The sequence below is a fragment of the Carassius gibelio genome, chromosome A14, assembly GCF_023724105.1.
Source record: "Carassius gibelio isolate Cgi1373 ecotype wild population from Czech Republic chromosome A14, carGib1.2-hapl.c, whole genome shotgun sequence".
NCBI classification, from domain to species: Eukaryota; Metazoa; Chordata; class Actinopteri; order Cypriniformes; family Cyprinidae; genus Carassius; species Carassius gibelio.
This window is the reverse complement of record NC_068384.1, coordinates 8922846-9067024: the sequence shown is the minus strand read 5'-3', so window position 1 is coordinate 9067024 and position 144179 is coordinate 8922846. Positions and strand designations below refer to the sequence as shown.

Sequence of the window (144179 nt, the reverse complement as noted above, 5' to 3'; positions counted from 1 at the left end):
ATTAGTTTACTGTCTGACAGATAACCATAATGTTACAAGTGGCTGATTCTGTGATGGTTTAGCTTCTGAGATGTTGCGAATATCTCTAATTGACAGCAAATCTGTTGACCAAAAGACTTAACACTTATGTTTATTCTCTTTTAATAAGTTTAAAAAGGTGTTATTAGTTAAATCTTTAAAAAATAAAATTATTTTAATCTTTCTTTCTTTCTTTCTTTCTTTCTTTCTTTCTTTCTTTCTTTCTCACTATCTGTCTATATCTCGCTCTGTATCTGACAGTCGTCTGTATTTTGAGCTAATTGCCTGCCCGTCTCTGGGGAGATGTAGAGGATAATTTGACGTAGAGGCAGAGCTGAAGCTAATAATCCATCCGCTATTTCAAGGTCTGTGGCACCTGTCAGACATGTCTCTTGTGCTCAAGAGAGGAGGAGATCGTTTTTATGGCTATAGTACCTGCCACTCGCCTATTGCACTTGTCAACGTCACTCTCCATCCCCAATGGCCAATTCCCACCAAATAAAGGCACCGTAATAAAAATGTAAAACTGTTTAATACAACGTTTTACTCTTAAATCATACAGTAAACCAAGACAAATTCCTCTATTAAGCCAAATGCACATTACAAGTCAAAAGGTCATTGTGAGATTGACAGCTACTTGCTTTCTGTTATGTCGGTATGCACTTTACACAAGTTATCACAGTCTATATGTGTCAGTTACATCATTCTCCTCTCTGTCAGTAGCACAGTACTGGAATTCATTCCCGGCACAAGGAAATGTGGCTGATACAGTTTGGGTGATATGGGCAGCAGTTCGATGAGCTGTTTTTGGCTGCTTCCTCCCACTGCCTTGGCCTCCTCTTTTGCACTTTTGTGCTTTGGCAGTTTCATCAGTTGTAGACCAATGCTGTTTTCCTGGAAGTTGGGACAACCTCATGAGTGTGCACACCTCATGACTCGTCAGTCATCAGTTTTTAATAGCGTCTGTCACAATCTAACAAGTGGGCCCAGATGGCAGCAAGAACATAGTGTAAGTTGGCCACAATTTGTTTGTTTTTTAGTCACAGATTAGTTAGTGATCAAATAACAGTGTTGGTTAACCATTCTCTGAAAGACTTTCATAGTCCTACAGTAGCTCCTGACAGACAGACAGCACTTTGCTGGACCCTTGAGTCTCCTGTAAAGAGCACTGTTTGTGTTGTGTGTATCAAAAAAAAAAAAAAAAAAAAAAGAAAAGAAAAAGAAAAAAAAAGTTATCTTAATATTAGTTTGACTGTTTAAATATTGTAATGAGTATAAGTATTTACAGTGTTTTACAGAAGACGTATGAAAATGTATTTTGTAAGCTACCTGACCTTTTAAAACAACAATGACATCATTAGCAACATAGTTCATGTCAGTACATACTGCTGACAAGTGCGAAGCATGGCCTTTACAGAAGTGACGGAGGTTCCCTCCACCAAACCTGCATCTGATGGACATGATTTAGACAATAGCATAATCATTGATAAGTACAGAGCATTATTAGCAGGCAATCAGGGTATCAGACACTCATTTATCTCAATCATCATTGTCTTTATTCTCTTCTCTTCTATAGAATGAATCAGTGGACTTCAACCCATCATCAGCCCTTCGCCATCGTCTTTCAACCCATTCATAAACCCAAGTTTGGAACATTAATCCAACTTTTCTCTTGTATTTAGGCTCCAAACTCACTCTAATTAACATGCCAGGTGGGTCTAGCAGGGATGAGTGGTCAAGGACAATAATACTTTCTATTCTTTTTTTTCTTCTTCTTCTTTTTTTTAAGTTACATTCACTATGACCGTGGAACTCTTATTGGATAAATTTTCTAGAAGGTTCTCATCCCTGAGGAAGAGGAGCTTAGGTGACTCAGGAGAAAGTCTTGTTGTTCATTTTAAGAAACTATTTCAAAGACTATGTTCTGCATCATGGCCTCTATTCTTTCTTTGTTCCATTCATTTTCCCCCTCCATTTGCACACTTCAGTGATTCCTGGCCCCCTGGAGTTCGATCTGGCCATCTACCTTATCTGCCCAGGGCATATTTCCTCAGGGAAATCTTCTACATGCCACCTTGAACCTCTCTCCAACAAGAAGAAGGTTGTGCATGTTCTTCATCTCTAGAAACCACTCTGTTGCTAATTAAGAAAGCTAAACAGATAAACACAGTTTGACGCCATGGGTTCTGCTTCTTCTCTTCTCTGATTCCCTGTCTTGTTTTACTGGACTGTTGAGAAGCCACATAGTTGTTTCCCTGAACTGGAGGTTAGGCTCGAATTGTCATTACTTCCTCCAACCCCACACTTCAGTTTGGCACTGAGCGTAGAAGTCTTATGTTTAGAACCAGACAATGTTTTGTCTGCTAATTGGGGCTAACTGAAATGAAAGTCAGTAGCTCCCCTTTGCCTGTCTAAACTTCTGTTTTTAGACTGTTTTTAGGCTAAACACTGCTCTATCCTAGCTCAACCTTACATAAGGTTCTGTACAGGTGTGAAAGAATTTGTTCTACTCCTCAAAAGTTTAATTGGTTAAAATACATTTTGCATTTAAATAAGGTAAAGGAAATACTACTGGAATGAACAATACTGTATAAATATATATATAGATGTTTTTATGAGCTACTAAAAATAAGCCGTCCACCGTTTTGGAATGGTCAAAGCCGGTTTGTGGCAAGAGCAAGTTCAATGTGCATCTGCAGCCATATTCATTCGCATGTATGAAAATCTATATTTGAACTAGTATTTTGGTTCTTACAACCAAAGGCTGAACGAAGGCCGAAGATCACTGTGGTATTTTTTATATATTCATTGTTCATGCGAATGATCAGCCACATCTGAAATGCAGACACAATGACATGTCTGGAGTAACTGTTTAAGACAGTTCTGTTTTCCCTGTTTTGAAGTTGTGATACACAGAAGGGTACATTTTCAAGTGAAAATATATTAAAAAAAATAATTTAAAATTATAATAATAATTATATAAATTATTATAATAATTATAGAAATAATAATAATAATAATAATAATAATAATAATAATAATAATAATAATATTATTATTATTATTATTATTATTATTATTATTATTATTATTATTATTATTATGTGTTGCTGAATATTCCCTCAGTATTTCTATTTAGGGATTGATCATTTTGATACTACATCCGTTTCTGAAGTGATGACTATCTGAAAAAGCTTTATTCCACTTAAAGCCATTTAGGGGTTGTTTCCCAGCTGCCACTGGTGGAACTGGCATGAGCATATAATCAGATGACATTGTGCAAAGCAGATTCAGAGTTTTGCTCTTATTTTAGGTCGGTAGGCAGCGAGGGCACTGAGTATGTAAAAGCTTATTGAACTTCTGCTTGAGTAATTTCCCTTAATTATTCCAATAATCAGATTCAAGAGGACAGAGCGGCAGAATTTAATGGATTACAACAGCCCATTTCTCTGCGGGCCTCCTCTCATCTCTTTCTTCTCAATCCATCCCCGCTGATGCTCAGAGCAGCTGGACTTGCTTTAACGTTTGTGCAATGATGGGTGGTGGGTGGGTGCTGAATAATGGCAACCAGGGAGCAAAGAGGTATTAGAAGAGATCGATTGCTGGCAACCCGAAGAGCCAGCCCATAATCTCCGTCAGCCATGTAGGAAAGTACATTATTGCGACTACAAAGCCTATTAACAAACCCACAGGTTGTGCATTATTGAAATGGTGGTGGTTTTATGAGGCTCAATTCAAAGAGGAAAGGAAGGAAAAAAGGGACAAACATAAATTATGCAGCCTCTCCAGGATCTGTGCAGCAGCTCTCTCGAAAATATTGCTTTTGTTTTAGCTTTAATTGGATTCATAGTTTGAAAGCTTTGTCAACTGGCAATTGTGTGTGTGTGTGTGTGTGTGTGTGTGTGTGCGTTTAGATACTTAAGCGGTGTAGCAGTATTGCCCATTAGTCGATTTTCTTGAGCAAGAAAGAGAGAAGAAAAGAACAGGAGAAACTTATACATTTATGTCTGCATACTGTGGCCTGCAGCTTAGTGGTTAGTTGATATTCATAAAAGATCCTTTAACAATATAGGTCTAGCATTCATTATTTTATCTGTATATTATTTGCTGACTTGCCTTGCTTCACTTTTGGAAGTATAAAGTGGTGTTTTCTTTCAAACATTGTCCAGCTAATAATGTTGTTCTGAGTAAACTGACTGAGCTGACTGACACTGATTTGCAAAAATAAATAATCCAGTTTCAGGGCTGAAGATAATATAAATGTTCAAAGCAAAACCAAATGCTGAATTAAAGCATTTGATTACAATACTTGAAAAACAAAACTGTCTCATGTAGCATCTCATATTACTTTCTCAGAGACAGGCATATATATATATGATGCTGATTTCTCAGAATAGCATGAATATCACTGAAGTTGGTATTTATCATACACTTTTAGTACAAAAGGTTATATGTACAGTAGAACTTTAAAGGGTTATATCCTTCACTTCTTTCTGTAATTGGAACACCCAAGAAAGATGATTATGTCCTATATAAATTTTTATTCAAAAAGATTATATTCCATATCAGAATCAGAATTAGCTTTATTGCCAAGCATGCTTACACAAACACACACACGCACACACGCAAGGAATCTGTATTGTTGACACTGTAGAAGAAAGTGCAGACATAGTACTGACATGCATAGTAATGTGTATATATATGTTACTGGTAAAACATTCCATTCATGTTCCAATAGCTCAAATGGAAGAACATGGGTGCTAGAAATGCCAAGGTTGTGAATTCAATTCCCAGAGAATGCATAGACTAATAAAATAAATAACTAGAATTCTGTGTTGTTTATTGTAGTTCAGACAGGACGACTTTGGCAAGTTACAGCATTTTTTCAGTTTATTGAACACAATTTATCTTTGGTGGCATGGTTCCTTATTGGGGTTCTTGCTCCCAAATTAATTGAACATACAAGAGCTTAAACATTAACCCCCCAGAACCATCAGAATGGTAGTGATTGGAGCTATTCGACAGCTGACCATATCAGCTGGTCGCAGTTTATGCCTCCGTGGCCTGACTGAACTAACGCTGCGCTCACTTTGTTTTAAGTTGTAAGTTGATTTGGATAAAATGCATAACTGTAGTGCCATGTATATATAAAATTACTTTTTCCTAGGAAGTAATGTTTTTTTATTATTATTTTATTATTCTTATTTTACTTTTTCATATTTTTGTCATAAAGCATTCTTGTGAATCAAGTACAAATATAGTGTTTTGTATACCACCTATTTGTTTTGTTTTTTTTTCATCTTTTTTTTATTGTTTTGTTCTTCATAAAGTGCATGGATGGATCACCTCAAAACAGAGTGTGAAATATAGAATATAAAACATAGCTTTTTTCAGCTTAAATATTTTTGTGTGACATTTTGTGTGACTTAGCTTTGTACAACTCATAAAGATACTAGCTGTGATATGTTTATGAAGAGTAGAATATACAATGTACAGTAAGATGTATTTATCGTGTATTGTCATGAATGCAATACAGTTATAGTCAGCACGCAATAGAACCCTAAAAGCAGTTACTTCCTGGACTGTATCAAGGTAGATGACATTAATGGTGATCTCTAACAGTATGTTGATCTCATTACCAGAGAGGAACCACAGAATTAGGAACTCATGGAGAACAATCACGAGGCCCAGGAGTCATCATTTTTAGTGTTCTGGTCGACGTCACAGGAGAGAAGACAGATAGAAACATGTGAACACCCACACATTTCACCTCTTGACCCGGCATTCTAGTCGAATATTATAATAACACAAGATGTGGGGTGATAAACAACAGGATAAGTAGGTGGAAACAACTTGAGAGGTAAAGTTTAAATAATGTAAAATTCACACTACAGTGGGCTTACACCAACATCTGGTAAGTCTTCTTTCCATTTTTGTTGGCGATACAATGGTTATGATAGTTATGCACTTGATCTAATAACATCAAATTTTCACAGGACCAGTTCACTCTAATGTTAAAGTACCTGCAGCACAACATTGCCCTTATATATCCAGGATGATCATGTTAGTGTTAATTTAGTTTCAGTTCTATGAATTCATTCTGACATCAAATATATTCAAAGACAAGGATTGCATTACATGTAATCATCAGGATTTTTTAATGCTGTAATGTGCTCATCTTTTTCAGCAGTTATATATTTAGCTAATGGCTATTGCCTTCTTTTGGAATCAGTCATCTCAATATGATTGATCAAACAAATATGAATTGTATTCATTGTAATTTTATTATTATTATTGTTTTATTTTTTATTTTTTTTATTGATCTTGAAAAACAGGATTACACATTGTTCAAAGTCGACATGATTACGCAATATACAATTTTTAGTTATTTATTTATTAACGTTCCCAACAGTGTATATCACATGAATATACAGTTAGTGCTATGTATGTCCTTGTTTGGTACATTAAATATCAGATTAAAAGAGATAAAACTAGCTAAATTCCCTTTCTAAGAAAATTCATCTCTGAGCTTACCTGTTTAGCATAGTTTGTATACCTGCTCTTTTCCATTTCCTTGCTCTGCGGGTCAGGGCATCAGACCAGACCTTTCCTTTTTGCTTTATGAACATCTGGTTGCAGGCATCTGATAAGCCTGGATCAGTGTGAGGAATAGTATAAATCTGTGAGCAGACAGCCGAACGAGAGAGATCTCGCCACCCCATCCTAATCTTCACAATTTGCCATAGCTGATAACATTTTAATGAGGAATAAACATAATGGGGGCCCCTGAAAGATTTCCATAAACTGAGAGGGATTACTGCTCAGCTGTGCTCCAACAGCGCCAAGCGCATGGAAGAGAGAAGTATCAAGTCGTTTTTTTAATACCAAACAAATCATCTGTAGCGTTTATTTACACACAACCCCAAATGGCTCGGTTTCCCTGAGACAAGATTCACTTTTGCTGTGCACTTTAAAAAGGTTCAGGGGTTTGTATATGAATTGTTCAAATTCACAGCTGGACCAAACCTGCAGATATTGGTCTTAGAAGTTCACATAAACTGTTTTACATCAATTGTGTATTCCTTGTTGTTAAACTCATCCACTCACATCTTAATTGTCTTGCTTCCATATCCTTTTCTCATTTAGTTTTCCCTTTATCCTCTGTAGCTAATGATTAAAAGCCAATTGCTCTTTGTAAAATAGCCAGCAAACAAGCACAAGACCTTGCTAACTACTTTCCCTCATATAGTGAAGCCTTTTTTAATGATGGTTAGAGTTAAAATAGGGAGTGAGCGATGCAGTTAGCCGTAACACCATCATTTTAACCAATTAGAAATTAACTACTGGGGTGATGCACTGATCAAAAAAAAAAAAAAAAAAAAGTATCTTCATCAAGGCTGAATTTATGTGATAAATCATCTATATTAAGCAGTAATATAGTGAAATATTATGTAATGTAGTTTATTAAATAATTTTATATTTTAAAATGTAGTTTAGTGTCCTGATGATATTTCAGAAACATGTCAATTTGGTGCTCAAATATTTTTATTTTATTTATTTATTTTGTCACTTGGGCTGTTTAATATTTTAGTGTAATCTGTGATATACACACACACACACACACATATATCATATATTATTATTATTTATTTTTTTTCAGTCAGAAAAAATATGTAAATATTTTGTAATGTAATAACTGTATTTAGGGAACATGCTGAATAAAAGTAAAAAATAAAAAAAAATAAAAAACCCTTCAGATGCTGTCCTTTGAAATGGGAAATTTAAATAGTCTTCAAATTTAATCCTGTGATCCTTGAGGATACATCCTTTAAAATACTTTATGATATTCTGTTTATCAAAATAATAATAATAATGCTATCACCAAACTGTTTCAATTTTTAGTACCTCCATGGGGAATTGTGTATAATACAATGTGGCAATAGCAATCCTAGCCTAGCAGTTTGAAACACTAGTCAACATTATATTTGACACATGTGACTGTTTGTTCTCTGTCTCCCTTTATAAGCTTTGACACACAGAGAGACAGCATATGAGAAGTGTCAGTTGCATCACATGTACTTGACTCCGGGCGTGACTGATGTTACACAGCCATTGGGAACCAGCAAAGAACACATTTCTGCATTTTGAAAGCTGTCACATGACCATACAAATACATCCATCATGATTTTCCTGAATGTGACTTCAGGAACATTGTTATTTCAGACCTCTGAATGAGTTAATGCGATAATTGTGCTGGTCCTATTTAAATTGTAATAGCAACAACCTTGTATATACATATTAGTGACAGTGCATTTGCTATGACATATTACAACAAGCACAGTGTTAGCATTTACAGTCCCATTACAGCATGATCATTACTTGGAGCATATAATGCAAACTAATACACCTTAGGGACAATCATAAAACATATAATATGTTAATATTAACGGACCAACCTGGTCTCACAGAATTCCGTGAAATGTCCACGGGTCCTTAACTCAAAATCCGTGAAGCCGTCACGGAATTGCCCCAAATTCCGTGACCCGGCCACGGATATTTCTCCAACGCAAGTCAATGACACTGACCTCCCGTGATCCACACACGGATACCCGTTTCAATGACGGAGTACAGAACTCGCTGAACGGACGTGCTTTCTCATTTGGAAACAGCAACATTTGAAGTATTTGTTTCTTTTCCAATATCAAATGCCATAATGACATTAACCAGACAGCTGTTGTAGTTATTGCATTGTCCTGTCATCATAAAAATTACGTTTGTTTCAGTTACAAAAGTCCCGTGATGGCACGGACCTCCACAACCTGACCTCACTCACTTGTTTAGGAACTTACAAGCTTTTCGTCGACACTGTTGCAATGGCATGTAATTAACTTGGCATTTTTTCTCGTCCTGTCATCATAAAATCCAGTTTGATGGCGTTTTACACACATTTTGGCTATAGTCAGAACTAAAATCTGTGATAGGAGCACGGAGTGAGTCTGTGCTTAGATCACGGATAACTCTAACGCAAGTCAATGACACTCATCTTCCGTGGTCCGTACACGGATCGTTTCAGTGATGGAGTACAGACCTCACTCAATGGACGTGCTATCTCATCTGGAAACGCAACATTTGAAGTATTTATTTTTTTCAAAACCAAATACCATGACCAACCTGACTGTTATTGTAACTATTGCATTGTCCTGCCATCATACAGATTCACTTTGATTCTGTTAGCCTAACTAAAATCTGTGATACGAGCACGGAGTGAGTCTGTGCTGAGATCACGGATAACTCTAACGCAAGTCAATGACACTCTTCTTCCGTGGTCCACACACGGAAACCCAGTCTCACGGCAGTTCGTGATTTTGTCACGTAATTTAATCTATTTACTCGTGGCAGGCACACGTTTATTTCCTTATTTTCATGATTGCAGCACGTTTTTTTAAACTAATGCATTTCAACTGGAGGCATCTTTCGTGCATCAGCACAATATTTTCTGATTAATTATTATTATTATTATTTAATTTTTCACAGGACAACAGAAGAAACTCACTGAAACTTGAAAAAAAAATCGGAGCTTAACTTACTGTACAAAACTGAGCAACATACTGTATTGCTGGTGACAAAAACACATTAAAACTTTTTTAACTGTAAAATGCGCATTGGTTCTGTTTTTACTTTTTCATTGATTTTTATTTTTTTCATAGGCCTAGATTAATTTTTTTTTATTACAGAATTCAATATCAAGTCCTTGACACATAACTGTAACACATTTTTACATTAAGAAACAATTTAGTTTAAATAAAAAGAACAAAAAAATAAATAAATAAATAAATTATTTATTAGCGATAGGCCTACAGATTTATTAAGAGTTTTTATTAAGGCTATTGTAAAGGATTCTTAAAAATGCTGTCGCTGATGAGCCTCTGATCGCTGTCAGATTCTGTGATATGAATGTCCGCTAATGGGTTTAGAATGAGCCCCGCTCGGCCCGTGTTCTGGCTTACTGTAATATTTCACCTGTAATAAGACCGAAATAATATAATTAAAATAAAGAAATGAATGAATACATGATAACATCTAAATAAATGTTGATAGATTTAGCGTTATAGTTTTAAAAATATTAATAAACAGCAAATCAACACAGCTTCGAAATAATAACCGAGAAAGACCTAAATAATAATAATACATAATTAATAAACAGCGCCGCCCCTCCCACTACGCGCATCACGCGCTGTGCGTCAACCCCAAAGCGTCAAAAACTGAAGCGTGGTCAAGCGCCTCTAGCGTCACTGACATGAGATGTTTATCGCTTTGAAATCACGTTCAAGAAGTCTCATTCAGCACACATCGCGATACTTTCCATCAGTTTGCAAGAGCCGCAGGTTGGGTGAGTTATACAGTCTATGGTGAGTAGTAGTAAATATGCTATTTTAATGCCTGTCCTAAAACGTATTCTGTCTTCTTTATTAATCATATGAGCGCCTTATGTTTACTCTCTGTATTACATCGGTCATCCGAGGCTGTCTTTGAGTTTCATTGTGTTTAACTAAATGAACACAGCTGCTAACTGGTTAAACTCTATCGGTCACGTGACGTGACGTGACGTGCCGTGCCACAGACCTGGGATCGTTTTATATTCATTTCAGGTTCAAAGATGTAAGTTGTATTTGTAGTAAAATCATGGTTACCATGACACCTACAAAAGTAGGTAAAACCCAGTAAACAAGACATTTACAATGTTTTTTTTTTTTTTTTTTTTTTTTTTTTTTTTTACCACAGTAACTGTAGCTTTACTGTAGTATAGTAATAGCACATTAATCACCAAATTAACTATAGTTGTACCACTGTAATGGTAGTGTTTTAATGTGCTTTTATATGACTTATTTCACAGTAATCACATTTACTGTACCATGCTTGTAATACCTTTTTAATGTAAAAAAAAAAAAAACATTTTTCCCATATTGCAGTTCAATTCATATTGGTTTATATCTTAAATATTTTGCTCACAGATTACTATTAACATTCTGTATATAATTCTGTTTTATTTTCTTTCCCCTTGTATTATTTTTTTAGCTGAAAAGACCTAAAGTAAGCAGTCACCCCAGTGGTGTTTGTGGAGAGGTATTCCTTCAGAAATGGAGAAGACAGAAAGCTGCAGAGGCAGGTTGGTCTGTGATAGTTTGTCCCTTTTATCAAACATTCCTGTTGTTATCATTTGCACAGCATTTTGTTGTTTCTTAAACTATTGTACAGTCCAAATACCCACACTTGCCATCTTTGCACATTTCCTTTATTTGGCCCAAGTGAGCATGAAGATCACAATGTGTGTCGATCTTAACATGACAAAGTTCGTTTCAACTTTGTATTTTAAAAGAAACTTCTAAATGTCTTTTCAATAGTCCCTATTAAAGATGACAATTTATTTTGTGGTGCTTCTAATTAAGTGATAAAAAGAAGTTACAAATGATGTACAAAATAAATATACTTTTCTGTGCACCAAGAAAACATGCAACACTTTGTTTTACTACTAAATTAGTCTCAATTTCTAATTATTATAATTAATATTTCACAAACATTGGAAAGTTGCGTGACCTCCTGTGAGATCTCTGCAAAAAGTCTCACATTAATTCCAAAACATGATGCATGATGGGATACACTAAGCGTTGTATAGCGCTCCGGAGCAGTATTGGAGAGGTTTAGTGTGTGTTAAGGACACCGTGCTTTGGCATTATTAAGACCGGGGACAGTCTCATAGTCACGTACACACACTCTCAAGTGAATAAGACCTCAAGTGTGGGTATCTGGAAAGGGGAAAAGTCTTTAAAATGATCCCTAAATACAGTCGCACGTCAAAGTCTTAATAATTCACTAATGCTTTCATGGTCTAAAAAATAATGTATGTAAGTAATGTATAAGTTAAAGTGTATATAGTAATGTATAAGTTGCATGTAATGAAATAATATTTCCTTTCTTTCTGTCTTACAGGATTGTTTGCAGATAATGCTGTTCTTCTTTTTCAGAAGTTTTTGGGGAGCCAACCCTCACAAACCTTCCTAAAAACTAAAAGAGCTATTACTGAGTCTCAGCGACTCTTGCCACGATCAGCTCTTCCCAGGTACATTTGTTTACTCATCAAATGCTCTGGTCTGAATCTTACTTTAAATTAACTTAATTATATGTTTAATGAGCAATATTGCTCATTGCACACAGAGTAAGATTATCTTGTTTCACAGAAGAGAAGGAAGACCAAGGAAATGATTTGCTCAGGATGAGGAATGAAGATGGTCATCTTATGCTCAAGCAAACAGAAGTCCTCTGGTATGTGTGTGTTGAAGCAATGCTGTGTTACAGGACTTTATGATGATCTCTCACAGGACTGGTCATGTCAGCCGTAATTATTCTTTCCAATGTTTTTATATTTATTTTATTTTATTTGATACAGCTATAATAATTATAGCATGTTAGCAAAGTTTGACTGGAACATTTTTAATCTAAAGTTTTAAAAAAACACCACCTGTTATTCTTAAAAGCATACAAGTGTCATAAAAGTGGTTTAATTGATATAAACACCAATTGATATTATCTCACTGTTTTGTGAATGTTGTGTTATAAATTGTGAATTGATAGTTGATTGGTTTGAGCAAAGCCTTACACTGCACAGACTAAAACACATTTGTGAGAGAAGTCATTAGCTCTGGAGAAAGATTCTAGAGGAAGAAAACACATTTACTGCAACAATAGATGAATTCTAGAGTCTCTGAGAACTACACATGCTAATGGAGTCTCATGAGCAAGTCCTTTGCCTCTGTAACTTTTTCTAAATTCTTGCATAATGAAATTGTTTATTGCAGTATTTTAACAATTTTACTTTGTACAGATGATCTCATCAAACCAAACGAGGGGTTTTGACCAAGTGATGCTCTTGAAAGGACTGAAAGAAGAGGATGTGGTAAATTGTCTTCAGAGAAAAAGCTTCTCAAAAGATCTTTAAACAGCTTGAAGAATGGTAAGTGTACAGTACTACAAGGGTCATAGTTACTCACCCTGCTAAAATCACACAGAACATAAGATGAGCTCTATGTCCATTAAACAACTTCATCTGGATTGTTTGTTTCACTTTGGCCAGGTCTGGGATCTTAAGACTGAGAGATCTCACTGGCACCCAGTTAACCTCCATAGAGAACATTTATCAGAAGCGCTGTCTGGGTAGGGCAAGAAACATCATCAAGGATGCCTCTCACCCTAACCATGGACCTTTCACCCTCCATCCATCCGGCAGGCGTTACAGGAGCCTACGCTCTCTAACTAGTAGACTCAGGAAGAGCTTCTTCCCCGAGGCTGTGACACTCCTGAACACCACACCACCAATCTATCCTGCACCTGCTCTTTTACTGCACTGGTCACAGTACTTTACATACATGTATTGCACTACTCATATTTTGCACAGACTGCACATGGTTAAATCCATTACACTATAAACTGTCTAAAGCTGTTACTGTACAAGCACAGTAAACTATTTCTACAATAAATATAATTGCACTACTATTATTTTGCATATAATAAATTGTTAAACTATACTTTTGCACACTCATTCAACTGTATTTATTACCACTGTTCTCAAGTTCCTGCTATTCATAATGTATATATAATTCTTCTTTGCTCTGTTCATAATGTACATACAATCCCTACATTAAATTCATATTTATATTCTGTATATACTCTGATCAATATTGTATATAGCAACTCCACTGTAAATTCTGTATATCATAGCTTTACTTACTCTGCACTTTTATGTATATAAAACACTATATTCTTGCACTTCTGGTTAGATGCTAACTGCATTTCATTAGCTCTGTACTTGTACTCTGCATAATGACAATAAAGTTGAATCTAATCTAATCTAATCTAATCTTCTGGCTGAGAACAAGCTACACCACATCAGTGCTGGATATCAACCAAAAGCTGTTTCCAGACACGAGAGAAGATCACGATGAAACCAGTTTTTGATGTGTTGATAAGGAATCATTATTTTCTGAAACAGTATCAAATGTCTTATATGTATCACATGATCTGTATCACAGTTGACTGGATGGGACTGTGACTTTTAAGGACATTTCATCACTCATCTGTGTGAACTGATTAATATATGAGGTTAATTTATTTTTGATTATGAATAATTATTTTCCTTGAATCTTATTTGTCTTGATGCTACTTTATCATCTTTATAGTCTATGCTTCAATAAAATGAATATGACGAATATTGTGTTCTGAAGATTCTTGTTAAATACATCATTTTACTAGGTAGGCTCATATGTGTTTATTTTAGACTTGGAAAAACTACATAATCATTATTGGTATTATTTTTTACTTAAGACATAAAAATATTTGATCAGATTAATGACATCTGGGACATCAGTACACCAGAAAGTTATTATTGTTTATATTTAGTAACCAATGCCAATTGTTTTGTGAAAGAAAGGGAGTTACGAGATTAATTATTTTGCATTACAAGATGGTGCCATGGGCTTTATAGTTACAAACACTTGAGGGATAATTGAGAATGTAGCAGGAATGATCAACGTGGATCTTGTACTCCATTCAAACCAAGAGCACGCACATTACTGATGTCCAGTACCTGAGCAGCAAGATACAGGGGTGAGAGGACATTTTTACACTGATTTTTGCTAATTAGTTATTAGTAATATATATATATATATATATATATATATATATATATATATATATATATATATATATATGAATGAATTTGTCCTTGTGTAATAGTGAAGTATCACAATGTGTATACATTGTCCTTGATTACTGCTTAACAGTGGGGAATAGATAATGGCATGTTGTTGCAGGTTCATCCATTATATTTATTGATGTTTACTTCAAAAATCAAATAAATAATCTATTATTTTTATTATCAAAACATTTCTTTATAATTTTTCCAGGTTTCATCAGATGGCCTCACAATGTCCTGTCAAAAGGTATAATAGCAATGATGTAAGAATTAGAAAACAGAGGACTGTGAAAACTGTCAGATATAAATGTGACTCAGCTCAGTTTGTTGTCCATGATGAGGAGAATACATATATGTAGGTTTTACTGCCCTTCTACCCCCAGGGGCCCAGTAGCACCCCCCGGAAGAGCCAAAAACTGTACATTTCAAATGGCTGTAAATCAGAGTCCAATTAACATATCAAAGCGAAAATCAGCATGATTACTACTTATGCTATGCTGATAAAATAATGTTGGGCACAGTTTTCAGAAATGAATGGAAAGGTGGCATAAAGGCATTTTACATATTGCATACTCTAAAATACTAAATTTCACCATGCCTCTCAAATATATCATAGTGGTTTACACAGTGAACATATTTGTATGTCTAGTTTACCATTCAATATATTATTTATTTCATTTCGTTAATAAAACTTTTTAAACTACATTACCCATAAGCCTCCATCGTTCTATCTATGGAAAGGGAATACTAGGCGCTGTTTTTTGTAGTTCATTGAAGTTATTCTTAGGGTTAGTGTTAGGATCTTGGTAAAAAGGTGATTTTTCTCAACATAGAAACACCCAATGTTGACTTAATATATTTACTAATGTGATAATAGCAGCAAAACATACTTTTGTAACATGATCCGCTGTTTAATATGGATTAAAAGATAATCCAACCACAGACAGTCCTGCGATGACAAGGGACATTCACAGCCAATGACATCAAAGCTGAGCAGCGTCATCACACTTCCTTAACCATTTATTGTCATTCATGAACGCTGTTTTCCGTTTTTCGGCTAAAGGGATAGATTGGTTAACAATAAATTAAATTTGCCACCTATTAGATAGGGTTTTATTAACGTCTACACCTTCTTCCAACAATAATGCAAATACAGAAATTATTGTTATTCAGCTTGACAACAATTTGGCAATATCGATGTGTACATGTGTGTGTACAACACGTGATGTGAACTGCACAGTCACAGTTGTATCTTATCTAACCAATAGATTCATTTCATTCAATTTAAAAGATAAATTTTTTCCTGACCAAAGACAAGAGCATTTACTAATAAAAAGTAAAGAGTTAAATTAAGTTATTAAATTATTTAAATTTGTTTCTGTGATTTGCCTTGCTTTACCAATTAATCTCTAGTAATAAAAACTGAAATAAAGCATAATGAACATACATAATTTTGTAAGAGTTTTCCAGTATTTACAGATATGTCAAACTCATTTAAAGACAAAGTGTGCATATTACTGCACTGTCACCAAGCTCGTTTTTAAAGAATAAAACTATGAAGAAAAAAAAGGCAGTTATGTTGTAAACGTTAACAATTTTCAGTGTGCAAATTCTTTTATTAAAAAACAAAACATTATAAATATGGTATATATCTTTCAGAGAACACCGTAAAAATATACATTTTCTTAAAAGATTCTATTGACCAAAAAGTGATACAACACTTAATGTTTCAAACTCACAAAAAAACATCATGAAGACATGCATGTCAAGTGTGCAATATCATCTATAAAACTCAATCAGCAGAGCATCACGTAAACACTGATTGTCCGAACAATGGAAGAAAGATAAAGTGTTCAGGAAAACAAACACCTGCTACATAAAAATGCAGAAATATAACTTTAACAATAACATCATTCACTTCATGACTGGAACTAGGGGATTGCTGTGCATGAATATGTCCTTTACTAAAACTCCTGATCAGAACTGAAGCTTTTTTATGATAAAAGCACCAGAAGTAAAGTTTACTGTATGAAGCTTGACAAAGAGAACACAATGCTTTATCAATATGATAAATGCTATTTTTTAACTATTGTTGTCATCACTGGTTCTGTATACAGTACAGTATATGGGTTGCTGGAAGGTCACAATGTATTCATTATAAGGTTAATTAAAACAAAGTTACATCTTCTGCAGAAATCAAACCACTGCAAAGTCTTGAGTCACTGATCCAGGAACCATTTCTGTGTGTGTGTGTGTGGGGGGGTTAAAGAGTTAAAGAGGTGAGTCCTTGTGCATGAGGGAGATCTACAGTGTTATCTGGAAACAATCCTGTAAGACAGAAAGGATAGAAATATTATGTAATTAAATGCAACATTACTGTGTTTTTTTTAGACCATGAAAGCATAATCTGCAAAGATGCTGTATAATTAAATGTTAAATGCATCCATTATTAAAAGCAAGTCATTAATAGCAATATCTAGTCATGGAGATCACGTATAGTGGGAACATGAACTGATGGGGCTTATTTAAAGTAATTTAATGAGAAGCCAATGAACAATATAAACTTTCTGACTGTGTGGGGCAACTGATTTTCCAATATTGTGATAGTGTCAGATGAGATTGTCCAGGGGCTTGTACAATATCATACAAGTGTTAAATTGAATTAGTGAATTATTAAGACTTTGACGTGCGACTGTATTTAGGGATCATTTTAAAGACTTTTCCCCTTTCCAGATACCCACACTTGAGGTCTTATTCACTTGAGAGTGTGTGTACGTGACTATGAGACTGTCCCCGGTCTTAATAATGCCAAAGCACAGTGTCCTTAACACACACTAAACCTCTCCAATACTGCTCCGGAGCGCTATACAACGCTTAGTGTATCCCATCATGCATCATGTTTTGGAATTAATGTGAGACTTTTTGCAGAGATCTCACAGGAGGTCACGCAACTTTCCAATGTTTGTGAAATATTAATTATAATAATTAGAAATTGAGACTAATTTAGTAGTAAAACAAAGTGTTGCATGTTTTCTTGGTGCACAGAAAAGTATATTTATTTTGTACATCATTTGTAACTTCTTTTTATCACTTAATTAGAAGCACCACAAAATAAATTGTCATCTTTAATAGGGACTATTGAAAAGACATTTAGAAGTTTCTTTTAAAATACAAAGTTGAAACGAACTTTGTCATGTTAAGATCGACACACATTGTGATCTTCATGCTCACTTGGGCCAAATAAAGGAAATGTGCAAAGATGGCAAGTGTGGGTATTTGGACTGTACAATAGTTTAAGAAACAACAAAATGCTGTGCAAATGATAACAACAGGAATGTTTGATAAAAGGGACAAACTATCACAGACCAACCTGCCTCTGCAGCTTTCTGTCTTCTCCATTTCTGAAGGAATACCTCTCCACAAACACCACTGGGGTGACTGCTTACTTTACGTCTTTTCAGCTAAAAAATTAATACAAGGGGAAAGAAAATAAAACAGAATTATATACAGAATGTTAATAGTGATCTGTGAGCAAAATATTTAAGATATAAACCAATATGAATTGAACTGCAATATGGGAAAAATGTTTTTTAATGTAAAAAAAAAAAAAAAAAAGGTATTACAAGCATGGTACAGTAAATGTGATTACTGTGAAATAAGTCATATAAAAGCACATTAAAACACTACCATTACAGTGGTACAACTATAGTTAATTTGGTGACTAATGTGCTATTACTATACTACAGTAAAGCTACAGTTACTGTGGTAAAAAAAAAAAAAAAAAAAAAACATGGTAAATGTCTTGTTTACTGGGTTTTACCTACTTTTGTAGGTGTCATGGTTACCATGATTTTACTACAAATACAACTTACATCTTTGAACCTGAAATGAATATAAAACGGATCCCAGGTCTGTGGCACGTCACGTGACCGATAGAGTTTAACCAGTTAGCAGCTGTGCTCATTTAGTTAAACACAATGAAACTCAAAGACAGCCTCGGATGACCGATGTAATACAGAGAGTAAACATAAGGCGCTCATATGATTAATAAAGAAGACAGAATACGTTTTAGGACAGGCATTAAAATAGCATATTTACTACTACTCACCAGACTGTATAACTCACCCAACCTGCGGCTCTTGCAAACTGATGGAAAGTATCGCGATGTGTGCTGAATGAGACTTCTTGAACGTGATTTCAAAGCGATAAACATCTCATGTCAGTGACGCTAGAGGCGCTTGACCACGCTTCAGTTTTTGACGCTTTGGGGTTGACGCACAGCGCGTGATGCGCGTAGTGGGAGGGGCGGCGCTATTTATTAATTATGTATTATTATTATTTAGGTCTTTCTGTGTTGATTTGCTGTTTATTAATATTTTTAAAACTATAACGCTAAATCTATCAACATTTATTTAGATGTTATCATGTATTCATTCATTTCTTTATTTTAATTATATTATTTCGGACTTATTACAGGTGAAATATTACAGTAAGCCAGAACACGGGCCGAGCGGGGCTCATTCTAAACCCATTAGCGGACATTCATATCACAGAATCTGACAGCGATCAGAGGCTCATCAGCGACATCATTTTTAAGAATCCTTTACAATAGCCTTAATAAAAACTTTTAACTTTAGAGTCTAAAGTAAAAAAAATAAAAAATAAATTAAAAAAAAATAAATCTGTAGGCCTATCGCTAATAAATAATTTATTTATTTATGTGTATATATTTTTTGTTCTTTTTATTTAAACTAAATTGTTTCTTAATGTGAAAATGTGTTACAGTTATGTGCTAAGGGCTTGATATTGAATTATATTGAATTAAATCTAGGCCTATGAAAAAAATAAAAATCAATGAAAAAGTAAAAAAAGAACCATTGCGCATTTTACAGCTAAAAAAGTTTTAATGTGTTTTTGTCACCAGCAATACAGTATGTTGCTCAGTTTTGTACAGTAAGTTAAGCTCCGATTTTTTTTTTCAAGTTTCAGTGAGTTTCTTCTGTTGTCCTGTGAAAAATTAAATAATAATAATAATAATTAATCAGAAAATATTGTGCTGATGCACGAAAGATGCCTCCAGTTGAAATGCATTAGTTTAAAAAAACGTGCTGCAATCATGAAAATAAGGAAATAAACGTGTGCCTGCCACGAATAAATAGATTAAATTACGTGACAAAATCACGAACTGCCCTGAGACTGGGTTTCCGTGTGTGGACCACGGAAGAAGAGTGTCATTGACTTGCATTAGAGTTATCCGTGATCTCAGCACAGACTCACTCCGTGCTCGTATCACAGATTTTAGTTAGGCTAACAGAATCAAAGTGAATCTGTATGATGGCAGGACAATGCAATAGTTACAATAACAGTCAGGTTGGTCATGGTATTTGGTGTTGAAAAAAATAAATACTTCAAATGTTGCGTTTCCAGATGAGATAGCACGTCCATTGAGTGAGGTCTGTACTCCATCACTGAAACGATCCGTGTACGGACCACGGAAGATGAGTGTCATTGACTTGCATTAGAGTTATCCGTGATCTAAGCACAGACTCACTCCGTGCTCCTATCACAGATTTTAGTTCTGACTATAGCCAAAATGTGTGTAAAACGCCATCAAACTGGATTTTATGATGACAGGACGAGAAAAAATGCCAAGTTAATTACATGCCATTGCAACAGTGTCGACGAAAAGCTTGTAAGTTCCTAAACAAGTGAGTGAGGTCAGGTTGTGGAGGTCCGTGCCATCACGGGACTTTTGTAACTGAAACAAACGTAATTTTTATGATGACAGGACAATGCAATAACTACAACAGCTGTCTGGTTAATGTCATTATGGCATTTGATATTGGAAAAGAAACAAATACTTCAAATGTTGCTGTTTCCAAATGAGAAAGCACGTCCGTTCAGCGAGTTCTGTACTCCGTCATTGAAACGGGTATCCGTGTGTGGATCACGGGAGGTCAGTGTCATTGACTTGCGTTGGAGAAATATCCGTGGCCGGGTCACGGAATTTGGGGCAATTCCGTGACGGCTTCACGGATTTTGAGTTAAGGACCCGTGGACATTTCACGGAATTCTGTGAGACCAGGTTGCAACGGACAGTGCATTCCATATTAGTCAATCTACAAAATGTGTGCTAAATTGCAAAACACTTCAAGTACATCTAAACCATTAAATTAATTATTTATATATATATTACATTTTCTTTAACTTAATACAATTTTCTTAACGATTAAGAAATTATTGAACAATATTTAATTTCAATAATGTTTGTTTATTTATTTATTTATTTAAAAAAAAAAAAATACTTTTTATTAGGTTTTGCATTAGTATATATATTTAAAGGGGTCATATGATTCAATTTAAATTTTTCCTCAACCTCCAAATTCAGAAAATTGCATGGTGTGCCCAAAGTATTTTAAAATCTCATTACCCATGTAGGCGCAGTTTCTATTAAATTATTTTTTTGCCTTTCTCTTTGGAGTGTTACAAGCTCTTTGTGCATGAAGAAGATCTGTAAAGTTGCAAAGTCTAAAGTCTCAAATCCAAAGAGATCACGCAAAGAAAGAAGGCTGGTTTCAGTAACTGCAGTTAGTGTTGAAGCAGCCATGTCAGGGAGATACTGTGTGTATCAAGGTGAAAGCAAAAGCACTTTATTTGGCCTTCCAAATGTTGATGTATTTAGGAATCTTTAAGAATAACTACAACAGAACAGCAAAACATTTTATGGATGACCGTTTCGTGAAGTTAGGAGAGGATGTAATTATGACTTTGCAACGACAATCTGACGCTTCTGAATCAGCTACTGTAAGTATGTCTTGTTATTCATTTAAGCATTTGCTACTGTTTGTTCAAATGCAGAGCTTTGTGCGTGCGCGTGTGTGTGAGATAGAGAGAGAGCGAGAGAGTGAGATGTTCACACAGTAGAGTCAGCTGTCTTGTCAGTGGTTTGTGTACTGCAAACACATATGAGCTACATCATTGTATCTGTCACACCACTCTGTTCCCCGTAAAACTAAGGACATTATTAACTGTCTTTACATTTATTGGAAGGTTTTTATTTTTTTATTTTTTATTTATTTAGTTTCATGTTTTTTTTTTTTTATAAGCAGGTATTATGTGTGTGATTATATATATTATATATAAAATTAAGACCCTTAAGGAAATATCAAGACCCTTTTTTTGTTCAAATACCCACTCTTGCGGTCTTGGCCACTTAAGACTGTCCCAGGCCGAAGCAACATGCCATTGAATTAGATTTATGTGAAATGGAAGTGCAATGCAATAAACTGTGAAAATGAAGTCTCAAAATCCAAATGAACCAAACAAGATTGACGCGAACTAGACATCAATTAATGCATGCATTTCACCTGATCCACTTCTGCTATAAAAGATACTTTATGATATATTAAGGCAGAACAGAACATTTTTATTCATAAACATGTCTGTATTTGTAGAAATCACTGCACAATCATTTAATCCTGAATTCCACAGATTCAAATTGAAAAGCATTTGTTTGTGGTTAGTAAGATACATGCATAAAATGTATGCAATACATGGATCATTATGCGTGCATCTATCAACCCTTTATTGTGGATTGTATACCCCCCAAAAATTGCTCTACATATTTTGCATTTCCCATTAATCTGTTATGGTGGTCACAGACCAGAAACACTTTATTATTTTACATTTTCTGAGCAAAATCTACAACTTTAACTGTGTGTGTGTGTGTGTGTGTGTATGTTTGTTCATGTAGCAAGTGTTGCAAAAGTAATGAAGTTTTTTATCATTCCATGAGTTAAAAGTTTTTAAAATTACAAACCTCCTTTGAAAATGGATCTTCAACACCAAAGAATGAAACATGTTTAAAATGATTTATTTGGTATATAATCCCCATAATCGCAATTCTCTTTCACTCTTGCAAGAGCACTTATACTGTATGATTTCAGATCACAGTATGTAACATGAATGCATTTAATTACATTCTATCTTGACAGAGACCTGTATTCAATGTTGTTTGCTGTAACTGCCTATAACATAAAGATTTTGGGGGTCAAGGATTAATGTAAGGCAATTTATCTGCACTGGTACTCAACGACAGTGAATCCGCTTTAGAGAAAATAGCAATCAGTGGAAGCAAATTAAAAGTAATTCATGTGTCTTTGATTCTTTTGAACCCAATTCTAATTAGTTACAAAAGCTATACATCATAAATATCAGCATTATCTGTCAGTCACATCCCTCCACCTCCAAAGTCAGACAATTGCATAGTGTACCCAGAGTATTTTAAAATCTCATTACCCATGTAGGCGCAGTTTCATCTCCAAAGCGCTTCTCTTTGTATCACACATCACAGACCATAATGGAATAAAAAGCAAAATAATGATCCCAAGAAAAAAAAAAAAAAAAAAAAGTGATGAGGAGAAGTGACAAGCTTAACAGCATTTATGTGAAAGGAGATTTAATTAACTCTATTTCAACACACACAACTAACTATTTTTATCTACATCTAAGTAAATCAATAAGCAGATTGGAGCAAGTTTCCAATCAAATTACATTAATGACTTGAAGTTTGAATTTTGCAACATATATCATTTCCACTAGGAAGTTCACAACTAGTGTATTGTTCTTAATTGGTTGACTGTGATTCAGTCTCAACGTGCATATTATAGGTTTGTTTTGAGATGGTTTTCTTTTGACCTCTTTCACATTATTTTTTGGCATGATATCAGCCAGAGGAGACACCCATCACGACTCACTCATTAGAGGTCAAGATGTATTTTTCTGTAGCCTACAAGAAAAATCCATGAGGCAACGTGTTGTCAGATGTGTTTTCCAGGAATCTATTGGCAAAATGAAACTTTGTTAGACTGCAAATTTTAGACATCTCAGGGTGATTGAACCTACACTGAACTGCATGAGACCTACCTGTCTGTTGCAATTAAGCATGAACGCTGTTGTTTTGATGACCTGTTAAAGCAAGGATAGACATCATTCGGCTTGGTCTAGGAATTTTATGTTGTTTGATATTTTTTTTTCACTCATGAGGGTGAAAGAAATAGACAGCTTGTTTAAGTTACCTAAAATATAGAACTGTTATGTGCTTTTGGGATTTGTGATGATCTTATGTTGTTTTTTTTTTTATTTATTTTTTTATAGTAATTCACAGTTTAAAGGGAAATCAGTGGATGCTTATAATTTGGGAGTAAATGTCTTCTGCCGATTACATATAACACATTTTTATTAGGACTGTTTCATCTGACCAAGAAAATTTCTACCTCTTAAACAATGTTGTTTTTCTGAATATCATCCCCTTTGTAAGCATAATTAGTTTTCTGTGACTTAAAAATCTGCAATTTGGGAAGCCAAAGCATCTGCACAACATATACTGCAAATGGGACCTTCTTCACAACAAACAACAAAATGCAATTTGTGTAATATATTGTGTTATGAAAATCTGCAGTAGTTAGAGATAATGACAGTAACCTATGTTTCGTTTCCTAGTGGAAAATGCTAGAGAAGTCTGTTGCTATGGGAACATCCTCAGGCAAACGCGACTTTTGTTCTGTTCGCGTCTATTTGGTTCCAGGTGACAACATGTGCTCTAAGTAATTTAACTTTTGTGATTACTTTTGAAACTGCTGTTAAAACTTAATGTGACTTTGTGATAAAAAATGTGCATTAAAAACATATGTTTATAGTTGCCATATAGTTTAATATTTTATCTTCCAAACATTCTCCACATTTGGCACTGTTTTTGTCTGTAAGTGCTTTAATCTAAACACAGTTTGTGATTTTGACACAGCAAATGATTTGATTTCTATGTCAGAATACTTGCGACAGCTTGAAATTATGCACTCAGAATAGACACAATACTTGCAGAATTTTGCAAACTTTTCTGCCAATGCATCCATTCCTTTAGTCTCTCTTCATATTCCCTCTCATGATGTCTCTCGTTCAATATCTTACGCTGACCAGACTGGAAAGTTCCCTAAATGTTGCAGAGCTTTCAGCATTAATAAATAATATAACCTAATATAAGATGTATGGAGAAATGTGAGATGAGCAAAACCATTATAAAATCAAGCCAGGTGGTTGGCACCAAAAACTTTCCAATCGCTGCAAGTCTTCGGGAGCTCTGACAGTTCAAGGTGTCTCAGGTTGTCAAGGTTTAGAGATAAGAAACCTGCAATGACACCCTGATGGTCCTCATCCCTGGAACTGCCATAACATCATGTTACTTTCCTCCTACTTTCCTTTTCCACTAAATTCAGCACTCACTTGCACCACAGACCATTTCTTGTCTCCAGTCAGGATGATAAGGCAAGACCTGTCAACTTTCTCTTTTAATGCTGGCTGCTGAATGGAGGTATTGTCCTGTGATTGGTGTTCAGGTGTCATCACCATGTCAGCCTTATAATGGCATTGAGTTTCCTGGCAAAGTGAGGTGAGATAAGGATTCAATAGGCCAATTAAGTGCCCAGCAGTACTGCTTCCTTTCACTGAGGGTCACTGCTTCAAAGAAGACCTCCTTGCATGTCACTGTTTACAAGAATAAGATAGGGTTTGAATTAGATATGTAGATGCAGCATTCAATCAGAGAGTGGGGGCTTCCCAGAGATGTGGGAATGTTTATTCCATAAAATAAACTAGTCCCGTTTAAATCTGGTACTAACATTTGTTTCACTTCAAGTTTTTTCAATTGATTTCAAGTTTATTTGTATAGTGTTTTTCACATTACAAATAGTTGCAAAGCAGCTTTAAAGAAAATTAAGTTTCTACAATATATTTAGTAGAAGCTTGTCAGTGGTGACTATGTAAAAATGATGCACATATGGCAGAAATGTGTGGTAAAATTCAGTTATTGACATAATCAAACAGACGTTGAACATTATCAACAGCAATGATTATATGTTGCAATTAAACTTGTAGCAAAATTTGGTAGTTTCATATAATCGATCGCAAGTGGACAACATTAAATAGATAGTTTACTAGTTTTACTAAAATAACTAAAACTTAAACAAAAATGAATAAAAACATATATTTGAAAAAAGAAATTCTTAAAGATTAGCTATAATTAAAAAAAATAAAACAAAACAAAACATACTGATATAAAATGTATTTAAAATAATACAAATATATTATATTGTGTCAGTTCTAGTAAAATCCATATCAATGGCTGATAAATTTTTTTAGGATTATTGGATTTTTAATTGTGCATGCTCATTTCTTCTCTCATTATAATTTAGATTACATATTTGCCATCATCTACTGATCACTTTATTCCTAACAGTACCTAAGTTCACTTGTTTTTACAGGTTTTGTGTGTGTGTGCACTTGTGTATGTTTTTTTTTAATTAGACAAAATAGAGTTTTAAAAGCATTATCAACTTCTTATTATCAGCCTGAGTTTCAGTTTGTGTATCTCTAACACACAAACACACATGCACACACACACACACACACACACATATATATATATATATATATATATATATTTGAGACACAGTCTGCAGCTCAGTCTAATCAGTCTCTGCTGACCACTTACTGTAATGTATGATCAGATCACCAGAGATCTTTATAAACAGGGTCTTATATAGTAAAAGTTTACTTTGAGTGTTGTTTTCAGCTCTTTTTAAGTGTGTAGACAATACTAAAGGTAAGTTTAGTTGGATCAAGAGCTCATCTTAGTTTAAACTTCCTTTTGTTTGTGTTGCCAGTCTTGATTTCTACCAGTAATGAAACTTACCAACGTTGATGGAAGCTTATGTAATTGCAAGACTTTGTGTTTTTCAGAGCACAGACCAGCACGGGTAATGGGACAGCGAGAGTCAGCGTAGGCTTGCCTGTGGGTAGTTAAGGGCAAGAAGCAAGCAGACTGCCTGATTAGGTGTAGCTGCAATGAGAGCTCAGGGAACTAGTCACAGTGCTTCATGGGCATGTCGTGCTCCTTCGCTAATGGATATCATTAGCCTTAGCCTACACACCGCCCACAGCCTGTTTATTAGCACCCATTACACCACCATTGCCCCACAGCCCTATGCACTAGCAACCAACCCTACAAACCGAATGGTGTGTGTGGCTGAGTGAGGTTGTGGTTTTTGTGCATGTGTGTGAGAGCATATTTAAAAGACAAATAGGTCTGGAGGATGTTTTGCCAAATAAACACAAGAACATTCATCAGACAATTCAATTAAAAATTTGAAATGAAATTTCCTTAAAATGTTGTCTGTAAAAAAGCGGGTCATGTGAATACTGACGGCATTACTCTCCAGTTCCTGTGCTGTCAGGATTGTCAAGATAACTCATTTTGTTTTTGCAGATATGTATTTTGACCGTTTCTGCAGACTGTTTTGCCCTCAGATTTTTAGTCAATTCATCAGCAAGGTAGGAATTTATCTTAGTCAATATGTTATTATTTACAGCATTATTCAGTGACTTAATGTAATCAAAATGAAATAACACACACATGTACTTGTATGTATTTTTCCTTTAAATAAAGTTAATTAAATACATTTATTTAGAGTATTTAGATTAAGATCAACTGTAGTGCACTTAGAGAAAAGCTAACTGGGAAGTTTTTAGAATTGCGTAAAACTGCTATGGCCGAGTATATCCACAAACAAAAAAAAAAAGAAAAAAAAAAGACAATCCAAGGTTTTTATTGAGCACAGTGGCTAAGTGAACAAATAACTAGACACACCCCGATCTAAATATTCCATCAAAGTTTAATAGTTGTGACTTCATGCATTTCAGTGAATATATAACATAAAAAAATACAATGACAAATGTAGATTCTACAGTGTCTAATAGTTCAGCTTCATTCCCAGCACCAAAAGATAGACTGCAGTGTTTTAACCATAAGACAAGAAGAGCTAAATAAAGTTATCATTGCATCTAAACCAACAAAATGTTTATTAGATCATGTACCCACTAAATTACTGAAAGATGTGTTACGTGTAGTAGAAAAACTACATATCAATCATTATCTTTAGGTCATGTCCCAAAAACATTCAAGCTGGTGATTATTATGCCTCTTATTAAGAAACCACAACTAGATCCCAGTGAACTGGCAAATTACAGATATGTCAAATGTTCCATTTATGTCTACAATTTTAGTAAAAGTTGTGTCTGCTCAATCGTGCTCCTTCCTGCGGAGAAAAAAATTAATAAATTACAAATATTCAAGACCAGGCTCTAAGATGGTTTAGATCCTACCTGTCCAATCGCTACAACTTTGTTTCCTTAAAAAAAAATTGTATACAGAATCTCCTAGATTACAATTTGCCAAAACAGCATTCTTCCATTTAACGTTACCCGTTTCTGATGCAGAAAAGCTAGTTTATGCATTCATGACCTCTAGACTAGACTATCGTAATGCACTGCTAGGGGGTTGTTCTGCATCTTCAATAAATAAGCTACAGGTAGTCCAAAATGCAGCAGCTAGGATCCTTACCAGGTCAAGAAAATATGATCATATTACCCTGATTTTATATTTATATTTATATTTTATATTTATATTTTCCTTTATTATAATTATTATTATTTTTTTTGCACTGGCTACCTATTAAGTTCCTTATCAGTTACAAAACATTATTATTCCTGCGTACCTAACTAGTCTTCTCTCATGCTACAATCCATCATGCTCCCTAAGGTCACAAAACTCTCGACTTCAATGCACATTATAATTCTTTAGGTTGGTAATCCCATCTTTCTGGGTTAGATATGTTATCCACCAGAAGTGTAAAATTAATGTGAATAAAGAAAAATGCTTTGAAGCCAAAGTGCATTTTATACCATATTTAAGTATAAAGATAATAGGTTGTGGCCCCCACTTTAGTAAATTCATTTGATTTTAATGAAGGAATTACAGTGTTACTGTAAAGCAGATGCAGAACTGCAGCAGAAACCATGTTGAATCTGTTTTTGCTTGAATCAGTGTTTGACTGTTTCATACATTTGATACTTTATCATGTTCAGATGAAACTCGTGTTTGGACAGATGGCATCTCTGCAGGCCTTAATCTGCAGAGTGTTAAAACTTAAGTAAAGATTTGATTAATTTTGTTTGGTTGCTGAATGACTAGGAATTACGCAATGCAGGTTTAAAATACAAACTCTAACATGCAATATTCTCACTACTAAAACTTCATAATTTTTGTATTGTTGTATTTCAGCTATGACCAAGAATATAATATATGCAATATAACATTCAACATGATCTTGACAGTTCATTACATGAGCAGGATATTTTTACATGGCTGTTTGTATAGCTTGGCATTGTAAAACCATGCAAGATCCACTTGGCAGCAATGAGGTAAGCACAGTGACAGCACTATACATATTTCTCTCTCTCTCCATCTGTTTTTCTTAATTCATCCCTCCTTCCAAAGTAGCACTAATTACAAATTTTTGGAGGGAAGATGCATGTGCCTGGTAACCTATTGCCAGATTCACATGATACTGTGCTGATTGTAGAGCTGCTGCTTGTGTATTTGGATTTGGACATCTGGACAGAGAGCATGCTAAACAGACAGGGGAAAAAGCTATTTGGCTAATTTCTGATCCAGAAATAAAATGCATAAAGTCTTCCACATTAATATGAGGTCGCATTGCATCATATTCAGCATCAGGTCTGACCAATTAAATTTTTTTCTTTACCCACTGGAGAAACATTATCTGTCAACATCATTCAGTTTTGTGTTGGGTGGAGAAGACATACATAGACCAAAGCGTTATTAAGCAGAATAGAAAGATCAGAGAAGCTTTAAACTCTGATGCCATGTTTGTATCTTGTCTTAGAAGTGATTGCATTTGTTCACCATCACTTACTTTGAAGACTTTTGGATGCTGAAGTGCAATTAAAGGGATAGTTTTCCCAAACAATGGAAACTGTGTCATACTGTGGTTTTAAATCTGCTTGACTTTTCTTCTGTGGAACTCTAAAGAAAATATTTTGATAAATGTATGGGTTGTTATTTTAGACCCCAAAGACCACCGACTCGCTGTATATGTATATATGAAGAGTTTGGTTCCAAAACGCAATGAATCATTTTTGATTAATTCAAGTAAAAATGTGTTTTCTTAACCAAGAAAGTGACGAGATGAAAACTTTCACATAGCATCTTTAGGTTATAATATTTTTTTTTTTTTTTTTTTTTTTTTTTTTTTTTAATGCAATAAATCGGTTGAATCAAAAGTAAAGTTATTTTTCATATTGGAACTGATGAAAATACACAACAAAGTGAGTTGATCCAGATATGAAAGCCTCTGAACTTGGCCAATACTAATTATATTACATCAAAATCAGTACTTAATACAGGCACTTCTGAATCAGCTTCTGATTCGGCTACTGTAAGTAGCCTATGTTTTTTTTTATTAGTTAAAGTATTTGTTATTGAATGTTCAAATGATTGGTTGTTACCGTTTACAGTGTGTGGACTGGTGCGCTGTGATTGGTTGTTTGGGTGATTATTTTCTACCTACTGTGTGTGGGTGTGTGTGTGTGTGTGTACATGTATTTATAAATAATATGTATGTATTTATTTATTTTTCATTGGCCTTAGCAGTGGGTTGACTACCCATCTGTCTGTCTGTATGTCTGTCTATCTATATCTAGATTTTGCATAAATGCATGCAAATTATAAGACATTTTATTTTCGTATGAAGTATCCCTTTAAAGAACTACTCAGAAACAAAGATGCACATCCTATAGATGGTATAGAAAAGAGTGCAGATGTGATTTCACTCACTGGCCTTACTTGTAAAAACCAAAAGTATTTCTGACACTCAGAAGAAGAGAATTCAATTTTAAAGCAATTGCAAATGAATAACACATGGAAAATTGGTACTTGCTGACTTATGCAGAAAGTATATAGTAGCACACAAATCGAAAAAAATAAATAAAATAACGCCTCACAAAGAGGCACACAGCCAGCATAAATTATAATTTGTCCCTCATCCCTTTGTTAGGGATTAGGCAATTAAAGAAAGTAGGTCACTAGTTATTGAAATAGTTCTTGCATAGAGATATATTGGTGACATCTGTTAATACAAAAAATTATATATCTCTTTGTTTCTTTCATGACTCAATCAATTAGTACGGCACATGAGTGGGGCCATGTGTCCATCTGATGGTAGGATTTATATATTTTGCTGTTTTCATTTATCTTTTGTCTCACACATTTGACATACTAATATCCATTCATCAGATCGCATTGCTCCCACAAGATTGTTGAATCATGTTGAATCATGTTTGATTAATGAAATAAACATAAATAGAATTGATTTACAAGAAACAAAATTACCTTCTACACAGAAAACAAACATACAAATACATTCTGAATGAAATAAATGATTTTAAAATACCCAGAATGTCCAGAGAGAGAGAGGAGCCCTCATTGTTGCACTCTTTTTTGTTTTCGGGCATTAATTAGCCATTAAAAAGCGATTGAGCTCTATTGTCTATGAATGATTTTTAAAGCACACTCCTGAGAGTCCCACAATCTGAATGAAACAGATGTCAGCCACTCGCTGCCTCCCACCACTATCAGCTCCACCAGTTAGCCCTGTTTTCATAGTTAAAGAAAAAAAAAAAAAAAAAAAAAAAAAAAAAAAAATATATATATATATATATATATATATATATATATATATATATATATATATATATATATATATATATATATATATATATATATATAATAACAAAGATACTGAGTAAACATTGAATACAATAGGGCAGCCACCCACATTAAATAAATTCAAACTTTATGTTCAGAGGAGAGAACTTGAAACAGTTTTGTGGAGTGCTTTTCAACCTGACATTCAATGCAACCATCCTGAGATCTGAAGGGGATGTTCTGTGGTTTCAGAAAGGCCCTGATGCAATATGAACAGTGTCGGGGAAGCTGCTTTGAAACTGTAGCTTGTAAAGATACAGGCTACTAACAGTATAGCTAAACTACAGTCAAGCTGCCCTATTGAAAAAAGTTGAACTACACTTTAAGCTGCTAGTACACAATACTGTATTTTACATTGTTCTTATTGATACTGATCTTACATTTTTTTTAACTGGTTCATTTTAGTGAACCATCTGAATGGCTCATTGGAAAATGTAGAGCCATGTTATTACTGACAAGTGCATTTAAGTTAGTAGTGCTGCAACTTTGAGGTCATTAAAGCCCAAGATGGAATATAAACTTATACATATTTTCTCTGATCAAACAGCATCTCCTAAATCAGTCTGAGGATGTACAGTAAGAGATACAGTTTATTTCAATGTAGATACATTTATAGATTTTTTTTTAATTATTATTATTATTAAATCCATAGATATATTGTTGCTTTATGAGTACAAAAAACTCTGTGAAGTTCACAGAGCATTTGAAGTCAATGCAGAGCCAAACAGGCAGCATTACTCCTGTCTAACATTCTGCCATTTCGCAAGATGCCAACGATTCCAATCTGAGTTTAAATCTCACTCTTGTAACAATCCGATAATAATTATCTTCCCTGGATGAGCCATACAGCAGCTGAAATGACTGCTGGTGGGGATCGAAGTGTAGAGTAAATTAAACAAACCGATCAGAATAACTGAGCTGCACAGGGGTTCAACCCCCGATGCAGAGAGGGGCTTTTTAGCACAACAGCAATAATGGCAATATTGAATGCTTCAAAATTATTATTATTTATTTTTCACCAGAAGCAAACGGAAGTAAAGAAATTTAACAGAAGAATTGCTCCATGCTTCCTGATTAGTTAACTTGAATAAAACTCTTTAATTGCAGGAAAAAGATGAGATTAATGGTCGTGGAAGCTTCTGTGCAATTTTTTTTTTCTTTTTTTTTTCAGACACATCCTGCCAATTTGTCATTAAAAAAGAAACCGATGCCATATAATGATATCCAAAATAAACATATGAAACATTTACATATGAAAACGGTGCTAATTAGCTCTATTTCTTCATTTATTTCATGTTTCTGGCCTTCTTGGGTATGTTCCGCTTGCAGTAGTTTGATATTCTGAGAATAAGAGACAAATTAGTGAGGGTTTATTGTTGTCAAACAAGACGTGATTTCAAAGAAAGGAGAAGATAATTAGGCAATGTGAGATGAAAGATTCTCATGCGTCACTTCACATGGTGGCCGCAAGAAGTGAGCCGTGCCAGAAGTCTCCTTCTAGCCCTTTGATGTCATATACTCAGTTTGATTGTTTTTAATCTTTTTCGAAAATATGTGTGTGTTTATATTTATATATATATATTTTTATCACCGTTATTTCAACACCTTACACCTTTTCTCATACACATAAGTGAGTTTGAGTGAGAGGCGAGCCATGGGTAAAGAGAAATCAGCTTGAAAGCTCACCACGAGATGGAACTTTTTTTCTTTGAAGCAATACAGCTGTAGGTAAGAGGCGTGGATCAACAAGCGGAAATGTGTTATACTGACTTTGAGAGGTGAATAATGAAAGAAAAAGATAATAATAAAGAAAACTATTTTCTGAGGATGCTAAAAATGGAGTCTTACAACATGAACTAACATTGTGAATAACATGAAATGTAATTACTTAGGCACAGAGAGTGCAATGAAGACAGCATGTTCCTTATACTGACAAATGAATATGGTCATCTCTGCATTCCAGACAAAAATGATTTTGAAAACATTAAGTTGATAAATTACAGAATCACTTGGTTTCATACCTTCTTTAAGTTTTAAAACTGCTGTGATGTAGGGATGTTTGTAGTATGAAGACATGATGTAAATTAGTCTATCAGGATATGTTTCTAGCTGTGTTTATTATACATTTTTTCCAGTTTAAATTTATTTGTGACAACGCTGTTTTATGTGAAAGAAAGAAAGAAAGAAAGAAAGAAAGAAAGAGAAAAAAAGAGAAAGAAAGAAATATAAATGTCAACCCTTTAATTGGAAATAATTGGCTTACACTTAATCTGCTTACACTTTCTTATTATTTTATTTATTTTTTAAGCGTCATTGGTTACTTCCATGGAACCCTTCTAATTCGAGATTATTCATAGTGGTTATTCTTCACACTAAGCAAAAGGGTTATTTTAGATTTTCACTGAAAGGTTATTTGTGGAACCAAAAGTTATCCTAATGGCATCATATGGGAGGAACCTTATTTTATTTTTTTGATTTATTTTTGATTTACACTACAAGAAGTAAATCCAAAGTATCCATTACAGTAATGGTTACTGGTTTGTTTTCAATCGAACATGTCCATTGTTCTCTGAATATTTCAGTTCTCTGAAAAATTTTTTACTGACTCATTTAATTAAATAGAACTGGTTCATACCAGTCAATTGTTTGTTAACTGGACAACTCCTGTTGTGTTTGTTGCTTGAAAGAAACAATACACTACTCAAATTAGGAATTTTTCAAGAATTTCATTTTTTATGGACCTGTGCTAACATGGACTAACAATGCACAATTGTATTTGTATTAACTAATGTTAACAAAGATTTTAAAAATGCTTTGACAGTGTACTGCTCATTTTAAGGAAATGTTGGTTCATGAATTAAACATAGCTGACAAATGGAACCTGTATTTTATTTTTGTTGTAGTGGAGCCCTGTTTTTATTATCCGAGGTAATCATAAAACACGTGTTCTTGTAGTATAACCAGCTAAACATAGTTTGAAAACCTCACAAAAAGAAAGCAAATAAGTAGGCCTCCCAGTGACTATTTTGTGTCTGAATGCCACAATAATTCAGGAGCTATTGCCGCACACAATATAAGTGGTCATGGGTTAAGTGTTTGTGAAACCAAACAAAACTGGCACTTGTGATTTGAGTTTTCCTGCACAGTGATTGCATTACGTTGAGAAGCTTGGTGCAGCAGGGGTGAAGAGACACGCTACGCTATTTTAAGAGGTGGATGGGTGATGAGTGCTAGAAAGCGTGTGTGCAATTCATTTCTGTGCTTGACTGTCCTTCACAGGGAAAACAAAATGTAGCAGATGTGCGTTTAGTCTCGTATTTGACAGGTGCATGACAAAAACAAATCCTCCATGCCAGTGAAAGTTTATTTGTGTGATTGATTGTTTATTTGTGCCTTTGTGTGATGACCTTCATTTACACAGTGGTTTAGCTTTTAAGTTGGTAGCTTAAGTTGGAAGCAGAAAATGTGTATATTTTCTTGTTTTCTGTAACCTGCGTATGTCCTGAATAGTAATGAGCTGCAGCTGTGCTGAAAACAAAGAGTGGATTCTTGGGTCTAAATACTAATTTCTCTGTGGCAACACATTTTGAGCACATCTCTACTGTATGATGTCAGTACGCTATTGCTTCTGAACTAAGCAATTATGATAACTGAACTATATCTTAAGTGCACTTTATGCATATACTAAGTAAAGCTAGTAAGCTAGTATTTGGTTTAGTGTAGTAAAGTACATATATAGTAGTCATTAATGGCTTATATTGTGTTTATTACAATATTGTGTTGCCATTTAACTGTAACGATGGGCAGAACTTTCTTGTTTGATACATGACAAGATGCTCTCCTTTTCCATCTTAATGTACATTTAAATCTGCTGTTAATTTGTGATTATTTGCAGCCATGGTTAGTTTAGCTTGTTCCATGTAATTTTCCCTGAAATATTTATAGAAGTGAATGTAATGTATTTAGTCATGAGTAGTCAGTGATTGATTTTGAATAGCATGTGCTAATGTCTTTTAATTAGGTCTCCTGCCTTGTTGTAGGCACAGAGGATTTACTCTACGTAAACACACCCTTCAAACAATTAGCAAAGGAATCAACACATGAGCTCAGCTACCTTTAGCCTTCATAATGAGATGACAATGACTTTTAATTATATTTTTCACCAATGAGGCTTGACCAATCTTTTTTCATATACTGTATTTTAGCTCATTAAATCTTAATGCTGTAAAACCAATGTTATTGAATGCATTTTTTTTTTCTTCCTTGTGAGCGCGTGTGCTCCAGTGTCATCTTTGAAAGTCCGGGCAGAGAAAGATTGGTCTCACAAGTTCCTTTTGTCCTCCCCATTGCAATGGTCCAGTTATCTTTTCTTTTCTGTTTTTTTTCTTTTCTTTTCTTTTTTTCTTCTTTTTTTTCAGAGTAAGTCTGTGCAAGATGACTTGTTGGAATGGGTTGGAGGAGATGCCTGGTTTCCATCTAAGGGTAAATGCAATACTGGATAACAAGCTCCGGCTTACTGTGTATCTGTGTTAGGACATGGCTTTGGGCACTTCACATCTTCTCTCATTTAAGTTTCCTTGTTCTGTGCAGCTTTTTAAAAGCAGAAGCAGGGGAAAAACTTTCCATAACATTTATATTCAGTCATGGCTAGTTAATATTTTGAAATCAGCCGGGGGCAGTCCATCTCCTATCATGCATCTGGTAACCAAAGTCTGCAAAGTACATAATTCCTCTTTATATATTGTTTATTGATGTGTAGTGTACTGTTTTAATCATGTGTCCATTTGAAGTTCATGTTTTAATCTGTTTAGTTTTAGTCCACCTGTTAATTATTCACCCTTAATGCACTGTCCATGTGTTTGCATGGTCTACCTTATGTTCTGCTGTATCACTCATCTATATCACAGTAAACTCTGTTCAACATCTTTGTGACTTTGAGATCTATCAGATTAATGATTCACAACAATATCATGAATGTTAAAGAACCATCTGTGAAGAGCAGGCATCGGTTGGAGCTTGTCAGTTTCACACACAAACAGGCCCCAAAAAAGTATTTGGACAACTACACCAACATATGTCTGAAAAAAAAAAAAAAAAATGTTTGCACAGAGTATTCATGATGTGTTTTTTTTTTTTTTTTTTTTTTTTATAACTTTGCTGTCACTTAACACTCACATCAAGTTTAATATAACGCTGTTAAATGACATTTGCTAATTTAATTATTAATACTTTTTTTTTTTTTTTTTTTGTTCTTTGTAACGCTTTAGAATACAGTTCCATCATTAATGAATAAGGACACAGGAACAAAGGAGTAACACAATATTAACACTATTTATAATTACTATTAGCAAATGAGTAACTCTCATTAATTAATTAGTAATAGTTTTTATTTGAATGTGCTAGTTCACTATTAGCTAATAAGTAAGTAATATTTTATTTTTCTTCCATATACCTCCCAGATAACTACTGTATACAGGTTCATAATTATTGTAAATAATGGAAAAAGCATAATTAATTATAAAGTGAAGGTCATGGTTACCCACTAGTAATGACTCAAGTATTACCAAATAATTTTTATATATCACACGATTCCCTTTTTAACAACTGATTTTTAAATAACTGATTTTAGCTATTAGTATTCAACATGGACAGAATGGTACAGAATTTTAGTATTTAGTATTATTTTAGTATTTATTGAAAATAAATATCAATGAATTATCAATTAATTAGTACAGACTGTAATTGATTGTAACTGAACTGACATCAGTGACAAAAGACAGTTGTGTAATGTGAAAAGAACAGCAGTCTTTGAATGTTGGCTGGTGTATGCTCACCTTTAAGTGTCCAAAAAAAAAAAAAAAAAACTGTTGGCAACTCTGAATGAGTTCATATACTTCTTCTGTTGTTTTTATTTGTGATGTTCTTCCTTTCTAAATTCACTCAGTGAACTTACTGTATGTAGTTGTAGATGAGCCAGTCAGCTTCCTGTGCTTTAGGGGTGTTCATCGGTTTCTACGTTTTATCCATCGTAGGTATTAAGCCGCTGTCACTCTCATTCATGTCTCATTTCCATTCCCCTCCCCCCAACACTGATGCCACTTTAAATGTTTGTCAGACAGGATACAATATCACACTTTGAATTAAAATGGAAATACCTAGCTCGCCATTAACTTTCTGACTCCTCAGTTTGATATTATGTAACCACAACTGAAGCCATCACTCTGAGGAGATGGAGGCTTGGAAGCTGATAGCAGCCCAGCCTTGAATATATAACTCCCCTGAATGTGTTTGCCTTTGGTGTTTAATTTACTTTCTCTTATGCAGGTCAGTGAGTCCCTCTTCAAACACAATGTGCATGGCAATGGGGACCAACTGGAATGTGTGTATTGTATGTTGTTTAAGTTTTCTTCAAGTTGTGGGTGGCAGGTTTGCTTGGGGTTAGTGCACTAAAAGTAGCTACATTCCAGAGACATCTAAAGCTTCTCCTCTTTAACCATTTTGCAAGACGTAAAACTGGTCAAAGGAATTAACCAAGGCACCCAACTGTCTCAAGAGACGTCTAAACAGTGAAAATACCAAAAATGGTAATAATCCAATAATCAAAACCCCTTTGTTTAGAACCATGCCAGCAAATGGTTGATTGTCCCCAAGAAGAGCAATAACTTTTAACTGAACAACAGAATCTAAAAGGTTCCAGCACCAGACATCTCAGGACTGTCCCCACTTTCCCCCTCCTTTCTCTACATTCCAGAAAATCGTGCACTTTTCCTTTGTACAAACAAAAGAACTCATATAGATGAGTTCAAAAGACAATCATTTAAAAGTATGAAAGGGCAACTAGATTCACAAATAAAAGTGTTATGTCTTCTGTATATGCTTGATGTGTTTCATGTAATCGGTACAACTTTAACCAGTGTTTTCCAACTGTTTTTAGCAGATAAAGCCATTAAATATGTGTATGATTAGAAAGTTTCGTTTTGAATGAAAGCTTGTTTTATTTGCATTATGTTGGTATGAATTAAATTCATATTGTGAATGTAAACACATTAATAAACTTTATAAAAGTTATTAACAAACCCGCAAAGACACAGTGATGAATTAAACAGTGTTTTAATTTATGCATGTGTAAAAAACAATACTGGGCGTGGCTAAGCCCTGCGACAGCGTCCGATTGGGACAGCCGCTTCTGGGAGGGACCAAATTAGCTTGCTTTAAAACCAGATTGCAAGATGCAAGTAAATGCAAGTATAACAACATGCCCGTTGGCCACAAAGCAGTATAAACAGAACTTTTTAAGATATACTGATTTTAACGTTTGCTGGACGAACCGATGATGAAGTATAATTAATTAATTAATTCATTACATTTAGAGCTAAAAATTCATTTCAATGTGATACTAAATACTGAAGTAATGGTGAAATAGTTAATTGAACATTCATTTTAGATATAAAATATTTTAGATATAAATTATATAAATATGTATATAGATAAAATGGACATACATTTATTAAATAATAATAATAATAATAATAATAATAATATAATTATACAAATATTATTCATAGTATTATAAGTACTACTACTACTAGTAGTAGTAAATAATAATTTCATAAAAAAACTCTATTCCATTTTTATTAATTTGTTATTATTTTCATTTATTTATTGTTGTTGTTGTTATTGTTGATTTTCAAGAGTGAAAAAAAAGCTTAATTGTGCATTACAGGAGTTAATTTTTAGCCCCACTGTCTACAAACTAAACAGAACAAACATTATTATTAAACATACAATTATTAAACAATGAAAACACTTTGTGCCACAGCAAGGTGCCCACAAATATGTTGCATATTCTCATAATGTGTCTTAACAAGTACCTGATCATAATTGAACTAATGATAGCAATTGACAATTGTTGTTTTTATGTTTTGTTATTATATAAATTGGAAAGTTTTCAAAGTGAAACCATTTTGATTTAATGAGCTTGTAGTCACATGTATAAACCGAGACATTAAAGACGGATCATTGTGTTGCTGAGGGACGGAAATAATGAACGAAGGGATTTACTGCTAACTTTACCCTTTTTGGAGCTCATCTCCAGGGCAACAATGACGAATCATCATGAGAATAACTCTTGACCATGCAGTTGCTGCAGAGAGCGGACACCACAGGACATGATGGTTCAAAAACCTTGTAAAAAGTTTGTGGCTGAATGTTTTCTGTGATGCCTTTATGTGTCGTCATATTTTGTAAGCCTACGTGTTCCCATGACAACAGTGTTCTTAAGAGTCATACTTCATTTATGCTTGTGGGTGTGTGAGAGACAAACAGTTCAAAGGATTTATCATCATTATTTTAGTTCGTAACAAACAAATGGAGAGAGTGCGCTATAATTACATACCACATTTTATAAATCGAAATGCATAGTCCAGCTGACACAGAACCTACCAAAAGAATACTATAGTTCAATATGTTCACTTTACTGTATTTGTACAGCAGATCTCCTCATAGAATGTAAATGTTTCCTTTAATTAAACAGTATTGCATGCTCTTTAGACAAAATATATATTGTTCACCTCAGTCTCAAATGGAGTCAGGGGTTTCATTCAGTTGTGGTCTAGCATCACTGGTGCTGCTCGTCCAGCCTGAGGTATCTTTATCTTGCCTTGGGGTTTCTGGGCTCTGGGTCAGAGGATTTGAGCCTCACACCTCAGAGAAACTGACTTTCAGACTCCACTTGGAGAACTACAGAGTACTCCTCTCTTAAGGTTGACATTTTCTGTGTAAATGCTGTCAGCTGTTAGTTTGTTTGAGACTCTATTTACATTTAAAATGCATTATGTCATACAATGTGACTAAAACCTGTTTGTTTGTTTGTTTGTGTGTGTGTGTGTGTGTGTGTGTGTCCTTGGCAGATGTCCACAAAAATCATACAACTGTAGATTTGCCCACTGGAATTGCCCATTGTACACTTTAAATACGTTTACTTTAGTGTCAAATTTTGTCATATAACATTTGATATTTCTGTAAAAATGTTTTTAAGGGAATATTCAGACTTTATAATTACAAATATTATTGTACCACACACTTTTATCCAAAGCATGGAAGTTTTTTTTTTTTTTTGAATGTCTTTTCCTCATCAAGGCTGCATTTATTCTCCCCTGCAAGCTCACATTCCTGATGTTCTCACTTTTAAAGGCATCGTGCCCGTCACAAAATCTAATCAACAACTAATGACATAATGACACAATAATGAAGAGAAGATAAGTCACTACTGTTTATTCCTCTTTTTTTTACCATCATGCTGCTCAGAACCTTTATGAGTTTCTTTCTTCTGTCGAACACAAAAGAAGATATTCTGAAGAATGTTAGTAAACAAACAGTTGACATTCCCCATTGACTTCCATAGTATTTTTTATTTATTTTTTATTTTTTCCCACATGGAAGTCAACAGCTACCAGAAACTGTTGGTTACCAACATTTTTATCAACATTCTTCCAACATTCTATACCAACATTCTATCCTTAAGAGTCAGAAATTCATACAGGTTTGGAACAACTTTAAGGTAAATAAATGATAACAGAAATTATATTTTTGGGTATTCCTTTAATTTGTATTATTATTATTATTATTATTATTATTAGAATTGACCAGAATGTACAAAAGAGCAGCTTTTTCTGTAAGTTTACTCTCCCTTTTTAATACATCTATATACATTCCAAGTATATGAAGCACCATGAACTAGTGTGATCCAAAACAACTGCCATTACTCTGGCATCCATTTTAGAATAGTGTGACTATGTAAATGTATCCCAGCTTTTAGGAAGAGGTTAGATTATGTACCAGGACGAAATTCAATAAAACAGTCTGAGTACAGTGTGTCAGGACACTAAATGCTCAGCTCTTATACAGTGCTGAGATAATACTACCCTCTGTTGGGCTGTGTGTGAAATTGCTTAAACCTAATTTAGTGCTAAACTAACAATGAATTCACATTTGTGGCTTGCTTGACAGTCAGTCTCTGAGCTTTGTGTGATGAATGTATGGGCTTACTTGGCATTGCAAGAAAATTACTTTTTTTTATTTTTATCTACTGTTCAACACCTTGATGCACACGTCTGAAGATTCTGTCTAGAATCTGAACAGGAAATAACAGCTTAACTGTAAATACCAGCAGTTTTACACTCCCAAGTCTTCTCCTTTTATCACTGTGCATCTGTTGACCAGCGATGTGTTTAGGCTGACCCTGCTTCACCGCCTTCCAGCAATCAGAAGAGCTCAGGTTTGAGAGGCCATCGTAATGTTCTGTCCCAGTGGGCCTGGAGACAGGAGGGTGAGACAGAATAAAAGTGGACGGGGTCAAGAGAGATCAGCCTACTCAGTTCAAACTTTGTAGTCTTCAAAGCTATAAAGATGCCTAAAGTTAAATGTTTTTTCATCGTTGAAAAAATAAGAATCATAGTAGTTATATAAATTATTGCTCCATGTTGCTTCATCGCACATGACATGTACATTTTGTAATTGTGTACTCATTTTAAAGTTTGAGTTAGAATTCTTAATCGACTCAATAATGCCAAGTGGTATAACCAAGTAAAAGTAAAAAAAAAAAACTATTTCTTACACCTTGAATACCTGTGTGTGTTTTGATATTCATTACAGTATATTTCATACTCTGAGGTATGATTAATATATGTGTGTGTGTGGGGGGGGGGGGTCTAACCTACAGCCTGGGTCCCCATGATAAGATATATCATGAGCTTAATTTGCATTATCATTATTGAGTTATAAAATATTTCTTAAGCCTTGATTTTAAAGATCATTGAATCATTCAGTCCAGAGCAATGACTTACTTACCAACTAACCAACTACAGGGTTATTATGCTGCTGTCACTTTAAGACCTTAATCCGCTGATCTAAGATATTATTATATATATATATATATATATGTGTATATGTTATTCTTCATTACCAAGATCATTCTATCAACTTCACATTCGACTTTATGCACCACAAAAATATCAGCAGAATATATGATGTATTTTATTTTATTTTATTTTTTATAGCTAGAACTACAAAAGCATCACATCACTGATTGTCAAACACCACTACAGCATCAGTGTTTTCAAACATATCCCCTTTGTTTCCACTTCCTGAGACCTCTGAGTTTGCAGACACAATGGTAGGTTTAAATGTTTAATGGGCCAGACTGTTGAGGAACTGGAAGAACAACTGAGAAGTTGCAGAGTTAATTGTAGAGAAGTGAAGTACTGCGAAATAAAGTCTCACCCCACCACAACTCAATCACAGCTGCCCTCTTTTTAGAGTTTCAGACAGAAAAAATAACAATAATCTCCTCCAAACTGACTAATTATTGTAAGGACAATGCCATGGATTTTAATGAAAGGCACAGTCCCTCCTTCTTTTGGCTAGAGTTAGAATAATATTTCACGGGTTCGCTACAGATGGACATTACACTTGATTGTGCATTACAGCATCGATTTCAATGATGGCCAGAGAGCTATCAAAGCAAATGTAACTTGGCTAGAAGCTGTGATTACAGCTGCTCCTCTCATCCTTCCCCGAGGAGCGTTTTGTCTGCTTTTAACACATCCATGGGTCAACCTGCAGAAAGACTGCCAGTTAGCCTTTAGTTGGATAACTCATGGCCTACACTGGGCACATCCAATACACTGCCAGAAGCATACAAGACACCATCCAAAAAACCTCCAATCTTACCTCTGCTTTTATCCTGCTTTCTTTTGTAGTCTTTATTTTTATTCTCTTCTTCTTTCTGTGTTTCTGTGTTCTCTCTCTCTCTCTCTCTCTCTCTCTCTCTCTCTCTCTCTCTCTCTCTCTCTCTCTCTCTCTCTCTCTCTCTGTCACCTTCTCAAATTTTTGGCAGGTAATTTCCTGGCCAGATTTAGTCCAAGAAAGATTTAGTCCCCTTTTCTTTCTATTTTTTATTATTGACACGTACAGTCTATGATATCTATCCTTACTCTGTTGTGTGTATATAATTTTTGCTTCCATCTTGGCTGGAAAGATTTGCCCCCCCCCCCCCCCCCCCCATTTTCTTAACTAACTAATTACATTTAGTAATTAGTTAAGGCCCTTACCATGCTGTGTGATACTGATTTCTCTCAAACTGATTCATAGAAAATTGTCACAGAAGGCTCTGTGTTTAAACCCATATCACACTTAGACAAAGAGTGTTGACCACAGGGAATATAAAAGACTATGGATGAAACCACAAGGATGTGGTCTGTTGAAACTGGGGTAGCTGCTGCACCTTTTGCCAAGTAAAAGAGATTGCAAGATAAAAATGCATTAGATTGGAAAACAACATATTAATGGTGAATTTATTATTTTTTTAATGAAAATACAGCTATGAAATACAGCATTCCATGTACTGAATTAAAAGTTACTAGGCCATTTGTTACATTTTGATGCATCTCCATGAGGCAATACTCAGCAGTAATTCCTGTTTAAGTTAAGCCTTCTTTTTCCACAGTATTGATCCACTGGGTCTCGCACCTGTGTAGAGCCATTTCATATGAAAGAAGGCTGATGTATGGCATCTCGCTTGAGCAACCTATGTTAAGATAATTCAGTTTGTGAATTCTCACACAGATCACAACTTGACTTGGTATATTTATGGAGTGGCCTACCATATATGGAGACAACTAAACAGACAGAGAGGCATAGAGAGAGAGAAATACGTACTTGGAAGTGAACATGAGTCGTCAGCGCTGTCTGAGCACCATGGTAACCATGAACAAAGTATAATGTCTGTCTACATGGAGTGAACAACCAGGCTAAACAAAACATTTCAAAAGTGTCATGGCTTCAGCGTCCTCTCTTCACCTGTCAGATTGAACAAGAATAAAGGACTGCACAGTTACGTGATAACCCTTCATGCATCTATCAGACAATTGCTTACTTGTTCAGTTTAGTTTCCTGAATATTGCAGCTCCTAGCATGAGTATTATATTAAAAAGGCTGCACAACGAAAATAATAAATGTTTCCAATTATCATCACTATGCAACTCTGGTATTGTGAATCACGTATTAAAGTCTCCTCCTTCCTCTGTTAGTGAGTGTGACTTCCACTCTGATGCTGTTTAGTTACTTAAAAAGTACTTTTTTAGTCAAGATATCATAATCTGCAAAACAGCAGATGATTTGTTGAAAAGTCTAGATTTATTTTTTTGGAACATTGTAAACTGTTTCATATTAAAAATAATGCTATTGCACTAGATGTCATTTTAAGCATGAGAAGTTAACTCTGAATAACTAGTGAGGTAATGAAATACACTGAAACACACTTAACGAGACACTTTGCACATTGTGTTCATATTCTGCTGTTCTGTGGCCACAGATTTTGGGTCTTGTCTTTTTCACCTACAGGTGACTTGCAGGACCCTGTACGTTATGATACTAAATTTGTTTTAATCATGAAACAACCACATTGTCTTGTCTCCATTGGCAATATGCACGATTTGTGTCGATTGCAAATGACTTTGCAGGTAGCGAAGAATACAGGTGGCAAAGTGACACTGTAATTTAATTAAGAATAAAAAAAATAAATAAATAAATCACAATATTATAGTATGATGTATTCAAGCCTACTACTGCTTTATATGACAAAAGCTGGCAGCACTGTTCGGTCATTTTATTGTCTCAGGTCAAAGTATAATAGTTTTCAGTTTTCTGCTACTTTAATTTTGACCTTGGTACTAATGCTAGCATATTATTCATCTGAAATCAGTTATGCCTATTTTTGCAGGAACAGTTTTTGAATATTCATTTTATGCTAACTAGACTGGGAACAATGGAACAGTCCTTAAAGTGAGGGGCTAAATCCAGAACTGATTACTGCAGGATGGAAAGGCCATAAATCCTCGGTTATATTAAAGAACAATTTTGTCTCCATTGTGGAACCTATAAAAAATTCTAATGTCCAATCCCACCCAAGCTCTGGTAAATTATAAAAGTCCTTAAGGTTGACATGTTTATGTATATTCCCATACCTCCACTGCACCGAGTCAATTAGCTCTTATTCCTGGTCAACAGCCTGCAAAAGTAGAGACCATAGCAATTCCAGTAATAGCCAGGGGATTGTGAGAAATGTACATTTCATGCGGTCAGATGGCATTTTTTGCTCCAACTTTTGCTTGTTATATATTTTCATATTAATATGAGTAATGAGTTTTTGATTTTTAATGCTATTGAGTAAGCTCTATCTTAACTGCTGTCATTTGATACATTTTTTTATATATATTGCTTTTAGTTAAAAACATTATGAATCACACATGTCACTTTGTGACTCAATTAGTGCATTGAGGTAATGGATGCCAACTGGATTTTTAGCAGTATTATGAGGGCTAAACTGTGTCCATCTGTGGCTATCAGTACCTTTTATATCACTCAAAGAGGGGGCTATATATATCAATGCATATTTTATGGGGGATGAATGTGAAACCGACTAAAAATCCAGCTCTGGGAATGCACCATATGATGTCATTTTCCATTATTGTTCATGATTTCATAAATTGCAGATAGTCAGTTAGACAAAGTCATTGCTGTTTTGTGTGCCCCAGGGCTTATTGTTTTATTCAACCCGGGTTCGTTGGAAAAATGTGTCTGTGGTGACATTTCTGCAAAATTATATTATGTTGCTTCTTGAATGTTTTGCAACACTTTCAAAGTAAAATAGCCAATGTGTGGGGCTGAAAGTGCATCCACTTTTATCTGAAGCTGATAAATGCCTGTCTATGATCTCTAAAAGTTTAATGTTCGGTCGCAATTTAAAATAATGTACTAAATAAACCCTACCCATACCCTTTGTGTTTCTCAAAAGCAAACGAGAAATAAAAATCGAATTTGCTAAAGTAACAATGCCTTTTTAACTTGCTTCTACAAGTATTTGATGTATTTTACCAAGTTGTGTGGGATTTGCACCCAAGCACTCTGCATTGCAAGTGCAGCACTGCACCAGGGGAGCAATCAAGCAAGTTTAATATGCAAGAAAACCTTTGTAAATGTATAATCTGCCCCTGTAATTATAATTTATGTGAAAAGCAACAAAAGTCATTCGTGTTTCACTTCCCCTGTTAATTTTAGCTTTAAACTTCCTAAAAAAAAGGGAATGCAGCAAAAAGTAAAAGAACGAAAAACAATAAAGTGTTTCTCGCTGAACTTAATTTAAATGGCTGTTGAAGCTCAGACTGTTCTCCTCTCTCCATTAGGGCAAGTATGAATAGGTCCTATTAATTACTTCTGACACCTCCTTGTTGTGAATTGCATGCTTGACACATAAACGGGAATATGAGCAAAAAAGGGAGAGGTATCTGGAAATTAATCACACTCCAAATTGTAAGCGGTGAAAAGAAAAAAAAAGATGGGCTTCTATTCATGTCTCCCATAATTTACTGCGCTTCTGAACAAACACATTAACAAAATACATAACACTGAAGAGGCAGAAAAGGACAGTTCATCAAACTGCATTTAACGGGCAGGAAATGTATTTTAAAAAAATCACATTCTCTACTTTCCTCAGTTTACCTGTGAAAAGCTACATTATGGACACATTTCCTCCCATGAAGCTCGGGCTTTTCACAAGGAATAATGGCCACTCAGTATGTGACGTGCACCATAAATCAAACAGCCTCACGTTGTGTTTACCCTTTAGAGATGGGTTGAGGCTTGCAGAAACAGTATCTGCACCGTCCAGCTGTTTCCCTTTCTCCACTCCTCCCGCTAATCACAGCATTCAAAGCTTTCTCAGCCATTGTCTCTTTCTGAGTTTTGCCAAACTTCTCCCCCACAATGTCACTCTTACTTTAGGTGGTTTCCCCCACCTCTGCCCTCAATGCTACTCACTTTTTGAAGATAGTATAAGCAGACATTCACTGCACTGTAATGTTGCTAACAAGTTCCATCTGGGTGAAGTTAAGTACCTGTATGTACCTCTTAGACAAAACTTTTGGAATACAGAGTCAATTCGTAGAAACTTTCAAAAGGACAGGTTTTCTAGGTCTCTGGAAAACAGGCGTGTGCACTGTTCAGAACTGAAGCAAAAATGTATTTTAAGTTCATATTAAATGTGTGATTTATATTTATATATCACAATAATTTCTGAAGCATTATATGACACTGAAGACTGGAGTAATGGCTGTTGAAAATTCTGCTTTGTTACAGGAAAACATAACATCGAAATATACATATATATAGAACACTCTTATTTTACATTGTATGTGATTTAGTGTATTGTTCTTCCTGTCACTTCAAATTTAGTTTAAATTTACAGTCATGAATTAAATAAGAGCAAATATTTAAATTCTTCATTTTTCACAACCTTAGCTGCCTATGGTGAAAATCACAAAATGGTTGACATTTTCTTCCCTCTTTTCCATAAATATGTCTTTATAATTATAGAGGTGGCTTTCTGCCCTTGTGGTCCTCAGCTCTCTCTATCATACCCCATCCAAAGCTTTCATGTACAAAAAGCTCCCCTTGACTGCCATTTTTTTTTATAGCTCCATATCCGCAGGCCTAGGCTAATTGGTAAATCCACTGGGGAGCCCTTGACTAAATACTCCCAGTGAGGAGTGCATTTGCAAGCATGAGATCCGTCCTCTAGGCGGCCACTCAGGGGCAAGAGGGAAAAGTGGAGCAGGGCACAACTATGGAATGGAGGTGAGTGGGTTTGTATTGGCAGAAACAGAATAGCCTTGAATAACAGAAATGTCTGTAGATTTTAAGTATTCTGGTGTTTGTGACCTATAAGTAATGGAGTTTAAAATGCATATTTTCTCACCATCATGTAATTCCTTTTTTTTTTTTTTTTTTTTTTTGTGGAATACAAAAAGAGAAGTTCTGTCCATTCAAATAAAGTGAATGGTGTCCAACCTGTCAAACTACAAAAAAAGTAAAAAGCATCATAAAAGCATTATATAAGTAATCCATTGGACTTGAATGGAATAGAAGTCTTGTTCTGTTCCTCACAAAAAGCCACATGACAGCATGAGGATTTATGAGGAACTCATAATTCACTGAAAATCTTGCTTGACAATCTGTTACCATTTACTTTCATTATTTGAAAAAGAAACAGTTTGGGCATTCTGCTTTAAAAATCTCATTTGCTTTCTACAGTAAGTTGCTTTTTAAAGTTTTTAAAGACATATAGGGATGTCTGCATGATGGAAGAATTTTCTTTTTTGAGTGAACTGTCCCTTTAAACATACTTTAGCATGTTGTGTGACCACTTCATCACTGTAACCATAAAGGATGTAGCAAATATGATTTGCTTGAAAAAAAACGTTTTATTCTATCTATTTTTTAGTGTAAACAGTTGCAAAAGCATTATTGAACATTGCTGGTGCACAGCTGGTGAGGACCTTGAAAACGAATGAGTTCGACACATTAAGTGTGGGTAATTGACAGGCACAGAATGACTCCTGTTTGAAGTGGTTCTGCTTGCCGGGCGGCTCTTTCTGCTTGTTTGTCATGTAGCTTGCGATCGATGGTCAGGCAGACCTCAGGGGTGAGCTGGGCTGCAGGGCAGAGGTGCAACAGAGCCCCTTTTGTTATGTTTCCTGGCTCTGATACTGCAAGCCAGGGTCCTGGAGGCTACAGAGGGGAAAAGAGATGAACTGGACAAGAAATTAAATGCATTTCCTGTTCTTCTCTTCAGTTGACAACCACCCCATCCCCAGATTCCACACCCACTCCAAAACCCCCAACTTGATAGCAATTTCTCAATAGCTTACATTCTTAGTTCTGGATTTCTTCCATAAGTGTGTTTGCTCCTTTTGACTCTGACCTGTGACTCCTCATCACACAGATGTCTGTGATGGGTCTTATTGTAGTGGCAGAAATAATCAATTATTATATCCTCCAATGAAGTGATGATGTCATTTCACTCAATATATGGTGATGATCATAATTTCATTGTACCACTCTGCTGGTTAACATCCTATAAATATGTCCACCAAGGCAGCATTTATTTAAATGTATAGTGCATTTATTTGAAAACACAGTAAACCAGTAACAAAAACAACTATTACTAATAATACAAATATATATTTCTTTGTGATTTATTCTAATGATGGCAAAGATGAATCTTCAGTGTCACATGAACCTTTAGAAATCCTTTTAATTTGCTAATGTGGTGACATTTGTGATTCAGATTATATGGAAACCATTTTTCACACTTCTTTTAATAAGAATTGAGAAAAAAATGTAAAATATGAAATATCAAAATATTAAAATATCAATATTTGTATATATATATATATATATATATATATATATATATATATATATATATATATATATATATATATATATATATATATATATATATATATATATATCCATTCACAATTTAATTTCCAACTTATACAATAAATGTTACTTGTACTTACTGTATGCACTGAATAAACAGTTTTGGCCAAAAACAGAGATAAAATGTAACCCTGCTGTGGAAGCATTAAACAAACAGCAGTTACATAATACTATAATCATGCAGAGATGCATAGCTAGGAAACGTCCCCCTGTTGTATTCTTCAGGAGCTAACCTGTTTCTGCAAGAGATGATGAGAACCTTCTCCCTTCAGCACTAACAGTCTTTCCCTTCAAAATGGCTCAGATGAGAGACTGAATTCACACTCATCTGCGATAAGGTTGCCTTGGGAGTAAGTTAATCATGAGAAATGATAATAAAGATTTAAATGAGTTGGTGTACTGAGATCACACAGGAACAGCTTGTGAATAAAATAGTTTCTAATTACTATTAACTCCAATCCTTAGTCCAGTTCTTAATGCAATTCAACCAGAGACCAATTCAATAATTACAGGCTCGGAAAACATTTTACTTTTTTTTTTTTTTTTTCAATACCATAATGACAATGTTTTTGAGTGATAAAAAGAGATCTGTGGACAAAAAAAAAAAAAAAAAAAGAGAGAAGTTGTACCTGGTTTTATTTAATGTTCAGATTTATTTTCTACAATGTATGCAAATTAGTGCATATTTTATTAGATAATGCATCATTTGCATATTGTCATACAAAACAGTTGTCTCAATGCACTCTGATTATCACAAATGTGACCATAAAATAGATGGTGATACCTTTTATGTATCATGCAACTGGGCTGAGTTCAATGCCATGTGTTTCTTGATGGTCTCATGCACTTCACAAAAGTCATTGTCCTTTAGGGACGAATATGAAAATGGTTTTGTGTCTCACCAATTACAACAGTTTATAACGGGAACAGTAAATTCCAAATGACTTGAGGAAGTTGTAGTTTCTTTACACAGCACAGTAGGGTGACCTTCATTTATCCAGTTAATAAAACCACATGGCCTTTTATAATCATGACATGGTTGGCTTGTTCATATGGTGACTATTCAAGCGAAGTATAATTTTACACAGGAAGATGTTGTTTGCAGGTCACAAGTCAGATCAAAAGCTCCTGGAATGGTATTAAAAGATTCCAGAGTCACAGAGGAGCATGCTAGTGTGTCTCCACACTTCCTTTGACATTCCTCACAAGGGGATTACATCTGAGTGTCACTGTAAGAGGAGAAGGAAACATAGGATGATGGTATGTCTAAATGCTTTAAGCTGAGGAAGGGGGATGACTTCTGGATAGAAACCAAATAAAAAGCAAATTCTCCCCTCATTGAGGTGTGTACACATGAAAATAACGGGCCTCGTGCTCTGAATTGCATTTGAAGTATCTCTAATATCTCTTTGGGGTTTAGCAATCATAGAGAAGAGAAAAAAAGATTATTTGACAGGCTGAAAAAATAAAATAAGTAACACGAAAAGAGAAAGACTAGGCAGACTTGAGTTGGCAAGAAAATAAGAAGTCTTAACAAAACGTGCTGATATAGCATTTGACACCTTCAGCAGACACCTGCCATGCGTGTTTAAATAATTCACCATATGTCATCACACAGGCTTTAAAACGCAGAATGCTCCTGTAATAGGAACTCCCCCCTTTGGTGACAGGTGCCTATGTGAACAAGACACATGAATCTTTCTGTGTATATCCAAGCAGGCATCTTTAATGAATAATATATTGCCACATCACAGGCTGTGAGACTGACTGAAGAGTTTAAAGTATTATCCCATGCCTCTCTTGAACACTTTATTCTCACTGGTCAATCATGACATTCAGAGGGCAAATGTTTTGGAATGAAGACTCTAAAGTAATATATATATATATATATATATATATATATATATATATATATATATATATATATATATATATATATATATATATATATATATATATATATATATATTAGTTGAAAACAGTGTTGTGTAAAGTATATGCAGTATATGTCGTTTTTCGTGAGTATACTGTATGTTAATCCATATTTTTTTATTATTATTTAACTATTTTGTTCTGAGGTAAACTGCAAATTTTTTGTAAAACTTTATAAAACTGCCAAAGTTTTTAAGTCTTGCCTATTAACACTAGTTTTGCAGTTGGATGGAGGATGGTGTGATCATAACTCTTTAGTATGTGAGTTGGTAATCTGATGAGCATTTTGTATGTGCAGTTTGTGAGTTAACACCTTACCACTACATCGGTATATAAGTGTGAAGTAAATTTTGACCTCAACACTCCATGGACCCACTGTTTATCACTTCATAAATAGCTTACTGTTTCATGTAAAGCTTTTATGGAAAAGTCAACAGGATGGTTAGGTAAAAATAAATAACTGTGTTTTTAAGCAACACCAAATTTACTGGTTGGCTAGATAATTTATTGAAGCGACTGTAACACTCCATAAATGTGATTTATGCTTACTTTCTGCACACAAATGGTAGGTATGTTTCAGTGAAAGTCGACAACATTCTTCATAGTGGTCTAAATAGAAGCAGGCATAATGTCTTCAGGGTCACAGAAGGCAGGTTTTTAATGTCATAGCATGAATTAAATTAACACAGCTTTTGATAAAGCATAAACAGAGCATAATTTCACAGTAAGACTACCAGCTTCTCATTCACAAAATGATAAAGTTGCCACCCCTCATGTTTCATCTTGCCTAGGTGATCAAACTGTATCAGCTATAATTTAAACACATTGTTTGTTCCTGCCAGTGGATGCATACCCTGAAAGAAAAGTGTATTGACCTTCACACCTTCAGTTAAAACCGATTATTAACCTATCTCTAAGATCCTTTTTTATGCAACAGCAATTCAAATGATTTCAGCATTGCTTTGGTAAGAAAATGGCTGCTATATACATATAAATGAATGTACCCAAATTTAATTTCCCAAGTTCCTGTGATAACATTATAAACAAATTAGAAGTGTTGTGATGGAGACATTCATATGAGTTTTGATCGTTTTGAATGTAATCATGTAAAATGATTTAATTTCATCGGTCTCTCTTGCAGACAGATGTTTACTGTACACCAAATACTGAGATATACAAGCTGTATAAGCGATCCCTTTTAGCCCAAGAATGTTATCTAAGACATGTTGTGTATGCATATGTATGCACTATATGAAGCTCTCATTTTCAGTAGTTCAGTAGAAATGTGAAACATTTTGAGTTCTGCAGGAGGCACAGCTGTGTGGACCTTGATCTATTCATTTCAGCATGCTGTCACAGGGATTACTCAGCTCATTTGTAAACAAAATGTCTTAATAGCATTAATTAAGCATCCCGGTCAACGTACGGCGCATGCCATTCAAAACAAACAGAATTAGCCGTCTATGAAACTAAATGCAGTGGCCTCATTAAATGTACAGAGATGGAAGCCGGTAAGGGAGGGAAGGTGATCTTCCAGTGGACCGCGGTACTGATTAACTTCAGGAGGGGGCGTTCGTTTTTTTCTGGCCCAGTCAATGAGTAGCGGGTGTTTTGAAGTCAATGAAGCAGCGGCATTCTGTAGGCAGTTATTGTCAGTTGAATGTGTGCACATCTCTTCCTTGTGTTTTGCTCAACACACTGTTGTCGATAAGTGCTATGTGTTTAATTTAGCAAAGAACGCTCCCCATCCTACCCTCCAATTTATTTTGGAAAATCTGTTTGTAAACGGTTGAGAAAAGAAGGGAGGCAGTAAAGTGAAATTTTGTGAACGTTTTGCATTTACTACCTCCACTCCATCCCCTTTTCAATAAGAGCAAACGTGTTTAATGCCAAACCACTGTATGCTAGTCACAGGCATACAAGCACTACAGAAAATAATTTTTGAGTGAATTGCAATTATACAGTTGCTATTGGTTATAATAATGTTCTAAGAAGATGGCAAGTCTTTATTTTTTTTTAAGGTAGAAAGCAGGTTTCTTCTGTAGAGAAAAGCTGTTCTTCTTCAAAATCTGATGATACACTGGCTTCCATAGTGTACATGGCAAAGTGAATCCCAAGTGTAGCACTGTGACTGTAGTGGACATATAAGTGTGGAGAGAGGTAAAAGGGTTACTTCACCCAAAAAAGAAAATTCTGTCATTAATTACTCATCCTTATGTCGTTCATAACCCATAATACCTTTGTTCATCATTGGAACACAAATTAAGATGAAATCCGAGAGATTTTTGACCCTACATAGACAGCAACACAAATTAAACATTTTATGGCCCAGAAAGGTAGTAAAGACTTTGTGACACCAGTGGTTCAGCCGTAATGTTATTTAGCTACAAGAATAATTTTTGTGCATAAAGAATACAAAAATAACAATGTTATTCAACAATTTCTTCTCTTCCCTGTCAGTCTCTGCCGCCATTCATAAGAGTACCACGGTGCATGCGTGTGGTGCTGAAATTCCTTTGAGTGTACTTAAGGAACTGGACAACACTGGACAACACTTGACTGTCCAGACACTATAACCTGACATTCACAACATGTCCTGAAAACAAGTCATAGCAAATACCTTTTAATGTCATTACACACATACTGTCACAAACACTGCTAGATTACATTTTTTGACAATTTTAGCATAATTATTCATTTATCAGTGCTTGAATCTTGGTGATGCAACTGGGCGAAACGCATTAAAATGAAATCAAATCAAAGCATTTGAAAATGTCCGTCAGACTGAGGTAAAAAGAGTGACTTTGTCATGTACGGAGATGTGTCTGGAACTTTTCACCTTTGTGGAATCAATCAATGACTGAAGTAGCTGACATGGTGCAATGGACATTTGCATACTTTGACAGGGTTTTTTAAGCTAAAGGAAAGGTCTCATTTACATCAACAAAATTCATTTTAAAATCTCTCACTTTATCAGTACTTGACCACGAAAGAATTTAAAATGACATCTTGCATGTCTTGATTTCAATCTTAGAAGCTGTAAATCATCTTTAAAAAGTCCTCCTACCATAGAAGGTCCTTCAAGAAAATCTTTTACTGGTAAGAAGAAAATAACATATCCAGGAAAGGTCAATTTTTTTTTTGTTTTTATTCAGTATTAGCTTTGTATGGTTGGGTAATTTTTGCTGGCAAGTGGTTTGGGATTAGTATGATTTTATTTATTTATTTATTTATTTATTTATTTATTTATTTATTTTTCCAAGGCTGCATTTCAAATATTATTGTAATTTTAAAAAAAGCTGGTTTGTAAAGTGCAATGTATTCCTGTGATGGCAAAGCAAAATTCAGCAGCCGTCAAAACAGACTTGAGTTTAGAAAAAAAAAAAAAAATATATATATATATATATACATTTTGTGAGATTTAATTTAATCTATCTGCGCCAAAGCATTAATTAAACAAATCTGTCCAACCTTAAACTTTTTAACATTAGTGTATGTGACAAAATAAGTCTAGGAATCCTTGCAGTAGAAGTTGTAAGTTGAAAAATGGAGATTTGTAGAACTTCACTGATCTTGAGCAGTTGGTTCCAATGGAGGGTTTCCTTTCTACAGGCTTGTTAGGTTCTTCTACAAAATGAAAGGCTGGTGTTCCTCCAAATATGTTTGTTCTAAACCAGGGTTGTTAAACTCAATTCCTGGAGGGCTGGAGCCCTGCAGAGTTTTGTTTCAATCCTGCCCAAACACACATATTATGTTGTTTCGAATAAGCTTGAAGGACTTGTTTAGTTTGATCAGGTGAGTTTAAGTATAGAGTTTAATCCAAACTCTGCAGGGTTGTGGCCCTCCAGTAATTGATTTTGACATCTTTGTTCCAAACAAGTCTGCTTTGCTGTATGCTTGATTTTATACACCTGAAAGTAGGTGTAATTAAAATATACAAACCCATTAATTAGAAGGCAGTGTCCACTACATGCAAAAGACTTTTGCAATATACTGCTAAAAGACACACTAATTAGAGCAGCACGCCATAGTTGGTTGTGGCAATGTGTTCTGTCCCTCTCAGGAGTTGTGATATATTATAGGACTTGAGTTTCTCTCTTAAAGCACTTATGTAGGACATTTTATCTCAGCTCTCTTTTTTATCGGGAACTGGTGCTGCTATCTATGATAGAGACACATCTTTAACTGGCTTCTTCTGATTATTCCTCGGGTTGCCATGGAAACAACAAAGCGTTGAAATGGGAGAACAATGGTGTTGAATGCCAATAAGGCTAGTCAGTAAAATGGATACATGTCTCACGCTTTCGCTGCACGCCAATCTACATCACAGACAGCAGAATCCTACATCTGTCCTATTGATTAGAAGACAGGGATTTTGATATGTGGGCAGGGAATAGAGAACATCCATACAGCTTGTTTCTTTCCATGTTTGATTGTCTTTCAGTTACATAAATGTAACGGCATATTCTGTTCCAATATATTTGATGAAATATCCTTAAAAGCTCATCAGATCTTAATGGCAAAGGACATTTCCTCTCATTCCTGGGGGAAAGGCAGGCATTTGAAAAAGAGTTTATTTTATCTAAAAAAAAGAATAAATGTTTTACCTTGATGCAAGATGATGCAATATAATGATTTGTGTTTTGTGGTTTCTTTCTGTTGGAGATTAAATTCACCCTGACCAAAGTGATTTCTAACGTAAAAGGATATGTGTAATATAAGTATAAGTTCCCCGATCTGCCATGCATTACAACAAGGATAGAAAGTGAGATCCAGAGCTTATTTGTTTGCGAATCTGTAGATCACAGCTTGTGCTGTGTTTAGTTGAGCAGGAAACACTGGTCCTCCTCTAAATATATTATATATATTTATTATATATTATATATATCACATGAAACTGCATATGGATTTATTCATTGTTTTCCCAAACAGATTTTCAATAATTGTTTGTGAATTTGGGAACATCTGAACTCTGGAACCCTGGTGAAATCCTTCCAATCCTGTAATTTAATGCTTGCAAAAATTAGATGACTGAGCTAAACTATAAATTATTTTTATGCTAAATAATGTAACTCAGAAGATAATAAAGACAGATGAAATTTGTAAATTTATGCAAAAATGGGACCAGAATTTTAAACCTATTTTAGCTCTATTTAAAGTTTATATGTGTGGTCTAAATTCATCGCCCATTGCTGTATCACTTTTGAGATGAGCTGTTTGTGTCCTTGGTGTGTGGGTAATTGTATGTTGTATTCAACTAGAATTTGTCTTGGCTTGGAAATGAGCACATATTGGTGTGGGCTTAGTGGCTTTCACAGTCTGGAGGAAGAAATTAAGAATTTGTGATATTATTAAAATTACTGGCAAACATAGATACATTTGGGACTTGTGTTCCCTCCGATGGTTGGTTTATAATCTTGTTAAAAAGTTGTTGTTGTTTTTTACGCATCTTCAGATGAAAACAGCGGGAACTGACATTGTATTTTGTGGTTGCTAGTTGACCATTTCTAAACATATTAAGTTGACTAGAATTGCATTTCATAACTCTGTTAAATTCTTTGACCATTTCTCATTTCACTGTCAGCAGTCACAGTCATTGTATCTCAAGGTAAAAAAAGCATCTGATTCATTGTACAGTTCAAGATTTATTGAATTGATTGTTTGATTGTTACAGACAGAATGTTCCACAGCGAAGAAAGATATAGGAACGTACACACTCACAGACATTAACAGACAACCTTTTCCTGATCTCATTTTTTTTTTTTTTTTTTTTTTTTTTTATAAAAAGGTCCATTTGTGGAAAAGAAATAAAACAACAGAATAGAATCATGGGGAGATATTGCCTTTTCTTTTGTGGTGTGATATTATCAACTTGGAGCTGAATGTGATTATTGCTCCCCAGAATATTACACACAGGGAGAATTAGATTGGGTAACCCCCTTCATACTCCTTCCGAGAAAAAGATAACGGACGAACAAAAGCAGCTTTGGATCGATCCCTCATGACAAAAGCAGAGGACACAGAAATAAATAGATTAGAGATGACATAAAAGAAGATATGTCTTCATTTCAGATCTCCCACTGTTTCAACACGAACAGACACATATATATATATATATATATATTTTTTTTTTCAGGAACCATACACAAATATACAACCATTAAATTATTAAATGCAATATAGCATTTTCATGTGGCTCCACAGTGATTATATGTATGGTTATATCTAGCTCACATAGCTATTTTATTTTTTGTTGAATTATTTTTGATTACTATCTCTGTCTTTACTTTCTCTGCTAGCCACTGAGCTCAGGGACTGCATTTAACAGTATAGGGACATCATTAAAACTGACAAAAGACATCCAGTACCATGAGTCCTTATGATTATCTAGGAACTCATGAAAGAACGATAGATAAATGTAATCTATCTGGTAACAGCAGATTTATCTTTATCATCTGTTTGAAAGGTTTGCTTTAGAGTTAGTGTGGGGAAGGTGAGTGCACACAAAAGCATACACAAGCATGATTTCAGCATTCAGTCTCTCTCTCTCTCTCTACATCTCTCTCTCTACTGACACAGCACCACACATTGTAGGCAAATTATTGCTTGCTATATAAAGACAGTCAAGGGAATGTATGAATTATTTATGGAATGGAGAAATTTAGAAGCTACAGTGTTACTCATCGGTCGTGTTGAAATAAAATTCTCACTCACTCAGGACCCATTTCCAACTCAATTTCCCAGAATCCCGTGCTTAGGGCTAATCACCACCAGGTGTTCCCCATTACCACTCCCCTATATATACACTGTGTTAGACTCTCAATTAGTGCAAAGTCTTTTTTAGTTCTGTCTGGCATTTCCGAGTGGTTTCCCTGTGTTTGTTCCTTCTGTGTCTGATCTTGGATTGCTTATACCGAATGTGATTCTGTGCTGCCTGACCCGACCTCTGCTTGTTACTGTTACTGATTCTGGATATCCCTGACATACTTGAGGCTGTGCTCTGATTACTGCCTGTCTGACCATTCTCTTTGTTAAACCACTGCATATGGAACATCTCTGACTCAATGTATCAAATGCTTCCCCTGACCATGAGATCAAGGTTTGGCAGGTGAGTATAAGTCAGTTAGCACCCGCTGGTACATGTTGTAACTGAGCTGCAGAGTTTTCACCATTCATTAACCAACTTTAGCTCTATAAAACACTGGGGACTTGTCCCGTGAGTCTTGGGCACTGAATAAGAGAGGATACCCACTAGCTCTAAAAAACCATGTGACTCAACCAAGGAATGAGACTTATTGGCTCTCTGATCACTGTGAATCAATTACCAGCAAGAACAGAAGAATTCTTAATGCTGAAACTTGTTCAGTGTTCGTTTTTACAGTTTCTCTTGTTTGTGCATGTGGATTAATTTGTGTCTTCTAGCATTTGGGTGTATTTTGATCAAGGTTGACTTCAAAATGCAGTTATTTTTAAGGCATTTCAGACATTCTTATATCTCGATATGCAGGCAAAAAAAAACAACAACATAACTTCAGATGAGAACACCAAAAAGAATAATTTATATTTTCTAATTAGTTTTGCATCATTTATATCAAAGACATCACAGCCTGTGACACAGAAAAGATTGAATGTTTGATGCATTATTTTTTTAGATATGCCATTATCCTGTCAAAGAACATAAAGAAAGTGGGACAAGACTGACAGAATGACAGCGTAGTGAAGAGGACTTATTCCCTGTTTAGGGATTTATCTTGGTTTAGCTTCAGAGCACAGCACACTTCCAAGTCAAAACCTAAGCTTTATTGCCAGTCTTCTACTTAGACCATTTGTGTGCTTAATCTGGATATTTTATGTCTTTATATATCTGTACCTCTCACATCTTAAAATATTGTTACACCCTGTGTGTTTGCATTGTCTCTTTGGCAAGCTGTTAACCAAAAGACAAGCAAATACATTACCAAATACCTGACTATGCACAAACACATATGCAAAATATTATCACATTCTAACTTGTACATTCACACACTAAAAGTTTTATTGACCATAATCTACTGGCTGTTGTAAGCGGATTTATACTCTGGCTGGGCTTCTTGACTTGAGTGTAGAGAGTCTGTCTGAAGCAGAGGGGATACATGCTTTTCTGAGAGATTAGGGTTGGACATGACTCTGAGCCACAGACAAAGATTCTGTATCTCTTATCTCTCAGATCCAGAAAATGTTCACGTTATTGACCTAAAATTTCCTGCTTTCCTAACCCTTCCATGTGGTCTTTTTCATTTTTCTTTCCCTAAATTCAATAAGAATTTACATTCTTACATTTGAGGAAATTCAGCCTATTTTGTGACCATTAAGATATTTTGCATTGTTATATTTTCATAATTTAGCACATTTTCCTACTCCTTTCTCATTAAAGGGGTCATATGATGCGATTACAAATGTTCCTTTCTCTTTGGAGTGTTACAAGCTCTTGGTGCATGAAGAAAATCAGTAAAGTTGCAAAGACTAAAGTCTCAAAACCAAAGAGATATACTTTATCAAAGTCAAGACTCTGCCACGCCCCCTAAAATGGCTCATCTTAACACGCCCCCAACATCTCTTCGTAACTATATGGAAATGTTTGTGTAATGTCGCCTAAATGTTCAGAAAAAGATAAAAGGTGTGGTTTCCGTAACTGCAGTTAGTGTTGAAGCAGCCATGTCAGGGAGATGCTATGTGTATCTAGGTGAAAGCAAAAGCACTTTAACAGCAACGCATTTTATGAATGACCATTTCATGAAGCTAGGAGAGGAGGTAATTCTGACTTTGCTACGACAATCTGATGCTTCTGAATCAGCTACTGTAAGTATGTTTTGTTATTAGTTTAAGTATTTGCTATTGATTGTTCAAATGCAGAGTTTTGTGTGTGTGTGAGAGCGAGAGAGAGAGACACGGTCACAGAGAGTCAGCTGTCTTGTCAGTGGCTTGTGTACTGCAAACACATATGAGCTTCATCACTGTGTCTGTAACATCACTCTGTTCCCCTTTCAGGCTTGAACTGATGGTAAAACTAAGGACATTATTAACTGTCTTAACATTTATTTTGAAAGATGAAGCTCGCAATTATGGAAAGGGTTCGGCCACTCACAATGCAGTGGTGTCAGTTCGCCAATCAGAGCAGACTGCGCTTGTCAGAAGGAGGGACTTTGTAGAAAACAATGCATTAGAGAGAGGCAGGGCATACCGGACATAAAATAATGTACAGTATTTGAAAAATAATGTGTTTTTTGAACATTGAGATTGTCAACATATTCTGTTACTCCAAATACACAAAATAAGGAATTTTATTTATTTATTTTTTTGCATTGCGTGTGGGAGTTAGAAGTGGGAGAAGTTTTTTTTTGTTTGTTTTACAAGAGGTGTGAGTTTAAATCTATGAAGAGATTTTGCCTCCTTTTGAGAAAAAGAAAGTTAAGTGTTAAACTTGAATAGAACTGTGAGTCATTTCCAAAATTTGCTTGACCAAAATTAAACTGACCTCAATGCTAACACATTTCTGCACCTTTCACTAGTTGTTCTTGTCTAAAATGATGTTCTCTGTACCCAACCTCCTGCAGTGAAAATGTCTCGATGGAGGCCGAAGCACATAGTGGGTAATGAGGACATATCCTTTATGAGTAGGGAGAAGACATAATGACAAAATGAATCCTGCTTCAGAGCAATATCTCATGGCAGACCTTAATAAGACTGCCGACTGAAATAAACAGACTTAATTGTTTTATGTTATCTTATTTTTTATCCTAATTAATTGCTCTAAAGAATGTAAAGAGTGTTTGATGCATCCAACAACAATAATGTTACACTTTCAACCTTCTCAAAGGAGAAACAAAAAATTATTGGATTTTGCATTGGCTTGATAACACCAAATGGATATTAATGTTATCTTAAAGTGCCCCTATTATGCAATTGTTTAGGTTGCTAATATTGTTTTATGAGTCTCCTAAAACATGTTTACATTCATGCAAGTCATGTTAGTTTTCTCAGAAAATAGATTTAACTTTAACTTTAACTCACTGCTGTGATTGGTCAGATGGCGTAGTCCTTTGTGATTGGTCTATAGCCATAATGAGATTAGCTCTGGATTGGTCTACCACATACAGTGTGTGTCGGAATCGAAACGCCAATTGCCATGACAGAATGACAGCCCTGGAGACAATACATGGAAAAAACGGTATGGATTAAAGCTTATCAACTCAAGCTGGAGTCTGATGATGAAACGAGACTGATTCGCAAGCACGACTGGAGCAGGACATTTCTTATTTCTCAGACTGCACAGGTTAAAGCTTATTGGTCTGTCACGTGATGAATGAATGAATGACTCTAAAAACCCGAAGATTCATGAGATGAACTAATCAATTATCTTTCCGGCTCAAGACTGCATTGACTGAAACAGCTGAACTAGACTAATTCCAGTACAGGATCTATAGAATTTTGCGCATTTGCGACTAAATAAATCACTCCCCGAGATGACTCATTCTTCCCGAGTCACATTAAATATTTGTTCAAAATGAACAAACTGTTCAAGAACGACCCATCACCAGTAGAGCCGTAGCAGAATAAAAATCTAATTTCTGATGACTCATTTCAGATATTGCGAGCTGACTCTTTATTTTTTTTTTTTATTTTTTTTTTTTTTTTAACAGACAATACCTTTATCTATTGTGCACTGTATGCTTCACAGCTTTGCAGATAGTTTATGTTCACATACGGCTAAATGACACACTGCATGAAAAGGCATAATAGGGGCACTTAAAAAAAAAATGTAAAAATAAAAATCTTGAAAGGCTAAATTACATCTCACATATTATTATTGTTTTTAAGCCAAATCCAGTGTTACCTCAAGGTTAGAAGTTTCAGTCTACAAAACAACATGTTAAAAAAAGAGAAACTTATAGGAAGTTGTGTGAAAACTCTCACTTAATCCGTGATTTGGATGCACTGTGTGAAACATGGCAAATGTCTGGAGACCTGAAGCACCAATTTAAAGGTAAGGATTAAAGAATGACAGTAGGTATAAAGCTGAATGACACAGAGAATAAAACCAGACTGACGGAATAATGATAACCAGACATTGTAGCATGAACCAGCCAGCAACAATCATTTTTGCCAGAACCGCTTTCTGTAAACTCCAGCCATCTTTACCTGCTGTGGTTTTTCTTAAAGCACTTTTCCCATAGTCAGACTGAGTTTAAAGATATAGAAAGTTCGAGAATCAACAGGAAATTTGGCTTTTAATGTTCTGTGCAACTGACTAAACAACACCAAAATCAAATGTCTTTTTCACAAGCATAGCGCGAAAGAGAGATGAAGCTGAGACTGTCAGTCACTCAGTGTGAGGGGCTCAGAGCTGAGATGAGAACTCTGCTTCAAAGAAGACAGCAGGAGAGAAAGTGAGTGGAGAGTTTTCATTGAAGACACAAATTATGAGAACCACGTGAACTTTCTGTCTGTTTTATGAGCAATTGGGTTCATTAAACATTATTATCATCATTTTCATCTTATAATCTAAAAGACAAGTAGCCCTTTTTTAATATAAAGCAGCTGTTCTCAAAGTAGTTGAGCGCAACCCCTATAGGAGTGGTGCATGAAACTTCTTTTAGGTTTTTAGGTTTCATTACAAATGACATGTTAAATTTCTCAGATTTGTATAATTTTATATCCAGTAACCACTTGCACAATGTTATATATTTCATGCAGTTGTGTACTTGCGTTATCCCAAAAGTTTTATTTCTATATATCCAATAATGGCCATTGTCATCTATCAATGATGTAATATCCACGCTATCGGTTTCCACTTGTAGAAACACACATGGGCAAAAAATGCTGCTGTACAGTTAAACTAAATAACCAACTTCGAGGCGTTCAGATGAGTCATCAGTCCCCAAAATCCAAGGCAAATACACACACACACACACACCATATTCACATATTTAGAATTTGAGGATACATATCTGGTCATACTTTGAGTGAACTACTTGCTTGTGGTTCTTGTCAGATTTTTAACTTTGCTATAAATGACACTGTTGGAACACAGCCACTAATGCCAGACGAACAACCTTTTAGTCCAATGCACTGCTTTTGAATGATTCATTCTGCCAATTTAGTTGAGAATATTTACGTGTTTTTAATCTATTAAATCTTCTTTTAGCAATAAAAGACCTAAATTCCCACCATTCTCTCTAATGTTTCAGTTGCATGTTTCCATGACGATAAGTGCTTTAAGCACATGAGGGCTGATTTGCTTCGCTTGTTGGTTCAGGTCAGAAGGCTAAAATCTTTAACAAGTGAGGCCTTGTTGGTTTGCCAGAAATAAACTGTGCATTTGTTTTGTGTTAGACACTAGTGATTTAGCTGCCCTCTTTTATGTACACTCTTGTAAAGAGTTCAACGTTTTCCTGTTCCCTTCCTTGTGAGTTGCAAAGAGAGTCAGAAACATGACTCATCTGTCAGCCTCCTTACAGAAGTTTATGGCACACACACTGCTGTGTCTTACATTTGTGTGTGTGTTTGTTTTGTGGTCTGCTGTACTAGCATTCTGAGAAGAAATTGCATTGGCAGACCTGTTGCAGAAGCAATTTTAAACCTACTCTTCAAGCAACATGCTGAGGAATGTGACTCATGAGAATGAGAAAATGTGACTTTTTCGCACTTCCCAAAATGCAAAGGTGGAAGGGCAATGAAGGAATAGACTGCTGTTTGCCAAGCCAGGGTTGTGTGAAATGTGACATTGTCTTTTTCTCATAAATCTGACATTAAGTGGAAATCGCCTTTCTAATGGAGATCATCTTTTCTTCACTATTATGCAGAGATACCCAAACTAGGGTCCTTGGTCCAAATTTGGCCCTGTGGTGACCTTTGATTTTGCCTGCCATGTCATATGCTAGAGGGGATGGAGATAAATATAAAAATGTTATTTAAATGATTTAATTATTTTTATTATTATTAATTAGTCATAAAGTAATACATAAAGTAATACATTTTGATTTAATATAGTTGGATATACTAAATTAATGTTCAAAACATGCAACATTTACTTTTGACCCAAAGCCATCAAGTTAGAATTTTTTTTTTTTTTTTTTTTTTTTTGCCCTTCATATACGTGTGAAAAATAATTTGAAAATTGCACGTTTCGCTGCAGTTTCAGAGAGAAATATACACTGAGTGGCGCTAAAACACGTGTCATCCCTGTTGCATGCATCACTCATCATACAGAATAACACAGATCCAGTTGTTGTAAAGGGTCTCATTTTCTCAGCCTCCCACTTACTAAAGAGGAGTAATTTTTCACACCAAGGTAAAGCACAAGGAGTAGAGTATCAATTTTCAGCAGGGTGTTGCTTTAGCTGCACGCACGCGTGCCTTTTTTTTTTTTTTTTTTTTTTTAATGAATGTGTGCATATGTGTCATGAGAGTACAATTTGAGGTGGGAAAAATGCATGTGTTAATTGCACCAAGCCTATTTGTCAGAAAATGTGTTAGCATACTGTATGTGCCTAGTGGAGGGTGTAGTCATTTATTTCCACTTGTCCTTCGATATCATGGCACCCCACAGAGCTGAACTTTCACTCTACTCTGGAGATATTGATTGAAAGCATATCTATTGGGGCCCATTGTTCTCATGGGTGCATTGCTAGAAATGTCCCCTATTTAAAGGATTCCTTGTAAACACGAATGTGTCGTGTTTCTACATTCCTGGCATTGGTTTCGCACAGACATATTGCGAGCTGCCAGGTGAATCATGTGGAAGTATTTTTGATATGAGACTTTTTAAAGTGTACAGATGCCAAAAATTTCGCAGGCAGGAAAGAGAAAGGGCTGTTCCAGAGGGCTTGTTACTGTGCAGTGACTAACCAACATTGCCTCTGGCTAGAGAATCGGATTCGGAGGCCGCCCCCCACACATACACATACGCGCACACATAATGCTCCTGGTGTTCTTGCTCAAAGTCACCACCGGCCATGACAGAGCTAGGATTAAAGTAAAAAAAAAAAAGAAAAAAAAGATGATCTTACCTCTAGCTGCAGAAGCATATGTGCAACTCGCTCAGCCTTTTTCAAGCCAGTGATTAATGAGCTACACCTTTCTGTACAGCAGATTTTCACTTTATTTTTTACATCTTTGCCCCAGCAGGGCACTGTTTTCATGCTGACATGAATGACATGAAACGATGCATGTTGGAGGGGACTTGTCCTGGTTTATCTGCTACTTTTCCCTATAGCTATGTGGACTGGGATCGCAATTAATTGGAAGACTGGGTAACTCTGGAGAGGTTGGGTGGGGTGATGAGTGAAAAATGTTCTCCTGTCCGGGAGGTAGGAGGAGAACAAAAAACAAAATGAGAGCCATGGGATATGAAATATTATCGCTGCCGTTGATTGAGCTTATTTAGGTCTCCTAGCGTTTCAGCCACATCAGCTCTTCTCTGCGGGTGCGATTTGATGACTGGGAGCAAACTCCACCTGCTAATAAAACCGAGTGCTCCTCCACACTTTTTCATATATGCCCCACACTTTCTGTGCCTTCATACAGGCTCGATCCAGCATCTGTGACCTCCACAGCTCAACTCATTTAACATTTTTAAAGGTTGCATACTCATTTCCACATGGTAGGCTGAAAAAGGAAGTAGAGTCGTAAGCAAAAGGATTGCGGTTTTCATTCGACCTGACCTGTATGAGAACTATAGATGCAGAAACGTAAGACGATATATGGAGTGGCATTATAAACCTTATCAGTCAAGCTCACACGTATTTGCTTTTGAAATTAAATGACATAGCCCAGTAGTTGTAAATGATTTGCTGAAAAGAAAAAAAGCCTTGTTAGGATTACTGCTGACTGATTGTGCATTATGTTCGCTCAAGGCTTCTGCTCGGTCTTAAAGGGATACAATAGTTAACCCCAAAATTAAAAGCTCATCATTTTACTCACCCTCATGTCATTCCAAAGCTGACTTTCTGTGATTATTATTTTTTTTTTTTTTTTGGAACACAAAAGCAGTTATAAAGTAATAATAATTATATATATATATATATATATATCCCTTTAACTGTCACCCCGTCCCGGGACAGCTACATTTACTTCACTATATTACAATTAAATCTAATCTAATCTTGACAAACTATATATCGATGGAAAGGTCTAAGACTCCCAAATATATATTTTATCAATGTTTTTTTTTGTTAAAAATTATGTAGGAAATGTAATAGATTAATTTATGACACGAGTGCACCCTCAAAAATCTACATTATAACAGGAGTAATGACCTTTGTTAAAAAAAGACTTCTTCGTTGCCTTTTTCTCTATCACATTTCAGCAATTATCAGAAATTATATATCAACTGAAAACGTAAAATCTCAAAATGCATCCTTTAAAACAATTTCTTAAAAGAAAGAAGATAAAAAGAGTTGTTCTTCTAATGGTTGCTACAGCTTTACATAGACCACATGGGGATTGCTGTGTATGGAAGAAGAAGGAAATTAAATGAGGATAGGACTGCATTGAACATTTTGGTTCTATTATATTTTATGCTCTTAATAACAATAATTTAAATGGAGCTCTAGTAGGTTTTTATTAACTGGGAAGGTAATTACTACTGAGAAAAAAATGTCAGTTTTGCTATCACAGAATTAATTTGCACTGATCGCACATTCACTTTGAAAGCATTTAGAAGGCCCATTCACAAAGCAACTGACAAATTGCAACACCAGACATGCCAGGCTGGCATTGCTAACCCATGACAATCTACATTTTATCTTCAGTGTGGGAGCTTTTCTTAAGTACTATTTCCTAACCTTCTTGAACACTAAAATATCATTAAGGGATCAAGTCAAATGCCCTCAATGGGGTTTAACCTGCTCAATGTCGTCTGAGAACAAAGACATAATCAAAAGATGGGATAAAAACCTTAAACTCTGGCCTTCGGTAATGAGTCTGTCTTTCTCCTCTTTTCTCCCTGTACTCCCCCCCTCCTCATGGCCTCATTCAGCTTCGGTTCATTTTATTCTCCATTCTGTAATATTCTTAAATGGATGTCCTTGCACTAGTATAATGTGCTGAAATAACATTATTTGGATACCTTAGTTGCAGTAAAAGAGAGAAAAGTCATAATTTACCCTGATTTGAGAGTATCTGTGCAAACCATAAATTATGAATGCACTGTAACAAAACACGGTCACAGCCAGAATCACATTTATCAAAGTAATTGAAGACCCGACACACGGTACACAACAGTGTTACAGCATGGTTGCACTAGCATTTTTTAAGAGAACTACAGACAGGACAGAAAAAAAATGCACTTTTCAGATAAGTAAAAAAGAAAAAAGATATCGAGTAAAGATGTTGGGTGCTGTGGTGAAACCTAATGATTAGGCTGCTGATCTGGTGTAAGCAGAAAAAAAACTTGCTGATTCTGACCTTTTGTTTTGGTCCCTTTGCTTGAAATTTATGCCCACACAGACATCCCGAAGGGAGAAACCGTCTGTCGTGCCTGTGAGCTCAGAGGGGCGAGCTAGCTCAACGAAAAAATTTTAGAGAGAGGATAACATCTCCAGTTGCCCCAAAGCAGGTGAGCCAAGGCAAGAGGCCCAAAAGTTGGGGCGTATCCAGAAAGATCTGGATGACTGTGTATGCAACCCTCGGTGCTTTCTAACACAAAACAAAAGAAACAAAAATAGAAACAAAAACATAGACACTGGGTAGAGCATAACCAGAATGTACATGTCTCAGATCCAGCTGGGCTAAATGAAGCTAGGAATTGTTACCAGAGAACTGTCTATGATTTATAAAATATTAAGATCTACATTTAATTTGTTTCTCTGACAGTTATCAATGCTGAAACCTTTATTTATTTGTTGTTTTTGACATTTGTGTCAAACTGCAGTGAAATTTAAGAAAACTGGTCTGAATGACACAATTGTATGATGTCAGAAGACTTGAGATATAGTCTAGAGTAGAGTTACAGTATATGGACTACTTTTAATGACACTTTTCTCATGCTTGTAAATCTTTTTTTGAAGCTTTTGAAAATTGCATGGTGAAGAGTGACTAGTCTTCAGAATTTCCCAGTTTTTCCCAGAAGATGGAATGTGAGGATGAGTAAATCAAAGTGTTAATTTTTCTGTTAACTGCTTTATCAGAAGGATTTACAAAGATTGCTTTAACTTCATAAATGTATTGCATCTGTCTTCTCTTTGATGGCAAAATGGCTTTTAAATCTGAAAAAAAAGCTGAAATGAGACAACTTGGTAAACTCTTTAAGCCGCTCTGTGACAGTCAAACTCTCTGTGAGAACCTATTGTGTTCTGATGTTCTTTAAGAGAAAGAAAATATTTCACAAATTCCCATTGATTTAGGTGCAGGTGCAGAGTTTTTGCTCTTGGAAACCCAATTGTGATTGACTAAATAGTATTTCTTTCATTTTAAAGTGTTTGATAACAAAACCTTTACCAAAGATGCAGGAATGGTGGTAATGCCTATTGCCTGGTGGGATTGCTAACTTCAAGTAGACAAAGTTTTCTTTTATTCTAGGTATTTATGACTCCATTAGGACTCTGTCTCAATCTCGTTTTGGAGCACATTGATCTCTGACAGCTGCTGCTTCACTTTAATCTTACTCCTCATTCACTTATCATCAGTTTCCCCAAGAACAGAAAAAGACTTCAAACTAGGTAAAACGTCAAATCAAAGCTAGTTACAGGAATGGTTGCACATTTAGGGGAAAATAAAAGGTGAAAAACAGAAGTAAGATTAGATCTAATTACACTGACTTTTCTCCTGGGGGTTAGCAAGAGAAACATATGATTTCTTCAACAGAATTCTGAGTTACATCATGCCAAGTAATACTTTGGTAAGGAGCTTATGCTCTAATGTTTTTTTTCTCAGTGGACGCATTAGCTGCAGCAGTGTGGTAGGTCTTTGTTCAAGTGCAGTTTTTCTCCATGTCAGGTTTTAACTATTCAGTAAAATGCATTTAGAGAGAACTGACAGGTTCAAACTGAGGTCTGGTCAAAATATAGAGGCTACAGTAGCATAAGGGCAGGACAGTAAGTGTGAGTAATAACTAACTGGTATCTTGCCAGATTAACTGTCTTTTGTTGGCAGCTGTCCCTGCCCTCATTTTACTTACAATCACTCCTTCTCCCTTCCTCTATGAGATTTACAGAAAATGGGCCACATTACTGTCTGCATTCTAACGGTAACACTGTTTCAGTTATCATGTTACTGTAACTATTTTGGTTTAATTAGAAGCATGCAGTGAAATTACTTACATATGAGGAAAAACAGCAGCACAAAAGCTAAAGCACAACTGAGATGGGAATATTTTATTTATTTATTAGTATCATTATTATTATTATTATTATTATTATTATTATTATTATTATTATTATTATTATTATTATTATTATTATTGTTATTATTATTGTTATTGTTATTGTTATTGTTATTGTTATTATTATTATTTTAATTCTAATAGGAAGTGGCTTTGTCAAAACTAGAATTATATAATCGTATGCAAAATCATTCAAAAACAAAGCTATTTCCTGAAGAACAGTTTATTAGACTGAGATCACTTAAAGTTAATCTTTAAAAATGGTGATAAATGAATGAATAACGGTATCCAGTTTTCATTTAGCAGTTTACATGCATTTATATTAAACATTTTATATATGATTGTATTTCATATATTTTAAAATTGGTTATTAATCAGTAGTCAGGCACCATAAATAATGATAATTCTTAAATATTTTATTTTTTATTTTTTTATGCATCCACGGTTATTTATCCATATGGAGGTGGATATTCAACATAAAACTTTACAGCTTCAACATTAGATTTGATTTTAGATTAAATTCAACTTTATTGTCTGTACACATGTAAGGTACAAGGCAACAAAATGCAGTGTGTGTGATTGCATTTAGCTGTTATAGTGTGACAACAAACACTAGACTCGGCAGCTAACTCGCATTTAGTAGACACTTAAGATTGGGATTCGTAGTGAGGTAAAGAGCGACTTTAGAGTGGGTGGCAGACAAGCAAGAGCATGAACCCCTAGTGTCAAGCGCAAATCTGCCCCTTGATATTAATCCCCTAAAAGCTGTTTTCTGCTATGGATTAGTGACAGGAGAACAAGGCTTAGTGCTCCCTGTAGCAGAGATGAAACATCTAGAACAGGTGCTTGGATAAAGAAAGACTTTTTGCTGAAATACAGATAGCTTTTAACCATTTTATCACAAACTAAATTCATTAGAAGGAATTTTCTAAGAGGGGTATTGTTTAGACACCAAAAGACGCAACTAGTGTGATGTCTTAGAGCTGCACTCTTCTACATTTTTGAAAACAGCCAAAGTTAAAAGAAAATATTAAATCCACCTTACAACAGTTTTGTGTTCTTCTATACAAAGTCAATGAACTGTTTTATGCAAGGTCAGCAGACTGTGTCCTGAACACACACATACAGAGCAGGTCATGGTATTTATAGTGTCAGGGTGCTTCCATATTGTCCTTGATGGTGCATTTGCCATTACTCCAGTGTTTATTTTGGCCCATGCACCTGGTGCATCATGGCACATAGCGTTCCCTTGGGTTGAAACAGTGGGCCGCTCATCCTGTAATGCATTGCTCTGTTCACCTGTAAGTTGAAAAATGTGCTAGACTCGGCTACCCTGGAGGTGAACCAAACCTGCCTAGCGAAGGGAAGCTTAAACACACAATTCCTTTTGCAGTGAAGGAAAGGTCATGATGGGTATTGCCACAGCCACTTAGTATGTCACTGTTAACTTATCCATCATCAGACAGGATCAGATCAGGATAAGAGGGTAGTGTTGAATAGTGATTGTGAATTGTTTCACCACCCTTGAAAATGCCTTTGTTGTTCGTTTAATTTACATTGAATCAATAAGATTCTCTAAATTGTGTCTTTCAAACCTGAAGTACTGAGTGACATAATAGATATAATCCTTTCCATTCCCTCTCCTGAAACCAATAGGGAAGTGACTAAAACTGCAATTCATTGACTGGCCGCTGGAGGCTGGCTCCAAAAGGGAGACAATCCCATAGACTCCCCATGTTAAAATACCCAGCTTCACAGCAAAAAAAAAAAGTTCTGCATAATTAAAGGGTTAGTTCACCCAAAAATTAAACTTGAAAATATGTTGTCATTAATCACTTTCCCCCATGTCGTTCCAAACCAGTAAAAGCTCTGTTCTTTTCCAAACACAAGTTAAGACATTTTGGATGAAAAAGATGATGGCGTATTCTGACGACAACTTCTTTTCTGGACCTTGACACTGTTATTTACTTGGCAGTCTATAGGACAGTCTCAAGCCTCGAGATTTTCAGCCAAAATATCTTAAATTGTGTTCTGAAGACGAACAGAGCTTTTACTGGTTTGGAACCACAAAGGGGTAAGTGAATAATGACAAAATTTTAATTTTTGGGAGTTACTAACCCTTTAAGGGCTCAGGGTTTTTTATTTTTTTATTTTTTTTTATTTTTTTTTTATTTTTTGTGGAAAAAAGATTGATTACGTTATTAAAATGATCTATACACTTAAAACAAAATACATTTTGGTACTTAAAGGGGGGGGGGGGGGGGGTTGAAATGCTCGTTTTCACTCAATATCCTGTTAATCTTGAGTACATATAGAGTAGTACTGCATCCTTCATAAATCCAAAAAGTCTTTAGTTTTATTATATTCATAAGAGAAAGATAGTCTGTACCGATTTTTGCCGGAAAAACACGACCGACTGGAGGCGTGACGTGTGGGCGGAGCTAAAGAATCACGAGCGCGAATAGGCTTTTGCGTTGAGAGCATGTGGAAGCTGTGACATTACCGTGAGGGTAAACCCATCATCCAAAACAAACCATGGCTTACAGTCAGATTCAGCCGTTTATTTATGATCCAGAATCAGATCCTGAGGCTGAAACTGAAGGAGAGCAGCAGCAGCAACGACTCGCTCCGAGCGGGGCTCGAACCCGGGTCTCTGGCATGGGAGGGGACGCACTAACAAGGAGGCAGAGATATTTGAAGCAGTTTTACTCCCCGCCTGCGGTTCCAACACACGATCGTGACCCTTTTTCCTTGGGATTCCATCATCCTTAAGAAATAAACGATACGCAAATCCGTCGTCAAACTTGACCTTGTGAACAAGCATCTTCTGTCATGATCCTGCCCTCGTGTCCTTGATTTTTCCTAGTCTTGAGGCAGGATCATGACAGACCCTTGTTTTGTGTACAAGCGCATGGCCTTGTCTTTGGGCCATGTGCTTGTGTTGTCTCGTTCTCTTGCCCCGCCCCCCTTGTTATCCTAGTCGTGTCGTGATTGCCCGATCTGTGTCACCTGTCGTGTCTTAATTGTTCCCCCTATTTAGATCTCCTAGTGTGCTCTGTCTTGCGTCGGTTCATTGTGTTACTTATGTGTTTCTCTGATGTGTTCTACTTATGTGATCGTGTGTGAGATTGTGCTGTACCCTCTGAAGTCCTTGTATTACCGTGAGTGTTTGTAGTTAGTGTCAAGAGTTTGTTTGTCTTATCAATCCTGCCCTGTTAAGTTGTTTAGTTCCTGCCCTAGCTGTTGTTTTCCCCCTCGTGGGTTTTGTTTTCCCCTTTTTGTAATAAACCCTTTGTTTGAGAATCCCTGTCTGCACCTGAGTTCCTCCCTTACCAATACCTGACAGAATGAACCGACCACCAAGGAACTCAGCAGACAGGAGGCAATGCTGGATGGCATCAGCCAGCCAGCTAGATTGTTTTGAGGGCTCTCGCCTTGTGGTGTTCCGGGGGACCAGGGGAGGTCGTTCCGGAGCGAGCGGGCGAGAGGAGGAGCCCCAGAGGTCCCCACCTACCCAGCTGCCAACGGTTCCAGAGGGTCGTATCCTGGCCGTGGCCACTCTGGGGGATCAGGCACATCCCTCACCGAGTCCTGAGGTGCCTCCCACACCCGTCGGTCTCCCCGGGAAGCGAGGGAGACGGTTATCGTGGGAGTCTGCCTCGGAATCGTCGGAGTCAGCCCTGCCAGAGACCGAACTCCCCCAACCCGCCTCTGACCCAGCTGTGGTCTCTGCACCGCGCCCAAGGAGGAAGAGGAGGAAGAGGGGGCCTGCCGGTCCTGTGACCCCGTTTCCTCCCGTGCCAGCAGCGGAGAGCGCTGGCGTGCCCGTGCCAGCAGCGGAGAGCACTGGCGTGCCCGTACCAGCAGCGGTGGGCGTGCCCGTGCCATCAGCGGAGAGCGCTGGCGTGCCCGTGCCAGCAGCGGTGAGCGCTGGCGTGCCCAACCCAGCAGCGGTGAGCTTGCCCGAGCCAGCAGCGGAGAGCGCTGGCGTGCCCGAGCCAGCAGCAGTGAGCGTGCCCGAGCCAGCAGCAGTGAGCGTGCCCGAGCCAGCAGCAGTGAGCGTGTCCGAGTCAGCAGCGGTGAGCGCTAGCGTGCCCGAGCCGGGAAAGAAAGCTGTATGCAAGTCGGCAGTCGTGAGAGCGGAGGAGAGAGCCGCGGCCGACTCTGCAGCAAAGACTCTTGTACAGTCGGTTTCATCTCATAAGGAGATGCCAATTGTCCTAGCTGCTAAAGCATTTTCTGATTATTTGTCCCGTCTTGTCCAAATTTTAGAAATCCCCGTCAGTCCTGTCTTGTCCCCTGACCCTGTCCCCAGAAGTCCCAAATGTCCAGCCGTTGTCTCCCCGTGTCCTGTTGATGTGGCCCCGTGTCCTGTGGTCCCCCCGTGTCCAGTAGATGTTGCCCCCCCGTGTCCAGTAGATGTTGCCCCCCCGTGTCCAGTAGATGTTGCCCCCCCGTGTCCAGTAGATGTTGCCCCCCCGTGTCCAGTAGATGTTGCCCCCCCGTGTCCAGTAGATGTTGCCCCCCCGTGTCCAGTAGATGTTGTCGCCCCGTGTCCAGTAGATGTTGTTCCCCCGTGTCCAGCTGTCGTCTCCCCGCGTCCTGTAAGTCTTGCCCCGCGTCCCGTAAGTGTTGCCCCGCGTCCCTTGTCTGCTCCTGTCATGTCCCCTGTCAGTTGTCCTGAGACCCCTCCCCGCCCCTCACCACCCAGACCTGCCCGTACCCCCCGTCGTCAGCCTTCGTCCTGTCCTCCTAAGTTTCCTACCCCACCCCCCCGCCCTGGTCTGTCCCCCATGAACTTTGTGGTCCCGCCCCCTCCCCTTCCCTGTTTGTTTTTTTTGTTATGTCACCCTAACCCTGCCATTGTGTTTTCATGTTTGCCTTTGTTATTATTAGTCATGTCTTGTTGGTTTGTGTCTGTGTCCCAGTCTGTCATGTCAGTCATGTCCCGTGTTTGATGTTCCCTTGAGGAGCGTCTGGAAGCCGCTCCTTAAGGGAGGGGTTCTGTCATGATCCTGCCCTCGTGTCCTTGATTTTTCCTAGTCTTGAGGCAGGATCATGACAGACCCTTGTTTTGTGTACAAGCGCATGGCCTTGTCTTTGGGCCATGTGCTTGTGTTGTCTCGTTCCCTTGCCCCGCCCCCCTTGTTATCCTAGTCGTGTCGTGATTGCCCGATCTGTGTCACCTGTCGTGTCTTAATTGTTCCCCCTATTTAGATCTCCTAGTGTGCTCTGTCTTGCGTCGGTTCATTGTGTTACTTATGTGTTTCTCTGATGTGTTCTACTTATGTGATCGTGTGTGAGATTGTGCTGTACCCTCTGAAGTCCTTGTATTACCGTGAGTGTTTGTAGTTAGTGTCAAGAGTTTGTTTGTCTTATCAATCCTGCCCTGTTAAGTTGTTTAGTTCCTGCCCTAGCTGTTGTTTTCCCCCTCGTGGGTTTTGTTTTCCCCTTTTTGTAATAAACCCTTTGTTTGAGAATCCCTGTCTGCACCTGAGTTCCTCCCTTGCCTAGACCCTGACATCTTCGAAATGCAGGGAACAAACAAAAACACTTGCACAACTCCGTTGATGCTCTGTAAAAATAAACTCCATCCACTGGTCCCTTAATGCTGTTTTTTTTTTTTTTTTTTGGTAATCTGTGCAGGGTTGTCTTGCCCTGGAAACCAAAAACACACTTCTTTTGTGACTTTTCGCGATGCTCTCACTCTGATCAGTGAATCGCTCTGATCAGTGAAATGTCTGTGGCTGTGCTGCTCAGCTTCGCTATACGGGAGCGCGCGCTCTTCCGGCAGAAGTGCGTCAGGACCCATATAAGGAAATTCCGCTCCATCTAACGTCACACAGAGCCATAGTCGAAAAAAACTTTTTTGGGAACAAAAATACTCCTTCAAATGTACAACTTAATTTTTGAAACTTTGTCCATGTTTAGCATGGGAATCCAACTCTTTAACAGTGTAAAAAACTCAGTATGCATGAAATAGCATTTCACCCCCCCTTTAAGAATTGGAGAGTCGTGTTCCAGATCTAGAGACCTTCAGGAATGTTCTAGTAACTGAACATTGCATTTGATTTCTTCTTTTCTTTATTTGACTGAGTTTTCTGTTCCCTCCAACAATGTATATTTTAGCAGGTTCACTTCACATTTACATTTTGCATTTGTTAATTTTGAAGATGCGTTTATCTAGAGTGACTTACTGCTAAAACATAAGTGATTCATCCCATGGGTACAGAACTTGTCCAAAACTGGTCAGAAATGCTAGGGGAAAACAAAAGGGAGTTCTCATTGGATTTATTGAAGTAAAGAGGGAATTGGGAAAATCATTCCATCAATGACAGTGAAAGTTACAGAAAGTGATTTTGTGCCTCTGTGTTAGTACCACAGACTTGAGGGAATAAAGATTTATGAAAGTAAAGGTAGGTGAGAGGTTTTAGATTCGGTAATTGTTCGATATGCAAGCTTCAGTGCCTTATGCCTGATGTGAAGGCTTGAGGTGGTCTTTGAGATGTGGTCTGTAAAAGGCTAACCTGAATGATGCTATTGTTTACTGATGGTGTCTGCATTTGGCTCAGGTGGTGTTCTTTCATCCAAGTCGACATGTCTACAAGGCATGGTGAGATCAGTGCAGCCACTGTGCGATCATTGGGCTGGAACGTGAAGGCAAAGTAAAGCTGTGTGCTGTCTGAACTTTTTTGTTTTGAAAGAGAAAATCTCAAAATGAGAAAGCAAACAAAAGCAGTGTAAATATCCTAAGTCATGCTATACAGGACATTTTTATTTTTATTTTTTTACAAAGGTTGCCAGCATTTGCTCCTCTTACCAGAGTAAAGTCACTGTGATTTCAGGTGAGTTAAAAGTGTTTACTTAAAGTTACTGCTGTTTGTTTTTTTAGGTGCTTGTCATTTAATGAAAAATGCACATTTTAAAAGCTTGAGCTTGCAGAGTGATATTAAACAACCTCAAAATGTATACAAATTCTTTTGTGAAAGATCTGTTCACAAAACATTAATGTGATGGCTATGCATATGAATCATTTTCCCAAATTGCTACTGTATCATCTTACCATTGATTGCCAAGAGTAACAACAATGCACTTATCATTTTTAGTCTTGGACATAAAAAGTTGGAGATAAAAACTTTAAAGCCAATAAATCATCATTCACTGCTTGTAGAAGCTTTGGAAACCAAGTTTAAATCTGAAGAAACCTTTCACTAATATAATTTTATCGTATAGCAAAACAAAAGATCATTAAAAAAAAGTGTTTCTGGAAATTGTTGAAATGCCACAGTCACAATTCAAACCAGCTATCTACTTGTAAATAATAACGCCAGAAGTGTTAAATAATGAGTATGAGAGCATTAATCTAAAGCATTTGTTGTTGAAGTGCAATTGTTGTTGAATAATAGCAGTAATCACAGTAATCACACTTCACAATAGCACACTGTTCATCTGTAGATTGATGCAAAACTGGAATTAAGCCAAAACAATAAATTGGATTTATGGATGAAAAGAAAACAATGCATAATATTCAGAGCATTGTAAGAGCACAAACAGATGCAAAGCCTTCTCTGTTAATTTCACCAATAGGCACTTTGCCCTGTTTGTTGTTTATAGTGTTTAAATGTGCTTTTACACTGTATATGACACCAGTGAAGGATTGGAAGGGATACATTTGATTGAAAGGGAGAAAAGGCAGAGGGGAAACTAGATAAATAAGTGAGCATAAGTTTAATCCACTAAGGTGTATCTCATGAGAAACTGGAGGGAGGGCACTTACTAACTACTGAGCTGTTTAATTAGGTGCCCTGCTGCTTGTTAATGAGGGCACTAACGAGGGCACTGTAGCCATGGACTGCGGCTGCCCGCTGATCATTACTGGAAGGCAGTGTGTGTGTATCACAAATGTAGGCCTGGCCCGGACAACAACATGAGCGACGCAGAGGCGGCAGGGGGCCAGGGCATGTGCTCTGCAGGGGGAGTGCGGATTCACACAGCGCTGGGAGGGGGTGAAGCCAAAAGCCAGTGTTAATTGAAGCCTAGCAGGGTAAGTGTTGATTTTTTTTTTTTTTTTTTTTCATAGCAGCTTTTGCCGATTTGTTTGTTTATGTTGACATCTCATTAGTTATATTGATTAGGTGGGGGAAAAAAGTGGCACTAATTTCATATTCATTGCTTGGCTTGTTTTTATGGAGTCAACGCTGTAGTTTATTGCCAACTTCCACGGTTCCTTCAGTGTCGTTCCTCTCATTAAACAGTGTGTTATTAAACCCATTTATTTCCAGTAGACAGACTGGGAACATTTTGTTTTTGCTTACTAAAAGAAAGCTACATAAAATTGTCTGTTAATGTGTATTCTCACCCTGAGCCCTTACTTCATTAGTTGACCAGCATACTCCGCAACCTATACATTGTCTATTCTGAGATCTTCAATAGTCTACATAGATTTACATTCAGAAGTAAATGTCATAATTCATATATAATGCTTTCTTTTTCAAATGCCACTCTTTTAACTATACAAAATGTAGGTTGTAATTAACTAAGGCTTGTATCAATAACGTACATAATATATCATAATTACAAATAAATAACATTGATGTTTTGCTTTTTTAAATAAATTCTGTAACAACAGAACAATACAACAAATAATTGCTGTTATTATTGCTGTTGGTGGTGTTTTTTTGTTATTATTAGTCAGATATTTAAATTTATTTTTGTATCTAAAATTTATATTTTCAAGTTAATCGTAGACAAGTAATCAAGTTATTCAAGTCAAGTAAAGTTGATTTATTAATATATTCTTTCGTATGACTTGCTAATGGCTGTTCTTAAAAGTAATACAAACATTTCAGGCCCAGTTACTGTCTCACTAATAGCACAAGATTGCGAGGAACACCAAAAAAATAAAATAAATAATAATAATAAAACCTTGTTTTTCAGTGTGGATAATTATGCTATTTCCTGTCAATGTGTGGAAGTTCAGTTTCATTAGTCAGGTATAAACTAGAAACAAACTAGTGTGCACTTCTGCTGCAAACTGGTGTTTAATATTATGATAATGAATTAAAATAATAGCATAACTAACCAGTTTGCAACATCAAGCAACATAATAAACTCTTAACACAGCTAAAATAAAAGTAAGCAGCTGAAATTGGAAGCCTTGCACATTCATAATTAAAACGACTGTGTTTTGTGCTTACAGTATGTTAAAAATAAGAAATTGTGCACTGTGTAGTGACCTTGGAAAACTAAATCACATTGTATCACTGTCCCTTTGATGCCAAGTTAGAAAGAGAGCGAAACCATGGCCGTTTATCCACCAGTTATTGCAGAGCAGACAGCTTTGAGAATGAAAAAAGAGAACCGGAAAGAAAAAAAAAAGATCCCATTTCATCTCTCCAGGAACATGACAGAGGAATAAAAGCTATACTAAAGTTCAATGGGGCCTGTAAGTTTCTCTTCCTCCCGCAATTTGTCACAAGCGGAGAGGTCCATCCGATTGGTGCACTCAGGTGTCCGGATGAATGCCTGAGGGGCTCGGTCAGACGCACAGATATGATTCTGCAATATGGTTCAGCAGGTCGGCATGTGCCATGAATGCTTGTTGTAAGGCCGTGTTATCAGGATGCCACCTCTAGTTTCCAAGACTGAACAGCAGACATAATTGATATTCCTCTGTGCCTTTCAGCTGGAAGGTTGAAAACGGGAGGCCACAGTCCCTGGGAGTATTTTGCTGTAGTTGGGACACTTAATGTTTTTTTTTTTTTTTTTTTTTTGCACGAAAATTTTAAGCGTGGAAATTTACTAAACCAAAGATCCATAGAACAGCCTCAAAATTGTGTAAAGTGCATTAATTGGGACCAAGTGGTGGCAAATGATACCTTTTTTTTTTTTTTTGACACAATTGATACAATTATAAAACTGTGTGGTATAATATGTATCCTGTGCAGTGATGTCAGATGATTTTGATATATATATATATATATATATATATATATATATATATATATATATATATATATATATATATATATATATATATATATATATTCATACATTATTATTATTACATAATTACAAATAAAATTAAATGTAAAAAGCAAAATAAACCTAAAGTGATATTCTTAATGTACTGGAGATGGTACTTGAGTCTGATGCCAGCAGGAGCTCATTAGTCCACACACAAAAACATGTTGCAGTTGCTCAGAGGGGACTTTGCATGAAAAAATTTCCAATGTACAATGCTCGTTCCTCTTCTGTGCTCCCAGTGCATTGCTGATCAGCCTGCAGCTCATGTGTAAGTGAAGGGAGCAAGTTTGTTTCTGTGTCAAAAACCTTGTCTATTTGCTGTTTTTGCTCAAGTGCATATGATTATGGTATTAACGTGCTTTTTATTGTTAACCTATAGGCTTACCTACAACAAAGCAATGCTTTAAGCATGTCTTGAACACTGGCTTTGATTATCTATGTCTAAGGCATTTATGGTCCTGCAACAAAGTACACAGGCTTCTTTGGTTAACTATTGCTCAACACACATTCAATGAATTGAAAGTATTTATTTATTTATTTGTATTTATTTTCTTAACAGTATTACCCTACCCTTTATGATGGGTGAAAGCAGAGAAAGCCATTGTTAACCTTTTAAAAAGTAAAAAATTATAATTATCATTCTAAAGTATAAAGTATACTAATTTAGCGTTGATGTTTACTTGCAATAGAAAATACTCTCAATTCCAAAACTTAAGGAAACATGAAAGACATTCACCATCTTTGTTGGTAAAATGAAATGTTTTCATTTGAAAAATACATGAGACATTTGCTTTGCTTAGAGTTAGATGTGCCAATATATTGTGTCGTGTCGTGTCGTGACGTGACATGACATAAAAAAAAAATGGATAAAGCCAGAAATGGGGTAGTAACAATCAGCCTGGATCTAGAAAGGTAAAAACAAAAATGACTAAATACATTTTTGTCAGTGATTGCAGTTAGTGTACAAATGAATAAAATTCAAACGTTTGTTATTGTAGCTGTTATCCATTATTGACCCTCTAAAAGCTGTTTATTCATCTAGGTTCTAAATAACGACAGTATATCCAGGAATATATCTGTGTCTTCGAACACCCTGTTAAGGCAGTTTTAATTTTGTTAATAAATATAATGTAACTATTATTATTAATATTTTTTTTTTTTTTTTTTTTTTTAGCTAAAACTAATAGCCTATCTGATCATAAAAACTGACAAAATATACAATATTTGCTCATAAGTCTTTAAATCATAATTGTGATGGATTTATATATGTAAAAGACATATGGAATTTGGGTCTTTGTGTTGTTTTAACAACGTTCTGATTGAATCTTAAATTGTCTGATTCACACTGATATCCTACACTCTGACCATTAAAAATGCTTTCATCTAAAAAATGCCATTAAATAATTGATTAATGTATTGATCTAGACCCCCAATTCCAAAAAAAAAAAAAAGTGTTTTTGTTTTTTGGCAGAAACATCATGGGCCCTATCTTGCACCCAGCGCAATTGACTTTGTACACCGACGCATGTGTCATTCCTATTTTGCACCCGCGCAAAGCGCGCTTTTCCCTCCACAGAAGCACGTCGCTAAACTAGTGAATGAACTTGCGCTCCCTGGGCGGTTCAGCGCAAAAAAGGAGGCGTGTTCCGGCGCAAACAATCCCTGGTGCTATTTTGTTGTTCCATTAAACAATTGCGCCACTGACCAGAAAAAACCTAGTCTAAAGTCAGTGGCGCGTTGCGCGTTGTTCATTATGCTATTTTAAGGGCGCATGCTTGGCCATAATGTATAGCGTGCACAACGCGCATACACTTTGCTCATGTACCTAATCTACACAGATGCAACAGTTATTTTTGCAAATCATAAATTGTTACACTAAAAAAATATTAACACATGAGATGACGGAAATCATTGTGGTGTGCCACGAAGATGTGAAAAAAATAGGCATAAAACTAGCTCACAAATTATTCAGGCTAATTATTCTCCCATCCCCATACAACACACCTTCTCTGTCTTTCACTGCTCTTACAAGAACATCAGTCTCCTCGGCTGTGAACCGCTCCTGGCGTGCGCCTGGTAAATACGCCATAATAATAGCAATCCATAATGGAACTTGCGCACCTGCTTTTAAAGGGAATGTTGGATGACGCTCTGATTGGTTTATTTCACGTTACGCCCAAACCACACCTATGAATAATGAAGCTACTTCAGACCAACCCATTTTAGATTTGCGCCGGGCGCAAGAGCCATTTATCCTGCCGGGAAAATAGCAACAGCGCCGAGACCCGCCCACAAAGTTACTTGCGCTTCGCGCTTTGACACTTGCGTTTCAGATCGTTAAAATAGGGCCCCATGTATTTCTACATTTTTATTACCAGTACCAAACATACTACTTGTGTGTGTGTGTGTGTGGTTGAGGTGGGGTGTGTGTGTGTGTGTGTGTTTATTCCTGTGATGGCAAAGCTGAATTTTCATCCGTCATTACTTCAGTGTTCTTAGAAATCTTTCTTATAGTGGTTGGCAGTATTGAAGTACATTTACTCCTTTACATTTACTTGAGTGAACGTTTGTGAAATTTGGGTAGGTACTTTTACTTTAAGTTGAGCATATTAAAAATCGGTACTTTTACTTCCTGGATGATGTGTCTCTCATTACTTATTTGTAATGCAATACATGATAAGAAATGTATAGTTTATTCCAAGTGCACTATATCTTTTCAATTCTCCTTGATCAAAAAAGTAGGCAATACGATCTGAAGTGGCCAGGAACCTATAAAGACAATTGAAACCAATTCTGCAAATGTGTCCTATTATTTGCCATCAGTGAAGATCTTTAGTTGAACTCCCTCTGCATAGTCTGTGAATGAACCCACAGGACCAATGTTGCCAATCAAAGACATATCCAATAATTGTGTCAACACAATGGGCAAATCAGAGGCATTTAAGTTAGAATCAACTCACTGCTCAGAACAACTAAGCTTTTGTTCAGTGTTGTCACGCAAGCTCACAAATCTCATAACATACAGAGTGTTTACACGATTGTGCAGTAAAGAGAAATGGATTAATTATGATGGAACATTGTGAAATTGCGATGAACAGAGTGGCAGCCTCTCTTCATCAGTCTCTTCTGTGTTTATTGCAAAATATCTAATTACTGTATGTAATAATCATTTAAATAATTATTAAAATGAATATATGAATAATATAATAATGGTAATAATACCATACTGATACCAATATTGAGATGATAAACTTTACTTGAGTAATTATTTTAAGTACTTGTACTTTTAGTTTTTGGATAATCTAAATAGTTATTTAGATTGCTAATAGTAATAGTATAATAGTATCTAGGTTTTTGTGTGTGTGTGTGTGTGTGCAATTCGAAGTGTGCTACACACAGGTCAGTGGGCTTGTACAAACCACACTTTTCACACACACTGCTGTGTGCACACAATCCCACAAAAGACAAGAGAATATGTGTGTTTGCATGCAAATCATGCACTGTTCCCCAGCCAGCACACATCATGCACTGTTCCCCAGCCAGCTGCTTGACAATGTATCTCTTTGCACTTGTACAGTATTATGTCAATAATTCATAAAGTCTGTATTTTCTTTTTTTAGTTTATGTATAGGCAACATTTATATATAGGACTGTATAGTCAAAATCTGTCAGTAGGTTAGTTGTGTATAGGTTTATACTGTTTTAATTAGTTGTTGTATGTCTGTATTTATGTACCGTGGTCCTGTGAGGCACGACATTTCATTCCACTGTATGTCCACACATGTAGCAGAATGACAATAATGCTCAACTTGACTTGATGACCCCTTTAAAAAGGTTTAACACGTAAAAAAAAAAAAAAAAAAAAAAAAAATATATATATATATGACTTACAATTTTGCTCAGGACTACAGATAATTGTAAAGGTTTTACAAATATTCCCTCCCCAGAAGTGAGAGCAGCTCTCATGCAGTCTGTTAGCTCAAACCAACCATTAAACCAAACCTACCAGCTCCATTCATCTCCTATACTCTCCAGACACATGCTTGAACAAAACAGAGTAATAGTGCAGTAGAAGACCCCCTTGTGACTGCTATAATTTGAAAGCTAATCTATGTGTCCATCAGTTTGACGGCTATTATACAGTATTTAGCTACTCCTCTCTTTCTCTCCTTCCATCTTTCTAGTCCATCCTATCTCAGTTGCTGTTTTTTGCTTCCTCTTCTGTTCCCTTCTCTTTTTTTTCCCCTCCACCCTTGTTACCAAATTTGTTGCTTAAGTCCTGATTAACTCCCTGTGTGATGGAAGGATGTTGGGGATGGTTAGGGTACAAATTAAATGCCCTGTCTCCTCTGCTCCTTCTGCAATCAGTGCATTCAGCTCCCCACTGCCATCAACTGCCTCAATCTATGATAAAGCTCTTCAAAGTTGTAGCATCTCCCAACCTGTGGATGGGAATTTCTAAACAAGGTCATCCTTAGGACTTATAATCTGTACATTATGATCTGTACAACTGAACTTATTAGGGAGGTGCGCTATGACTAATTTCAAAATCACTTGAACAGAGATTTGGTATCCGACTAGTCAACAAGTCTGAAAGTAAAAACAAAAAAAAACAGCAGAAGACCGTCAAAAACATTGTCTGTATGTGCAATTGATTTGGAATACTCGATATATGAATCAAACAATCAAATAACTCTAGATACCTTATAATTTGAGTTCTTATTGTCCATCAAACCATTAAAATGTACAACACTGATGGCAACAAAAGCAGCAGACATGCTGAATGAAAATGCAAATTCACTCTCTGACATTTGAAGGTGCTTTGGACAAGCAGAAGCACAGCAGTTACCCCATAAACAAAATAGCAATGCGCCAATAAACACTATTTTGTTTGACTTTCTTCAGAGAGATTTCATTGACGTTGTTCATGTTATCTCCATTTAATGTCTGTTCCCTATCATTCATTATGTTTTCCCCGTTTAAAAAAGTAAATATGCTTCTGCACATGCTCATCTTCAAATGATCATATTCTCACACATCCCTAGTTATATGATTATTTAAAGTTTATGATGTTGCAGATATATATGAAACCTGCAAATTATATATATATATATATATATATATATATATATATATATATATATATATATATATATATATATATATATATATATATATATATATATATATTCTCAAAGGGACAGCATTTATTTTTAAATGGAAATCTTTTCCAATGCAGCAATGCAAACATCTTTACTGTCACTTTTGATAAATTTAATGGGTACTAGCTAAATAAAAGTAATATTTAAAAACAATCTTACTGGCTTAAAATATAGATTTACTTTTTATATAAAATATATTTTATATTTTTTAATTTTATATTTTATTTCTGTATATTTTTGGTTCTTTATTTCCTCTGAAAATGGAAATATGCTATCGTTAAAAAGTGCAATTTTGAAACTGACAGTCTATGTGTAGATCTAGAAACAAAGGAACTTTGTGGTAAAAGCACAACACATAATGTGGCTAAAATTGTCATTTAGTTTGATCGACTCATCTGAACATACAGAAACCCATAAAGGGTGCCAACATCATAGTTGTATGTCTTTCCTAATAAAATGTTCACCTGATATTCTTTCATTTTCATGTGTAATGAGCCACAAATCTGTCTGAAATGCCAAATTAAAGTGAAGAGATTGGTGGTTAAGTTGTTGAAGGTTCAAATGATCCCTTTAAAACCTAAACAAACTCTCACATGCCAGAAGGACAAGAGAAAAGTGATTTGAACACTTTGAAATCATAGATGCTCTAATACCCAGTTGTTTTCAAACTGCAGGTTGCATTGAATGGACTGTAATGCTCCCAGACAGACAAATCTAGACATATCCAATACAAGAGCAATTTGAAAAAGTATGTAATGTATAAATTCAAACAGCTTTGATTAGTATGCAAGGTCACACGCTCACTCTCTTTTTCACTACTGCAGACTCAGAAAAAAAAAAAAAGTAACTAGTAAGAGCGGGAGTTCATTGGAATTCATTCATCAAGTGTATGTATGCATGCATATACAGAGGCTTTCGGCAAATCACTTCAGCAAACACACTTTAATGGCATTGCATATACTGAGAGAGGCTGTTGGTGGTGATAAGCATGGTGCTTTGTCTATATCGCACACACACTCTATCTTGCTCTGGAGTAGTTGGAGGCAGAAAAGTTTATTCTAATGTTTGCTTCTGCCTATTAATTCAATTCATATTTCCCCTGACTCCTCAAATTCTGTAATATTGCTTTTAGAGAGTAATAATTTAGTTAGTGTTTACTCACTGGCATGTTTTCGAAAGCTGTCACTCCCTGGTGAGCTGGAGCAGGGTGTTCCCATGGAAAATGTTTTGTTTGCCAATGGGAAACAAAATGACTAAAAATGCAATGGGAACATGGGTAGTAAGACAAAGCTGTCAAAAGTTATTGCTAAACTGACACTTTTTAATTTGAGACTGCTTTTTTATTCACTAAAAAATAAGTATATCAAGCATTTCATTTTTATTTGTTTTGTTGGGATGGAAACTGTTCGGATAAAGAAAAGGAGCACATGTTTATGGCATCTGTTTCAGAGTGAAATAATCTGAGATATCGTACATACTGCAGTTGCTATTGCTAGCAAATGTGCAGAGAGTGTAAACTATTCACATGAAACCCCCTAAAATAAGGTCTAGCGATGCCATGTTAAGCATAGCGAATGAATAAGGGTGCTTCAATTCTATATAATGAAATAATGTTCAAACAACAAAATAGTTATAAGTTAAATTGATAGTTCACATTAATTATTTATACATTTTGTCATTACCGTATTTTCCGGACTATAAGTCACACTTTTTTTCATAGTTTGGCTGGTCCTGCGACTTATAGTCAGGTGCGACTTATTTATCTAAATTAATTTGACATTAACCGAGAAAAATGAACCCAAGAGAAAAAAAAACAAAACAATAGAAAACATTACCATCTCTAGCCGCGAGAGGGCGCTCTATGCTGCTCAGTGCTCCTGTAGTCTACACTGAAGATATATAGCGCCCTCTCGCGGCTGTAGACGGTAATGCTTTCTATTGGTTCTTGTTTCTAAATAAATGCGACTTATAGTCCAGTGCGACTTATAGTCGCCCTCATGTTGTTCCAGATCTGTATGAATTTATTTTCATTCTATTGAAGTCTACTGCTACTGTTTGGTTACCATTATTCTTCAAAATGTCTTTTGTATGCAGTAAATGAGACGCCGCAACCAGAGGGTGAGTAAATTACAGAATTTGCATTTTTGGGGTGAACTGTCCCTTTAATATGTAGCATAAGCACAAAAATTTTAAGTGCATTGCTCAAAATGTATTAATTTCAACATAAGATTAAATGGTTCCAGGCCCAACACTTCCTGTACCTAAGTTAACAGCTATCTTAGCACATGCTAAATGTAACTTTATTTAGAATATAAATTCAATGAACAAGTAAGATACTTGTCACTGATTATTAGTGCATTCATTGTGTACCTTCATGTAGCCGCCTGTATGTCACATCACTTTCACTTCTTAAAGAGTACAGGTTTATCATCTTATAAATAGTTAAATGGGTCAGCTTCACCTCTTAATTTATTCTCTTCACTGTTCACTTTCTCATCTTCTATATGCAGGAGCTCGTACGAATAGGTATTTTAAGTATAAATGGAGAAGGAGTTCAGACTATAATGGCAGTGCCATCAGAATTTATTAAAGTTAGCTGTTTTTGTAAACATTAAAAGGCTGATTTTGGAAGGGAACTATAGGTTAAGGCAGACGTGGGACAGTATATATATATATATATATATATATATATATATATATATATATTTTTTTTTTTTATTTTTTTTTTATTTATTTTTTATTATTATTTTTTTGCAGGGTGATGACAACATCTGTGTAGTTATGACTGCTGCTTGGAACCATACAGAGGATTTTGAAAATGATAGGATAGTTCTACTAGGGGTTTAATGACAAATGGCACTACTTTTCAAAACAATATTTATAATCACAATATGAATACTACTGACAGATTTTAATATGGAAAAGTTTAAACTACTTTAATAAATGCAGGAATATATTCAGTTAATGGGCGCTTTGAATAATAAGAAGGAAATTAAGACTCCTAAAGAAATTCACCAAAAAATTTGCTTCATTTGCAGGGCCCCAATGAATTTTTTATAGATAATTCAGATGAAGTGAGGAGGCTTATAGTGGAGTTTTACTCTGAACTGAACTGTATTGTGAGTTTTGCAAATCTATTGCCTTCCACTGAGAAGTCAATATTCAGCTGGTTAGCTTGGACCTGTTAGCCCCTGCTGATCCAGTGGATGCAACATCTGAATGATGTTGAAAAAAAAAATAAATAAATGGAAAAAAAAAAAAACTTTCTCCATTGATGATCATTAAAAAAATTACTGTGAAATCGCTAATGAAACAGGCTTAACGGTTATTTGGCTACATTTTTCACAGAGACCAGACCAGGGGCCTGTTGCACAAAAGTAGGATAAGGGATTAAGCCAGGATATCTTGGTGATCCTGGCTCAATTGATCCCTAATCCGGTTGCACTAAAGCTGGATAGGGGGCAGGAGGATATGTTATGGTATAAATTACCATGGAGATTTATTCTGTGGAGCTAGCCTGCTCCAGACCAGGCTAAATTTCAGGATCTATTTAATCTCATCCCTAATGTCAGTCAGCAGTCGCCACAAATGGAAACCAATAGTTATTTCACTGCTCACTATACATTGTTATCACATATAACTAGACCCACTGTCATTATTTAAACGTTTGTGATCATTAATTTCAATCATTTTGGATAATGATTTTTAGATGCTGTTGCTATCATTAGATAATTTACAGTTTCCCATAGACTATAAGGCTATTTATAAAATGATAGAATATTAGGGCCACAGAGGGGAAAAAAAAGACAAGTCATAATATTGTAACCAGTTGTTTTTAAAGGAGGACAGTTGTTAAAATGACAGATGTGGGGCATTTCATGAAATTGTACTTCAGTATGGTTTCATAAACAAAGACATGCTGATGTGCCAGAATATGAAGTATCACATTGTCATAACTATCAAAACTGTAAAAAGAATATGTTGCTTTTCTGCAGAAAGAACCAGCCTCATAAATTTATGACTTTATCCTTTTTCCTCAGTGGGACCCTAGTACTCGGTCATATAAACAAATACACATTCCATATGAATATAAAAACACAATGTGTAACATTATGTTCCTTTATTGAATAAGGACAAAACAAAGCAGGTAAACTATCAGCTCCTTTCGAAACTGAAGTCACAGTGACTCTACAAGATGGAAAGCACAGAATCAAAGCATATTATACAAAATGATACATACACATTCAAAGGTCTGTATATAACACACCCTGCATGTCTGCACACTAAAATAAATGCAGGACAAATCCATACACATCAACTGAACAGACAAATGAATGGATGCAGTAGCCTCCCTGCAGCCTTGTATTACACACAGTATACCGCACAAACATCATAAGAGGCCAAATTCGTAAAAAAACCAACCCAAAAAAACCCTATTTCCTCTGCCACAGCAGGACATTTTTTACCTAAATTGGAAGCACACATACTAACTAAAATAATTCAACACATATTGGTCCCTCAGCAGCCGACCACTGTCGTCATCAGGGAAGATTGCCGGATTGTCCCAGTCCATGGCTGGTGGCACTCTGGGGGCCCTCTCCTTCCTCAGGCAGGCCACATTGTGGAGGACAGCACAAGCCACAGTAATATCACATGCCCGAACAGGGTTGACCCTTAATTTGTGAAGGCAGTGAAAGCGTGCCTTCAGGAGGCCAAAGGTCATTTCAACTCTGGCCCTGGTCCTGGCATGGGCATGGTTGTAGGCCTGCTGTGCTTCCTGGGGGTCTGTGAAAGGTGTCAGGAGAAAAGGCTGGCAGCCATACCCCCTGTCTCCCAGCAACACACCAGAGAATTCACCTGTCAACAGAAAAACTCATCATTACCACCTCATAAACACAGTGATATTCTTGACACAGCCATGATGGTTATAAACAGGGGTTGTGTGGCTTACCTTGTGATAGGCACTGATAGATTTCAGAGGCCCGAAAGATTCTGGAGTCATGGACTGAGCCAGGCCATTTTGCCACAACATTGCTGATCACACAGTCAGCATTGCAGACCATCTGAATTCATAAGATGAGGAATATTACACCAATCAATGCACATCATTGGCAATGCAGAGTGTTCGTCAATGGATAATATCAAAAAGTTATGTTCACCTGAACATTAATGCTGTGAAAGGATTTCCTATTCACAAAATCGGCCTCATGGGCACCTGAGGGGGCTTTTATCCTTATGTGTGTGCAGTCCACTGCACCAATGACATTGGGGAAACCTGTCACACAAAGTAATGAGTATCCTACTAGGTGTTAACAGTTGTCCTGTAATTTGTAGATCCTCTTACCTGCAATCATATAGAACTCCTCTTTCATGTCACAGAGTCTTCTGTGGCCAGGGAAGGAGATGAAGACATCTGCTAATGCTTTGATAGCCAGACACACACTCCTTATTGTGCGGCAAATTGTGGCCTTGTTCAGCTGTTCTGCATCCCCCACTGAGTACAGGAAGGCTCCACTAGCAAAAAAGCGCAAGGCCACACAAACCATTTGCTCCACACTCAGTGCATGGCTCCTTGCAGTGCGGTGCTTAATCCTGGGACCCAGTAGTCTGCATAGATACCTGATGCCATCTGCAGAAAACCTGTATCTTTCATAAAGATGGTCATCAGGGAAGGCCAGTGGGTCCAACCGGTCCCTGAAGACCCTTTCTCGCCTGAAGGCTCTCCTCAGCACAAGTGCTTCTTCATCCACCACATCTCGCAAGAATGGGCATGCCATTGTCAGAGCAGAAAGGAACACACAATTTTGGGCCTTCATATAGGCTAGTGGCCACACCTGGTGCTGGGGGGGTGGGCAAAAGAGGCTGGTGCCTTATAACGATGACTTGGTTGTACTGATTGCTGTGAAAAAAAATACCTTAGAAAGATGCCACCGTCCTGTGTGCTCACAATAAGAGCTCATATGTCATGGCTCACTTGACTTTACGAGAATATACCTAATTTTTATTTTGAGCTGTGTCATCTTCTTGGAGCTGGGGGAGGAAAGAAAAATAATGATTAATACATTTGTGTTACAGTTAGCATACAGTGTACATTGAAGGCATATCTCACCTCCCTCTCAAGTTTTTTTATTTTCAAGGGTCCAGTTTCCTAATTGTCCTCTTTTTTATTTCGGACTCCAGTGCAAGATTTTCTATCTTTTTCTTCTTGTACTGAATGTCTATGTCTGCCAGTTCTATTTGGCGCCGGAGGTGGTTGCCATACAACTTTCTGATAGCTTGTGAGCTCTGTGAACACAATACAATTAGCGCTGCTGGAATTTGGCAGGATGTGGTGTCCTTTTATTAATACGCACTATGTTGCCAGGCTGGTTTTCCCACTGTATAGCATCTGGGTCCTGTAAAAGAAATTAGATTTTTTGATTTTGATGAGGACTCCTCACCATTGTAGAGTAAATAGTACTTTCACAGTCTTAACATGATACCTCATGCCTTCTGGAATCCAGAGAGATGGTCTCCTCCTCATCATCGTCTCCATCATGTGCTGTTGCTGCTGCACTGGGACTTTCACCCTATCACATTTAATCGGATTCAAATTGAAGCTAGTAGACAAGACATGCCAGGCCTACAGTATGCCTTTGATGGAGTACTCACTGGATCAGCATCGTCTGGTGCTTGTGCTGGTGGCTCTAACAGGAACACAGTGCTGCCAGACACTGCAAGGCAATAGGTAAACCAAAGTCAGACAGTCCAAATTGATTCAATATGAATGTGGTTGTATTCCATGTAGAGATGGAAGGACATACCTTGAATGAAGCGGGTGGCATCTTGGGAGGGACCTATGCTCGTCTCTTTCCCCCCAGGGATCCCCTCTTAGACGGGCCTGCCTTTATTTAGCTCCAAGGCCATGTCCTCTGCTGGGGTAAGGTCAGCCTTTGGTGACCCACCACCCGTGCCTTGTCTGTGGGTATTCTTTTTCACTGCTAAAACAGTACAGACAATGTGTGAGCAGGCACCTTCTGGGTACAATATATGCTTGTGCTTTGTTAAATATTAGTCAGGGACCATACCATTCTGCAGAATGTTCTTGTATTTGATTTTGACCTGCTGCCATGTCCGTTTTGGCCCGTTCATGTTTAATCTACATCACACGCGCACACACACACACACACATTCTTTATCACAAGAACATTTAATGGAGTCACACTGACAAAAATGACTTGGTATTTTTGTATTGTTTTCAGTAAAAATAATAAAAAAAACAATAAAGATGTATTTTCTTGATTTTCTAAATGACCTAGCAAAATAAGTATACGTTTAGACCAAAAATATAAACTTCAAGTAAATGTGTGCTTAAAACAAGCAAAAAATTTAAATATTGGTCAATATAATAAGAAAAATTCTCTTGAAATAAGTTTACTTTTTCCATAAACACTTACTTTTAGAAAAGTTCTCTTGTTTCACTGGCAGAGTTTTTTGCTTATTTTCCTAGGTTATTTTGCTCTAGAAAATATTTAAGATTTTTTTTAGATTTTTTTTTTTTTACTGAAAACAAGACAAAAATACTAAGTAAGAAATACATTTTTGCAGTGCAGTGAGCAACCGACCTTGGGTCCTTTGAAAGGTGCTATATAAATTAAAGTGATTATTATTATAGCTCATCTATGTATTCAAGAAAATTTTATTTATATAGCACTTTTCACAATTGTTTCATTCGGTCAAAGCTGCTTTACATTAATAAAAGCAGGGGAAACACAAAAAAAACCGGTGGACAACATAATAAGCAGAGTACAACGGCTAATATTAAACCGCACTGAGCGTACCCTGACAGCAAGCAGTTTCGGTCCAGATTCGGCCCACATCTGGCCCGCATGGATTTCATGCGGGCCAGATGTGGGCCGTATCTGGGCCGACACTATGTTGCTGTCTGGGTAGTAACGTAAAATAATAATGTAAGGCTTTAATAATAATATATCATAGCTTTATACAGTGTGATGGAGTTACGTAACACAATTTCACTCATATATGCAGTGCATTTCAATAAAAAATTTAACCGTTTCATAATTACAGTACAACTGCGTTTTTGGAGATGTGAATTAAATATTTGATTTGTAATTGTGATGATGTTTCAGCAGAGCGATGAGTGTGTAATTGTGCACTACTTACGCATTCAGGCGGTCTGCAATACTTTGCCACGCTTTTTCTCTTTGCTTTATCACTGTGGCGGTGTTGCCTTTCTTCTTAATTATATCTTTTACCTCCTCGTATGCCTCCATGAGGATTTGTGCTTCCGACGGGGAAAAGTACGCGGCTCTAGTTGCCATGGTAAATCAGTTAATCTGTGATCTGTGGCGGGGTCTATTTGAGTGAGCCGTGAGCGCGCACCTATCCAGGATTGGTTTCACCTGGCTTAATGAATCCGTGTCTGCTCATCCTGGCTTGGTCTTTGTGCAACCAATTAAGCCTGGACGCACATGTTTTGGCTTTATTGAGCTCAGCTTAGTCATTTATCCCGGATGTCTTAATTCTACTTTTGTGCAACAGGCCCCAGGTCTTTAAAAATTATTATTATTATTATTATTATGTATTTTTTCAAAGACTCAAGGATGCCAATGTTTGCTTTTTGAGTAGTTAATTATTATTGCCGCTGAGACATTTGTATGTAGACTGAGAGGACATCTTGTGGGATTTTTATTTGTAATACTAAACGGTAGATTATTCTGACCTCTTCTGCATATGACTTGGCAGTATTTATAAATTAACAAATATGTTAACAGCATTGTAAATAGCCAAGAGTTATATGAAACAACATCCTCAGCCAAATTAAATCAGGCCAAACGTGTAGGGTATGTAGTAGGGCAATGAGCAAGGGCTTCTACAGACAACACTATTAGTTGAAATACATCTTGCACTGCAAAATAAAATAAGTGATTTAAAAGACTAGAAAGAATAAGAGATTTGGGTGGGTGGAGTGGATCCTGAGAGAATGTTTAAGGATTTAATTGAGATGGGATTGAAAATTTAATTTGTTCATTATGGATTGGTGGAAGATTTGTAAACTTTAGTGAAAATTGGTGTTTTAGGTTCGTATTGTTTTACAGATGAGGACCAGCTTGTTTTTAAATCAATGTGCATTTTTTTCATTTTTATTTTATTTTTTACCTCTAGTGATGTTTTGAATGTGAACACTCTTGATGTATTCGCATACAATTTTGTTCTTAAAGGTAGTCTTTATGGTGTACATTGGGAGTGCGTAGGTGACGTGAGTGCTTTGTCTGTTTTGTGAGATGTTTTTAATGAAAGTATTTTTCCCCGCGTTAGTCAGTGTAATACAATACCGAAGTCCAGTGTGTCTGACCTGTTCTCCGTGCAAGAGGAGGTAGGCATCAGTATGTACAAAGCAGTCTTTTTTTATTTTATTGTCTTTCTTTTTTTTACGGAAGCTTTAATCAGTTGATTTGATCTTTGAGTGAAATACAAATGAAAGATCTACTCTAGCAAAAGAAATGTAAAGTGGCACAAATGATAAAGATCATATTAATTTGCTGGACCACAAAATATGAAGTACTAGTAGTGGGGAAAAACTGGTTTTAAATATTTAATATTATGTGAGCTTTTCTAAAGTGGCCTGAGTCCCGTTGAAGAGAACGGACAGCACGGGATCTTTGTCTTATGGAAATTTAGCCCTGGTGCATTTCTATAGGTTGATTTTAAATGCTAGGGAAATTTTGGAATAAATGGTGTTCATGGGTCTGTGGTTGAAGGATGAACCACTTCCATGCAGTAAGACTCTGAGGACTGCAGGCATAACCAAAGTTGGAGATTAGTTAGCATGGATGGACGGATATCTGCAGATAATTTGGCTTCCAGGCTTGGCATCAGATCAGGTTATTTGGCACAGAGTAGGATCCACAGGACTATAGACTCATTAGAGACGATGAGGATGAAAACGTCTTTTCTGAGGAAAGCATTACAGATAGATGGAGGTCTGCTTTCTTTTTTTCTTGGAGGATTTATTAAATTTGTGTTATTTGCTTCATATTATGGCTTCCACTTTAAATAGTGGGGAGATAATGCAAGGTTTGTGTTTTACTGAATGGTGTGCAAGGATACATTTGTTTGATCAAGTAAAAACAGTAATATCGTGAATATCATTTCAGTTTAAAATAACCGTTTTGAATTTTTAATATTTGAAAATGTAATATTCCCCTGTGATGGCAAAGCTGAATTTGCAGCAGTGATAATTTCTTTTCTAGCTTTTTTGATGAATAGAAAGAACCACATAATAATAATAATAATAATAATAATAATAATAATAATAATAATAATAATAATAATAATAAATAAATAAATATTTTGTTACATTTATTAATGTATTTCGTGTCTTTTTTATATAGTTTAATGCATCCCTGCGGAATAAAAATAAATGAATAAAATACTAAAAAATAAATAAATAAATAAATAAATAAATCTTACCAACCCCATTTAAAACTGTCACCCCATCCCGCCTACATTTACTTTACTTACACTATATTACAATTAAATCTAATCTAATCTTGACAAACTATATATCGTTGGAAACGTCTAAGACTCCCAAATATTTATTTTACCAATGTTTTTTGTTAAAAATTATGTAGGAAAAGTAATAGATTAATTTATGACAAGAGTGCACCCTCTAAAAATCTACCTCATAACTGGAGTTTTGACCTTAGAGAAAAAAAGACAACGAAGAAGTCTTTTTTTTTTTTTAAACAATCACGTTTTAGAAATTATCCGAAATTATATATCAACTGAAAACTTAAAATCTCAAAATTCATCCTTTAAAACCCATTTTAAAATCAGACATTGCATTACCATGTAAATGGGGCATCAGTATCATGTTACAAAATGTTTTCATTCATGAATTAAAAAATGTTTTGAAAAAGTTTGAATCGTGCACTATAAATGTGAGTGACAGTAAAGGGGTTAACATTTTCATTTGGAATTATTTTGTCATAGTCATTCATTTGCTTTTTTTTCTTCTTTTTGTTTGACAATGTTTTAACCTTTGGCAATTAAAGAGACTTTAAAATTCTCCCTTTCTCTGTCTCTCTCTCTCTCAGCCTCTCTTTCCTGTCGTTCTCTCTTCATCATTATTCTTCCTTGGCTCTCCTCCCCAACTGCTACCTGCGCGGCTGCAGATTGGCACTTATGAAGAGAGTCTCGCTAAGTCTGACATCTATTACAGTTAAAGATCTCTCTGTCAGCCTCTCTCGCTCCAGGGCCAGGAACGGCTAATGATTCCAGCCCTGCATGCATTTAAGAAAAAAGAATTGACAGCAGACAATTCATCTGATGTGAGTGTGCTTGTGTGTGTGTGTGTGTGTGCCTGGGTATGGGTGTGACTGATGGGAGGTTTATAATTTAATTCTCTGCTTTCAGTACTTAATAGCACCCTCTTTCCTGTCTCAGTTTAAATTTCTACTGTACCTGTCATTCTAGTGGGGAGCCAATTAACTGCCTTGTCTGCCGTTCCCATCACAATATGCATGCTAGGATTATTAGGTTTCTGCAAAATGTGTGTACTTGGCAGTGTGTCTTTGTGTTTGAGTGTGTGATAAGAGAGGTGGAGAGAGAGCCACTTTGGTTACAATCACAGAGATTCATTGCAAGCTTTTTTTTTTTTTTGCAGATTTGAAAGCTATAGCTGCAGACGGAATAGAACTGTGTCTAAAAACCAGCCTAGCTTGGGATTTACAGTAGACAAGCATGATTTTATTTGTATTTTTTCTGCTGTATTATCTACTTTGTATATTTGGATTTTCACCCAAGTATGTCTGAAACAGTAATTTTCATATAGGGAAGACAGCGTAATTCTATTAATAAAGAAATTAATCCATATGTAGGTAAATGCTGTATGTTTACATTGCATGATAATTTGGTTTCGACAACAAGTCGACCAGCCCATCTGAAAGAAAAAAAAAGTCCAATGATTCACAGCTGTCAAGGAGTGAGCAGTGGCAATGTATGAAGTACAGGACAAATGTGAGTGTCACACTGACTTTATCTTCTCCTCCATCATTATACTTGTGTTGTGAGAGCCACTGTTCACCTGACTGGGAAAGCTTTTTGTCCTCTTCCATGATGAGCTTTCATTGCTGACAGGTTTCACTGATTATTCCATCCAGCTCATCCATGTGACTGCCCAGGACAATGCTGACAGCTGCACAGAAAGCTCACAACTTCCCTCCAAAAAAAGCGAACTCCCAAATTATGTTAGTAGCAATTTGGTGTGGCCGTTAGTAATCCAGTTTGCTCAGTTTTATTTGTTTATTTGATCAAGGAGCATCCCAGGATGGTTACTGATTACTGTTAAAAAAACACATTAGAAATTAATCTGATTTCGCTAGCACACATGCATTTGGTCAGTGAGCTTCAATGAATAAAATAAGCAGTAAAAGACACAGCAGAAGTAGTTATGTTCTGTTTTTGGCCACAGTACTGCTCTCTTTATTTCTCTGTAACTGCTGTTTGCGCTTAGTTTGCACTTGGATTCTTTTACCGAAATATTGTGCTTTCTTGGAGGTGTTGCAAGTGAGTCATGTACCTGGCCTTTCGTGGGAAACGACACATTAAAATAAGATTTAAAAAGCAAAGCTACACATAACCTTGGCAGAGTTTATGAGACGTATTCACGCAGCACGTCTCTCAAGTACAGGATTTGCAGGATAAGGCATTTGCGAGCATGTGTTGTGCTTTCATATCCTTTGTAATGTTTATGCTTACGATTTCAACATCTGAGACGCAGGTTTCCCTCAGAGAAAGCATAGGAGGGGGGAAGGCATGTAAAAAGAAAAGACTATTCCTGTTCTCTCTTACTCTCTCGCTCTTTCCTACTCTCTGTCATGTGTTGCTCTTACCTGGAGAGATAAAACTATAGCACATACCTACATCCCACATACACTCAACTCCCTGTGCTGCCCAAGAGTATTACATCAGAAACGTCAACCTTGACCTCTGCACTCAAATTCAAGACTTACTCAGGACTTATTCATTGACATATTCAGAACTTCAAACTTGGTATTTGTTACTAAGCTGATAAGCATGGATATACCCACATTGCTCTGAGACCGCTGGTCCCATCAGTAGCATTAAAGGTTAGATGGTCAGAAGGGTTTGGTCGTAGGGTGCTTATAGAGCACTATCAGGATGCTAACAGGATATTTAGCGTGGGTTCAACATGTTGACCCAGGAAGGAGCCATGTGACCCTCATGAACAGTGTGTAGGAAGATGATTTTTTTGTGTCAAGGCAACATCAGCACATATGAACCGCCAGCACAGATAAAACTGTAGATAAAAACATATGTGCAGCTGTGGTCTTGAGATTTAATAATCATTTTTATGGAGCTTGTGTAAGATTGTTCCTAGTAGTACAGCATTCATTAAGTCTTCTCTCTTCCTTCTTGATCTTTCTGCCCTGCTTAAATCTGTTTTAAGTATGTAGCTGTGTTATGAAACTTGGTAGATAGACTAATTAACTGGCCTTATTTTGCTATTAACACAGACGGGGTTAACAAGCGAGCAGACCATCTTGAACCAGCCACAAATCAGCTACAAGCAGGTCCTACCAGGTTAAGATGGTCAAGCTGTTTTTGGAACATGGTAGCTGGACAGTTAACTAATGTCCAGTTTGCATCAGCTAATGACATGTTTGGACCAGCTTAATCACCTAGAAGCCAGCTACCAGTTTAAGATAAATTTTCCAACAGTGTCCCTTATGCTAACTCGTTGTCCAGATTATCAGCTGTTTAGGGACTTTCTGGTTGTCTCTCTTGTGATTGTAAATGAGCACAACCCCCCCCCCCAACCCCCCCCCCCCCCCTCATTTATTTATTTAATTTTTATTTTAGTTAGTAAAAAGGTCTACATTCAATACTGTGTTAATGTATGAAGCACAGCTCACACATAGTCACTTAAAACTAGCAGCTTCATTCAGGGTCTAGTGCAGCGTGGAACCAACAGTCTATCTGGGGAACTTCTTTGCTATCACTTGCATGGATTTCTATTGAAATGATTGGGTTTCACCTGCGATATTTTATAAAGCAATGGTAAATGTGACCACAAGATTAAATTATACCTTTACAACGGTAGATTTGAAGCAGTAGCATGAACCAATTAGCAGGTGCATATGCAAGCGAGGTAGATCTATATGGATCTTATATGGATCTGTTCAGTCACATATAAAAAGGGTAATTAATTTTAAAGAATGGAGATTGTTAGAGGGTAAAGGTCACACAAAATGAGTAAATCTTTGAATGTACATAGGAGTAAGTCACACATAAATAATTCCATATGTCTATTTCAGTGCACGCTGTGTACTCGCAAAATGCTTTATATGCTGTATCTACAGCGTATTAGTGTGCTTGGGGGAATTCAGCCTCATTTACTAAGAGATGGAGGGAGAAAGGTCCATTCATAATAGGAAGCGCATGACATGCCAATTAAAAGAAGAAAGTTGGAGCTAGAGTTAGAAAATACAATATATAGCAAAGCAGAAGTATATCACCTTAGGTGAGAATACACCTTCTTTCATCCGTTCCATCATTTTCCTTCAGAACTGTAATCAATCACTCGATTGTCACAGTTAGTAGTCTTAAACCGCATTCACCTGGCCCTGCATGCTTGAATTTCTAACACATCTGTACAATACCATTATTCGTTTGAGATAAATATAATGAGATTTATGCTTTAGGAGGAGGTAAATACTTATGAATTTTGAATATTCCCCAAAATGAGCTGCATCTTTTAACTGCGATTTAAATGTTAACAATAATTGCGGTGTTCATCAAAGATTACATGTATTTTATATGTATTTAGTTTCAAGGGTAAAGTGGATAAAAAAAGATGCTTCCTCTCCTGTAAAATATTATCCAGTGTTATAACACAGCTCTGTGGAATACTTGATTCTGATTGGTCAGTTGCGACATTCTGAGGTATGTTATCTCTGGTTATAAAACGGTTCTGTTAAATATTTGATTCTGATTGGTCTGTTGAGACATTCTGAGGTATGTTATCTCTGGTTATAAATGGCTCTGCTGAATACTTGATTCTGATTGGTCAGTCGCTACATTCCGAGGTATGTTATCTCTGGTTATAAAACGGCTCTGTTAAATACTTGATTCTGATTGGTCTGTTGAGACATTCCGAGGTATGTTATCTCTGGTTATAAAACGGCTCTGTTGAATACTTGATTCTGACTGGTCTGTTGAGACATTCCGAGGTATGTTATCCCTAGATAAAAACCAGTAAAAGCTAATAACACAGGCTCATCCGGGTAACAGCAGTCAGCGCTGTACCCTTGCTTGAACTATTTTTTCTTAGTGGAAGCTTTGCATTTGTTTAGTTAATAAAATATTAAAACTTGATTCAAAATGGTGTACAATTATATAATTATATCATCCTGGTATCGCGACTTGGCTCTCGTTTCATACAAAAGCAGCTGCTGACATTTTGCCACAATTTTTTTGTACCCTGTAATGGATTATAAGAGAACTAAAAAACTTGTAAGGTTCAAAAAAAAAAAAAATGTATAAGTTCTTTTATTGCCTTAAATATTTTTGTGGTTAAATGTTGTGTAATAATTGGTTAATTTGCCACTTGCTGGCAACTGCTGTCTTCAAGGAAGCTTTGCGTTCAAATATTTCAACTCAAATCAATATTTCATGATGTCCTATGATGGCACCTTTGCATGAGCAATATATATGTGTGAAATAGATGCTCTCTTTGTTCTATTATCTCCTGTTCAAATCACAGGTTGGCTTGGTGATGTGAGTGCTCTTTCCTCACAAAATGACAGGAAATGAAGGCAGGGGCAAGGGGATGCCAGTGGCCATGCCAGCTAATGTTTCTGGAAATTGGCGGCTGACTGCAGAGTGCACTGAGAGAGAGGGCCATTAATTAGCATCCAGACTGACAGAGCACTGGCAATCAGCCGTCTCTTGTTTCTCTTGCTGCTTTAGGTCTCTCCCTCTACCCCTCCCCTCCCCCCTCTCTATCTCTTTCACTCACCATATTTTCTCCTTTGCGGTTAATTTTTTGGTATTATCTCTTTTACTAATGCCATTTTAGTGCTCTGGAAATCTCTGTCTTCAGAAATGTTGCTGCTGTTTTTTGCTGGTCTCATTTCTCATCCCAATCTTTGTTATAGGCTATGGCCACTTTTCCTCTTGACTTACTGGTTCTCCAATCTTCCATTTTATTTTCCCTGTCTGCCTCTGGTCAGTTTATGTGGAACTGATTGTACTCATGGTTACATATTCTGCACACATGCACGCACACACATACACATATGGTCAGCCTGGGTTTGGCACGCATTTGTCTCTGTGTTGTCCGGGGGCTATTACTGTCTCATTAAAAGCTAAGCAGTGGAGGAGCTCTAGCCGATAAATCAATCAAGCGGCCTGTCGCCACAGGAGGTGGATCAATCCTGAAGAGACACCCTTCCCAGTATGCTTCACTCATGCAATGAATCATAAGCAGCCGATCAAAGAAATACACGAAGCTGAGCTTTCAGATTAAAATCACACATGCATTGTTTTCATTCACAGATAAAAGTCCACCAGAATTCCCCAAATATATTTGAATGTCAAATCAATTGATGGACCTTTTCCTTTATTTTTCTTGATGAATATTAGCCTAAATTTTGTAGATGACAAATCGCAAACATCAAACAAAATGTTATCATAATTGTATTTATTTTTTAAAAGAAAATTCAGCCTATCTATTATCTAAATCCATATTATTGATATTGTGAACAATTCATCCAATTTTTGTTTTTACCTTATTTTTTAAAGCAAAATGTTATCAATCAATCTTCCACTTAAATCCCTTTCTTACAAACAACTGTACACATGCATCAGATCTAGTACCGATCAATAGAACCAAGTCCTCACCCTACATTTTTAATAATATGTTACATGTATGTACTAGGGATGTGATGAGATCTCGAGGCGCAGATCTCGCGAGAGCCAATGTGTATCCGACTGGTCACGCGAGAACGTGACTATATCCTCGCAAAATAATTTGCAGTGTTTACATTAGAGCTGTAAGGTTAATTGTTTGAAGATGCCGATCTCAATGCAAACACACACATAATCTTATTCCTGAACGACAACGATTCAGCTATGTTTCAGCTATTCGATTCAGCTTCCAATGTTAATTAATCATTCATGCTGCAAGTGATCCAGAAAGACCAACACAAAGATTTCTGTGTTACAGACATTTAGATAATAGAAGTACTGGGATAAACATTTATAGTTTGGGTATAACACTTCTGCTGTGTTCAAAATGCCATACTATCATACCACTCTTACTATTTCTGCAGTATCCACTATGTATGCTGTGTATCCACTATGTATGCTGTGCAAAGTGTGCAAATTTTCTGTATGCATCAAATACACGGATGACCTACTATATTTACCAGAATCTGCTACACTGTAAACCCTGATAAGTTCACAGAACTCAAAAAAATATTGTGTACCAGATTACACAAAAACATTTAAGTTATGTTTTTAAATGTTTTAAGTTTACATAAACTCAAAAATTATAATTCCAGTTGCCTTAAATTATCTCCGTGTTATCTTAAATAATGATATTTCTGAACTTATAATTAGGGAGTAATTCACTAATAATTTTATCTATTTTTCAACTCCTGTAATGTGGGAAATACACTCAAATTTAGTCTTTTGCTGTCCATCCTCAGTCTACTGTACTCTTCACCACAACGGTAACACTACAAATCCAACACAACATAAACCTTTGTAAATTCTAATATAACACAACATTTATGTATTAACTTGTGTCCCTCTATGTTAATCTTGTGTAAAAACAAACAAAATAACACTTGATTTCTAAATTTATTTTCCTTGTTTTCTGATGCAAAGCATGCTGGGAACTAGAAAATACAATCTTTTTAAGTTCACCTTACTACAACAAATGTTTGAGTTTACAGAACTTATTTAAATTAAGTCCAATGAACTTTCATTATTATTTGAGTGCAATTAACTAATTTCATTTGATTAATTTCACTGTTCGGTTTTACAGAGTAGATATAACTCACGTACGCTGAAATCAGTACAGAAGCTCTGTTCGGAATACCACACGACTCCTACTATTTTGTGTGAATACTGTGAATAGTAATTGAATAGTTTTCTAATCTTTTTTTTTTCTTCTTCTTTAGAATCTTGAGAATCTTTAGAATCATGATCTCCACTGCATATATATATATATATATATATATATATATATATATATATATTCTCAATTTATCCAGAATCTTGCAGCTCTATTTTACATGTTGTTTATTGCTGCATATAATTCATTAAAATAGAAGTTTGATTAAAAAAAGTATAAGTTAGTTTAAAATGCACATACTGTACGTTTTGCATTTCATGTTTTTCAGTTGAATAAAAGACTATTTTTCCCTATACATTTGATCATTGGGGATGATTTCTGTCAAATAGATACTATACTCTAAATATGCAAATCATCTCCCCATCATTCACAATTCATTTAGTTCATTAATAAATAATCATCGGAGAGACTAGATTTAAAACATCAATTATGTGTATATACAGAAAGATTTAAGATGCTGTTTTTATTGCCTGACAAGATCCTCAAGTGTCCAAACGCTAAAGTGAAGTAAAATCTTCCATATGTAGGAAATGAATATAAATATAGCCATTACACTGTATGTGTGTTAGTTTGCATTTCAATGGCAGTGGTAAGTAGTTTGAATGTTTTTTTTTTTCTGTATTTATTTTGCTAAAAGCATTAGAGAGAGAGGGGGGGAGAGGGAGAGAGGGAGGGAGGATGGGTATGTTTTACAGTTTTCCCATTTATTTTAATATGCATTTGAATGTTAAGTCCGTCTAAAATCTAATTTACACTGAAAAGTCAAGTTCACACTGCAACAACAAACACCAACAGGGTTAACAAAGTGACATTACTATGATAAAACCCAAGAACCACTGGAAGTTGGTGATTTTTGCCATTTGTTGGGTCAGCATGAAGCAGCCTTAACAGTTATAGATACTGATACAAATAATGGCTTTTCGTCACTACACTAGTGAAAAGGATGCATTTTGGCTGCGGCTGACTGAGATAAACAGACGAGTCAAATAATCTGTGCTGAACTGCTTGCCTCTTTGGATGAGTCAAGAGGCCATTAGCTGCTCAGTGTGAAGAATATTGCCCTTCAGGGGATGCAGAGAATGGCAGAAGTTATGTGTTTCATCTGTGTACATGTGCAGGCAGAACAGAATGGTTGTAAGCTTATTTTTTAATATACTAATACTGTAAACACTGCAACATTGAACAGTATATAAGATGACATTTGACAGTTGTGAAAGTGAGTGACAAGTTGTTCTATTTCTAATGTTTAATATTTAGAGTTGTTAACCCTTTTGTAGTTTTAAAATTAAATGTTTCACTTTTTCACCTTTTCTTTTTCCCCTTTAAAATGCTTAAAAACAAATTGGGCTTGTTTTGTGTTGTTTAAATTCATGATCTAAGTTTTCTCTTGGCATTAAGTTACACTACGTTAAACAATAAATGTAAAACAATTATCACATTTTGAGATCGCGGTTAACCTTTAAACCCAACTTATCTTTCATTAAACTACTAGTCAGATTTGTTTGATTCTTTTCCCCCACAAACCTGTTTTTTGAATTTGAACAATGCATGTTATGGATACATTTGCATGCATGAAAGCTAGTAACTGAAGTTTTATTTAGCAAAAAAACATATTAAGGATGTAGGACATAATCTGATGAACATCCAATTAGAAGAGTGCAAAAGCGGGAAGTATGAATGCAGGTCTATGTCTAGTTCCCTTTCGATACTTCACTCATACTGCGTATGGGAAAAGGTCCTTTTTTCCTCGATACTGAAGCCTTTTTTCAATAACGCAGTGCAACTGCACTGCCATTGGTTTAATCTGTAAACTTTTTTAAACCAATGACAGCGCTGCGTAGCTGCGCGAGCCTGTGGCGGCACCCGCTTCCCGTTTCCGGCCGCTTCTCAGCGATCTCCTGCCGCCATCCGGCGATCACAAAATAGCTTTTTCCAGCGGTTTTCACCGCTCTAAAAGAGCGTTTCTAACGCCGTTTTAACAGCTGTGGCACATGCAGAGCCCCTCTGCATGATGACGACGGCCATGGTGAGTGTGTTTTGTGTGTTTTCTGCCTGGGAAAACCCCACGCTGAGGCTGCACTCACTGAGACTTGATGCTGCTTTTGTGAAAGCATGAGTCTCGCCTCTCTGCGCTTGCAGATTGCCCCCCCCCCCCACATTTTTTTCCTCCCGCGAGCCGGCCAGCAGGGAAGAGGGCTCAGCGCCCGCGTGCCTCACCCTCTCCAATGAGAGAGCTGTCCCCTGTCCTCTTCTCACGCCCAGAGCAGCATCCCTCGGCTGAAGCAAGCGACCTTGTCTCTTTTGGCGGATCAGAGGACGAGCCGCTTGACAACTCCATGTCACTCACGGCTTCTGAAACGGAGGACTGGGCCGGTGATTCTGACCCCGCCCACTTGCCGTCACTGGAGCCCATCAACGCCAGAGCTGGGATGGATGCCGAGCTTCTCCGCATCCTCTCCAAGGCCGTTGAGGAACTCCATCTGGAGTGGGCCCCCCCTGTAGAGCCGACACGCAGCAGGCTGGACGAGTGGTACCTGCCAGGACGCCGCCAGGCCCCCCGCCAGCGCTCTGCCCCGTTCTTCCCTGAGGTTCATGATGAGCTGACAAAGTCGTGGCGCGCCCCCTACTCGGCCCGCCTACGCACTTCCTCTGCAGCTCCCAGCTCAGTAGATGGCTCTCAATAGAAGGGCTATGAGCAATTGCCGCCCCTGGACGAGGCCGTGGCTGCTCACCTCTGTCCCCCCGCAGCTGTGGGGTGGAAAAACAAGAGAGTTCTTCCTTCCAAGCCTTGCAGGACGACCTCTGCCATGGCTGGCAGAGCCTACACTTCTGCGGGCCAAGCCGCTTCAGCACTACACACCATGGCCATATTGCAAGTGTTCCAGGCAAAGCTTCTCCATTCCCTGGATGAGTCTAGCACTAGTGAACCTGCTTTTCGCGACCTCCGCAGCGTCATAGATTTGGCCCTGCGCGCCATGAAAGCTACTCACTGCAGTTCGCCCGAACACCCCAGCGTTTTCGCGGGGTGATTCCCACCTTGGTAGAGCCGGACGACGCTCAGGTCCTCCGCACCGAAGTGATGACGCTGTTAAGGAAGGGAGCCATAGAGGTAGTTCATCCCTCAGAAAGCAGATCAGGGTTCTACAGTCATTATTTCCTTGTCCCCAAGAAAGATGGCGGTCTCAGACCCATCATAGACCTCAGGCACCTGAACCTCTCCCTCATGAAACGGAAGTTCAGGATGTTGACATTGAAGCAGATCCTCACGCAGATTTGCCTCGAGGACTGGTTCTTCTCGCTGGACCTGAAAGATGCTTACTTTCAGATCCAGATAGCCCACCATCAAAGATGATTCTTGAGATTCGCGTTCTAGGGTGTGGCTTACCAATATACAGTCCTTCCCTTTGGGCTGTCTCTAGCTCCCCGCACTTTCACGAAGTGCATGAACGAGGCGCTTTCCCCTCTGAGAAAGATGGGAATCCGCATTCTGATGACTGGCTTATTCTAGCCCAGTCACGAACCGAACTACACCACAACAGATCCGTGTTCCTGAGCCACTTAGAGTGCCTAGGACTCAGGGGCAATTTCGCCAAGAGCTCACTGATCCCCAGCCAACGTATTACATTCCTGGGAGCAGTTTTCGACTCAGTCAATATGAGGGCGGTCATATCACCAGAGCGCGCTCTGGTACTTCAGCAGCTCATGGCCTCTGTCAGGAACAAAGCCTGTTTCCCTCTGAAGTTCTTTCAGAGGATTGCTAGGGCTGATGGCTTCTGCCTCCCCGGTTTTACAGCTCGGCCTCCTACGAATGCGGCCCCTGCAATAATGGCTGAAACTCAGGGTCCCACCTCATGCTTGGCGGCATGGCCGCTTTCGCATCAGGGTCAACCAAGCCTGTCTAGCAGCCCTGGAGCCTTGGATGAACCCTGTTTGGTTCAGTCGTGGAGTACCCCTACAGGCGGTTTCCAGAAGGATTGTGCTCTCAACAGATGCGTCCAACCTGGGTCGGGGTGCTCTGTGCGAGGGCCAGCCTTCGGCTCGTGGTCGCACGAGGAAAGCCATCTCCATATCAACTGCCTCGAAATGCTGGCAGTGGAACGAGCCCTTCAATCCTTTCAGGCGATCCTGGAAGGGCACCACATCCTAGTCCAGTCGGACAGCATGACAGTGGTGTCCTACATAAATCACCAAGGCGGCCTTTTGTCCAGACGCCTCTGCCCACTGGCAAAGCACCTCTTGCAATGGGGATTTCCCAGGTTGCGATCGCTCAAGGCGACACACATACCTGGCAAGACGAATCTGGGAGTAGACATGCTTTCACGGAGCAATGGCCCCTCGGACGAGTGGATGCTCCATCCCCAGACAGTTCTCAAAATCTGGGAGATTTTCGGGAAGGCAGGGGTCGACCTCTTCGCCTCAGAAAGCAACTCTCATTGCCCAACTTATTTTTCAAAGGAAACAGATGCGCTGGCCCACAACTGGCCCAGCCTCCTTCTTTATGCTTTTCCCCCGATCGCTCTGATCCCTCAGGTCATCAGACGAGTCAGGGAAGACGGGCACAGAGTCCTCCTAGTGGCCCCACTCTGGAGGAGCCAAGTTTGGTCCTCTGAGCTTTTCAGGCTTTCCATGAAAGCCCCATGGCCGATCCCCCTGAGGCGGGACCTCCTCTCTCAGGCGAACAGGACAATCTGGCATCCACAGGGTTCGTCATGGGTTCGATGGCTCCGGCCCTCTCACTTATCCTCTGGACCCCAGGGTGTTCAAGATAAGTCTTGTCGTTCCCTACTGTGGCACGGCGCGGTTGAATTTGTTCCCCATACGCAGTATGAGTGAAGTATCGAAAGGGAACATACTCGGTTACGAACGTAACCTCGGTTCCCTGAGATACGGAACGAGTACTGCGTTATATGCCGTGCCACGAGGCTTCGGGTTCAATGTCGTCGCTTCAGTCGTATGACCTGATTTCCTCTGGCAATTGCCTGCTTATATAGCCATTCGCCCCGCCCATTCTGGCGGGCTTTGGCGCGCTGCATCGCCACAGGCTCGCGCAGCTACGCAGCGCTGTCATTGGTTTAAAAAAGTTTACAGATTAAACCAATGGCAGTGCAGTTGCACTGCGTTATTGAAAAAAGGCTTCAGTATCGAGGAAAAAAGGAGCTTTTCCCATACGCAGTACTCGTTCCGTAACCAAGGTTACGTTCGTAACAGAGTATGTTTAGCCTTTCCAGGAGAGCAGTCATATCCCTTCTTCTTAAATCTGGCACCATTTGGTCAACAGAGACCTGCTTGAGTCTGCATTGTTTCATTTCACAAAACCCCCAATTTATCCCTCTCTCTGTCTCTCTTCTCTTTATCCCTTTAAAATATGCTGATGGAGGGAAATGAGAAAAAGGAAAACAACCTCTTTTTTGCTTCCATGCCTAAAGGAAACAACTTGTTATTCTGTTTCAACTGACTTGACGTTTTTGCTGGATCAAACACCTTTTCATGCAATGCAATGTGGGGAAGAGATGGAAAATGGAGCAAAATAGGAGAGGGAAGCGATTACTGATCACCGCAGGTGTGTAAACGCTGCATCCAATCATGCCACCACCACCACTTTGCTTTTTAAGCCCTCTGGCATTCAGCAGTAATTAATGAGTGCTGTCCACTCTCCTGGAGTTTTCTTGGTAAATGCACTCATGTAGGGTACGGCCAAGCAGAGCAGAGTAAAGTAACCCTGCTGGAGGAAGTCCAGCGGCATTTCTGAATCTAGATTAGACATAATCTGTTACATTTAAAAATGACCCAATATTCTATTGCTGATGTGTCACATTTTATGCTGGCTAATGATCATTTTTAAAATATCTAATTATTAAAATCTTAAAATGTCTTTTTTTGTCATGAAAGTATACTTTCACATAGCGTAGCTTCATTCAATTTCTTTGCAATTACTTGTTTTATTGTTTCCTTTATTTTTATTTAATAGAATAAGAAAAAACTAAATAATAATTGTAACTCTCATAATGTCACCCTACCATTCAAAAGCATTTTTTTTTTTTTTTTTTTTTTTTGAAAACTCTTATACTAACCAATGTTGCCTTTACGGTAAAACAGTAATACTGTGAAATATTATTACAATTCAAAATAGCCAAAATGCATTTAATTTACTTCTGCAGTGGCAAAGCTGATTTGTTTGCATTGCTTCAGTCTTCAGTGACACATTATTCTTCAGAAATCATTCTTATTTACTGGTTTGCAGCTCAGGAAAAATTTCTTCTTCTTCTTCTTCTTCTTCTTCTTCTTCTTCTTCTTCTTCTTCTTCTTCTTATTATTATTATTATTATTATTATTATTATTATTATTATTATTATTAAATGTTAAAAAGCTACACGTGCTGTAAAATTCTTATTTTGTAAAATAATACATGTTCTTACTGACCTTTTGGTCATTTAATACATCCTTGCTGAATAAAAAATAAATACAAAATAAAACCGCGTGAACAAAAATGAAACGTAGCCACAAGGTGGACAGGAATTTCTCATCTTAGTTGCTAAAAGATACAAAAGTACAGTCTCACTGCAGCATTGTGCCCCAGTCTTATATATAAAAACAAAATGGTATGTTGTCACATTCTCAAAGCTGGAACATATGGCAGTGCTGCCATTCAAAAATATCCAAATGGGACAGAATAAGGATATACAACCTGGTGTAAAGAGCGCAAAACCTTGGATCATTTGAGTAATCATACAAGGACAGATTAGTAATTTTTCATCTAATTGTCCACATCCAGAAAGGCTTTTACCAGCACATTCTATTGGCAGCTAGTAAGCAGTTTGGAAAGTCGGCCAAAGGCCAACCATGTAGTTGGAGTTCTAAGGTGCTATGATAGCACTATATGGTCTTGAAAAAAGTCAGCGGCATGAAGCCAGTTTTGCATCTAAGTGCAAAATTTGATACACTTATATTTATGTTCCTGTGGCTGGTGGAACACAATGGCTTAATTGCTACTTTGTTTAACAGTTTTGACTTTATTTCTCATTTCAAATTTTTTCACATTTAACTTTTATTTTTATTTTCTTTCTTCTTTTTCTTTTACTCGGGAATGTTTCCATATATATATATATATATATATATATATATATATATATATATATATATATATATATATATATATATATATATATATATATATATATATATATATATATATATATATATATATATATATATATATATATATATATATATATATATATATATATATATATATATATATATATATATATACTTTTTGTTCCTGTGGCTGGTGGAACACAATGGCTTAATTGCTACTTTGTTTAACAGTTTTGACTTTATTTCTCATTTCAAATTTTTTCACATTTAACTTTTATTTTTATTTTCTTTCTTCTTTTTCTTTTACTCGGGAATGTTTCCATATATATATATATATATATATATATATATATACTTTTTTCATCACATGGTGATATTTCAAAAAAGATATAGACCAAATGTGATTCTACTTCATTTATTTATTTAATTTATATAAACTTGTTTACAGTGAACAGCTAAGGGCCATTGTTAGGCATATTATACACTACCATTCAAAATTGACAGTAAAGACAATTTACAAAAGCATTCTATTTCAGCAGTGCTTTTTAACTTTATATTCATCAAACAACCCTGAATAAAAGTACAAAACTATTTTAACCTTGCTAGTAAGAATAAATGTTTTTTTAAGCAATAAATCAGCATATTATAATATTTTTGAAGGATAATGTGACACTGAAGACTGGAGTAATGACTGCTGAAAATTCAGCTTTGCCATCACAGTAATAAATAACATATTTTTGTGGTCAGTACATCATTTATTCACTATATATGTTTGTCATTCTTCTTACTCTTTCTCCCTGTTGTAACCTGAAATGTCTTCAGAGGTTGCAGTCTGAGCTTGTAGACTACAAGCACTCTTGTCACTTAGCTTTATTGTTGTCTGCATGCACACACTATTTGTTGTTTTTATCATAGTTTTGACTATTGATGCCGTTCTATAAGGACAGTTTTCCACCGTGCATGTGCGTACAGTAAATTACTGATTGTTCTGACATAATTCCATTTTCCTGAAATCAAGCTGTTCTAACCAAGCGGGAGAAACATGCTCATTACTCAATAATGATGTCAGTAAGGTCTGCAGGCATGTCAAGGTATTGTTTAAATAGCTCAGCACCACTGGACCACTATAATGGCTTTGAGTGCTCATTCCAGACAGTCTTGTAGGTGCAATACGGCGAGTTGTAATAAATAGGGTTCCATAATGACTAACAACCATGTTCTGCTTAGGTCATATGAGGCTGCTGGCATGGACAGCATGTGTCAAAGGTCTGAGGGCCACGTCTCTAGCTGGGGGCCCCCGCGGTGCTATTTAAGGGGCTGCAATCGTTGTGCCGCAGATCCCAGATCAGGGAATCATGTGTCAAGCAGCATCCATGCTGGGCGGCAAAGTTATAACTGCACAATGTGGTTCCTTTTTAACCCCCAAGCTCTCTTTGCTCAAGCATCTTATTATTTCTCTGTGGAACAAGAGAGAGAGAAAGTGAGAGAGAGACAGAGAAAGACAGGCAACAACTTCGGTCTTGTTAATGCTTGCTTGTTAGAGCCAAGACTGGCTTCTAATAGCCTGGTGCCAAACTTTCAGTATTCTTTTTGTAATTGGCAGGTGGCACAGTGAGCCTGACAAATGAGTGTCAGCTATCTGCCTATCCAGTACTACACATGCTAGGCATGTGGAGGAAATCAAAATTATTTAAATAAATAAGGTGCCGAATGCCAGACTAGAACAATAAGAGAGAGAGAGAAAGTGTGAGAAAACAAGGGAATGTTTGTGAACTGGAGGTGAGAGAGAGATGGGGAAAACAAATTCAAGGTATAAATGCCAAGCCTGTTAGCATGGAACAATTATTTGTGATACAAAAAACACATACAGTATAAAGGGTAAATGTACAGTTTACATGTCCAGAGAAAGTCATGTGAAACCACATATTCTAGAAATAGAACGTTTTAACATGCACGTTGTATGTGTATGTGTATGTTATCCCTTTCTATTCATCAAAGAGTTTAGGGGGACAAAAATATGTATCACAGTTTTCATCATTTATAATAATAAGAAACGTTTCTTGAACACCAAATCAGAATATTAGAATGATTTCTGAATGATCAGGTGACACTTAACACTGGAATAATGGCTACTGAAATTTCATTTTACAGGAATTAATGATATTTTAAAATGTATAAAAACTAATAACATCCATCCATGCATTCATTTCTCCAAACCACTTATCCTCTGTAGGATGGTAGGAGGGCTGAAGCCTATCCCGGCATCCATCTGTCTTTGAACACAAGAACAAATCCTGTGTAAATGTCTCTTTACTCATTCTACATTGTACAATATAACAGTTTTCTGTATTTTAATATATTGTCAAGTGTAGTTTATTCCTGTGATGGCAAAGCTGACTTTTCAGCAACCATTATTCCAGTCATGATTCCACACACATAAAACTATAAGCAGAGGGCAAAAGATCAACACTTACAGCAGCCCAGCAGACTGTCACAGACTCTGGCCTGAACTCTTGTACTGTGTTCTTGTGCTGTTGCTCTGATGATTGCCAGCATACTGAACATGAGCAGGTGTGCACACAAACATTAAGGCATTCGTCAACAGTGAGCGGTCTGCACCTGTCCTCAGCTCTGTGCCCAGCTTTTCCCCTCTATTTTATATTTTTTTAGGTTTTTATTTTATTTATTTTAATCTTACTTTTATTGTTTCTCTCGTGCTTAAATGTTTTGTGTCATTATTGTCTGTTTCTTTTAGCCTTGAAAAGCACTTTGGTCGACACCAATTGTTTTTAAATGTGCTATAAGAAATAAACTTTTATTGTATTGTATATTGTATTGTCATACAAGAAAAAACAAGAGGATGTGAATAAAATGCAACAAAGCATGCAAGGAACAAAAGAAATATTAAACAAAGGAGGTTTAAGCATACTTAAAAGAATATATAATTATACTACTACTACTACTACTACTACTACTACTACTAATAATAATAATAATAATAATAATAATAATAATAATAATAATAATAATAATAATAATCCTGTCATCATTCATTCAACCTCATGTCGTTCCAAACCTGCATGAATATCTTTCTTCTGTGGAACATAAAAGCAGACATTTAGCAGAGTGTCCAAGCTGCACCATTCCATACAGAGGGATTAGAAACTAATAGTGTTATAAATAACTAAAATGTGCTGGTCTGAAGCCACACAAAACATGTGTATGACCAAGAGACATTATCTACTAAAATTCTTGCTTCATAGTCAACATTCATTTTCTTTATAAGAAAAATGCCAGAATGGACACTTGCTATAAATAAATATCTCATGACATTGACTAAATGATGAATAAATTGTAATTTTATGTGAACTGTTAATTTTAGGTAGTAAATAAAGAAGGTAAATACAGTACATAAATAAACAAGGTAGAACTGGTGGAAAGGGGAGAAGGAGACATAGGCGGGAAAATAAACAGTATTGTAGAATTGAGGCACATGGATTTGAGTTCGATGGAGAGAGACCGAAGGGGGCCTCAAGGCAGAGGTGTGAGTGTCAGTCTGACAGGATAGCGTGGTGACAGAGAGGAGGTGTGTGACATGTTAATAAGATAGTGTGTTGTTGTTCTGGTGACAGCAGCTAAACCTACACCCACGGCGTCTGTGTCATAGCTCACCGTTGCAGGATGCTTGATACCTGACAACCACATATCTAACCCTTTCTCTCTCTCTCTTTCTATCACTCTTCCCCTCAGCATCTCCTGCCACTGCAGCTAATTTCATCCCACCGGACCCATGCCTGGTGACTGGAGTGGCCCTGAGTTTTTCACAGCATGATTTAATACACTCCCCCAAGACCAGAAGGAAGAAATTAGGATTGTATGTGGCATCTCTTCCTATCCCAGACTTCCTCTTAAAAATTTGTGAACATACTCCAGCCATGTTCACGCATAAAGATCTCTGGTGCGAAACAATGTAAGAAATGTAATGTCTGCCTCACTCCCACAATTATTTTCAAGCACACACACACAAACACACACACACTCAATTAAATATTAAATGACCCTCAAAACCCATTTCCGAGCTCTTGTTTTCACATGCATTTGTTGGCTCTCCACTTGAACACATTCCCAAGCCAGAGCTTGCTATAATTTCTATTAATATTCAAACACCACAGTGACTTGTCTAGAGGGACCAGCATGCACAGCATCTCTTAGGACAACTCATCCCTTCAAAACCTAAAAAACACTTTTTGCTTCTTTAATATTACACAGTTCCTTCTTTAAGGGTTCTCTGAAGCTCAGCAATGCTTTGTATTGCTTATCGTAATAGGGAAACTTGTGGGTAGGAAGTTGGGCATATGTATGATGAAAATTAATTTCCTCGCTTTCTATGACATATGAATAGATGTTGATGCAACTATGTATGCAATATCATATTGTGGAAATTTCCAGCTCTCCAGAGGGCGCATGACAGTAAGAATTGTTGACCATATAATTCTTATTTGCTGGAGAGTCTAAGGGGGCAAAGTAGGAAATCTAACAGTATATTGAATCCTCAGTTGCGCTATGTCTCTGTGGAATGCCTTCTGTTGTATTTGTGTTGCACTAGCCTGAAGTGATGAAAAATAAGAACATTTTACGGGTTGTGGAATAGCATGTTTTTTTTTTTTTTTTTTTTTTTTTTTATCAAATGCATAAAAATAAACCATGTAGTGGGATTTCTTCCCCTAATTTTCCAGAAGCAAACTATTTACCTGAAAAGGTTTAAAAGGTAAAAATGTTAACGCAAACATGTCACACTACAGTGAAATAAACGTGAAGAAGAAGACAAAGATGAATGCAAATAGTCTTTAATAGATCCACACAAGGGTAAATCCAGGACAGAACAGGCAGGAGACAAGTGTAGGAATGTAGTAGACCAGACGACAAACAGAGAAAAGAACAAAACTAATATAGTGGAGCAAGTGAGGATAATTAACAAGACACACCTGAACTAAATGACACAATCAAACATGAGTAAAAACTGCGTCACAAAACACATGAGGAATAAAATACAACAAAAGTTCCAAGGGTTGTGACAGCCATTAGTTTGATAGTAGAATTAAAAAATTAAAGTTTCCCAAACACTTTTCCTTGTCTTCTACTAGATGTCACTTTTCACTCATATGTGATTGAAATTATGGTGGTTAAAATAACATTAATTTATTTATTTATTTATTTTTTTCATATATTGCATTTTAAGTTTCCTAAATTCATGCAATTCAGTATTTTCACGTTTTGCATAAATTGACAAAATTACAGATTAATTGGAAGTGACAAATAAAAATTATGTTCACATGATATATCTTTTATTGCTTTCTTCACATCATAAACCATACTGTATTTCATCTTATAGATAAGTTATACCGAACTTGCTAACGACTACCTTACTAACTATTAATAAGCAGTAAATTAGGAGTTTGAAGCAAAATTTGTAGTTAATAGTTAGTTAATAGTAAGAATTGTTCCCCAAACTAAAGTGTGCATAATAATTTAAACACAATAAATATCAAGATGGTTTATCATAGTTTTAAACACCTAATAATTAATATTTTTATGTTGGATTGTTGTTGTTGTTGTTGTTGTTTTTTTTTTTTTTTTTTTTTTTTTTTTTTTAAGTTCTAGAACAAGCGTTAAAAAAAAAAAAAAAAAAAAAAAAAAAAAAAACCTTTCTATGTAAAAGGCATTTGAAAAGCAGCCATAATACATGGTAAAGGCAAGGAAGATCTATTTTACTCCTGGAACATTGAAGTTGCCAAACACACTTATACTTTTCTGGGGAAATCATCCTACAGACAGCTAACTAGTTGTCTCTCGATTGTAAGTTGGCATAAAGGGAAGTATATACACGTTTCAGCTTTTAAATAAAAATGTATAATTCAAAACTTATAAAATAGATTTTCATGTAAGCTGACTATTAATCGAGGACAGACGATCGCAGCTTGCCTATTTAGTAGCCTGACTGTCTGAGGGTAGAAGCTGTTTGCACTCTTGGTTTTTGATTAAACTCCGTTTATCTCACATCTCCTTGAGAAATCAAAACACTAAACCAAATGAAATGCCGTAAAACTTTGACAAATATAATTGGTAAATATAGCAGAAGTCACTAAATTTCTATTTAATTTTTTTCCTCTATCAGAAGCTACATCCTCTTTTTGTGACTAACTACACAGCATCAGTGAGAAGAATGAGATCCATCCAGATGGATTGTCTCTGTAATTAATAATAATGTCCCCTGCATGCCACTTTAGCCATTATACAAGCTCATCCTCTGCTGCACTCTTTCTTTTCCCCAATCTACTCTTTTCTACTCTTCCTCTTTCTCCTCGGGTTTTGTGTTTAGAACAGTGGATTAAGAGATTAGTATGTTGAAAAAAAGGCAAAAAAAAAATCATTTTATCTGACTGTTTATCCAGTTGGAGAGTGTGAGCTTTGCCCACATTAGGCTGTTTTGAATTGCATGCACATTCAACCAAACTGCAATTTCACCCTTCTCCTGGACACAGCAGACATTTATTATTCTGCTAAACTCACTGTACTTGGGTTGAAAGCAAATCCAGAGCTTTTGTGATTCTGCTAAGTACAGATTTGTGTCAGTGGAGCTGTATGCTCTCACAAAGCCTGACGGATGGGATTAGAGACAATAGCACTTGTTGTATCTCATCTGCAGGTTTCTCCATTATCAAACAGACCCCTTACAGAAAAACCCCCTCGTCTGCCAGAGGTGATGACTTACTGTATATAATAATCCCCTCCAGCCTATGGTGTATCTTTCTGTATCTGTTTGCTCTACCAGGCTACAGAAATTCCCATGGCAGCAGGTTCAAGGGCCAAGCGACTGAGACATTTTGCATTTGTACATGTGAAGTTTAGTATCTTTTAATGATTTCATTTTGTCAGTTCACAGGTTTGCTGTTAGATAGATTGAGTTCCACACTCTTAATGATATGTATATCTACATTTGTGAGTATATTAATACCATAAATGGTGCATGGTATATATGCAGTAGTCAGCATTTGAAGTGGATCAAAAAAGTTAATCAAAGTTGTCCTAAGATAGGAATAGTGTTGCTTAGTCACCGAAAATTAGGTTGGCCAAATCAAGTCAAAACAATATGTTATTGTTAGTGTTGTGGACTTCAGTTTCCCTGTTTAAGTCCAGTCTTAGTTTCTGTTTTCCTTATTTGGTCATGTTTCCTGTTCCTGTGCTTTGTTCCATTAGTTCCAGGTGTTCCCCGTTTAGTTAATTTGGTTCCAGCCATGTCCCATCTGTGTCTGTTTATTTAAAGTGTTCTCAGTACTTAGTTTTCTGTCTGCTGTTGAATGTCATTATTTCTGTCGTGTGTATCTCCTTGTGGGTTGAATTAAAGATCATACTTCTGTATTCTACTGGATCTTCTTGTTCCTTCTCTCCAAGGGAAGTGTGACAGTTATAATGTTATTTCGTCTTGTTTAGTTTATTATCATTTTGCAGTATTTCTGTTTCCTGTGTCTCAATTTAGGGGTTGTATCAGGTCACACTGCCGCAATGCAGGTGATGTCACTTCCTCAAGCCCCACTTCCCGCATTATTCTGAAGACTACAACAAACAAAGTTAAATCTAAAAAAAAAAGAGAGAGGGACTGATGTGTGTACTTCTAACATGTTTGGTTGTTAAAATAAATGTTGTAATTTCAAATCGGAGCATCTTCCGTGTCTGGAATGGATGGATTATTGAGTCTATAAGGTAACAGTAATATAATAAGATAACGTTAATCTTATTTGAAATGGGTTTGGCCAAAAAAAAAAAAAAGTTTTTGTCTATACTACTAGGTATTTATACTAGACTGACTGGGTTAACTAGAATTGCATTACTAATAAGATACTAAAATACAATTTTCATTGACTGAAACTAGACTAAATGTCATCAGTTTTCGTAGACTAAAACTAGACAAAAAATAGTCCTGGATAATTCTGACAAAAAATAAAAAAAAAAAAACACTAAAATGCTCAGACTTTTAGTTGACTGAAACCTGAATAGACTAAAAAGAGTTTGAATGTGACTAAAACTAATACAAACTAAAATGACAGCTTCACTCAAAGACTACACTTAAACTAAAATTAAAATAAAACAAAACAAAAAATCCTAGATAAGAATGTATTTTAATTTAAGGTTTTAGGACAACTTGATCCTTGATCCACTTCAAATGTTAACTACTGTATGCTGTATACATGCCCTGTCATCACATATTCCACATGAGCTGCACTTTATCTGAAAGTCAGCGGAGCCAAGCATCTGGCTTTGTTAACAGTATGAGGTTTATGCTGACATTGTTTTTAGCACATTAAAGAGTCTTGTTCACACACAGACATGCTGAGTGGATGACACATGTACACCTGCGCCGCATTTCAGGTAATGAGGATTTGTTCAGGTGACCAGATGTGATTTTATTTATGTGTGTGTGTGTGTGTGTGTGTGTGTGTGTGATACATACCAAAATAATATATAAATTTCATTGTGTGATGCTCTTTACACCATTCAATTGTCCTATTTAGTAGAGTATCAAAAAGTTGTATGAAATGTAATGGAGTAAAAAGTATGATCTCATGTTGTGGAAAGTAGTGGAGTAAAATTTACTCAAAATAAAACTACTTCAGTAAAGTACAGATACTTGAAAATTTTACTTAAGTAACAAGTAACGACAAAGTAAAACTACTTTGTTATGGTCCACCACTGCGCATGAGTGACCATCTTTTTCACAGGTGAATTGTCTGTTGTTTTTTGTTTTTCAAGCTTGCAAGTGTATCTCACAAAATTATGCTTGAAGATCAATAGACCCCATCACCCTGTGATATGGCCATTCTAATACCTCCCTCCCATCTTCTCTGCTTGCATCAAATTTTATGGAGAAGGGCTTAGTCGATTGCACCTGATAGGGATTGGCACCTGGGGAAGAGGCAACCACAAATGAGACACTTTGAAGTGAGATGTTTGATGCTTCAAGGGAAAGAGACTGAGAATGGAGGGCAACAGTGAGGGAAAAAGAAATAGTCATCATGTGGACTTTGAATTCCCACTTCATACTTGAAACATAGCATGGATTGCAATGATTACAAGTCGCATCTTTGGTGTAACTTTAGAAAAGTATAACTTTTCTGACTTATAGCACCAGCATGGAAATTGCATTTAGAGAAGACAGTCATCACAATGTCACGAATAGCAACAATAATAAAAAAAAAAAAAAATCACAGTTCAAATGAACTTTAAAAAACAGCAACCAAGTTAATGGCATCAATTCACAACCATTAATCTTGGCCTATTATCATTATTTTAAGAATCCATCTACCACTTTAATTGATTACATTCAGAGATTGTTTAACATTTAAAGGGTTACTCCACCCCAAAATGACAATCGTGTCGTTAATCACTTACCCACATATCGTTCCAAACCCGTAAAAACTTTGTTTGTCTTCTAAACATAATTTAAGATATTTGGGGTAAAAATATCTTCTTGTCCCTTTTAGAAAATTCTGATTGAACCACTGATGGCAGATGGACTGTTCTGATAATGTCTTTAATAATTGTCTGGACCTTGACTGTGCAATTTACTTTACAGTCAATGGGACAGTCACAAGCCTCCTGGGTTTCAACCAAATATTTTAAACTGTGTTCCAAATACTAACAGAGCTTTTATGGGTTTTGGAGCGACATGGGGGTAAGTGAATAATGACAAAATTTTCATTTTGGAGTGGAGTATCCCTTTAAGTTACATAGCACTCAGTTTATTCGACCAGGCACTGATTCTTTTGAGTTTGTCAAGGTCTTATTTTGTACAGTTTCTCTGCTTGTGGGCAGCAAAACTTCAACAGTAAGAACTGGATGAACTGAACATATACTTTAGACTGTTTACAAGATTTTTCTCTCTATCTCTCTTTCTTCTTTTCTCACTCTGATTTTATTTTCTGCAGGTTTTGATAATGAATTCTCTCAGTGGATGCTCTCCTGTGGCCACTCCAAAGTTGGTGTTGCCTTTCAAAAATCTAGCTTGTCCTTTCAGAGTGTTTTCATACTCTATACATAACAGAAAAGGAACCATCCCAGTCACATGAGAGATCTCTGTTGATTTAATAAGAACGTGAAAATGGATCCTCTGTAAATGTAAACTTATGAGAATTTTTGCTGTCTTTCTTTTGTAGTGAGTCTTGTGACACAGGTGACTCTGACTCACTGTCTCTCTACAGATATAATAAATTATAGAGAGTTGTTTTAGTGAATGTACAGTCATGGCCGGGCCAAACAGTCAGTACCTATCATCAAAGTTGAATGATAATCAAAAACAAACATCATCAAAAAAGAAACTCTCTTTTTCACAGGCGCTGACAGCTCGGCCTTTGGATTGCAGTTCAGGGGGTTTATTCAGGTATCCTTGGCTAAAAGTTTTTCTTCATTTCAGACTTGAGGACACTTCAGATGCTACAACAGTCTCCTTGCTTTTAAATCATATCGCTTATCCAAAAGCATAAATGAATAATTCCATAATTTTCAATGGAAGATACATATTTAGCTACTGGTTTTGTTGTGGTTCTTTTGGAGATTTTTTTTTTTCTTTTTGTTTCTTTCTTTCTTCCTTTCTTTCCTTCTTCTTCTTCTTCTTCTTCTTCTTCTTCTTTTTATTTTATTTTTTACATATTTCATATTTATGAGAATCAGTAAGTGCCTCTAATGTAGAAAATGTATGTTTTCATCTAGCTTGTAACAACATTCTCAGTAGGGTAGCTTTCTGCTTAGCTAAGCTACTTATTATTTTTTTTTTTTCTAAATAGTAGCTTAGCTGGTAGCTTAGCTAGTAGCTTAGCTAGCTGTTTGTAATGAAGACTGACTCGGTTGTGGGTTGGAATCCATGTGCAGAGCTTTATTAAGCACAACAGCACAAACAGATGGCAAATGGAGAGCAGATATTGTGGTCGGTAAGCAAGCCAAGGGTCGTATATAATAGCGTCAATCCAAATAGCAAACAAATCCAAATCAGAAATCCAAATCAGAAATCCAAAAGACAAGGTCAAGGGCAGGCAAAAGACATATATAAGCAAACAATCCGTGAGTATCAGAAACGCTTGGTAGAGACAGGATAAACTGGCAATACTTCGCAACATATTGCACAACCAACATGGCTTATAACGGGTGTAGACAGGAAGTGATGAGAGAAGAAGCGGCAGTGTTCAGTATTCAGGAGACGGCTCCCTCTGGCGGTTGGATGAATGAATAGTGGATGCAGATGTTGTTTGAGACGTTAACATTGTTAGTGAATCCACAGTTGTCTCAGTGAATGTAGTATTATTTTATTATTATCTATGTAATATTATAGGATTTATTTATTTAAAGTTTGTTTTAATTTGTATTTGTTATGTTAATTTAAAATTATTGTACTTTACTAAACATATTTCAGTTTCTAGCTAAATGTTTTAGTTTGTTTTTGAAGTTTATGATTTTCACCTCATATACGTATATTTTATACTTTGCTTTTTTCAATGAACAAAAATAATAGTTAAAATCATTAATAGTTAACTGTAACAACACTGCAATGCACCGCTAGCATGCAGCCCACCACAGGAGATAAAAACAAGTTTTAAGTATCGTTGTCACTTTGTAATATTATGTGTTTTCCCTTAGGAAGCAGAGGAACCATTGCTCCCTCAGAAAACACTGATAACCACAAATGGGCCTTCACATCACTGTGATTGGCTGATTATGCCAGTTATAAGTTATGCCTGCCTACAATGTTTGCATTACATGCTTCTTCACCATTCTATTTCATCATGTTGTATAATAATAATAATCATCATGATGATGAAGATGATGATGAAGATGAAATAATAAGTTTTTGTGTAATAGTGGAAGGTAAAAAGTTTTCCATAAATATTTTTCCTGAAATAATATCAACATCAGATAAACCAAGAACATGGAGTAACACTGAACTAAAATATCTCAAAGACAGTTACAACACTGACTAACTTATAATATGTATGTATGTATTCATGTTATAAAATGTTCTGTTTTCTAGGCTTCACATAGTCATACAAAGTTATTCAGAGTTCACTAAACAAATTCTAAAGAACAAACCGCTCGTTTCGTCATTTACAACACAATGACTATGCCAACCACTGTGATGGGTGTTGCAAGGTCGCTGCAACACCTGTGAGACATTTGGTTTTGTTCACTTCCTGAATACATGCGTAACCATTGGTAATTTTTCAATAGCAGTATCTCACTCTTTTTCATTCAATATACCTCTGTTTCTCTCACTCCTTTTCACTCTCTGTCTCCCTGTCTGACGCTAAGTTTGAATCTTTAAATGCACTCATTTCTGACACATGTTGTGGTTTCAAAGAGTGGAGACCCGTGTTGCTTAGGCGACCAACTGTAGTAGTGTTAGTGGGACGTGGGAGAACAATATACGCTGGGCACACGTCTTAAAGGCCCAGGACTCATGAGGCTTGTTCAGTTCCTTTTTAGAAATGGCAACTGCATTGTTCGCTTGTTTTATCTCATTTTCCTCCTTTTGCAGACACATCCTGGGGTCTTAACCTCAAGGAGAACAGAGAGACAAGACAGACACTGTCAGAAAAAGAACAGGAATGAATGCTCAGAGTATGGGGTCTGCGTGTCATCATCCACAGTCAAAGCTATCTTTTCTGTGCAGATTCAAAACTTTGCTGCTCCTCTCATTCTCTTAAAATCTTTACTTTTTTACTTGAGAAGGGACAGGCGTGAGCAGAAGTCTGAACTCAGTACCAAATACGAGCGTGAGCTGCATTCCTGTACACCACTGACTGAATGTCAGTGTTTCATTGTGTTGGGGGGCCTCTTGTGGTTTGAGGATTGCTTTTGTTTTGCTGGAAAATTGCTAAATGATCAGTGCTTGATGAAAAGACATGCAGAAATAAAGGACAAACATAATAGTGCTGATTACCTTCAAACTTACTTTCTCACCTTTCCTCTTTCTCTCGTCTCTAAGATTATACTGAGGGGAAAACTGGAGGCTTTTGCCTAATGAGGAATCTCTTTGCGTTGGTGCTGTCTCTCCATGCCAGGCTTGAAGGGTGATTGTATTTGTAATTAACCAAACAATACACTGCACATCCAGCATTCAAGATGCATCGGCGTTAACAGGTGGACATCACACAGAAATGTTTAGAATTCTAACAGGGCACAAGACGTAAGTGGATTTGCAAATTAGTTTTTAAAAAATGTCATGATTGATGTAATAACAGTGCTGTGCTGTTTAATTAACAGAAATGCTTAAGTCAGGTACTTGATTACAGCACTAGCGTTTGCAATTGCTAATTCACTGCAAAGTTAGTCCATTGTCAGAAGGGTAATCGGGAACACTGTAAGATTTTGGAAAAGGAGAAAGCAAATGCTGGGTATTTATAGTTGGAAAAAAAAGTGTAATAGTCAACTGTAGTTAAGGCAAAATAAAATTTCAGACAAGTGAAACTTTTAAGATTTAAGATTTTTTTTAGTCTATTTGTTTATCTTTTTATGATACTTTATCACATTTTCAGTATTCAGATATTTTGTCACAATGACAACAAATGTGTAAACATTATAGAACATTAGGACTACATAATTTACATCATTCTAAATATCTGACCCTGGACAACAAAACCAGTCAAAACCAGTCAAGTAGCACGGATATATTTGTAGCAATAGCCAAAAATGCATTGTATGGGTCAAAATTATCAATTTTTCTTTCATGCCAAACATCTTTAGGATATTCTCGCCCTTAGACAGCAATGAGGTCAACAAGGTCCAGACTTCTGTAAAAAAAAAATTTATGTTCAAAAATAAAATTGTCACGCTGCCAGTCTTTGTTTTCCTGGGTGTTCCCTAATGAGCTCACTTCCCCTTAGGCACTTCACCATAGGCACTTTAATTCCGCTAGTCTGGTTGTGTCTTCACAGTAATTGCACTCCAATTAGAATCGCACAGGTGTTGACAATACTCTGTCATTAGTTTCCCTATATAGAGCTGTCTTTCTCTGTTGTCTTCATGGAGTCCTTACCCTATGTGTCTCATGCTCTCGTTCCCCCGAGACTTCCTCTACCTTCTCATTCTTCCGAGTTCCCCGTTTCATCCGGTTCCCTCTTTTGGTTATGTTTGTCTCTCATGACTGTTTATTTTTGTAGTTACCCCTCTGTTTTAATAAAACCCTTACCTGCATTTGGATCTACCCTCTCTTTGTGTTTTCCCAAACCCAACCGTGACAGAAGGACTCCATCATGCCTAGATCCAGCGGTGTGAGATTTCGAATCGGTTCCCCAGCCACCATGGAGGAACGGAGGGGGAGAGTCCGGAACTTAACCACCCTTCATCAAGAGGGAAGGGAGGTGGGTGGCCTGGCGCAATTGTTTTGGACTTTGGCAGTCGGGTTAGGTTACAATGATGCAGCACTAAAGGATTGGTTTAATAATTGCCTGGATGATCCTTTACCTCAATGGGAGATGAAGGGGTTAGAGATCCTGGACTTTTGGGGGTTTACCAATTACCTGCACCATCGTGCTCAGTGGAATGCAACAACCACACCAGAGTTTCCAGACAAGGCTGCCAGCTCAGCCCCACAACCCAAGATGGCCACCAGCCCAGCCCCACAGCCCAAGATGGCCGCCAGCCTAGCGCCACAGCTCAAGATGGCCGCCAGCCCAGCACCACAGCACAAGATGGCCGACTCAACGCCACCGACTCTCCATCGTAGAGGGCGGAGGAGGAGACAGGCAGCTACTGTTCCTCAGGACCCGGAGAACGTTCCCGAGCGGGCGGCTGCCGTCCATGAGGCCATTCCCGAGGCGGTACCCGCTGCTGTTCCGGAGGCCGAGGCGGTGGCCGAGGCCGTTCCCGATGCGGTTGCTGTTCTGGAGGCCGAGGCGGTGCCCGCTGCTGTTCCGGAGGCCGAGGCAGTTCCCGAGGCGGTGCCCGATGCAGTTCCCGAGGCGGTGCCCGATGCAGTTCCCGAGGCGGTGCCCGATGCTGTTCCCGAGGCGGTGCCCGCTAATGTTCCGGAGGCCGAGGCGGTGCCCGATGCAGTCTCCGAGGCGGTGCCCGATGCAGTTCCCGAGGCGGTGCCCGATGCTGTTTCCGAGGCCGAGGCTGTTCCCGAGAAGGTGCTCGATGCTGTTCGAGAGGCCGAGGCAATGCCCGATGCTGTTCCCGATGTGGTGCCCGCTGCGGTTCTGGAGGCCGAGGCGGTACCCGCTGCTGTTCCGGAGGCCGATGCAGTCTCCGAGGCGGTGCCCGATGCAGTTCCCGAGGCGGTGCCCGATGCTGTTTCCGAGGCCGAGGCTGTTCCCGATGCGGTTCCCGTTGCTGTTCTGGAGGCCGAGGCGGTGCCCGCTGCTGTTCCGGAGGCCGAGGCGGTGCCCGATGTTGTTCCCGAGGCGGTGCCCGATGTTGTTCCCGAGGCGGTGCCCGAGGCAGTTCCCGAGGCGGTGCCCGAGGCAGTTCCCGAGGCGGTGCCCGATGCAGTTCCCGAGGCGGTGCCCGATGCTGTTCCCGAAGCGGTGCCCGATGCAGTTCCCGAGGCGGTGCTCGATGCAGTTCCCGATGCTGTTCCCGAGGCGGAGCCCGATGCTGGTCCCGAGGCGGTGCCCGATGCTGGTCCCGAGGCGGTGCCCGATGCTGGTCCCGAGGCGGTGCCCGATGCTGGTCCCGAGGCGGTGCCCGATGCTGTGCCCGATGCAGTTCCCGAGGCGGTGCCCGATGCTGTTCCCGAGGCGGTGCTCGATGCTGTTCCCGAAGCGGTGACCGATGCTGTTCCCGAGGCGGTGCCCGAGGCTGTTCCCGAGGCGGTGCCCGATGCAGTTCCCGAGGCGGTGCCCGATGCAGTTCCCGAGGCGGTGCCCGATACAGTTCCCGAGGCGGTGCCCGAGGCTGTTCCAGAAGCGGTGCCTGATACAGTTCCCGAGGCGGTGACCACGAGGACGTGGTGGTCGTCCGCTCCACCCTGGGGGACTCGGGCGGTGACCACGAGGACGTGGTGGTCGTCCGCTCCGCTCTGGGGGACTCGGGCGGTGACCACGAGGACGTGGTGGTCTTCTGCTCCGCCCTGGTGGACTCCGGCCTCGACCACAAAGACGTGGTGGTCTTCCGCTCCGCCCTGGAGGGCTTTGACTTTGACCACAAGGCCGTGGTGGTCTTCCGCTCCGCCCTGGTGGACTCCGGCCTCGACCACAAAGATGTGGTGGTCATCTGCTCCGTCCTGGTGGACGCCTCAACATGCCCTTCATGGACTTATGTTTTGTGTTTTTTGAGTTCTGTTTCTGTCTGTTCCTTTTAGTTTAGTCTGGCCCTCCTTCCCTCCCCCTGAGCCTCCACCTGTCCGCCTCCCTCCTGGACTCCTTGTTTTGTGTTGCACCTTTCCATTCCTCCTGGTTGCTCCTGTCCCTGTTTTCTGTCCCTCCCCCTGGTCCGCCGCCGTTCCACCTCCCTCCTGCCTCTTTTTCTGTTGGGGTTTTCCTGGGTTTAGGTGGAGCATCTGGTAGCTGCTCCGTAGGGAGGGGGTAATGTCACGCTGCCAGTCTTTGTTTTCCTGGGTGTTCCCTAATGAGCTCACTTCCCCTTAGGCACTTCACCATAGGCACTTTAATTCCGCTAGTCTGGTTGTGTCTTCACAGTAATTGCACTCCAATTAGAATCGCACAGGTGTTGACAATACTCTGTCATTAGTTTCCCTATATAGAGCTGTCTTTCTCTGTTGTCTTCATGGAGTCCTTACCCTATGTGTCTCATGCTCTCGTTCCCCCGAGACTTCCTCTACCTTCTCATTCTTCCGAGTTCCCCGTTTCATCCGGTTCCCTCTTTTGGTTATGTTTGTCTCTCATGACTGTTTATTTTTGTAGTTACCCCTCTGTTTTAATAAAACCCTTACCTGCATTTGGATCTACCCTCTCTTTGTGTTTTCCCAAACCCAACCGTGACAAAAATGTGTTCTTTGCTGTTTAATGCTCCTCAAATGACCGTCTGCATGTATAAGTAGGTTTAGACAGTTTGCTGTTTAGCTCCTGTGGTATGTAAAGGAGTGCTGCGAGATGCTGGCAGAGTGAACAAGGCTTGAGAGAGTTGTAACTGAGTGCTCGGGTGCAGCCTGATTCAGCTATTATACGCATATTTGGACTTGTCTTTTCTACTTAATTTGACAATGTGAAAAGTTTTTAAGTTTATAGAGCAAGGAAGTTCTAGTTTAGGGTTAGCGACATCTTTGTTATTTAAGTATTTATTTATTTATTTTTTCTTAGCTTTATTCAGGCTATAGTTTATTTTTATTTATTTTCATTGCAGTATCTGGCAACACTTCAGCTTTCAAATTATGTATAAATCTCAATTTCAAAAAATGTACCCTTTTTACTGGTTTTGTAGTTCATGCTCATATATAAATGAATGCTGCAATTTATGGTTAGCCATAGTGAGCATGAGGAAATCAAAATGGTCACTATAAATGTGAACTTTTATAGTAGATAAAAGTGCCCTAAACCAAACATTGAGTGATTTCATATGCAGTCTCTATCTTTGTCAAATACACTCTCTTGATCTATCTCTGGTAATTATGGTTTCAAGTGGCCACACATACAAGACCTATGCTTTTCTGTTTCAATGGGTAATAAGTAGATTTCTGTTACCATGGAAACAGTGGAGTCCGAAATCATGACCAGACCCCATAGGAACAGTTTTTTGTCAGCTGTAAAAACATAAGACATGAAAACACCTATCCTCACACATTCTTTAGCCATCATGCTATAATCATCTGTTCGCAAATCATATGCTCATGACCACTTACTAGACCAGGAAGCAGAGACGTCTGCTGAAGACCATCTGTTGATGTTTCGTATCAGATTATGTGTTTTTTGAGGAAATGAGATAAAAAATTACTGGCTGAGAGAAATATGAATATGGATGAATGGATGAATGGACAAAAGCAGTACCGTCACAAGGGCTAGGCAAAGTGTGTGATGTTTAATTATGTTTAATTTTTATTACTGTTTTCCCAACTATTTTGTCATTTGAAAGACTAAAATAGTTATAGCTGATAGACAGTATAAGAATATCTTATACATATATACTAAGAATACGTTTACTGTGTATACGAAAGAGTAAAGCTGTTTGTTTTTAGGATGATAAAAAGGGTCAGCCTCAGTGCTCCAACAGTGCTCGTCAATATCAAAATGATTGAGACAGCCAATCAAATCAAAGAAGGCGGGTCTTACTTTCACTGTCACAACTTAACAAGAGTTTGTTGAAAGATGTTAGTAATGTATTATAAAACTGTTTTACGATAGAAATGCTCAGCGACCAACAGTAATAGACTATCTAGTGATGCAAACTACTAAATGTTTTACGCAATATTGCCATTATGAATTGAAAAGATGTAGTCATTAATCAAGTGAATCATAAAATAACGTGACATGAGAAGTTTGCATTTTCAACTATTAGACATAAGAATAAGAGTGTATGTGCACAATTTAAAATAAAATATTAGTTTAAAATAGTGTAAATTGATTACTACTGTACTTTATATTAAGAGTTCAGATTCATAAGCTTCTAAGTGCCATTTGTAATGTTCTTCTAAAATTAGCACTTTTTTCAGTCTCCTATGTGTAGGTTCAATAATTTCACTTCATTGGCAATAAATAGTTTATTTTCTTTCTCATTAAGGTAAAATAACTGAACATAAACAAAGCCTGGGAAAGTAACCATTTTAGAAGAAAATTTTAGGCACTTAAAGCCTTTTGTATCTGAACTCCTCATAAATAACTGCAAACTTAGAAACTTATTTATTTGCTTTATTCTTATTTATATTAATATGCAGTAGATTTAAGATTCTCATGAGCGTGATCGTGATTCGTGAGCAAGCAGGTCAGTGAGTCCGGCATCACAATCATTCAGTTGCTTGTTAGAGTTGTGTTCGTTACTATAGCAACCCCAACCTCCCACCCCCCACCCCCCACCCCACACACACACACAAACAACTGCGGAGGGCCTCACACGTCAACTTCGCGAACCCCCTTGCGACGGCACTGGACAAAAGAACAAACAATCAAAATCTCTTTGACAGTTTTATTTCTTTGTTTATTCTTTTTTTTTACAGATTTACTGGCAAAACCAAATGAATTTAGAAAATGTGCATGCAGAAAAAAACACATTAATCTTGAGTCCTCATGAAACAGTAAGTAGCTTGTAGATAACAACAGTGAGTGAATGTTGTAGATAATCTTATTCAGCATTCCAGCATGTTGTTCAGCATTCAGTATTTCCAGTGATCCTGATGAGCAATCGTGCTCATGTTTCCACCATTCAATGAAGAGATATCTGTATTTTATGGTTATTTAAATCATTCCAAACCTTTTATCCGCTACACATATATTTTTTTATAACTTCAGCTAACATAAATTCAGTTACAAACCACCATGAGGTAGATATTCTTCAACTGAATGTTGAGGTCATCTCAACGATAGATGTATTATGAAATATTGATTGAAATATTGTGTATTTGGAGCATGGTTGAGGTAAAGTGATCCAAGTTCAAGCTTGAACTAGATAAGCTGGCACTAATGTAGGTGTAAACAAACTGAAGGTCGAAGGTGATGTGGCTATCATAACACAGTCTATAGAGCACATGAAAATGTCTATTAATGCCTGTGTCTAAGTCAAGGCATGGATACAGATTAACTGAACAGACTTCTTCATCAACGTTATTGTTCTTACTCTCCTTTCATTCAATCTGAATCTCACCACAGCTCTCTCCGTTCCCCTTCTCTGTACCCTAACAGACCCTCGCGTTTCAGACGAGTTGTCAGTTGTCAGCACCTCTGCATTTCTGCCATGTTCTCTCTCTTTCTCTCACTTTCTCCAGTCAGTCAGGAAAGATTGGAAAATAATCTTTCACCTTCAATTCATAGCCATCTGTGTCTCTGCCTTCACTTAGATGCAAAGATGATTTTGAAAAGATCCACGCTGGGCTGAATTAAGTGCTGTGAAACCAGTAGATAGACGAGAGAGAATGAAAACAGAGGGTTCACCTTTCATTTCCTGCCATGTTGTCACACTTCTCCTGCATTGCTGAACTTGAGGTTAAATGCTGGCCCACATGCAGGTCTCTGTTTAAGTGGACTTTAAGGTCAGGAAGACAGTTTAGATTCTTAGCTACTATTCTGAAACTCACAAGGGCAGAATAAATCCGCTGAGATAGACAGAGAGATAAATAAATAAATGCAGAAAACTGAGAGGAAAAAAAATGCCAGTGGGCTAGAATTCTATCCATCAGTTGGCCTTGATGACAGTAATCTGAAAATCTTAAATCCTCAGACAGGCATTATCCATCAGAACAGATATCATACAGAATTACAGAGCCGAAATTCTCTCAGAAAGGTTTTTATTTTTATTTTTTTGAGAGAGAGAGAGAGAGAGAGAGAGAGAGAGAGAGAGAGAGAGAGAGAGAGAATCGATAATCTGTTCACCAAGTATCAGTCTATGTGACGAATCCCTCAGCAGCTCGTCTCATTTCATTGAGAATCAGTCCCTTCAGTTTGCATGCTTAAATAGCTTCAGGTCGGCCATGAAACACTATCAGCCAAAAGCTGATTTAAATCAGTAATACTAAAAAAAATAAAAAATAAAAATAAATGCAGAACATCAGTTTAGGCAGGCCATGTCAATCAATCTCATATCAGCTGATGCTTATCCATGTCTGCCTACAGGAATATGGCGCCTTGTTTAATAATACCTTTGATGAGAATGACTGTACTTAAACTACTGTAGTAATTTATGACTTTTCTGTAACTCTGCACCTGTAGCCAAGTATGGTGACCCATATTTGGAATTTGTGCTCTGCATTTAGTAAGGGAACACACACTGTGAACACACACCCTGATCAGTGGGCACCCATTTTTGATGTGGCATCCAGGGAGCAGTGCCTTTCTCAAGGGTCTTGAAGGTAGAAGAGAGCGCTGTACATACACTCCCCCCACCTAAAATCCCTGTTAGTACTGAGACTCAAACCCACAACCTTTGGGTTACAAGTCCTTCCCTCTAACCAAAAGACTACAACAAGGTGGAAGGTGTAACGATGAGTCAGACGTTCGGATCCATTATGCAGAACTTTATTAAGAGAATGATCGGACAGGCAGTAATCAGGAACAGTGTCAGGGATATCCAGAATCATTAACAGTAACAAGCAGAGGTAAGGGCAGGCAGCAGCGAAATCAGAGTCGGTATAAAAAAATCCAAGATCAGACACGGGAAGAAAAAACACAGGGAAACCACTCGGAAATTCTAGACAGTGCTAAACAAAACTTTGCAACGATTGAGAGTCCAAACACAAGGCGTTTCTCAATGTCAAGGATACTTCCTTGGCAGGGCTGATCCTTCCAAGTCACTTCCTTCAGAGGCTAGGCGAGACTCCTCTTTAGTATTCGGGAGAACACGTAAATGGAACAGGCTAGCAAGTGCATGTAATTGCGTCATTACGTCGGTGAAAAGGTCCGTTTGAATGGTATTGTTAAATTACTTTGGACAACTTAACTAGTTATTTATAAAATAAATGCCGATGACGCAACCAAGTTAACATTTGTTAAATGACAGGTCCGGTTCAGTTAACCATTTGTATTTGTATAATTTACAATATCAATATGGTAGTAATTTGTACTGGCATTTAAACGTTATACTTCACTTATATTTACTACAGTTATAACAAGTGTTTGTTAATGTAAATAAAAACCTGCCCAGGTGCGAGTGCGCGCATAGGATTGTGGGTGATTTGAGAGCGCGAAGGATACACATATGCATCCTTTCCTGTGTATGGGATATTCTTCGAAGGAAGGACAGAGGATCCTTGACATTGGAACAGTCCTTCGACGGATGAAGATGACGTAGCATCCTCGAAATACTGGCTTCCGAGGATCCTTTCTTGACATTGAGAAACACCTACAGTTTATATAGGGGAGTGGTAATGGGGAACACCTGGTTGATTAGCCCTAAGAACGAGATTGTGGGTAATGGAGTTGGGAATGTAAATAGAAGATGCCAGAGTCCTGAGTGGAGTGCCCTCTATATGACTTCATGGGCACTTCAGCTGATGATCGTAACAGAAGGGTAAATCAGGGTGGAAAAATACTTAATTTTTCAAAATGCATTATATTCATTAAATATCTGTAAATTGCAATTTTCCATTTTAACATTCTGTATCGTGTGGCCAATACAAATTCACAAACATTAATTGAAAGGGAGCATATTGTTAAATTCTGAATTTTGTATAACTTGTTTTAGATCCAAAATGTATAGGTACTTCAATCCAAGTACTGTTCTGAGATCTCTTCACTTATGTTTTTCCATTGCATCCAAGCTTTCTGTCACTGGATTCAACATAAGGCTCCAAAGCAGCTTTCGTATTCTTTTGATTTTGTAATGCAGTGCACAAGTTTAACCACTCAGTGCCAGAGGCAACAAAGCAGCCCAACAACACTGCCAAAACAATCTCCATGCTTGACCACAGAAAACATAGATGCAGTATATTCTGTGAATACTCTTTTTTTAAACACATAGATGGTTAAATGTTTTCTTATATTTTATTCTTTTATAAAGAAATTGACATATTAAGTTGTAAGTGTTTCATGTCAAAAGTGCGGTCGCTCTTAGAACTTGGAGTAAATTCTTGGATCCCAGTTTCTTTGTGTCTGAAGGCCAATTCGAATCAGTGTGCCAACAGATCAAGGTGTCTTCTCTGGAAAGAATCTGTCACTGCAGTCTTTAAGTATTCTCTTGCAGTCACTTCCACAGTTGTCGGCCAGACTGGCTGATGGCATCACATCTGTCACAAAAAGAAACATCAAGGCCCCTGATGGACTTAAAGCCTTGAGATTCCTTAGTTGTAGACATGCAAGTCCCATTAGTGTGATCACATGAATTACTAACTCTTAGTCATGCTTTTTTGTAGATTTGTAGATTTACTGTGGCTTTTAACAATTCTCTTGTGACAGGTTTTTGAATTTGAAGAAACTAGAGTATATATGCAGTAACTAGTACCACATTTTGAAACATTTCAAATAGACTATCAAAAAGGACTGACAGCCACTGTCGAGCATTTTTATCATCAAAGCAATACAGTGGGCACTAGCATCACAATGGTTGTCCTCATAGTAGAACATACATTAGGTCTTTGATGTTTACATATCTTCTCTATTAGAGCAAAAACACTTAAGGTTTAAACTGTTGCTCTCCAGACTAAAGCTCTTTCTCTTTTTCAATGACCATGTCAACAGTGATCTCTCCACCAGCATCTAACTAACATCAGTAGCTGAATGTTTGTGAGTTGCTCACAGAGCACAAATGCTCTTAAAATGATTTAGAAACTGTTTCTTATGTTAATAAATCAAATACAAGATGTACAATTTTTTAAAAAATGTTTATAGAAGCCAATTCATTTGCATATGATTTTTTTTTTATGAAATTCTAATTTACATTAGATAGAGCTCATAAAAATTCAACAAATAGCTACCATTACTATATTGGTTATATTGTATATATTATATTATATTATAGAGAACAAACACAGTGATGATTATAATTAAACTAGTGTGATCTTATAAATTCAACTTCCAAATGACAAAGATAAATTTCAAATATTAAAAAAATATCCAAGCAATTAATTACATGTTAGTTTAGCATCAAACTGTTGTCAAATAACAATGGCAATGGATTTGCAATGAATGGCAGTTCATGATGGATTCTTTCATTGGGGTCCAAAGATCAATTTTTCCCTACTCTTCTCTATGTAGGAAAGAATGTGCTGATGAATCAAAAAATATGTTCCTGACCATGTACAGTATGTAGTGTTTGGCTTGATGTACCTTCATGTTTATAATAATAGTAAATGCTTATGCCACCTTTGAATATTTTTCTAGGAGCTGTTATGGGGGATTAATAGATAGTTGCATGCAACTGGATCTGCTGTGAAAATAAGAGATCACAAAAATGCAAATTTTAGGGGTACCATACTGCAGCATCCTCTCCCACCATGCTGTCCTTTCAACACCCCCCTCACAAACATCTTAAAAAATATAATGAGATTATAATCCTAGTCCATCCCGCCCCAGAGCAACATTACTGAGGGTGAATACAGATAATAAGACAGCAGATATGTGAGATTAATGCACATTCACTGAATCTGAATCTGAATCATTTTTCTTATTTTCTTTTTTTTTTTTACTTTCTACTTTTACCATCTTACTTTCCGTCTCATGATCTCTCCCTATCCTCTGCCTTCATGGCCTTCAGCCGGAGTAAAACCATGATGAATTGAGGAGAGGAGAATTAGCTGGATGTTAAATGACATTATCAGAAGCCTGGAAGCTATGTTAGCTCAGTCTGGCTGGGGTGCAATCTATCCATTAGCACATGTTCCCCTGCATCAGTCCTGGGACATTAATCACCAAACCAACTTGGGCCACTGTCCACTGAAGCACAGCCGATCAGACGACTCCCGTCATCAATGAACTCCCTTTTCCTTTCTTTATTTTTGCCCTGCAGAAATATTTGTTTTTGGTTACCTCAACATGCATGCCCACTATAGAGGGTAACATACAGATGGCTGCTCTAAGCAATAGTTAAAAGTTGGGCAGACTCAAATGTTCCTTCTCTATGGGCACAGATGAGTCAGGCTGTAATTGTGTTGATCTCCAGTGCAGGGAAATGGCATGCTGAAAATTAGCCCAGTTTTACTGCTGGTGACTACTAAAGTAATATAAATATCTTGTATCTAGTATCTAGATGATAGTTTAAGTCTCTCAATTGTATATATAACTATATATAGCATTTTCAAACATTTCAGTAAACACAAGTTAAATTACGAGTTAGTTAAAATGCTAATTAGATACCAATCAAAAGTCAAACAATGACTGTTTTTATTGTCTTTCTATAAATATATATATATATATATATATATATATATATATATATATATATATATATATATATATATATATATATATAGAAGTGTCTTGAGTTGTTTTCTAGCAATGTTTTATATCTAGTAAATTCAAGTTTATAACTGAAATGAATAAGTCTCCCAACTGGAATTGTTGGATCCGTCCAATCTTTGCACTGCCACGACTTGTAAAAACAAATCAATGAATTTTAGATATAGTTGTTGCTTGTCATTTCTTGTGATGTTTTATCAATGATTAAGTGTGATATTATCACACATATCTATGATCTAATACAATATGATGGAGCTCTCATTGCAATGTAAGAATACAGTGTGAACAATATTTATATTTTCTTCCTTTAGAATCCAATAATCACCTTGATGTGGCGGCAAAACTCCATAAGCTTGTCAATAATTGCTTGGCAAGGCGTTCTTTCACATGCTCATAAAATGAACAGCATCTTTGAGCAGGATCAAACTCATGCTTGTAATCCAATGATCTCCACTTTCTGGTCACATCCCATTTATTGCTCACAGATTGTCATCCCGCCAGCTGCGATGTTGGTAATTTTTTCTAGCAGCTTCTTTCTCTAGTACAGAGATGGACGGTTGTTTAACAGAACCATTTTCCTTTCTGTTTGACTTTGCTTTGTGTCTGAAGAGCAATTTCCAGAAGCAGTGGGAGCCCATCGAAAGACCACAGGAGCTGCAAAGAGTCGCTTTGCTTGCTCTAAAGTGACATGTTTCACACATTCATAAAGTAGGGCTCTGCCTGGGGAAGGCTCTCACTACAATGTCTATCCCTGTCTTCTCTCATGCGTGCGTTTCTGGAAGACCTGTGGATTGGTGCATTGAGCTGTAGCAAACAGTTCTACCTCCAATCTGGATCTTCCACTGATATCTGCAGGACAACCTGCCTGTTGAGAACAGCACAAACCCAACTCGGCTTGATGGAAATGCATGAAAGGGCATATTGGTGCACTTTCCCTTTGAGGCTGTTGTCCTAGGCAGGTACAAAACTGATGCACTAAAGGCACTGTGGATCGAGACTGAATGGACAGACAAAATTAATAGGCTTCCGACTTAAGAACTAGCACCAACCTGAAGCACCTACACTTATTTAAATGAGAGCAAACGACTTGCTCTGGGTCCTTAAAGCTATTTACTTGGCAATGTACTATTAAGTATTTATGGGCTGTCATTCACAGGGAGCTACACTGTGGCACTGACAATTCATCTTTAAGGTGAAATTACATTTGTGCTGTCAGACTGGCCTATTTTAAAACCCCCTAACCAAATCAACTCGACTAGGCAGGCTTGCTGATACATTAGCTTTAATTATGCTGGCAGTGACAAAGCTTTGTCTAACAGTGTGCTAATTTATTTCTCTAAAGAGTGTCGGTTGTTAGCATGTGATAAAAATGAAAACCGACTAGCAATATTTGGATGGTGATTCTGCATGCAAGAATTATCAGTTAACTTTGATATAGAGGCACTTTCGCCGTTAACATGTATACTTGCATTCGTGTGAGAGTTAAAAGGCAATTAAGAACCACTGATTTAATATATTTGTTCCAATCTTGAAATGCTCCATGTTTAGGGTGAGTAAATATATGTATTTGCTGTTGGCAGCATAGCATGAACTTCTTCCCCTGATCAATTAATATTCACAACAAAGAGTTTGTTTTTCCACTCCCACGACAAGTTGAAATGGGTTGAGTATGCATTAAATTGGCAAGTGTACAGTATGTATTTATGAAAAGTGATTCTGAATGTGGGTATTTGACATTAGGTCATGAGAAAAATGAAAATCCACCATTTTAAAGACAGCGGTTGAATTATTATTTATTAACAAAAAATATATACTTTTGCTTTAGTATAGTTTTCTTTATCTTTTAAAAGTAGTTTTTGTTTGTCATGTTAAGTTATTAATTTATTATAATGAATTATTTAAAAAAAAAAAAAATTTTGTTATAACCTTACTGTCATCTCAGTTGCTTTTAAACTGTTTTAAATTGTATATATATATATATATATATATATATATATATATATATATATATATATATATATATATATATATATATATATATATATATATATGTATATATATATATAATAACTGATTATTATTTCATTTGCATGTGTCTTTCTTACTGTAATCTTGGCAACAATTATTATTATTATTATTATTATTATTATTATTATTATTATTATTATTTTACTCTTTAATTACATCATGTTTGTCATTATTGACATTTTTATTTAATCCACAGTTGTCTTTCACCCTGTTTTTATTTACTTTTTGTCAGAAAAATGTACTGTCCTACTGTCATTTTGGCAGCACTCTTGCTGATGACCCTACCTTAGTGGAAAAAATTAAAGCTCATACAGTACTCTATTGTGTCTGACCAGCATTAAAACACAGCCAGGCCAGATCGCCGATTAACATTAAAAATAGTTTCAAACTAATTAGACAACCATTACTTTGAGTTGGAATATTGAAATGAAAAAACGACAAGGTTATGACTGAATGAAGACGTTTGCAGTTACAGTTACAGGCTAAGCGATAACCTTCCTGTTATCAGGTGCACAGTTGTCCTCTTTTATTTTCTTTTATCTGTAGGAATCGTTCGAAGTTAAACTGGTTAAATAGCATATGCATTTACAGTAGGTATAAAAAAGAATCACCCCCTTTAAAATAATCACATTGTGTTGCTTTGTAGCTTGAAATGAAGACAGACAGTTTCACTGAGTTGGAAAAGGGATCACCCCCTTGTTTCAGTATTTTGTTTGAGCTACCTTTTGCTTTAATTACAGCCTTTAGTCTGTTGAGATCTGTCTCTACTATCTTTGCACATCTAGACTTTGCAATATTTGCCTACTCTTCTGCTGTTTGTGGACTTCCAAACCAAATCAGTACTACTGATGTATTATGAAGTAGTATCATAGAGTAGCAGTTTTATTGCCCATTATATATATATATATATATATATATATATATATATATATATATATATATATATATATATATATATATATATATATATATATATATACACACACACACACACACACACACACACACACACACACACACACACACACACACGCACATCATACAATACATCATAATCATACAATACAGAGAAAAACAGAAAGAGAAGCACACACAATCTAATAAAGCACTGTACTTAATGCACACTCACTATGTCCCACTCCACTTAGCCTAGCCTATGAACTTGGCTTAGCATGTGTGAGATGGTCTTTTTTTAAGGGAATAATTAGCATAAGGCCAGGAGAGCGAGTCCAGCAGCGACTGTGTAAGGAAAGTAGGCTGTGAGTGCCCCCCAAAGGCCACAAAACCACCTGTCAAAATACAAACTCTCACGAAGAGCTCACCCTGGCTTTCCAAGAGAAAGCACAACCGAAGAATAAAACATTCCTGGAAACAGGGAGGGTTAAAAAAAAAAGCAAGAGTACTAGATAGAAGACACTATGTGAGGAAACAGGTCTGCAGGGAAAGCGAGAAAGAGAGAAGCTCAAGGGGGGAATTAACATAAATGCTTCCCTTTTGTAAAAGCAGGGATGGATTTTGAAGGCAACTCGCCTCCGCATTGTCGAGGGCACCAATTAACAAGCAGAAGACTTGCTACTAATTAGCTTTAGCATGTGGCAGAGAGCTGTTGCTCCATAAGCAGATGTTTAAAAGGATGAGGGTTCAGTGGTGTTGGATAAGCCGAAAATGAATGGATGTGTAACTCTTGCACCTGGTGGCAAAAGAGCTGGTATTATCACTCATTAAGTGCGAAGTACCGCTACTTCTTGTTTTCACAAAAACAGTGACAATCTTTTCCCTGTGGACGTGTAGCTCCCTCAATTTCCTCTTCATCCCGCCCCTTTCCCTCTTCCCCCTTTTCCCATTCTCACTCTTCTCTGCTCATCACAGTGTAGCGTTTGATCTTTCCTCCATCCTGTATGTTGTGTACACTTCGTAGACATTGTACAGAGGGGAAGAAAGGAGGAGGGTTAACATCGGAGGACTGTGATCTTGTCAGAAGAGCCCTGAGGCCGAACAGGGTGCAGCAGGGTGCCCCCCCCCCCCCCAATTTCACCAATATTACATTATATCTTCTGTGGAACAAAAATAACACTTAAAACACAACAAATTAGTGTTTTAAATAACACTACTGACCAATTGCAATAGACCTCAGTCAGGGTAGCTCCATATAAATTTTTTGACAGTAGGGAAAAGGAGTTTGTGATGGACAGAAGTACAGTGTATTCCAGGGATCGGCAACCTATAGCAATTTTGCCCCCTTGTTTTTGAGAAATGTAATGGGGGGGGGGGGGTATTGGCACAGTGGTTAACCAGAAAAATTCAAAAGATTGTTACTATTTTTGTTCTGACACATGCAGAACAAAAATAATAATAATAATAAAATGGTCCATGATGTCTGTGGTAAGTGTTTTGAAGGCAAACAATAGCTTTGTGTGAAGAACAGATTAAAATTGTATATTTACAATTTGTGGATTTGGCATTTTTATTAGTTCATGCATTCCCTTGTTACACTATGCTCGTCTGTTTGATCAACAGGACTTTAAGTTGTTTATTGAAAATCTTGACAGCAGACCTAGTTCCTTTTGGCATGTTCATGAGAAAAGTGGTGATGTCTGATTTGTTCTGTTATTGAGTCAATGAATTACTTATCCAGTTCACTGAATCTGATTCAACTCAATCATCTGGTTACTCAGCTATTTTTCACATTTCTTTCAAACTTTAAATCATTGTTTCTCAACTCTGGCCCTCAAGGCTGACCCTGATCAATCTCACCAGTCTATTAATTTCCAGTAATGCTGAAGACCTTGATTAGCTTGTTCAGATGTGCTTGATCAGGGTTGAAGAATGGCTGGGCAAAATGGATATAGAATCATATCTCTGTTGTTTAATTGTATAAATACAATTTTATTTTTTTTATTTTTTTACCCCAGCGACTTAATTGGGTCATATGACATTGCTAAAAAGACCATTATTTTGTGTATTTGGTGTGATGGAGTGGGTTTATGCATATATGTTCCATATAATGTACATTATTGTTTGTCCTTTATGCCCTGTCTTCTGAAACATGTAGATTTTTACAAAGCTTTTTGGTCTGAAAAGCGAGGTGTATGCTGATTGGCCAGCTATCCAGTGCGTTGTGACTGGCTGAATGCCTCAAGCGTGTGATGGAAGTAGTTTCGTTTTCAAAACAAAACACACAGCTTCTCCACAACACGGCACCGGCGGCAACAGCAAGAATACAAGTTATGCCTTCTTTCTTTGTGTGAACATTTGGGCGGCGTTATGCAAATCTTCCCACATTGTGACATTGATATGTGTATGTGTACGATATGGATACGTGTTAGAATGAGACATTTTAGGGGGCGTTGTTGAATCTTTAAATTTTTATAAAGAATATCTCTTTGGATTTGAGACTTTAGTCTTTGCAACTTTACAGATTTTCTTTATTTGTATTATTATTATTATTATTATTATTATTATTATTATTATTATTATTATTATTATTATTATCGCATCATATGACCCCTTTAAGAGTGCTTTTGTGGTCCAGGGTCACATATAGATACAGACTCGATATTCTGCCCAGTATGTTGGAGAAAGATTCTGTAAGAGATGGGACATTGAGTTAAGAGTTCAGAAACTCTTTAAAGCTTCAGTCAACGCTCACTGTAAATGCTTAGAAAAGAGTGATCTGTACATTATTTCGAATTTCATTCCTGCCATCTGCTGTAACAATCTATCAATTTTATATCTGCACAACTCAGTCATGTCTATCTTCACATTTCCACTTCTTTTCCTTTCACCATCTCACTTTCTTTGACAATTTCTTTTTTATGAGTTCCTCATTTTGCACTTCTTTCCACGTATATATTCTAACCTCCTCCTCATGGGAATTCTTTTTTTTTTTTTTTTTTGCCCATTATCTAAGTTCCATTCTCTTTTTTTTTTTTGTATAGTCTCTGTGCTTCGTCTTGCTGTCGCTTTCGAAAGTCATTCATTCCTCTTTTTCTCATCATGTTCATTTTCTTTTACGTAAGCACAGTGGTCTTTCCTTGAAAAGCCTCAGCATATCTACATAAAGAGCATGCCTTAGTGGTCCGTGTTGGACAGTGTTTTGTTAGATGAATGAATAGGAATGAAGAAATCCTGATTCTCACTTCAACATTGCACATATTTAAATGTCAGCCTCTCCCCAGCTACTAACAGGAAGAAGAGCCAGATGAAGATAACACAAAAGTCTGAGAAGGGGAAACTCTTGAAACAAGGAGAGGCTAAAATGAGAGTATGAGGGTGTGTATAAAGGAGTATGTAATACATGATAACTATATTTGAAGTCATTTTCTGTAAGAAAAGTTCATGATTTACATTACAAACACTAATAAAATGCTCTACATAGTTCACAATTCACTGTTGTTTTTAGCATGTCGCTAAGCTAACAGGATAATAGTAAAACATTTAACATTGATGCCCATGGCTGATGCTTTTAACCTATTATTTATCCATAATTTCATACATTCCAGCCAATTGAATTCATGGTCTTGGTGTTGCTTTGCAGCGTAGTGTATTATTTGATGTATTTTTATCAATACTTTTCAGAATGTTCTAAAAAAAAAAGTGTATATACTGTATGGCCTACTGTAAATAAGATGCCTCCTTTTGGAAACAGTCTTTGTGGCGTTGGCAGACCCATAATGCTTCTGCAGGCAGCTCACCAGGTTTTAAAACAATGTTTTTTTTGTTTTGTTTTTTTTTTCTCTTAAACAAGTTCTCATATATGCTGATTGTATTGTTTGGACAAATACAGTCTTCAAATGTAAAGAATATATGGCTATGCTCTGTGTGTGTTTGTGTTATCCGTCTAGTTTGTGGTTCTATCTAAGTTGAAATGCACAGGGCAGATGTATAATTTCAGCATATGGGAAGCGAGTGTGAGAGTTTTCAAGAAATGATTTTTTTATTCATAGGCCATGAAAATAATTCTGCCGGAGCCTGCGGAAAGCTTACATACACAAGCAGCATTATGAGTACGACCACAGTGCCCCCTTATGGGTGATGGAGAAAAAACACCTCCAACTGAAGCCACACACAGAAGCACTGTGTGACTAACCTTGATGGCAGGTTTGCCTATATCCCGATATCTGTTGGGTAGGGTTACGATAACTACTCGCAGCCTTAAAGATGGATTCTGAGGAAAAGAACCAACCTTATTAGCATGAGAAGGTGACTGTGTTTTTATAAACCAAGCCCTTGCCCTAAAGGCACTTTTCAAAAAATCTGCGCACTTACATGGTAGCGTGTTCTGTATGGATGTAATTATTATTTCTGCTCAAAAATGACTAATTTCTCATAAATACAAGCCGCTGTGAAGAACACCGCTCATCCTTTCCATGGAGCTGTTGCTCCACAGCAGAGCACTTTTAGCAACAGACTGCTCCCATCACGGTGTACAAGGAAAACATTTTGCCGATCCTTTCTTGCTGCTGCCTTCAGGATGCAGGACTCTGCCTGAGTTGGATCTCTAGCCAGTGCATCTGTTCATGTTCCATTTAAGTTTCTTTCACTTTTTAACCTGCATTGTAAAAGTTAATGCAGGTAGTCAGTCTGTCTTTCACAGTCTATTTGTACTCTTATTTAATTAAACCTTTAATCTGAAATATATATACAAGGTGTTTTTTGTTGTTGTTGTTGTTTTTTTATGCATATTTTGTCTATTTCCAGTACCTCCTGGGAATCAGTGTCATGATGTTTTTTCTTTCTCTTTTTTATCATAATTATTGTAATAAATAACTCAAAGAGATAAAATGTCTTACCTAAAAAACTTCCATTCTTCTAAAGCAAAGTTCTCAGATGAAAAAAAATACTGAATTTGCTTAAGCTCAAAAGACTGTATCTGCAAATTGTAAGTATTCATGCCTTTAAAACATGTCTTATTTTCTTTAATAATCAATAAGCAGGTAGTTTAAACTAGTTTTCAAAGTTATAGAAAGCAAGCCTCCTCCATACAGAGTGGAGTATACAATATAAGTTAATCATTAATCTTTGTAATGACGCCAGTTTTGGCATTGTTCAACAATCTGTAAGTGTTTCTTTTGAAAGCTTGGTTCCAGGAGTTTGAACATTAGCTCTGATGGATGAGTTTTAGTCCTAACTCTAAGTACAAACTGAATAGTCTTTACAGATCTCAACTATTCAGGCTGTGAATAAATTGAATGTGCCTAGTGAACGCATTTCTGGTAGGGATTGCTTATTTATTTCTTTTGAAACACACTCTGTGACTGAAAAGAAAATTGTGTGTTTGGATTTTCTGAAGTAGATGTTTTAATGTTAAAGTGTTTAGCACATTAAATTCATCAGAAGAGTAGAAGGATTGGAAATTGTAAAGCACAGTTCAGACCAAAGGTGCCCAAACTTTTTAATCCGTAGAGCCAAAAATGTGTGTTATTCCGCAGTCATAGCTTTAAATACAAAACAGTTAAATGCTATAAACTAAAAAAACTTTACTCCAGATCATCCAAGTGTCATCCTACTCCTACTGTTCTCTACAGCAGCCTTAATATTTCCAAAGGACTTGTCTTTTCAATTCTATAAGTAAAGAGTTAAAGA

At 36.9% G+C, this 144179-nt stretch overlaps 1 protein-coding gene and 3 long non-coding RNA genes across 5 annotated transcripts; 3 read left to right on the top strand and 1 right to left on the bottom strand.

Moving 5' to 3' along the window:
• The first annotated feature begins 11095 nt into the window (after positions 1-11095).
• On the top strand, positions 11096-12312 carry LOC128027444 (uncharacterized). Its single transcript, XR_008186720.1, has 3 exons — positions 11096-11185; positions 12007-12136; positions 12255-12312. It is a non-coding gene; the product is annotated as an uncharacterized LOC128027444 (long non-coding RNA).
• Positions 12313-12322: 10 nt separating this feature from the next.
• Positions 12323-14279, top strand: LOC128027445 (uncharacterized). Its single transcript, XR_008186721.1, has 2 exons — positions 12323-13027; positions 13148-14279. It is a non-coding gene; the product is annotated as an uncharacterized LOC128027445 (long non-coding RNA).
• A 63668-nt stretch (positions 14280-77947) lies between these two features.
• LOC128027446 (uncharacterized) lies at positions 77948-114596 on the top strand. Its single transcript, XR_008186722.1, has 2 exons — positions 77948-78121; positions 114280-114596. It is a non-coding gene; the product is annotated as an uncharacterized LOC128027446 (long non-coding RNA).
• Positions 89350-93815, bottom strand: LOC128027433 (putative nuclease HARBI1). Of its 2 annotated transcripts, XM_052615055.1 has the most exons (12): positions 93429-93815; positions 92333-92403; positions 92069-92245; positions 91917-91978; positions 91748-91834; positions 91619-91660; positions 91375-91550; positions 91260-91295; positions 90610-91164; positions 90425-90540; positions 90217-90328; positions 89350-90122 (listed from the first exon to the last, which is right to left on the bottom strand). In XM_052615055.1, exons 9-12 carry the CDS (start codon positions 91079-91081, stop codon positions 89752-89754), a joined length of 1071 nt encoding a protein of 356 aa, XP_052471015.1. In that variant the 5' UTR covers positions 91082-91164; positions 91260-91295; positions 91375-91550; positions 91619-91660; positions 91748-91834; positions 91917-91978; positions 92069-92245; positions 92333-92403; positions 93429-93815; the 3' UTR covers positions 89350-89751. The 2 variants fall into 2 exon arrangements, with proteins under 2 accessions (XP_052471015.1, XP_052471016.1); XM_052615056.1 differs by lacking the exons at positions 91619-91660; positions 91748-91834; positions 91917-91978; ... (1 more) ...; positions 92333-92403; positions 93429-93815 and having other exon boundaries at positions 91260-91375.
• Positions 114597-144179: the final 29583 nt, after the last annotated feature.

What these genes read in the sequence shown, in the direction of transcription:
- LOC128027433 (XM_052615055.1), bottom strand. Translation starts at nt 91,081, where the DNA reads ATGAAGGCCCAAAATTGTGTGTTCCTTTCTGCTCTGACAATGGCATGC. An exon ending in GGAGTTCTATATGATTGCAG is followed by an intron (nt 90,541 to 90,609) that starts GTAAGAGGATCT and finishes TTTGTGTGACAG; the next exon opens with GTTTCCCCAATGTCATTGGT. An exon ending in CTATCAGTGCCTATCACAAG is followed by an intron (nt 90,123 to 90,216) that starts GTAAGCCACACA and finishes TTCTGTTGACAG; the next exon opens with GTGAATTCTCTGGTGTGTTG.